The 144,179-nt window shown below is 34.6% G+C and overlaps 6 protein-coding genes and 3 pseudogenes across 22 annotated transcripts; all 9 read left to right on the forward strand.

Annotated features, from left to right (window-relative positions):
• The first annotated feature begins 29,697 nt into the window (after nucleotides 1-29,697).
• LOC132277245 (exocyst complex component SEC10b-like) lies at nucleotides 29,698-46,884 on the forward strand. 6 transcript variants are annotated; one of them, XM_059779040.1, is made up of 22 exons: nucleotides 29,698-30,327; nucleotides 31,544-31,681; nucleotides 31,772-31,840; nucleotides 31,919-31,990; nucleotides 32,421-32,501; nucleotides 32,593-32,726; nucleotides 32,936-33,149; nucleotides 33,713-33,881; nucleotides 33,963-34,039; nucleotides 34,183-34,281; nucleotides 34,379-34,469; nucleotides 35,363-35,448; nucleotides 35,560-35,733; nucleotides 39,357-39,410; nucleotides 39,539-39,670; nucleotides 39,827-39,922; nucleotides 40,006-40,146; nucleotides 40,420-40,517; nucleotides 40,722-40,756; nucleotides 40,849-40,933; nucleotides 46,442-46,540; nucleotides 46,621-46,884. In XM_059779040.1, exons 1-17 carry the CDS (start codon nucleotides 29,887-29,889, stop codon nucleotides 40,129-40,131), a joined length of 2,253 nt encoding a protein of 750 aa, XP_059635023.1. In that variant the 5' UTR covers nucleotides 29,698-29,886; the 3' UTR covers nucleotides 40,132-40,146; nucleotides 40,420-40,517; nucleotides 40,722-40,756; nucleotides 40,849-40,933; nucleotides 46,442-46,540; nucleotides 46,621-46,884. The 6 variants fall into 6 exon arrangements, with proteins under 6 accessions (XP_059635023.1, XP_059635020.1, XP_059635021.1 ...); XM_059779037.1 differs by having other exon boundaries at nucleotides 39,831-39,922; XM_059779038.1 differs by having other exon boundaries at nucleotides 39,831-39,922; nucleotides 40,420-40,756.
• Nucleotides 46,885-57,764: 10,880 nt separating this feature from the next.
• LOC132277246 (pentatricopeptide repeat-containing protein At1g31430-like) lies at nucleotides 57,765-65,887 on the forward strand. 9 transcript variants are annotated; one of them, XM_059779046.1, is made up of 7 exons: nucleotides 57,765-61,080; nucleotides 61,725-61,892; nucleotides 61,983-62,074; nucleotides 64,034-64,201; nucleotides 64,283-64,359; nucleotides 64,504-64,583; nucleotides 64,685-65,887. In XM_059779046.1, exon 1 carries the CDS (start codon nucleotides 58,715-58,717, stop codon nucleotides 60,689-60,691), a length of 1,977 nt encoding a protein of 658 aa, XP_059635029.1. In that variant the 5' UTR covers nucleotides 57,765-58,714; the 3' UTR covers nucleotides 60,692-61,080; nucleotides 61,725-61,892; nucleotides 61,983-62,074; nucleotides 64,034-64,201; nucleotides 64,283-64,359; nucleotides 64,504-64,583; nucleotides 64,685-65,887. The 9 variants fall into 9 exon arrangements, with proteins under 9 accessions (XP_059635029.1, XP_059635027.1, XP_059635031.1 ...); XM_059779044.1 differs by having other exon boundaries at nucleotides 57,765-58,506; nucleotides 58,590-61,080; nucleotides 64,504-65,887; XM_059779050.1 differs by having other exon boundaries at nucleotides 58,988-59,060; nucleotides 59,150-61,080; nucleotides 64,504-65,887.
• Nucleotides 60,951-101,674, forward strand: LOC132278420 (pentatricopeptide repeat-containing protein At1g31430-like; annotated as a pseudogene).
• Nucleotides 101,675-103,655: 1,981 nt separating this feature from the next.
• Nucleotides 103,656-104,841, forward strand: LOC132278421 (pentatricopeptide repeat-containing protein At1g31430-like; annotated as a pseudogene).
• Nucleotides 104,842-105,780: 939 nt separating this feature from the next.
• LOC132277251 (heme-binding-like protein At3g10130, chloroplastic) lies at nucleotides 105,781-113,742 on the forward strand. 3 transcript variants are annotated; one of them, XR_009470999.1, is made up of 9 exons: nucleotides 105,781-106,295; nucleotides 107,523-107,660; nucleotides 107,751-107,819; nucleotides 107,898-107,969; nucleotides 108,399-108,481; nucleotides 108,572-108,703; nucleotides 108,913-109,126; nucleotides 113,219-113,299; nucleotides 113,461-113,742. XR_009470999.1 is itself a non-coding variant. In XM_059779061.1 (9 exons), exons 2-9 carry the CDS (start codon nucleotides 107,303-107,305, stop codon nucleotides 113,503-113,505), a joined length of 756 nt encoding a protein of 251 aa, XP_059635044.1. In that variant the 5' UTR covers nucleotides 106,182-106,295; nucleotides 107,249-107,302; the 3' UTR covers nucleotides 113,506-113,742. The 3 variants fall into 3 exon arrangements, 2 of the variants coding, with proteins under 2 accessions (XP_059635043.1, XP_059635044.1); XM_059779061.1 differs by lacking the exon at nucleotides 113,219-113,299 and adding an exon at nucleotides 107,249-107,305 and having other exon boundaries at nucleotides 106,182-106,295; XM_059779060.1 differs by lacking the exon at nucleotides 113,219-113,299 and having other exon boundaries at nucleotides 105,786-106,295.
• Nucleotides 113,743-116,089: 2,347 nt separating this feature from the next.
• On the forward strand, nucleotides 116,090-118,361 carry LOC132277250 (3-ketoacyl-CoA synthase 11-like; annotated as a pseudogene).
• Nucleotides 118,362-126,373: 8,012 nt separating this feature from the next.
• LOC132277253 (26S proteasome regulatory subunit 8 homolog A-like) lies at nucleotides 126,374-131,954 on the forward strand. Its single transcript, XM_059779062.1, has 9 exons — nucleotides 126,374-126,722; nucleotides 126,890-126,987; nucleotides 128,588-128,812; nucleotides 128,917-128,979; nucleotides 129,094-129,257; nucleotides 129,787-129,943; nucleotides 130,063-130,161; nucleotides 130,464-130,574; nucleotides 131,535-131,954. The coding sequence occupies exons 1-9, from the start codon at nucleotides 126,527-126,529 to the stop codon at nucleotides 131,673-131,675; spliced, it is 1,254 nt and encodes a 417-aa protein (XP_059635045.1). The 5' UTR covers nucleotides 126,374-126,526; the 3' UTR covers nucleotides 131,676-131,954.
• A 1,726-nt stretch (nucleotides 131,955-133,680) lies between these two features.
• Nucleotides 133,681-135,511, forward strand: LOC132277254 (EG45-like domain containing protein). The gene is made up of 3 exons (XM_059779063.1): nucleotides 133,681-133,900; nucleotides 134,019-134,319; nucleotides 135,177-135,511. Exons 1-3 carry the CDS (start codon nucleotides 133,786-133,788, stop codon nucleotides 135,181-135,183), a joined length of 423 nt encoding a protein of 140 aa, XP_059635046.1. The 5' UTR covers nucleotides 133,681-133,785; the 3' UTR covers nucleotides 135,184-135,511.
• Nucleotides 135,512-139,492: 3,981 nt separating this feature from the next.
• On the forward strand, nucleotides 139,493-144,016 carry LOC132277255 (uncharacterized). 2 transcript variants are annotated; one of them, XM_059779064.1, is made up of 7 exons: nucleotides 139,493-139,589; nucleotides 139,740-140,018; nucleotides 140,628-140,717; nucleotides 140,841-140,983; nucleotides 141,256-141,379; nucleotides 143,013-143,299; nucleotides 143,699-144,016. In XM_059779064.1, the coding sequence occupies exons 2-7, from the start codon at nucleotides 139,829-139,831 to the stop codon at nucleotides 143,789-143,791; spliced, it is 927 nt and encodes a 308-aa protein (XP_059635047.1). In that variant the 5' UTR covers nucleotides 139,493-139,589; nucleotides 139,740-139,828; the 3' UTR covers nucleotides 143,792-144,016. The 2 variants fall into 2 exon arrangements, with proteins under 2 accessions (XP_059635047.1, XP_059635049.1); XM_059779066.1 differs by having other exon boundaries at nucleotides 139,506-139,589; nucleotides 139,770-140,018.
• The last annotated feature ends 163 nt before the right edge of the window (nucleotides 144,017-144,179 follow it).

Genomic DNA, 144,179 nt, shown 5'->3' on the forward strand with positions numbered 1-144,179 from the left:
ATCTTGTATAGAGGAGGAAGTGGCAAGTGAGTTAGTGGCTAATCCAATAGAACATAACATGATTAATGAGGACTTTCCTTGTTTTGATTATGATTTTATCTCGGAGATGGCTACTCTAGAGAGTGAGGAGATGTTGACCACACTTGAGGTAGGAGAGAAGGAGGAGGAACTTGTTGAAGAGGGCCTTCCTTCTATTATCTCTAATGACCCTCTTGAGGAGTGTCTTTTGGAAATGTATAAAAATTGTGGTTTTGACTTTAAAAACTCTAAAAATGAAATAAACTCTCTAATGGACTCCTTAGCTTACTTAGAAGGTGAGGAAATGGTAATCTATGAGGAGGAGAAGAGGGATGAAAAGAGGGTGTTTCTTATTAATCCAAATGAGTCTTTGAAAGACAATGCCTCACCAATTATCAATATGGATGATCATTTGAATGTGTTTCAAGAACACAACAAAGAGGCAAGCCTAACCATGATTGATTTTATTTTCAAGACCGTGGATGAAAGGAACAATATCATCTCTTTTATTTCTTTTCAAGTCATTCTTTTGGAGGATGATTTTATTGTCATAAGTGGGACATTAAATGAGAAAAGTGAAAAGAGGGTCAATAAGGATGTTTCATATCCAGTTTTTGATTCATTTGATTAGTGAGTTGACCTAACGTCTTGCTAGAGACGTTAAACACTAGTATTCTCATTATTATTTGTTCAAAATCTGACGAGGTCGCTTGTAAACGCCAAACTAAATGTAGTGAATGTGTGGTTCAAGAAAAGCCTTTTATGTCAAATTTAAATTTATAAAAACCACTACCAACACCACTACTAACGTAGCAAGAGTGAGTAGGGATCGTCCCAATGGATTATACGTGTTTGAATTTCAACTTCGACTCTAGCGTACCAAATGATTGCAAAAGAGAGTTGGGTTGGTTGATTACTTCTAGAAAAGAATTAATTAAAATGCAATAAAAATAAAACTAAGTAGAGATAGGGATTTAAGAGATGAGAAGAGAGGACTTAGGGTGTTGGAATCACCACTAAGCTCATGTAATTAACCACTTGCTTTCCATTAATGGAGAATACATTGTTGTGAACAAAATTGGTTCGACTAGCAAAGGTGACTCAACAAGTGTATAATGTCTAAACAACATGTGAAAGGCCACAATATATCTATTGGAAGAGGAATATATTGTCTAGACAACATGTGAAGAGAACAAAATATCAAATCAAGTCATTAAACATTTCATTAAGCTCATAGTCCAAATAATTCACAAGGATGACTTAGTTAAACATGTATTGTCTAAACATCATGTGAAAGGCCACAATATATCTATTGGGAGAGGAATATATTGTCTAAACACATGTGAAAGATACAATATATCATAACAAGTCATTAATCCTTCATTAAGCTCAAAATTCCATTACACCACAATATTAGAGCATATGCTTCTTGCATTCAAAAACATGGAACATCAAAGAACAAGCATGAATTGTCTCCCCCATCTAACACTACACTACAACTATACTGCTAGCATGAAAATAAACTAAGAGAGAGGTACAATCCATCAAGGAATAAGTATGAACCATCAAGAGACATAACAAGAACATTCCATTAAGTACTAATATCTAGCCATCACTAGATTTTTAATCAATCACACATAGACATACAATTAATATAGAAAAACTAGTGTTGAGATCAATTCCCCAAATAATCACACATAAGACAACATATAATTAAAATAGAGAATCAATGGAAGAATTAACCCATATGAATCATGTGAGACATAATTCCTAATTTAATCACACATAGACATGTAAATAAACTAGAGAATTAATAGGAAGAATTAGACCATGAAAATCATAGAAATATACCAAGATTCATGAAATTCACAAGGCTAGAACACTAATCACAACAATATATATAAAAATCCCCAAAAATAGAAATACAAGGGTTTAGATTACACAAGACTTAGGGCTCATCCAAGCCCTAAGTGTAGATCTAGTCAATCATGGAGGAGGTGGATGCAGTCATGGAATCAAGCTCCAAACATGGCTCTATCTTCTTCTTCCTCTTCTTCTTCTTCTTCTTTGAAGCTCTAGAGATGGAGAGATAGTGGATTTAGAGATGTGTTCTTGAGATGTGCCTCCACTTCTCTCTTTTCTTCTAACCCTAATCTCTAACTTTTCTAGAGAGAGAAATAAAAATTACAATGTAGAAAATAAAATTGGTAAAAAGCCTAAAGAATCCCCTTTTACAAATGGGTTGCTTCCCTTTATATAGAAGGTCCTTTTCTTAGTCACTAAGTCTAAAATATATGCCCAAAAATATCTAATCCCGCAACTTTTTGGTAGGTGAACTTTTGGGCGCGCATGGAAAAAGTGATAGCTTGCTGCCAGCATGTCCAGTTTGATCAATCCAACTTATTTTCGATCGATCCAACTTTTTCTGCCATCTATCCAACTTTTCAGCTTTTCAGTATCAGCTTCTTTTTGCTCCAAATCAGCCTCTTTTTGCTCCGAATCATCGCTAAGACTTAGTTTGACTCCAAAAAGGCCTTAAGAACTCATTTTTAGCCCATTTTAACATTATTGACCTGAAATAGACAAAAACACAAATAAGTACTAAAACGGGTAAATAAGATAGATAAAGGTCCTAGAATACTCAAGCTTAACGGGTTTAAATGCGCACTTTTCAGTGCTCATCAAGTCTCAAGGGGGACCTTGAGCCGAGGAGTAGGAGTTTTCGAACCTCGCTAAATCGCCGAGTCATAGTTTGCAATCTCTCATCTCTATCTCTCTTATACTTGTGCCATATACTGCTGGAATGTTTCAATTCCTCTGTGCTTAACAGTTTATTAGATTTAATATTTTATAAATTACAAAAATTGGCCATTGACTTTATTCACCCCCCCCTCTAGAGTCAATTAGTGACTAACAATTGGGTTGAGAATTGGAGCAAATGAAATTTAAGAAAAATCGGGAGTTGCTAACTGTTTTGAACATTTAAACCATGTACTGGAACTTGAAATTTTTCTGGCATATATAATTTATTACTGTTTGGTTGTATTTAAACGGAAGTATAAGAATAGTAAATACTTGAAATCATCTATTCTTGATATGGAATAAATTGATAAGTGTATTTTGTAAATTCTATTAATTTATGGATTTTATGGAGGACTTGAATGCTATGACTCATATTAGCAATTTTAATGGATGGAATGTGATGTTTAGGTTCTGTAATGATTTTCCTAAAGTCATGTGATATGTATTAAATTGTATTTATGCATATTCTGGATAATGGTTGATATATAACAGTAATTATCTTAATAATTATGTTGGATGGATTGGATTTTATGTACCGGTATGGGACGTTGATATACTAGGTATGGACTAGTTAAAACACTAAGTTCTACCTAACTTGGATTAAGGTATGGATTAATCATATCGGTTAAGTCTATCACCTACTTGTGTCATATCAATTGAGAATTGAATGACCTACTATGGTTTCAGGATGGATTTGTTATACATATATCAGACCACTAAACAGATGGATGATATTTTGTATTGGGAGGAGTATGAACTTTATATATATATATTATATGGTTCCGTGGTATGAGCTTAAGTCTCATGACTATGGTTAGGGTGTGTATATCACCTAGGATGGACAACTGGACATAGGTGTTGTTCCCTGGTAGGTCTAGGTACTCATGCCCACCTTAGGGTGCGTATTTGTATGTTGCCTTCTATTCAGGCTAAGACACACCTACTGGACTAGCGAGCATCCTATAGTGTGTATTATATACATATATGGACTACTCTAGATATTATTGAGTCTTTCTAGGATGTATCTGCGTATCGAATTACTGTTTGATTATAGTAGATTAGGACTTGCATGTGGGCCTAACCCACTCCTTTATTTTTCAGGTGTTCGTCAGTTCCAGGGTTAGAGCTTGGACGTACAGAGCAGATACATATATTCATTCCTCCGACTACATAGGAATCTTCTTTATATTAGCTTTAGTTTTTATTTCAGTTTTCTAGTTTCTGTTTGAGAACTTTTCATAAGGGGTCCACTGGATGGATTCCCGAGTTGTAAACTATGGAGTTTTGGAGTATCAGATTTTAATAATTATATTTTAAGGATTTTCAATTAGTATTCCCTCAGTTTATTATTTTTATTTCTTATTTCATCTTGTATTCTGTGTTTGGTTACATATTGATTGTTTGATATTCCCTCGGGTTTGGGCTTGGGCCTGATCAACTCGTGTCTCGGATCCGAGGAGTATCACAAAAGCTAAGTGGAGGTTTATCATGGGACAATCACAACACTGAGTGGGGCAATATATTCTCTTCAAAGATAAGTAAAATCATTGCAGCTAAAAATACAATTTACTTTATTATTTATTACCTATCGATTCTACACTATTTTTTTGAAAGAAAAAGAAAATAGTTAACAGACCTTGATAGGTCTATATAAATTCAGATGGTGTTGAAGAAGTGCAAACAAAGTCTAACACCAAATCACAAAGTCACAGTAAGCCAAATGGTGAAATTAGGGATTGCCAAAGGAGTAGCCCCATACAATTTTGCAGCAAATACTCAAAGGTTTCTAAAAAATTCTTAAAGGTATTCTAATAATTCCATTTTCAACCAAGGTATGATTGCGGAATTCCTCTCTTCAATTAATAATTCTCTCTTGATTTCTATTATTGAATTAGAACCTAATTTCCAGTAGAAATCAAGATGAAATAATTATATATAAATTGATATCTTTATTGAGGATATACACTAAAGAGAGTCTGACGGTGTACATGGGTATTGCACCAATGAAAACGAAGATTTTTGGGCACTATTTTCACATCCACATCATATGGGTTTTTAAAGTATCTATGAGTCATTCTTGCATATAAGCATGATATTGGATGACATTGTCGTTTTGAGTTGGAAAGAAACAAAAGCAGAAGTGAGTCAATTAATCATGACTTAATTAATTGTCTGTGAATGTTAACCATGACTGATTACGTGAAATGTGTCAATTAATTGCATGAAACTACTGTGGTTTAATCATCTTGCAATAAAAGGTTATATATAGTAAGGTATGAATTCTTTGCAAATCAAGTTGCAATAAATTGCAATTCTAGATTTGCAGGCAAATATGCAAATGCTTTTGAAGCATTACTTTTTAAATATTTATTTTTAAACTCTAGTTCTTACCACTTCTTTCTTATTGAGGATTGCTATAGTTTGCACAAAACTCTTTCTTTGAGTGCTTTGATCCATCAAAAATGGGCTGCTGCTCGACGATACAAACTTCAGCAACTTATCGGTTGGGCATGTCAAACATCCCAGGCCTTTTTAGACGCGAATCTCTTTAATCAGATAAGTTTCCCAACTTGATTTTTACACTTAGGGCTAAGCTTTTTGTGATAGAATTCTTTATTAAAAATTAAATACATACATACATACATATATATATATATATATTTACGCATGATGAAATCAGATTTTGTTATTCATGTGTACCATCATTATGATTCAGTGTGGTATAACCTATCAGGACCAAACACGGAATAAGATTAGATCTTTGGTCTACTCAGTAGACGCTAATTGCTGGTGTCAAGTTAGATGCTCAATTGAATATTTGATTAATATTTAATTAATATTAAAATATTTGATTCGCATTCACATGTATGTACCATAACTATTCTATGACATATTTGATTAACACACTTTTCTTAGAAGATTTTGTAGAATACATATTGTTGTTGAGTAGGCATTGAATCATGACAGTGTGCATGCCCCTAATAAACTTACAATCTACTTTTATTAAAATATTTATTGTTCATGAAAAACTTTAATTGAAGATTTCAAAGGCCAATATTACTTTCTAATTATATATATATATATATATATATATATATATATATGGAGATAATAGGCGGTAGTACCTCAGTACCATGGTGTGCTGAAAACTCTAAACCGAGTTCACGCGATGTGTAAGCTACATGTCCGTGAGTTTTATTGTAAGCAGAGTTCGAGAAACGATAGTCTCTATTCTGATCCGTTTGATCATCATCAACTAGAGGAGCTTCATACTGATGGACTATATGTCTTTGTGTTTGTTTTTGCAACTAATCATAGTGTTTCAATTCCCTCTGTGAAAAGCACAATAAGTTGTTGATTTCCATTCATTATTGTATCTTGAATTGAGTCAGTTAATCATACAGCTCAAACATTTCCAAATCTAAAATTAATTTACGAGATAGATGACAACTTGTTAATACTTAATTAACGAGGTATAAGGCCTCTCGTTAATAATGCTCAGGGCCAATGAGAGAAAGAAGCACAATACTTAACCTATTTATAGGATCTTAGAGATAATTTTATACACAGTATTGCAGAGAGCAGTATTGTTATTTATTTGATGGTTCATACTCATGTCTTGATGGATTTTACCACTCCCTTAGTTTATTTAGTTTAATTTTCATGCCCTTAGCTTAGTTGTAGCGTAGTGTTTCAATTCCCTCTGTGAAAAGCATAATGAGTTGCTGATTTCCATTCATTATTGTATCTTGAATTGAGTCAGTTAATCATACAGCTCAAACATTTCCAAATCTAAAAAGTTCCCTCCAAGTAATCTTTTCCTTTCTGTCTTTCTTTTATTTTATTTATTTATTTTTTTTTTATAGGGGGCGAATAAGGCCACTATGAACACAAAATAAATAATGAAGAATCCAAGTCCGGTAAGTGCCACAAAGAGCCAATCGCCAAGACTAAAAATTAAAAAAAAACAAAAAATAAAAAAATTAATTAAAAAAAATTTAAAAAGATATAGCATATCATATATGTGATTGAGGGAGTAAATACCGTTAGTTGAAATTCCCAGTTATATATTCAATTATGATATGCATGAAGTTCTTGCAATTCTTTCATTCAAGCAATATGTATATGTTGTGTATAATTCTTTTACATGTTTCTGATAACTTTGTTTACAAATAGCTTTATATTGCTCGTGTATGCTGATAAATAATATTTGGGTTTCGTTTATTTGCATTACAAAAAATACCGATCCCCAAATGAACTGACAGCCCAACTATGCAGCTATATGTGGCGTCAGAACGAAGAAAAAAAAAAGGTGGGAGCAAGCCGAACACCAAAAGGTAGCATCGGACCTCAAGAGTCCGAAGGCCTAATTATCTAGACCGCTTCGAAGCTCTCGGCTCTCTAATAAAACACCGATGTGTGCTTCAAGTACCATTTAGCAGGCCAAGATCTTGACACAATCATGTCGATTACATAATGCACGAGTACAATCAACATCATCGTGCTCTTTCAGATCTGATCCAGAGGCAGACCCAAGATTTACAGAGGCTGCAAATTGAAGTCCAGAGTACACCATCAATGTATCACACACCGATTAAAAGAGTAGTGATTGATCCAACCAGTCAAGGGTACTGTACGATGAAGTTGAAACCAATGAAGGTTCATCGTGGGATAACCACAACATCTTCCTGGAAACCTGAAGCGTTTTCGTCAAAAAGATAAGTAAAATCATTACAATTTAAAGCACAATTTATTTTGACGAACTGTTTTACTATTGTTTTTGCACACTTCATCATTGTAGAACTTGCCTTTAAGTTGCTTAAAGCATATCAATGGTAGAGCTAAACCAAAAAAAAAAGCTACGTTATGCAAAAGTCTTTGCATTAGACTTAAATGTTTATGTCGAGCACAGTACAATATTTTTTTAAAGCATCCATCATGTCAATAATATGAATCATCTAACTCCCCGGGTAGCTGAAGCAACCTGTTTGAATCTCCCTCAGATTGAGGATGATCTTGAGATACAGATCCTAAATTGTTACTCTTTAGGATTTATCCCTTTGTCCAAAACTACCTGTCTATGTATTGGTTCAATAGTAGGATAAACACAATAAATTTTATGTAGCAAATTTTATTCATTTCAATAGATCATCACCTAAGGTAAGAGAAGAGACAAAGTAATTTACTTTAATACAATGGAATAACAGATTAGTCAAGGTGATTTGCATATACACTTAGTATGTGATTGTATATATGGACCTAGATTGTTTAATGAATATTTAATACTTTATTCAATCATACACTCCTGTACATATTACTAAGGGTCTTTCTTGATTCTCCACTAAGATGGGTATAGTATCCAAAGTAAATAAAACAATAAAATATGGTATCTGTTATGCATCGACTCAAATAATATATATATATATCTGGACTAGATTGCATGAGACAATATGATTGCTTTTCAATTGATATTTTGTCTATATGTCTTATAATCACGCATTTTTGGAGGTACAATAATTAAAGAAGGTCTGAATGATTAAATAAAAATCTTCCTGTAGTCTATGGAACTGCGTAAGACAATTGCAAATGCAAAGAGCATTTTAAATAACTATCTAAAAGACTTTGTTAGGTTATTTAATGAATAACAATGTACTTATAAATGCAAGATGTGGTGTTGGATCCATTAATTATTTAAACTTCTGAAGATATAGCATGCATCAAATCATTTTTAAATGGGCCAAATGCTATATGTAGTAAATGTATAAATGCTCACGGATTAGTTAGAACTCCCAATTGTATAGTCAATTCTTTCCTTCAATAAGCTGGCATATGTTGCATATAATTTTTTTGCATGCTTCTGACAATTTTCTACACATGGACGATTATAAATAGTTTTCTATTTATCTTTCATTCTTATTTGATCCATGTTTGTATGTTGTTCACTAATATTTGGGTTTAGTTTATTTGCATTACAAGAAAGACCGATCCCTAAGTAAAGCGGAAAATAGCCCAAATATGCAGCTATGTGAGGGCAACCCTAACCACAAAAAGCCTCGGATCTCAAGAGTCCGACGGCATCAAAAATTTCTCGAAGGCACAATGCCGAGGAACAAAAAAACCTCGGACCTCAAGAGTCCAATGCTATAAAATATTCCTTTAAGGCACAATGCCGAAGAATAATAAAGCCTCGGACCTCAAGAGTCCGACGGCATCAAAAATTCCTTTAAGGCACAATGCCAAGGAACAACAAAGCCTTAGACCTCAAAAGTCCGATGGCATCAAAAATTCCTCGAAGGCACAATACCGAGGAACAACAAAGCCTCGGATCTCAAGAGTCCAATGGTATAAAATATTCCTCTAAGGCACAATGCCGAGGAACAATAAAGCCTCGGACCTCAAGAGTCCGACGGCATCAAAAATTCCTTTAAGGCACAACGCCAAAGAACAACAAAGCCTTAGACCTCAAGAGTCCGATGGTATCAAAAATTTCTCGAAGGCATAATGCCGAGGAACAACAAAGCCTTGGACCTCAAGAGTCTGACGGCATCAAAAATTCCTTTAAGGCACAATGCCAAGGAACAACAAAGCCTTAAACCTCAAGAGTCCGACGACATCAAAAATTCCTCGAAAGCACAATGCCGAGGAACAACAAAGCCATGGACCTTAAGAGTCCGACGGCATCAAAAATTCCTTCGAAGGCACAATGTCGAGGAACAACAAAGCCTCGGACCTCAAGAGTCCAATGGTATAAAAAATTCCTCTAAAGCACAATGCCGAGGAACAATAAAGCCTAGGACCTCAAGAGTCCGACGGCATCAAATATTCCTCCAAGGCACAAAAAAGTGTGAAAGAATAAAATTATATGAAAATTACCTCGAACTCAAAGAAGTCAGGTTAAATTTTCATATAAAATTATCCAAGGCACAGAAGAGTGCCGATGAATAAAATTACATGAAAATTACCTCAGACTCAAATATACCGAAGGTTAAATTTTCATAAAAAATTCTCAAGGCACAAAAAAGTGCCAAAGAAAAAAATTATAAGAAAATTACCTCGAATTCAAAGAAGTTGAAGGTTAAATTTTCATATACAATTCTCCAAGGCACAGAAAAGTGCCGATGAATAAAATTACGTGAAAATTACCCCAGACTCAAAGAAGCCGAAGGTCAAATTTTTAACAAAATATCCCTAGGCACGAAAAAATGTCAAAGAGAAAATTTTTCGGACACACAAAGGTGCCGAAGGCCTAAATTTTCAAGCAACTACATGAAAATTGCTTTGGACAAACAAGAAAGCCCAGAGCTAGAGTTTTCATAACAAAAAATACCTTAGGCGCAAAGAGTATCTAAGGGCACCTCAACTACAACCTCCTCAGAGGCCTTGATTTTGGGTCTTTATACTTTCCAATAAGACAGATATAGATCGCCGCCATCAAGACATATTGTCCCAATTTTCAGCTGACATAAATTTTGGTTCACTACAGCTACCATTACAATTCATTACACTAGCTACGATTAATTCCCTCTGGTTGTGTAATACCCCTAATTTTAAAAGGATATTTTTGGTATTTTATTTTTGATTTAATTGTCTTTTTATTGGATTAATTGTTTTTATTATTGTGTTGATTATTGTTTTTATTATTGTGTTGATTAAATTGCATGTATTTTGTTTAATTGTTAATTATTTGTTAATTGTTAATTATTTATTTGTTTTAATTATTTGATTAATTGTTAATTATTAATTGGTTGTTAATAGTTATTTTTTTTATTTCTTTATTTAAGTCATTGTTATTATATTTCTTGTGCGTATAAATTTACGTAAGTTCATGTAGCCGGCACTGTTTTAAACCTAGGTTGTTCAATGGGCCGAGTTGTATAAGGATTGGGGTTTAGGATTTAAAAGTCTATATATGTGCATATTCTACGTTGGTTTAGGGTTAGAAACAAAACCCTAGTCCTCATAGTCACGACTGTGAAACAGAGAGATACACAGAGAACAACAGAGAGAGAGTTCTGAGAGTTTAAAAGGGAGCTTTAAGGAGAAAGGAATGGGGTTGCTTCTGGGTTGAACCAAGAGCACCGGAGGAGTGGGACGGCAATCTAGGACGTTGTCGGAAACTTTAGAGACAGTGGATTATAGTTTCAAAATCTGAAACTACAGGCAAGTCTTGTTCTTCTCTTTCCCTTTAATTCGTGTTCTGTACATGCCTATTTAGACTCCAGGGATTAATCAAGCATTAAAACAGATTAAATTGAAGTTAATATCAATCTCGGAAGCATGGTTGAATCGACTGTTAAATCGTTGTATGAATCTGTCTTGTGTGTAGGAAGTTGCTCTGTTAAGAATCTGTTTGCATGGGTTTTTTAAACTTGTTAGCCTTATGTGTCTTGGAATGAATGCATGATTTTAATTAATTCTAGGACATCAATTGAACTCTAGAATAAGTTATAAAAATTGTACAGAGCCTCTGAACCCCACCGGAGGCGAAGAAGATGATCAAACTATGCGCAAACGGGTCACAAGGGGTCAGAGGGGAGTAGAGCCGGCTCACCACAAGGGTGGAGCCGCCTCTACAAGGGGTAGAGCCAGCTCCACTTGTGGTGGAGGCGGCTCCACCAAGGGGGGAGGTGGCTCCACTCTTTGTGGAGGCGGCTCCTCTTTTGTTTTTTTTATTTTTCCACGTTCTGGGTTTGTTTTTGGCCGGTAGGAAGGTTTCTGAATGGTTCCAAGGGCTGTGGATGGTTTATAAAATTATTCTAGAGATGTAAAAGATTGGGAAGCATGTAAGTATTAATTTTGGAGCATGAAATAACCTACAGTTAAATAATACACTGCATGTGGAAGGTTGAAGTATATTTTGATATTGCTTACAGTTTCCATAAAGCAACTTAGTTTCTTAGCATGATTGTAAACTGTTACTTGTGCTTCAACTGGTTATAAGCATCTATTATATATTCTGGGAAATAATATAGGTATGCTTAAATGGAAATTAATTGAAGTATAATTGTACAGTATTTTTCATCAGTTATTGTAATGTTTTGGAGGAGTTATATGCGTAGTCCTTCTTTATAAATTTGGAGGACTGGAATAGGATTTCTATATCTTATATTGAATGTATAATTGAATCATACACATATTAGATTGGTTGTATGTTGGTTCTGGAGTACAGTTAATAAGTAGTTATTATGCTATTTTGTTAACTGTGTTGGATGGAGAACTGTGTGCACTGGTATGGGACGGTGGCATACTAGGTATGAAATAAATAGAACATGGTGTTCTACCTAATCTGGATGTAATGGTGGATTAACCAAAACAAGAGATTAAGTCCATCTCATAATTGTGTCATATCATTAAAACGATTGAATGACCTGTGGTGGTTTTAGGATGGATTGGTTATATATATATCAAACCACAATACATATGGTTGATATTTTGTATTAGGAGTGTAAGGATTTTATATACATATTATATGATGCCATGGTATGAGTTTGAATCTCAGGACCATGGTTAGGGCGCGTATATTGCCTAGGATGGATAACTGGACATAGGTATTGTTCCATGGTAGGTCTAGGTACACATGACCACATTATTTTGCGATTTGCATGGTATCTCTACTCAGGCTGAGACAAACCTACTGGACTAGTGAGCGTCCTATAGTGTGTACTATATATATACATATGGACTACTCTAGATATTGTTGAGTCTTCCTAGGATGTATCTGCGTATTGGATTACTGTTTGGATCGTAGTAGAATAGGACTTGCATGTGGGCGATCAACCCGTGTCTCGGATCCGAGGGGTATCACAAGTTGTGATTGCCATGTCAAACTAAAGAGAATTGGGGGCAAAGTGTGGGGGCAAAAATCTCCCCTTCCAATTAAGGCAAGCCATGTCAGCCAGCAAGGGTCCTGCCCAAAGCAAGGGTCCCGCCCAATACAAAAGCTTTGGGCTAAGTAAACCAAGGCCCTTCCAAGGCCCAGAAACGACGCCTAGCTCAGCAAGACATTACATGATCCAAGACAAAAGCATGAACCCATGATGAAAGAAAGCCCGGCCCGGCACGATCACTAAGTCCGCAGATAACAAGTCAGATCCGCACCTAATCCAGGGCCTAGCACAAGTAAAGACCGAGATTTGATTCCATCAATCATACAATTAAAGGAGCCTCGTATATAGAAAGAGTTTTATATGGAAGAAGTCCTATATAGAAGGAATTACATAAGTTAAAAAACCTTGTATGGAAGAAACCTTATATGGAACAAATTGTATAAGGAAAAACCGTGGAGGACAAGCAAGGTAAGTATTACCATAATTATACCATGGAATCTTGTATAAATAGAGGTATAGACCTCCAATAAAGCGGGGATGAAACCTCAATCTCTGGTTCTTATTATTGTTATTATTTTTTTTTTTTGTGTATTATTCTTTTTTCTTTGAATCACTCATTTATTTGAGTGTGTTGCTTTTATTTGTTGACTTTTCGAATTTGACGGATTTTTGCACCTACAGTGTCGGATAGATGCTTGGGAAGTTTCAGCACCTCAGCTGGGTGAGCAAGAAAATGGATGCATGACATTCTGAAGGAGTTACAGCTAAGCATATCAGGAAGCGCATCAAATCAATTTTGTAACCAACAAGGTCAGGCCTGGTAAGCTTGTATGATACACACTTTGTCGTTATTTTACACAACTTATAGAAATGCATTGTATAACATATGGGGAAAATAAAAAATGAATTTTATATATGAATTCAATATGAAAATTTGAGTGACACTTGTGTACTCTGCATGTGTTGATTAACATAAAAAATATGCCTAATCAGATATGAATCGCTTGTCAACTTTTCTATAGTAGCTACCAAAAGACAACATAAGTATTGTAACCTTGATTTTGGGTTATGTAATTAGATTACAGAGGTAACTAAAAGAGAGACTGGTTCCTTGATCTGCATGGTAAGCTTGAAATACTGAAGGTCTAACTAAAGACACTTTTATCTGAAATTGTGTTCCATTGATAATTGGTGCACATATTTCTTTTTTTGAACAGTGAATTACTCAAAAATCTTAAAGAGTGAACACACAGTAGTGTTATTATATAAACTAAAAGATACCAAATGTACATGTATCTGCATGCACACACACACACAAGTATTGTTGTGGTATCGTGTTATTCAGAATTCTACCTGAAACACAGTAGAAGTGCTCTTGGATCTTTTGCAACTCAAAAGTGTTACCAAATTTTTTTTATGATTCTCACATTGTTTGGGAGTCATCTAATGCTAATTTGAATTAGTTATAATCTCCATCATCATGTTAATTGACCATCTTTTACCATGCATTTATGCAGCAGGGCATAATCATAAAAATCATCACTACATATATATCACTTTCTCCATCTTCATGATTCTACTAGCATTCGGCAATGCTTAATTATAGAAAGGAAGAGTTGGGCTCGTTGCTGGCCCTAGCAAGTCACACAAGGAGTATGGAGTGAGTGTGGAGTGAGACTTCAAGGGGTGGAGGACCCAATGCCGGTGACACTACGTGGCACTAATTTATTGGCTTTTGCTCTGATACCACTTTATGACTTTACTCTAATACTACTTTATTGGAAATAGTGGCGTAGATACACACACAACACTAAAATATTTGGAAAAGAATGATATGGAGGAATACTTGGAAAATTATTTTTATTCCACTTCTAATTCATATTATAAAATGACTAAAGTACATGATTATATAGGTCTCATATATGTATGCATAACCATGACATTTAAAAGCCTAATTACATCCATTATTCCTACTAACATAACCATTAGTAGTATAACTCCCACTAACATAGTATTTAGGAGACTTAATTCCCATACTTCTTAGTCTTACATAACCTTCTCCATCAAGACCATTTACTACCCCACTAACATAAAATGCACACATGTATCATGTATACCAAATACTTGAAAATACTAATAACAACTAAAATTCTAAAATCAAGTTTATTTTCAACACCTCCCTTTAAACTTGATTTTGTAACTTGAAAGTAAACTTCTTATTGATCTTGGGGGCTCGATCAAAAGTTTGTTACTTTGTCTTGATTTCCACTTCTTTCAATTGCAACAATCTTCTTGGCCATTTTCATTGATGTATATGGATTGTGAAATATCTTCAAATGCTTGTTTGATGTCTTCACATAATCATATATCATCCTCTTTATATAAACGCATCATCTATCTTTTTTCTTCTTGAATCTTTTATGACTCTTCAACTTCACATATGCTTCTTCTTTAGAGTCAAAAAATAACTCCATATTCACCCAACTTGTGTCAATTACAAAACTCTCCAAACCATTTTTCAAAAAATAATTTGAGAAATTATTATCATCTTGAGCTTCAATCTCATACTTCGTTGGAATAACTTTCTCCAAGAAAAGTTCATCATTCTCCACAATATGAATACAATTATCATAATATTTGATTTTGCTTTCCAATTGAGATGAATATGAAAAAATCAAAATTTTATCAAATAAGTTATATCTAACTTCTTTGAAATTGGAATTTGGAACCATACCTAAAATTGTTAACTCACCAATTTCATCAACTTTTGCCTCTTCTTTAGCACTTTCTTCTTCTTTAATTTCTCTTTTCACTTCAATCTCATCCACTTTTTCAATCTCTTCTTTAACACCTTTCTTTATCTCTTCCTTATTCTCTATTTCACTTTGGCTTTCAACTTTTGAATCTTTAATTTCTTCAACTTCATTTGTGTTGTACGCCTCTTTATTCTCCACAAATTTCTCCTCAAGACTTTCATAATCAGCCTTCGTAAACTTATCATCCTCAATGCATTGTACCCAATACTCCATGGGTCGTGATTCACTTCTATGATTGGAAACGATGGTCTCGATCATCTTCCAAACACAACTTGGAGTTTTGGACTCTCCAAAATACCCCCAAATTTCTTGATGTATTGCTTTCTGCAACACTACCAATACCTTTTCTTCTTTCTTTTCTCGAAACTTGTTAGACATACCATTCTTTGGCTCTAATCCAACAACATCCCACAAATCACATGCTTTGAGGTATGAAGTCATGATGATTCTCATTCTTCTGTAATTAGAGAACATCATCTTTTCACTAAGAAAATATATTTTCTCCCCTTCATCATCATCACGGAGAAACATGTTTTTCTCAAATGTTGAATCTTTTAGGATCAACTTCATCAGGCCTTCAGGATCGTCTAGGCTCTGAATATGAAATCTGGCTCTGATATGTTGAAACCTAGATCTGATACCACTTTGTTGGTTTTTGCTCTGATACCACTTTATGACTTTACTCTGATACTACTTTGTTGGAAATAGTGGCGTAGATACACACACAACACTATAATATTTGGAAGAAAATGATATGGAGGAATACTTGGAAAATTATTTTTATTCCACTTCTAATTCATATTCTAAAATGACTAAAGTACATGATTATATAGGCCTCACATATGTATGCATAACCATGACATTTAAAAGCCTAATTACATCCATTATTCCCACTAACATAATCATTAGTAGCATAACTTCCACTAACATAGTATTTAGGAGACTTAATTCCCATACCTCTTAATCTTACATAACCTTCTCCATCAAGACCATTTACTACCCCACTAACATAAAATGCACACATGCATCATGTATACCAAATACTTGAAAATACTAATTACAACTAAAATTCTAAAATCAAGTTTATTTTCAACATAATTTACCCTGCTGTGATACCCCCGAATTTCCGAATGTGGGTTGGCTAGGCCCACGCCCGAATACCCGAGGATATCAAAACAAATTGATAATAAACGAACACAGAGTACAAAAAAATAAAGAAGAATAAATAAAATGCTGACAAGAAACTAAAATGATAATCTAATAATAAACCTCATAATATATTTCCATTAATTAATAAACTCTTCTGATACAACTGATCCTCCAAAATACAACTCGAGAATCCATACTGTGTGGACCCCTAGAAAATCCAAACTAAACAAATGACAGCATCGGAACTTCTATGTAGCATCGGAAGAATAAAGTAGACTGATCCTCGCTCAGCACGAACAACCTCTACTCGTGACGAACACCTGAAAAATAATTGTGGGTCAGGCCCACAAACAAGTTCTACTCTACTACAGTCCAAGCAGAGATCCGATACACGTATACATCCTAGTCAATCCAACAGTAACTAGTAGTCCGTATATATATATATACACACACACTAAAGGAACCTCACTAGACTATAGGGTTGTCTCAACCTGAATAGTAGGCAACATGCAAAACGCACATATAGTGGGCATGAGTACCTAGACCTACCAGGGTACACAACTACATTATATCTAGCTACTCATCCCTGGCGATATACGCGCCCTAACCATTAATCCTGAGACTCAATCTCATATCATGGCACCATACTTATATATATATAATCTAGTAACCATCCTATCCAGTATAAATTAATCCTCCATAAGTCATTCAACTTGTTCAGCTGACCTGACTTGAATATAAGTAGGACTTAACATTTTAGTTAATCCATTCCCTTATATAATAAATTAATCCTCCATAAGTCATTCAACTTGTTCAGCTGACCTGACTTAAATATAAGTAGGACATAACATTTTAGTTAATCCATTCCCTTATATAAAATATGTAGGACTTAACTGATAAGTTAATCCATCCCTAGAATGCCACCGTCCCATACCGGTGCATTAAACCACACAATCCAACAATTGATGTAACAATTAAAGAAATTCATCAAACATTCCATAAATAACTATGATAAATATGATATCAAGTTATCACATAATAGGAATGACTTATTATTTCTTTAAACTTCCTATATCATATGTCCTACACAAACTGAATCTTATACATGATGATATTTTATTATACCGTTAAATAAGGATTCTCTATATCCAATTCATCCTACACATTTAATCTCAATTGCTATAATATTTTAAAAGATTAAATCTATTCGTTTGTTTAAAACATTCAAATAGCAAGCATCATTATGATTGAGTCTATTTAAATTTATTAAAACCCAAACCTAGTCCCTATTTAATGTTCAGGAATCCTAGGCATGTTTCTACGTTCCATCATTCCACAGATATGAAAAATACATAATTTAAACATGTAAAAATTCACATAAGAAATCAAAACAAAATCATGCATTTTATCAATTCATAACACAAGAACAGATCTGAACCAATTTCATAAAACCTATGTTCTAACCTAATTAAACATGCATAATTATTTAATTTTATGTGTTTAATAAATCCTGGAATTTCCTAAGCATGTACAGAAACACAAATCAAAGGGAAAGAGATAGAAGAAGAACTTGCCTTAAACTTTCGAATTGAAAGTTAAACTTCTTCTTCCTTAATCTTCTCTCTACAGGGTTTTCTCCTCCTTCCTTCCTCTTTCTCCTTCTCTCACTAATTCTTTCTCTATAGAATATATTACGTGATATAATTTCACTCCTTTTTCAACCCATAGTTGTGTATTTATAGGCTAAATAATAACCCTATTCCTTTTCCCAATCAAAGTCAACTTAATAAAGAAAAATAAAAAATAAAAATATTAAGAAGGTAACTTAAAATATGTTACGTATATAATTTATGTATATCCTTATTAATTAAATAAAATATATACATTAGATTATTTATTAATACTAAAGTTACCATAATATTAAAAGGTAACTTAAAACATGTTACGTATATAATCTATCTATATCCTCATTAAATAAATAAAATATATACATCAGATTATTTATTTATACTAAAGTTACCATAATATTAAAAAGTAACTTAAAACATGTTACGTATATAATTTATCTGTATCTTCATTAAATAAATAAAATATATATATCAGATTATTTATTAATACTAAAGTTACTATAATATTAATAAATTACTTTCCTTTTTATACATATGTATATACATATATATCTATATATATACATATACAACTATCCATGGGTAATTATCCATACCCATCCAACCTTCTATCCAAGTAGTTCATGGGACCCAATTAGTTAGCCCATTACCACTAACCATAACCATAAAATAAAACATTTAATCATTTAATTTACAATTAATTACAATTAATCAAATATATCATTTAAGCACCCAATCTAATTAAACAAATAATATAAATAAAACCTAGACAAAATACAAATAACACATAGATAAGTAACCAATTAATCAAATAACACTTAATTTAATTAAACACATAAACAATTAGTCAAATAATCAATTAAACAATTAAAAAAAATACAATAAAAATAAATAAATAAATACCGAGACTATCCTTTTAAAATTAGGGGTATTACATTCTTCCCCCCTAACAAAAGGAATTCCATCCTCGGAATTCGCCCTTACTTCATTCCATTATTCTTCCATTATGCTTGGAAACTTTGAGCAAAAAACATCCTCATATTCCCAAGTAGACGCAGCCTCACTATAAGGGCTCCACTTAACTCCAATATACCAAGTGGTTTACAGGGTTCCTATATTTTAAGAAACACAATAATCATACGATGCGTAGGTTGTATCAACGTAATCCTCAAATGTCGACAAGAGAATAATCTACGTACCTCCAAGTGCCTTAGAATATACGCACAAACTCCTATGCACCCAGCGCCAATAATTTGGTAACGCTAATTCAGAGGCGACTGCCTCAATTGCGAAACACAATCTTCTAAAAGTCAATGTAATAAGTAAAATTTACCTTTCTCCAAAAATCGCCTTCTTCCTACATAGAAAACAGAACGAGCAAACTACTCCCTGATAGAAAAACTCTAGTATATGAGTTCAACTATTTACAACATCCTATGGTTGCCTCCCAACCGCGCGCAGTTCAATACAAAGGGAAATATCTCTTTCCGACATATTTTTAAATGAAGTCAAGGTCTGATTGTATAACCCATACTTCCATTTCCAACCAACAAATGAGAGGTATGCATTGTGAAAGATACAAAATCTCCAAAGTTGTCACACTAACCTCCTTGTGCCAACAATATCACAGATAAAATTCCGACAAGTGAAGTAAACACTTCCAACTATCCATGAAAATCTAGGATATACATCTCAAACATATCCTTTATGGTCTAATTTAATCTCTCGATTAAATCCTCTGTCTATAGATATGAAGTAGAGCTGCTGCTCCAAAATCTTCATAAAGCTCCTTCGAAATAGCACTTTACATCCACTAATATGGACATCCACATGCTATAACACCACTATCACTGAACTATAGAACTACTATGAAGTTCTAAAATATGCATCACTCAAATTTATATCCTCAAGCGATCTTTCTCAATCCACCACTCGGATTCCATATGGAAAATTGAAATTCCAAATCAATGTCGATCCTTCCCACTGACCGTCACTCCTGTTTAGTTCAACTTTCATATTTGTTTTAGGAAGTGGCTAAAGATTCCTACGATATCTGATGATCAACTTTCCATCATTGTAGCAGGTTTTACACTTAGGGCAATTATATATGCATCCTTATCCGTATCTGTTCACCAAAATTGACATTTGATGTCATGATGTACCTTCTAACCGTCTGAGCACACCGAGAAAAATTATAAACTTTCCATCTCAGTCGCCCGACTATCATAACACTATTTACAGAAACTATTAAATCATTCTCCAGTACCTTAAACTCCATCTGAGTAAGGTAACACCTTCTCCAGGGTCAGCTCCGATATTCAAAGTTGACCTCTTAAATTATCTTGGTAATAACAAGTGTTATTATTACACATGCTATAAATTCAACTGATAACTCATCAACTAACCGAAAGATTTAAATATCTTATCGGTTGTTGAGAGCATCCACTTCCATAATTGTTTCTACTAGACGGAACTTGATATAAAGTGTGAATTACCACTTCTATCTATCTAAACCGTCTCGTGATCCATTCTATTCGTATGAACTAAAGTCCTACCAGTTCGAAATAGACAAGAACTAAGCTGACCTAACTTATCAGTCAACAAATATCCCATCCAGAATCATGACCCTTGTGCGAAGTCAGCAATCCCTCAACTAAATCCGTGGAAAATGCTATCTCATTTCCACTTCAATATAGGGAATAGCTGTAAATGATCTAGTGATCTCTAATGGTTCATCTCGACTATCTAATAAAAATTACAATGGGAGACAAAATCACTATGTCCCCCCTCCTGCCTGTCCTCCAAACGTCTGCTTCATACCGTGAAGTATCATATTTCCACTAGGATAAATAAAGAACTAAGAGTTGTAAAACTTAGTCTTTGCATCCTCCATCCAATTTGTCTGCAGAAAGTACTGTTAATCCGGTACCACCAGTTTTCGTCTGTACCCATTGTTTAAATTGGAGCATCTTCAAAAGCGAATTCTGCAACTAAATCTATCCACTACTGATCTGTGATAAACTTACCGATATTGAAAGTCAATCGGTAATTCCATTTATCAATAGTCAACTACGACTTTAACTCAACAAAAGTCAACAAATTACGACATTTCCATACATACCATGCACCTCATCTTTATAAAGGTGTTTGGTCTCGCCATCTTGTCTTTGACAGACCCTGCTTCTTTAAGACAAGTTAATGACAATCCGACTTCTTTATCTAACTTCAAAAGAATATGAAATCCTTCCATCCTTTACATAAGTTATCAATTTCCTAGCAACAGCTAATTGTTGCAAATTGTGACCTAAAAAAAAAATTTCCATATTATTTATGCAAGTGAATAAGACTTAGTTTCCTCCTCTATATGCAACACCGGCAACTCCTCCTAATGACACGCCCTCACGAATAAAATTCTTGATTAAGAATAGACTGATGAATATTTATTCAGTCTACTATCCTCAATCGGTGTCATTCTAATAAGTACCTAAACCCGTATTAAATCCTCCTTTCGACTTAGTAACAACTTCCGGAATTTTTCAAGAAGATGTTCAGCAAATCCGGCACCTCAGATAAATCATCATGGCGTTACAGTGATCTTTATTTACCACCATCTTACGCATCCCAAAATATTAACAACCACCATTATCATGGCATTGTAATATGACACAAATCCATACCTAGAGTAAAGTAAATCAAACTAATCATACTAGATTATTTGACTCACAGTGATGGTTTAACTATCCCATCCCAAACAATATACTAGAATGACACATGTCCAGGTCTAATAGATTGGCTAAAATTATGTGTATCTACCATATCCTACGACCGCATACTCACAAATCTAGCGTAAATAGCGCTATTACTCCATATTATTAAAAACAATAGTTGGCTGATCACATACTTGTGTCCCCAACTAAACCATATACCATTAACCGAAATAATCAACGAAAATAAAACACGTATGACAAACACACTAGCACAAAATATACTCCTACTTAGGACATCGTTCTTTCTAGAAAAGAAAGTCTCATTTGAAATCAACACTACCAAATTGTTTCACAATATCCTTTTATAGTTTCGTAGGTAATCATCCAACCTCGAAACATATCCTTTAAACAGAGCTTAAAAGCAACATATGTTTGCCTAAGCAAATACTAAGGGCTTAACCCTCATCCTCCCTACACGCTGAATGTAAACTATCTAACTTGGCTTTATAAAGCGAATTAGAACGTCACAACATATTACCAATACCTTCCTGAATGTGATACAAAATCATACGTTTCGTTCTGATAAGAACTCCATCAAATCCCCAATCTTCTGAAGAGTACTTTTTATATATCTCTTTTAGAGATGATAAGAAAGCTTAATTATTTGTAGATTGATCAACCCCAATTTTACTAATAACATTCGCTATACTAGTAGCAATTCAGATCACCTCGCGCGATCATCCATCTTCAAAATTTAGTACCCTTTTTATTGGATGCACATATATCTCCTCCATTAGGATCCTCTTTGGCTCCTACTCCTCGCTTGTCTCCTTTTTTAGATCAACTGAAGTCGTGTTGGCCCCGATATGCGGTGACCTATCACGTACACCTAAATCCTTCCTTGGCTTATACTTTTAAAGTAACGCTAAATGAACCTAAACCATCGATCCCTAACTTTGCCTTCTGGCAACGAAATCGATAACGTACTCCTTTACTTCTTTGGGTCTTTGTCGCTTTCGCCTTGAACCCATCCTTTTCTTAGTGCCAACCATTCTGTAACTATAGAATATAATTGACATCAGTTCCTCCTAACGAATCGTAAATAGAGTATAATGAATCCTAATACAGGCTCTAAGTTTTAAGAGACGCAACGCTGAAGTCACATAACGGAAGACACTCCTAAGGACACTTGAACCTGGAGTGCTCTGATACCAACTGTGATACCCCCGAATTTCCGAATGCGGGTTGGCCAGGCCCACGCCCGAATACCCGAGGATATCAAAACAAATTGATAATAAACGAACACAGAGTACAAAAAAATAAAGAAGAATAAATAAAATGCTGACAAGAAACTAAAATGATAATCTAATAATAAACCTCATAATATATTTCCATTAATTAATAAACTCTTCTGATACAACTGATCCTCCAAAATACAACTCAGGAATCCATACTGTGTGGACCCCTGGAAAATCCAAACTAAACAAATAACAGTCTTTTAAAATAGGAAACTGAATCATAAAGGAACTCCTATGTAGCATCGGAAGAATGAAGTAGACTGATCCCCGCTCAGCACGAACAACCTCTACTCGTGACGAACACCTGAAAAACAATTGTGGGTCAGGCCCACAAACAAGTTCTACTCTACTACAGTCCAAGCAGAGATCCGATACACGTATACATCCTAGTCAATCCAACAGTAACTAGTAGTCCGTATATATATATATATACACACTAAAGGAACCTCACTAGACTATAGGGTTGTCTCAACCTGAATAGTAGGCAACATGCAAAACGCACATATAGTGGGCATGAGTACCTAGACCTACCAGGGTACACAACTACACTATATCTAGCTATACATCCCTGGCGATATACGCGCCCTAACCATTAATCCTGAGACTCAAGCTCATATCATGGCACCATACTTATATATATATAATCTAAAAACCATCCTATCCAGTATAAATTAATCCTCCATAAGTCATTCAACTTGTTCAGCTGACCTGACTTGAATATAAGTAGGACTTAACATTTTAGTTAATCCATTCCCTTATATAATAAATTAATCCTCCATAAGTCATTCAACTTGTTCAGCTGACCTGACTTAAATATAAGTAGGACTTAACATTTTAATTAATCCATTCCCTTATATAAAATAGGTAGGACTTAACTGATAAGTTAATCCATCCCTAGAATGCCACCGTCCCATACCGGTGCATTAAACCACACAATCCAACAATTGATGTAACAATTAAGGAAATACATCAAACATTCCATAAATAACTATGATAAATATGATATCAAGTTATCACATAATAGGAATGACTTATTATTTCTTTAAACTTCCTATATCATATGTCCTACACAAATTGAATCTTATACATGATGATATTTTATTATACCGTTAAATAAGGATTCTCTATATCCAATTCATCCTACACATTTAATCTTAATTGCTATAATATTTTAAAAGATTAAATCCATTCGTTTGTTTAAAACATTCAAATAGCAAGCATCATTGTGATTGAGTCTATTTAAATTTATTAAAACCCAAACCTAGTCCCTATTTAATGTTCAGGAATCCTAGGCATGTTTCTACGTTCCATCATTCCACAGATATGAAAAATACATAATTTAAACATGTAAAAATTCACATAAAAAATCAAATCAAAATCATGCATTTTATTAATTCATAACACAAGAACAGATATGAACCAATTTCATAAAACCTATATTCTAACCTAATTAAACATGCATAATTATTTAATTTTATATGTTTAATAAATCCTGAAATTTCCTAAGCATGTACAGAAACACGAATCAAAGGGAAAGAGATAGAAGAAGAACTTGCCTTAAACTTTCGAATCGAAAGTTAAACTTCTTCTTCCTTAATCTTCTCTCTACAGGGTTTTCTCCTCCTTCCTTCCTCTTTCTCCTTCTCTCTCTAATTCTTTCTCTATAGAATATATTACGTGATATAATTTCACTCCTTTTTCAACCTATAGTTGTGTATTTATAGGCTAAATAATAACCCTATTCCTTTTCCCAATCCAAGTCAACTTAATAAAGAAAAATAAAAAATGAAAATTTTGAAAAGGTAACTTAAAATATGTTACGTATATAATCTATGTATATCCTTATTAATTAAATAAAATATATACATTAGATTATTTATTAATACTAAAGTTACCATAATATTAAAAGGTAACTTAAAACATGTTACGTTTATAATCTATCTATATCCTCATTAAATAAATAAAATATATACATCAGATTATTTATTTATACTAAAATTACCACAATATTAAAAAGTAACTTAAAACATGTTACGTATATAATCTATCTGTATCTTCATTAAATAAATAAAATATATACATCAGATTATTTATTAATACTAAAGTTACTATAATATTAATAAATTACTCTCCATTTTTATATATATGTATATATATATATATATCTATATATATACATATACAACTATCCATGGGTAATTATCCATACCCATCCAACCTCCTATCCAAGTAGTCCATGGGACCCAATTAGTTAGCCTATTACCACTAACCATAACCATAAAATAAAACATTTAATCATTTAATTTACAATTAATTACAATTAATTAAATATATTATTTAAGCACCCAATCTAATTAAACGAATAATACAAATAATACCTAGACAAAATACAAATAACACATAGATAAGTAACCAATTAATCAAGTAACACTTAATTTAATTAAACACATAAACAATTAGTCAAATAATCAATTAAACAATTAAAAAAAATATAATAAAAATAAATAAATAAATACCGAGATTATCCTTTTAAAATTAAGAGTATTACACCTGCCACATAGGAAATTTGAACGACAGTTCAATATATATACATACACGTTGGTGTAACCATTAATTATGTGATGGCGGATCAAAAGGCAAAATATGAGTGCTTGGGTTGGGTGACTAAAAAAGCAGTGGACAATGAAAACTCAAAAAGTAGTGGATGATGCGCCTACCTTGCAAAGGGAAGAGAATATTGTGAGGTACATTATCCTCTAGCAAAAGGTTTATGAGTGATGACTACCCTCTCTAATCCTCATAAATTTCTTTACTGTTGTGGGTTTCATCTTCTTGATCGTTAACCTTCCTACATGGAGGAAAGTTAAGTTTGCCCATGGTAGGCACTATATGTATGTATGGCCATCGAACATGATGCACAGGGATATGATTATGATCGATAATTAACATCAATCAATCGTACTGATTTTAGTCATTTTGTATTGAGAAGCTACTTGGTTTTTCCATCCTAAAGGCCACCAGCCAAATTACACTGTGTACCGTAATTGATTATCTTCTCTTTCACCTACCGATTACCATGAATATATTGATCCATTACAGGTTATAGCATAATGATCAGTGTCATCATTTCATCCATCATTGTTGTCTTCATCATCATTATATCATCACTAGGCACTCATCACAATGGTCGATGTTAATTTACTTTTTAATTCTATCGGAAAAGCATGTTATATATATTTATAGGAGTATTGTTATTTCTTTTACTGATTGATCATATTTTTTTTTTTTTTTTGTTTTTTCGGAAAGTACTGATTGATCATATTATTATAGTAAAACCCTTGGATAGTTTAATAGTACGGTTTGAACCGTGACATCCAAGCACTATCACTTTCATGAAACAGGAGAGTTTCAACAAATTAATTAAGATGACGACATGATGTAGTCATGACATTATAAAGGATTATTATACAAACCTCATAAGCAACCTGCAGCTATCTTCTCAACCAATCACTAACATGAGGAGCTGCTACAGATAGCATCGAGGGGACTTAAAATTTGAGTACTAAAACACATCACAAAGCGTTTTTATTTATTTATTTATCCCTCTTTCCTCAACATACATATGACACAACTAGGGTTTGCTAACTTGGTAACAAGACTATTTAAGGGCCTAGGGTTTTCATATGGTAATCCATAACCCATTCAAGCAGCCGGTGCATAATCGTAGCCACCATCTCCATCATCATCGTCCCCGTCTCCATCACCTTCAGCGGATGCAGCCGGTGCATAATCATAGCCACCATCATCGTCGTCATCATCGCCATCTCCTTCCATCGGTTCTCTTTCTGGGTCATAAGCATAATCATCATGGTCATTCTCAACATGCATTTCACTATGCATCTTGGACCATGAGCATATCAACCCCAATTCCAGTGACATTTTGTTTTAGTTACAGAGAAAAATTGAAGCAAGATCAAGTGAGTAATGAAGAAATAGAACTTAGGAGGAGGTTGAGAGACACTGGAATGAGTACGAGATGGAAGTTATGTACTACGAGTATATAAAGAGAGGATACAGAAGGTGTTTTGGCCAGCTTGGCTGCGAATTGAGACATCCTCGTGGAGAAGGTGTGGCAGAATGGTGAGAAGTCTGTAGGGCACGTGAAAACATTTATATGGCAGAAGATGGAGTGACAAGCTAGATTTTTGTGTACGGATGAGCTTGATATTTGTTGGTGGAAAGCTACCAACGTTTTGTACTTTTTTTTTTTTCTTTTTCTAGTTAGCTTGGTGAAATGTAATAAAAGAACCAATTTATGTTACAAAAGAATATGTAATATAAGGTCCATGGACGGAGACTTTGGAAAAAGAATATGTAATTTAAGGTCCATGGACGGAGATGTTGGAAAAGATTGGGACCCATAATATGCATCTTTTATTTCATAGGATAAATTAAATGGATCTTTCCATATATAAGAGGAATTAATATTCAACATGGACATTTATTCGTTTTGAAAGGAACCACATAAGAAAAAGGAATAAATTAACATGGTAACAATATCTGACATCTAAATTATATAGCGAATTAGAATGAAGGGCATGAGAGATGTATATGTCAGATTGACATGCATGCATCTGATATTCATTTTCAAGTGTGTGTGTGTGTGTGTGTGTATGGCCTAGAAAGTCCAATATCAGAAATCCATGGACTTGGCCCGGTGGATATTTGAGAAGTGAGAACAAATGTTCCAAGATCCGCACCCAAGCCTTTTCTTCTTCTTCAATACGATACCAGTTCACTTCGTGCACTGAAATTTCAAAATTATTGCCAATTAGCTAAAATCAATATATATATATATATATACACACAGGGCCGGCCTTGAGATTAAAAAAATCTTGAGAGGCCCTACGCGAACTTTAAATGTGAGGCTCTCTATACATAAGAAGGCCCCATAATTTTTTATTTCTCTATATATTATAACTTTTCTAAAATAATTATAGTATTTTCTTTAAGTATTAAACTTCAACGTATAAAGAAATTTGACAGTTAACTTAAAAAATTTCTATTCTTTTTTTTATCAAAATGGTTGTATAAAATGGTTAAAAAATCAGTACCCAAGAATGACAAGGAGGCAGATTCTCCAAAGGAGAGAGAAATTGAATGGAGGAAGCGAAGTTTTCTTGCAATTAAAGATTCAAATATGGGATGGGTGAGAGAGAGAGAGACCTATGGAAAAAGAAGGGCCAGGCAAAGGACAAGAGAGGCGATGAAGACGTGGTAGCTGTGACCTCTGGGAGCGACTACTTTGAAGATTGTGCTTAGGCGATCATGACGATGATGATGGATTGATGCAGATGCGAATCATGCGATGCGAGTTACAAACCCGAACTGTGATTTGCGAATTGGAAGTCTGGATTTTGAAACAGAGAGAGAGAGGAACAGAAGAGTGAAGACGATGATGATGTGATGTTTTCAATTTTCTGGGTTTCGAACTTTTGATTTTTGAGGAACTTTTTTTTATTTTATTATTGTTGTAGTTGTAGTCTTGAAAAGTAAAGAGAGGGTAACCGAGTAACCTTGAGAATTGAGAGTCTATTGAGATTCTTGAGGACGAGGACGAGAGTTACGATGATGGAGATTGGCGGTTCAAATTATTATTATTATTATTTTTTTTTTTTTGAGGCCCTTTGTAGGGTTTCAATTTTTTTTTTTTTTATTGTTATTATTTATTTTATTTTTGTGGCCCATGAATCCCATCATTCATGGGCCTATAAATTTTGTGGTCCTTTAAAAGATTTACTGCATCTAGTTACAAATTTTTTTTTTATTTTTATTTGGTAACCCATCATGCATGGGCCTCAAAATTTTGAGGCCCCTTAAAATCTGAGGCCCTAGGCGACCGCCTTGGTAGCCTTGGGCCAGGGCTGGCCCTATATATATGTGTGTGTGTGTGTGTGTGTGTCCAGTAAAGTAATATTAAAGAAAATTAAATAATGATCACAAAATTGAACCATCAAATGAGATAATTTAAGAGGATATCTTTGAAATCCTTTTATATTATTTTCTCAATCATATAAAGGGAAAAAATAAATTTTCCTTCTTTTTCTCTTATTTTAAGTTCCATTTTTTTCTATTCTCTTCTCTTCTATAAGTTTATCCTTTTATCTAGAAATTATTGTATATCCTAGGAGTATCAACAATCATGTTTCCCCAACTAAATGGTGAGTTACTATTTCTTAAAATAAATAAATAAAGTGTATTCATCGGCCTGGTACTAGCGAATTTTTAAAATCATTATGATATCTTTCTTTCCTTCATTCACTCCCTTATCCCTCATCCCTTGTTCTTTTTACTTTTGTTCTTTTCTCTCTCTCTCTCTCTCTCAACCAAAGTAATTACAGTATTTATTGCTCTTTTCTCTTCCCTTCTATTCCTTTTTCAAATCCCCTCCAATGCCTTCCCTTCTCTTCCCTTTCCTCCCAAACCAAACACAAGGGTAACAAACATTGCCAAATGATTTTAAAGGCCATTCCTTCTCGACTCCCTAAAATCTCCAACAAATGCCCACGAATCATTTTGTGGCTAAGATTTAGTGTTACTTCATAGTCCAGTCCATACCAAGAGCCAGATCAACATGTATTATGTACTCTCTACACCCAAAACAAGTGGCTGTTGCACATATTTCAGACCATATTACCGGCTTAATTCCCGGCCTGTGTGTCAGCTCCCGGCGACGGCACATCACCAAACCCGCCGGAATTTATGTCTGTCCTCCCAAACAGTTTAGGAATGGAAACTTAGTGATTAAAACTGACCAAAAATTCAAGTGGGTCGTTAAACTTAGCTTAGTAGACCAAAGCCCGCCAAAATCAACAATCGATGCGAAACGCCTGGTGGACTTCTTGTACGAGGACCTACCACACCTCTTTGATGATCAAGGGATCGATCGGACGGCGTACGATGAACGCGTCAAGTTTCGGGACCCAATCACGAAGCATGACAGTATAAGTGGGTATCTCTTCAACATAGCCCTCTTAAAGACTCTCTTCACGCCTGATTTCCAGTTGCACTGGGTCAAACAGGTATGCTTTTCTACAGTATTGTGGTGTGTATATGCGCGTATACAATGTTTGTACTTACTCATAAGGATTACCAAGAAGATTTCTATGTTGGGTTTGATATCAAGAACCCAAATGAAGTATCAATTGGCAGATAAAAATGATGTTTTAAATGTAACACAATCTGATTGATTCTCTGTTTTCTAGTCTACCAGAAAGTGAACCCAGAATATCAGTTAGACTTTTTTTTTGGTTGGTTATTTCACTTATATAAATATTACTCAGATTCTGAATTTTGCTTTGCATGTTGTTATTAAAAAATAAAAATAAAAAAGATTTTGAAATTTGGCTTATACTGTATCCATTTTGCATGTGATCTGCCCTGTAATTGTAAAATTAGCTGCATAACACTTCAGGAATTGTTAGATGTCATTAAATCCCTCTTAGTTTATATAGCTTCTGAGAAGAAAATGTTCAATGCTGTATAAGTTATTTTTTAGGCTCTTTTATTTTTATTTTTCGGAGTTTGGCAAAGGTCTAGGTCGAGGTTGAGGTGAGTCTATCGGGTGGGGCATGTAAAATATTTTTTTCCCGTTCAAACAAACGGAGCCTTAGGAACAAAAATTTTCCTGTCATGATTACTCTAGTTGTTTTGCAACATGTGCATTTTTTTGTTTGTAGAATCTCCATTTTGAAAGATAAATTTATGACTTTGATTGATACAGATAAGATCCTATAATTTCATTTTCACAATCATCATAGGACTTGGATCATTAACATCTTTAGTGGGTAAGTCGAGAAGTGGTCGATCACACAATTCTTAAGGCAATATCTTAAAGAAAGGCATGATCATTTGGGATTAAATAGTTATGAATGTTGTAGAACTTCGAAGAAAGCTAAAAGATTTTGGTTTAAGTTTAACTTAGGATCCAATATTGATTTGTTAGAGTGCACGCGAAATCTGACAGAGGATCCAATCTAAACAAGATGCCTTGGTCTCCATGGTAGCCCCTTTTTTTCTTTTCTCTTTTTTTTTTTTTTTTTTTTTTTTATAATTTGTTTTTTTAGAAATTACTTCTTGTAATGGTCTCTATTATCTTGTATAACTTCATTGAGGATATATAGCACACGGATTTCATTACTTTCCTGGCACCTAATTTGTGTTTGTTTTGCAGGTTTTCCTACAATGAATTTAAGTTCAACTTGAGTTTTGTTTCTTTGACTGATTGAGTTGCTATAGACAGGACCTTATGAAATGACTACAAGGTGGACTATGGTAATGAGGTTCATCATTCTGCCATGGAAACCAGAATTGGTTTTCACAGGAACTTCTGTTATGGGCATCAACCCAGAGACAGAGAAGTTCTGCAGCCATGTGGTAAGATCCCTTTCTGTGCCATGTAAACAGGAATAATTTAGTATTATCAAAATTAGTGATTTACTCTTTCTTTTTGTACACATGTCGTAGGACTATTGGGATTCTATAGAGAAAAATGACTACTTTTCTCTAGAAGGTTTATGGGATGTAATAAAGCAGGTGATTACCATTATGTTTCTAAATTTTGCGAGTGCCACCGAGTGTCCCTTCTTATATGTATATTGTAATTCATTGCAGCTGCGGGTTTACAAGACTCCAGAACTGGAATCACCCAAATATCAGATACTGAAAAGGACTGCAAAATATGAGGTTTGTTTGGATTTCCTTGAATAAGTCTTGCTGCAATAATGCATTTCTATTATCTAGAATTATTTCTATTCAATTGACCGAAATTGAAGCAAAACACTACGCCTAATTTGTGGAACCAACCAGATAATGGAGTTATTAGTTTGGCAATCTATTAAGCCTGCAAACCGACAGCCCATTAATGTTGCTATGGTGTCTTCATCTTACTTATAACAGGTTTTGAACTGTTGAGTATTTCATGAGTAGTAACCAAGTTTTTTTCAACTCGAATTTTTTGGTCATCGTTTATTTTATTACTATTGCCTTCTTGATATTTATGCGCTCGTGTAAGGACTTCTGACTACTGGGAATAACTTATTCTGCTAATGTGCCTATTAAATTCGTGTTTGTGAACCATATATAGGCTTGGCTATAATATTCAAATGAAATACAGGTAAGAAAGTACACCCCATTCATAGTTGTAGAAGCAGATGGTGATAAGCTGTCTGGGTCAACCGGCATTAATGCTGTTACAGGGTGAGTGTCATTCTGAATTATGTGTCTTCTTTATTTTTTTTTCTTTTTCTCTCTTTTTTGGATAATTTGAGATCTAATTCCATTTGCACGGGTATATTTTTGGGAAGAATTCCACAATGGAGAAGACACCCATGACTACTCCTGTCTTCACTCAAGTAATTGATTCTGAAATGTCCAAAGTGTCTATTCAAATAGTTCTTCCATCTGAGAAAGATATGAGCAGGTGAATTTCATCCACTGTATTCTATTATATTCTTAAATAGTAAAACTGAAACTATGTAAAATAAATTTTTCATTTTATTGTCAAAGCCGTGGCTGGATTTCTTTGATTACAATATAATTGCCGAGAGAAACCAAACCACAATAGAATAAGCTAAAACTCCCTTATTACATGATGTAAGCAATTGACAGGTAGTCTGTATTCTTGACCAGCTTACCAGATCCCAATCAAGAATCAATTAGCTTGAGGAAAGTGGAAGGAGGCATTGCTGCAGTTTCAAAGTTCAGCGGAAAACCTACAGAGGATATTGTTTGTGAAAAGGAAAAAGCACTTCGTTCCAGTCTTATTAGAGATGGTCTTAGACCTAAAAATGGTTGCTTGCTTGCTCGCTACAACGATCCTGGTCGAACATGGAGCTTTATAATGGTATGATATACATATGATTCTTATCTGGTTTAATTTGCTTTGAACCTTTAATTTCGTGGTTTCTTCTGTTTTTTATTGCTTTAAGAATGAATTCAAACCTTCCGACAATCTTATTCTCATTACTTTTGTGTGGATTTAAGTTATGCCACATCATCAGAAGTCAAAAATAGGCTGACATCATCTCAGTGTCAACTTTAAAAGAAAGCAAGAACAAGACAAAAGTGGTCAACACTTGGTCGATATATGGACTCCGGCCAGCTCAACAAAAACATTAACTGCCAGTCGATAAGCCCATGGCATGAGATTTGAAAACTGTCAATCTGCAATTTTGTGTTACAGCCTGTGATTCTTGTGAATGAGGGGATTCCCTACTTCTTTTGTGTTACTTCTCTGCAATTTTCTTTGGATAGGATCAAGCGTTTTTGATACATCCATCATTATAAGCAGATCATTTCGAGTTATACCCCATCTAGTTTAAGGATGAAACTGGTTCGACGATAAAGAAATCTTGGTAATTTGTACACCTTCTTACCTTCTTGTTTTTTTTTCCTTTTACAATGCAGTTTAATAGGGGAACAAGTGCTATGCAACATTATGTGGCAACACGTCCAATGTTTATTGACATGGAGGTCATGAATGCAGACACTAGATTGGTTCTTGGTGACCAGGGTACATTACCTAGTCCTAGCAATGTTGCACATGGGCTTTCTTCATTGTACAAAGAAATCACAGGTTTGAAGGCTTGCAATTTATCTCAATGAAAGGGTGTTAGGACTCAATGAATTTGATGTACTTGTAACGATTGACCTACAGACACTGTTCGTAAAGAAGCAGCCACAATAATGGCTGTATTCCCTTTTGCAAATGATGTTATGTCAATTTTGGTTCAGGTATCTAATCTTCAACTCACTTATTCTCTTTTCTGTTCCGTATGTGTTTAGTGGCAATGCATCAAATGAAGTTAAGATACTAGGATCGTATTGGTTGGTAATGTTACAATAATGACGAGTTTCCTCCTGTGGTTTTCATGCAGCGAGTTTTGGAGCAGCGAGCTACTACACTTCTTGACAAACTGTTGCAGAAACCATCTCTTGTTAATCCACCTCCTATGGAAGAAGGCGGACTTCTGTTAGTGAGTTGATTACTGAGGCTGCAATTGTTCTTTAATACCTACATCAATTATGTTAAAGTTGGATTTTGACCCCAGTTGTGTTTTCCTGATGCTTCAGTATCTTAGAGTGCTAGCAGTGGCATATGAGAAAATGCAGGAACTTGCTAGAGACCTACACGCTGTGGGGTGTGGTGACTTGGAGGTTGAAGGTAACAGTTAAGAAAACATTGCTAGCTTCTTTTTAGATCAAATACCTGAACTCCCTGCCTGTGAGTTGGTTCTACATTGCCAAGGTTACACTTGATTAAATGGTACATAAGTTATGTTTATATTAGGCAGCTTTGTTGATTCAATATGGCCGTGATCTCCTTAAATGTTTATTTAAGGAGATGGATAGCGAAAGAGATATACAGTGCATTAAAAAGGCTTCAATATTCATGATGTTGGTGAAGAAACATGAAAGTTGCTTTTCTGGGCATGGTTAGATTGCAACTCGTGTAAAGAAGCTTGGCCGGATTTAAATTAGATAAAAAATTAAAAAATACCACAAAGTTTTCCAGCCCTAAAAGAAGGATTGAGACCATTTGCGTGCAATACTGTAACTGGGATTAACCTTGTCGATTTGTTCCAAATGCTGTAAAGGTAATTTTGGCTGCTTTTTGATTGTTAGATTTGCTCCAATAATTGAACTGTTCAATCATAGAGTTCTGTTTTTGCTTTTTTGTTTCTGTTTCTGTAAAATACTTTTGTTTTCGCAAGGAACATAACATTATTAGATAGCAGGATAGAAAAGGCAAAATGCATGGTTTATGGTCATATTTTATGAACAAAGTCCAATTTTTGTTTTCTCATTGTGCCAATTTTAGTAGTGAAGGTTGCACTTTCCAACTTGTTAAATAATAAATATTCATTCAGTTTCAATTTGTTATAGAGAGTTTATTTATAACAAGTTAATGAAGAACAGTCTTGATATTTTCAATTGAAAGCTAACATAACTGAATTTTTCTTTAAATTTCTTATTGGTTGAATTACAGTGTACTGAAATTTTTTTCACGTAGTTCTTTTACTTTTGTTCTGAAATCAGCTTTCTTTTTTGATACAGGCCTAACAGAGTTTTTGTTTCTTGCTCACGAAGATCAATATATTGAGCATGAGCAGGCCTCTCTGAGACAACTCTATAAAGCAAAGGTTTAACTCTCTCTCTCTCCCCCCCTCTCCCCCTCTCCCTCTTCTTTCTTTGGCTGTTGTTGACTTCGTTTTGGTGTTGTCAAACTCCCTACAACCAACTTTAACATGCAGATGGAGGAACTGCGTGCTGAAAACCCGCAATCATCCGAGTCAACTGGGTCAATTGGACGCTCAAAGGGAGCTTCATTAGCATCTTCCCATCAACAGATATCTGTTACCGTGGTGACAGAGTTTGTGCGGTGGAATGAAGAAGCAATTACCAGATGCACTTTGTTGTCATCTCAGGTAAATTTTGTCTAGGCATTTGATGTTTCTTTTATTTCTGAAAGTTCTAACATGTTTACACAATTGGTGCCGACAAGTGAATTCAAAATGCCTAGTTAAGCCCTTCTGCCATCCTGAAAAGTTGAGAGACTTTACCATGTACTTTGAAGTTCACTTTGTGATAATTCACTACGACATTTGAGCCTCTTGTAAATTATAGCATTTTTTTTCCCAAAAGGTTGTGTGTTATAAAGATCAAGTTACCATGCATATATTAAGTTATATATCCATCATGGAAATGTCATAATTTTGAGATGTATGTATATCTGAACCATTAACAAATGTATTGCATTTTTTATTTGGTATCAGATTCTCTTTGATTTTTTTGGTATGGAATTCCTTGGCAATACAATGTATTACGAGAATGACGTATCGTATCTATTTTCTTTCTTTGAACCAAGGTGCACCAGTTTCACAATGTATTAGCCAACAGGTTTTGTTCCTGTCCATGGAGAGACCAGAATAGAGTTTCTTTCTTCTTGTTATTCTATTCTTGTGCATCCCTCTTTCTGCCTCTGTATTCTCTTCGGCTGTAAGCCTTGCTCTTCTGTCTTCAGCTTTCCGGAAGGCAAGGACCATATATAAATTCTTAAAAGAAGATCTATTACCATTTACCAGTGGCGCTCCCACTTACGTGTTGTGTTAGAAGATACAGACGAAAGACAGGTTGAATCATTTTGAGTCAGGTGGACGGTGGAGGTTCGCTTTAATTGCTGATGATTTATCTTCGTCACTATGTAGCACAGATTTGTACAGACATGCTGAAATTACTCTCAGACCTCTTGAGGTTACTCGAAATTACTTAGATTGAAGTTCTGAAAACAATTGTTGTCAACCTCCCTTGAGGTGTTACAAAATCACTGCAACCAGCACCGTCGTCAACTTTTAGGTCAATCAAAAGAGTAGATAATATGAAGTGAAATGACGTAAACGACTCTATTAACTTTATAAATTGACTATTTTAACCAATTTTCCTTAGATATATAAAATTATTATGTAATATCCAAATCATAAGATTTCATTTTCTTTCTCTTCCCCCAACGGCCCTTCTCCCACTGCACCCTCCACACCACCAGTCACCACCCATTGTTAGGCCTTTACCTCTCTCTCTCTACCCACTAGGACAAAAAAAAAAAAAAAAAAAAACAGAATGACTACCTCCGGTTTGAATTTTCCTTGAATACTATGAAGTGAAATGACATAAATGACTATTAACTTTATAAATTGACTGTTTTAACCAATTTTCCTTGGATATATAAAATTATTATGTAATATCCAAATTATAAGATTTCATTTTCTTTCTCTTCCCCCAATGGCCCTTCTCCCACTGCACCCTCTACACCACCAGCCACCACCCATTGTTAGGCCTTTACCTCTCTCTAAAAAAGGACTACTTCTGGTTTGAATGACTCGGCTGATGATGGCTAAAACAATGTTTGGAGGGTACTGTGGGTTTTTTGGAAGAGATATTAATGGAGGAATTGCCCATTAATTTGAACTGGTGATGGAGGTAAATAATGATATATTAGTGGTGTTTGAAACCATATGTTGTGACCATCTATGTCTCCTTCAACATGCAATTAAGCTAGCTTTCTCTCTCTTGCATGTTACACAACATTTATGACGAAGTATATAGGACAATTTGGAACAAGTAATATCGAGTTTTGAGTGATCTAAATAGTATAATTTTGTAATTAATGAAAGATGTGTGTTTATATATATGTATTGAATATGCCCCAATGTATAAGTGGCTGTAGAGATTGTACGAAAAGTAGTGGCATGCTTCCGGTGCTTGTTGTCGGACATGTACACACAAATTTCGTATCTGCAAATTAAAGAACGAAATATGGGGCAAATAATAATTTATTGATTTTTGAAAATTCGAGTACAATCCTCTGAGGTATTCTTTATAAAAGAAAGAAAGTATCATCTGATTCGATCTCCTTTGTTGGTTGGATCCAAGGGCTGTTGGAGCTTGATCTTGAATCGGGTTGTTGACAATCTTCTTCAACTATTTGTAGTTGAGGAAGACTGCCGATGATTTCTGATCGAGGGTTGACGAAGCTTGATCTCGAACAGTGTTGTTTAGTGATTCTTCAAACTTGTTGAATCACGGAGAAAAGAATGGAACGATTTTGATGTGCTTGTTTTTCTTTGCTGAATTTGTGGAAGAACGGCATGACTTTGGATGTGCTTGTTGTTCTTTGTCTTCAGATAATTTGTTGAATTTGTGGAAGAACGACATGATTCTGGATGTTCTTGTTGCTCTTCTTCTTCAAGGATTAGGTGTTGTGGATGAATGTCGATAGAGCTTTTGTATTTTAATCTTGAATTCTGGACTTCTGAGACTCTAAATTTCTGTACACCTTCTTCCTTCCTTCATGCCTCTATTTATAGACTTCTTGGATGAATAGGATGATGACATGTGTCCTTTCTTGATAAGGACACAATTATAACCGGCCTGGGCCGGTTATATTGTGATAATTATCCATTAAAATAATTATTCCTAAATATATTTAATTGAAAATAATTATATTTTTATTTAACTAACTGGGCTGGTCTAATTAAATAATTTAAGTTGACCAAGTTTGGGCCAATTAAATAATTTAATTAAATATGAGACCCATATTTGATGGACCAATTTGTCAAAACAAAAGCCCATGAAATTTTAGTGTCTACAGGACAAATTCAAATGGGCTGTGGGGCTTCAATTTGGGTGGATTGGTGGTGGAGGACGATGATTTCGATTGGCGGCGAAGGAGGAGAATTGCTCAATTGGGAGTGCAATGGTGACAGTAGTGTCTAAGTTGATGATGGCAATGAGAACCGCTGGGTCAGTTTGGTAAATATGGAGGGTGAGTAGAGGGGGTGGTGGGTTCTGTTCATTTTAGGTCTGTCCAAATGGGTGGCTGCAGCCTGCAGTGATGGTGAAAAAAGGATTGAAAAGAGAGAGAGAGATGATGGTGGTTGTGGGTGTCACGCTGACGGTGGCGGCGGCGGCGGCGGCAATGGTGGTTGTGGCAATGGCCATATGTGTCGGTGGTGGTGGCATTGAGGAAGAGGAGAGGGAACCGCATATGGAGAAGACGGGGGTGTAGAGAGTTTAAGAGGGTAAATTGGTCATTTTTTGTTACATTTCTTACATAACCAGTATGGTAGTAAATTATAAAATTCAGTCAGTAATTTGATAAATGCACAATGGATTTTTAACTTGTTAACGGTTCCCAACTCAGAGGGGGTGTCAAAGTGATCTTTCAAAAACTTAAATCTGATGGTAAATTTGAAAAAACTGGGGGGGTGGGGGAGGAGCACCAAATGTGGGAGGTGAAAGCTGTGGACACAATGATAAGTTGTTTGGTATTTGCAGCTGGCATTGAGTTTTTCTGTCATCTCCACTGGATAATTTCTTGCAATACTATATTCAAGTACTTTCTTTATTCTTTTTTATTTTTTATTCAGATGTATACCTGTCTAATAGTTTAGATTCTTGTGTGCATACTTCTATATTGAATTTCATCGGCATTATAGTTTTAGATAATTTGCAGTGTTTTTGCTTATTGATTCTTCAAATTGTCTTTGTATAGCCTGCTACCCTTGCAGCCAACGTAAAAGCTGTATTCACTTGCCTGCTTGACCAAGTAAGTTGGCTGACCTAATTTCCATATTCTGAGTTTTTAATTGTATATTGTGGCATTGATTTTATCTATGTCACGGGCACATAATTCTATTTTTCTTCTCGCCTTCCCTTTCCTTTGTCCTTCTGCAGGTTGGTCAATACATAACAGGACTCCAGCGAGCTAGAGACAGCCTGACTGAAGCTGCAGCTTTGAGGGAAAGGTTTGTGCTGGGCACAAAACTTAGTAGGAGGGTGGCTGCTGCAGCTGCAGCTGCTTCTGCTGTAATTACTTGATCAATCCTTTTTCTTTTTTTATTTTCTTTTGGTCCATGCATTCTGAATAGTCTTTTGTCTGTACTCTATAAATTCATTAAAATAAGCTCTTTTTTAAAATTTGAGAATAGTTTGAGTTATGATAGATGGTTTGGTCATGCGTAGGCAGAAGCTGCTGCTGCTGCTGCTGGTGAAAGCGGTTTTAGATCATTTATGGTGGCTGTACAATGTTGTGGAAGCAGTGTGGCTATTGTTCAGCAAGTATGATTTTGTTACCAAAGTTTGTGGGAGAATGTTCCGATACTTCTTTGTAATTAAAATTGATTTGAACTTTTCTTCTGCAGTATTTTGCAAATTCTATATCTCGGCTTTTACTACCTGTTGATGGTGCACATGCTGCTTCCTGTGAAGAAAACAGCTATGTCCAGTGCAGAGGGTGCTGCTCACAAAGGGCTTCAACAATGCATTGAAACTGTTTTGCTGAGGTTTGTGATTTAATGAATTTGCCTAAAAAATATTTAGGTGTATGGCACATGCTCTTAATAAAGCCACTTTTTCAGTGTCTGCTGTATGTTATGGTGGTTACTTCTAATATGGTAGTTTGTATTTTTGCTATTCTGCTGATGTTTGGATTCGTGTCTTTATTGTGATGATCAAATATTCTTTTTGACTCGAGGTCCTCCATGTATGCTTGAGGTATATTGTTGTTCATCCTCATGCTAGATTTTCAAATATATTTTCTTATGGAACTTGTGCAGGTAGAGCGATTGCTGTCAGCTGAACAGAAGGTAACAGATTATCGGTCACCTGATGATGGTATTGCTCCTGATCATCGCCCAACAAATGCTTGTACAAGGTATATCTGAGTATACAAAGTCTGAACTTGTACTTGAATTATCAATTTGTGAGTGTTCTATTCCAAAACTGCATGGATGCGTAGTCAACCCGTGATGTTTCACGGACCATCTGATGTGAATCAGTATTATTCTTATGGCATTTGAATTGTAACTACTACTTTTTTCATAACACTGACAAGATGCAGTCATTTCTTCGTTTCCAGGACCTTACGTTTTTTTACCTCTCATCAGTTTTCTGGTTGGCTTATTACTCCACTCTTCATGGCAGATCTGCCCCTTATTTGATATGTTGTTTCCATTACCAATTAACCTCTCTCTTCGCTTGGCCAGAGTTGTAGCATACCTATCTCGTGTGCTTGAATCGGCATTCACTGCACTAGAAGGTCTTAACAAGCAAGCTTTCCTTGCTGAATTGGTACAATGTTTTTTCTCTCTGTTATCTTTTATTACACAGTCTATTCTATGTTACTCTCCAACTTTTTCTGCCTTACTCGGATAGCATGTGTGCGTATTTCGTATGCAGAAGTCCATAAGTTTCAATGATGTTTGAATGTCTTATCTATCATGATGTTGCATAGATGATATTATCACTGCTAATTGATACAATTTTCTTTCTTCTGGTTATGATCGCATCTATGCAAATAGGTTCCTGCATGCATTTGTCGTTTCTCGAATAAACATGTGTTGCACATGCTAATCCATAAGCATACATTAATGCATTGTTTGTGTTTTGTCTAATGATTGATAAAACAGGCCAACCATTTAAAAACAAAAAAACAAAAAAATTGACAAAATACATGAAGCCACCAAACTATGGTCATAATAGTTTAATTGAAAGATCCTGTTCAGTTAAACAGCGACAAATAGCTTGAATTAATGGACACCAACCTATCCTACATTTCTGAGTCTGTTTGCAATGGCTTTGATATGGAAATTCATCTTCTGTTATATTTTTCGGCAAATTTTCCTTTTGTGTTCACTTTTAACAAGGTGAATCTGTCGATAGGGTAACCGCTTGTACAAAGGGCTGCTAAATCATTGGCAGAAGTTCACTTTTAACACCTGGTAAAGCCTCGCTCTTATCTTTCATAGTTTATTATTATTGTTGTTGTTGTTGTTGTTAGGGTAAAGTGCAAGAAAACCCCCTTCAACTATGTTGCTAGTGCAACTAACCCCCCCTGAACTACAATAAACCCCCCTAAACTAATGATTTGGTGCAGGCAACTACAATCTTGTCAATTGCTGTTATCGGAATTGTTAAAAGAATATTTTACCCACGATCAAGACGCCACCGTTTCACTCAACAACTCCAGTGAAAAAAAAATCTCAACAACCAGTTATATGCCGACACCTCACCCAATTTAATATAAAGAGAAACTGTGATATTTGAATATTCAATTATTCATATATAAGCCATATGTGTGTGCGTGTGTATATATATAGATATCGGGTGAAATATAAGGGTCAACCGACACGAAGGAATTTCTCTCTACCACTCTCTCTCTCTCTGTTATTCTCAATTGATCTCTACCAGCTCCGATGATGGCGAAGCAGCAGCGACAACCAACATATCCCACGAAGGCGAAGATTTGGCAAGGAATGTGACGGTTACAGATTTTGATGGTGGCAGTAGGAATCAGTCCAGTGGCGACAACGGCGAAAGGCTTAACCAACGAAGATAAAGGCCTGATAATTGGCAGCGGCGATGGCGATGGCGATGGCTGTGAGAATGCTGTGATGGTGTTTCGACAGCGAGACCCGCCGACGTGGCTTTTGTAGTGGCAGTGGTTTCAATTAAAGCTCTGTTTTATGAGTTTGGCGATGATGGGAGACAAACATATTGATGGAGTATTGCGATTGGGTTTTGCTTGGTGATCGGTGACAAAAAGAATTTCATGGAGTATTGCAATTGGGTTTTGCTTTGTGATTGGTGACAAAAAATTTCTTTGCAATTGTAGTGGCAGTGGTTTCAATTGGCAGTGGTTTCTTTGCAATTGAGTTTACCTGACAAAAATTTTCATGGGATTTTGCGATTGGGTCTTAGGACTAGATTTTGGGGTCTTGTGGTTGGGTTGCCGACAATCGCGATCCATGAGAGCTTGTATCGGAGAGAGATGACAGAGCGATATTTTGTTGAATGACTGAATGATACACTGTGTGTGTGTGTGTGTGTGTATATATAGGAAGAGAGAGATGGAAAATACAATGGCTTAGTCTGCAGTTCCCATCTCTGTCCATTGATTGTGTACGAACAACATACGAGTCCACACTCGCAGAGAGATAGAGAGAATTGGAAGGTTCAGTCTGATCGAGGAAGATGGATTTGGAAAAGAGAAATAGGGCATGTTTGGTTGGGGTTTGGGTTTAATGGAAATAAGAGGGGTATTATGGTCTTTTAGCTTTTGTAAGGGTTGTATGGACATTTAGTTAAAATTGGTTTGTCAGGTGATAGGCATGGGAGATTTCGATTGTCAGAATGGGCAATCTGCACCTAAAGTCGATATTTCAGGGGTTTTTTCTGCCACTTTTGTAGTTTAGGGGGGTTATTTGCCATATGGGTCATAGTTGAAGGGTTTTTTTTGCACTTTACCCTATTATTATGTTAATGTATGCTTACAAATAAGGGGAAAAAAGAAAAAAAAAGGGTTGCATGCCTATTGACATGCCAAAATTATGTCTGCATATTGAGGAAGCGCGTCTGTAAATGTTGGTATTAAAGAAAAAGAAAGGAAAAATTTTGAAACCTCTTTTTTTTTTTTTTTTGCAAAACTAGATAAAAATAATAATTATAATTGCTGTTTTATGCAATAAAATGGTGATTAATTTGGACAATGACAGTTTTTTTTGGTTTCCCCATGAGTTCTATTTTTCTCGTTAGTTTGGAAAGTATCAAACATTGATCAATTTATTAAAACTTTGGAGGAAATTATTACAGTCCCTTGTTATCAATCTCTCTCTTGCTCACTCCCTCTCATATTCACATGCACCAGTCATTTCTGATGCATTCTCCATGTTATTAGTCTTTTTTCTACATGTTTGTTTGTTAACGCACCTAACATCGAAGTTTGATGTCCCTTCCCAAGGTTTGTCCTTAGCTAAAGTTGAGTTAGAAACATTTACTTGGAGAGATTGTTGGAAAGAAGCCACTATTACATAAATCCCTACTGATATTAACTCTTCTTGATCCCATTAGTCTGAGTTTTCCCTGCTGGAAGAGCTAGAGGCTGAGTTAGAACTTCTTTGTTGTATGAACTTTTCAATCACATGGATTTTGACATGGTGAACGAAAGAAGGTATTCGATCACTCCCTGGCTCCCTCTGTCCCAAAATAATTTTCCCTTTTAGGGATTTCAACTTTGAAAGGGACATGCATTTAATGCACGTCTCTCTTTGAAATTCTAAATTTAACCTTCAAAACATAAAAGATTTTACATTGTTATTTTTTGGGGAAGTTTTCAAAATCTAGGGATAATTTGGATAGCTGAAACCTTTTCATTGATTGTTCAAAAGAGGACATGTACTATTGGACATTCCAAAATATAAAGAGGGTTTGAAGATTACTAACACATTTACTATTGGAAATCCCAAAATATAAAGAGGGTCTGAAGATTATTAAAGTGGACATTTACTAGTTTGGACATCCCAAAATGATGGAGGGTTTAAAGATTATCTTTAGTGTGAGCATTGCTTGACAAAAGTCGGGTTTTCTGCCAACCTATTTTTGCTTATAAATGACTTTTCTCAGAAATATTATTATCATCAAATTTGCAGCAATTATTGTTCAATGTGTGTGCGTGCGTAAAAAATTATATTTATCCACCCTATTTTGATTTGGTTCTGCTGAGCACATTTGCATTTTTATTACTTTCTTTTCTGGTGTAAGCAGTTCTAATTCTAGTTCCGACTAATCTCAAAAGCAACAACAATTAGGCTGTATTTGTAGTATGAGAAAAATAATCCTATAATGGTTTCAAATTATTGTCAGTTTGTCACTATTGTCTTTGTTGTGGAGTCAAATGGTCTGGCCTTCGTTAAATGAATTAATGTTTGGTCAATAGGACTTAAGTTGGTAAATTTCGTACAAAACAGATACTGTATTTTCAATTTCAAGTTGGTGTTTCTAAAAGTTGTTGAGTGAGTTAGGTGTTACAACAATCCAAGTTCTTTATGGAGATTCCAAAGATTCAGCAAGGTAAGAAAGTAATTTCCGCACTCAAGGATTCACCCACCAAAATAGGATTTCTAATCTTACATTGACGTCAATATATCCTTAAAATTGTGTTCTGAATGCATCAAAGTATTTTAATTTGAAAAACCTAAGTAAGGGGCAATGATCAATTGAAGGCATCGATTGACCCTCACTGGGGTAGGTTGAATCAATCGAAGTTCAGTTGGATCGGTCAAACTCTGCAGATGGCACAATGGCAGTTTTCAATTTGGTTTCAAACACTTAAAACCCTAATTCTTTTTGGCTTTGCAATTACCTAAGTTTGTGTAAACATAGAGGCATATAGAGGCCACATAGAGCATCCAAAGCATATTGAGATTTGAGAGCATAGGCAATTGATTGCAGTTTCTTTTCTTTTATTCATCATCATTGCATACGGGTGGTGAGTGTTTGTTAGAGTGTTGATTATCTACAATCAAAGTGCTTCAAAGAGATCAATACCAAAATTCCACTCTAAACAGAACTTTTTTGGACAATTAGTGGAGATCAAAAATAAAAGTTAATGATGGAATTTTGTGAGTAGCGAATTCGTAGATTGTCGGCAGCAGATCCAAAGACCATCTGACGTGAGTCTGAGTTTGAAGCAACTAGGTATTTTTTGGGTTTTAGAAACTGATACCTAAATTGTGAATGAATGTCTTTTCATTGATCTGCATGAACTAGCTCTTGTGGTTTTTACCCTATGTTTTTATTTTTTATTTTGTTTATTTTTTATTTGACGTAATAGCAGTGTTTTCATGTAAATTTCCATTTACTTTATATGTTTTTGCACCATCATGCTGATTATTGCTGTGGTTTATGATTTTTAGTTAAGATTTTAATTTCAATTGAAACTAGTTACTTAAAATTTAAATTTCTGTTTTAAGTCATCAATAAAATTTTGAGACCCATCCATTCCCCCTCGCTTGTCTAAGGGCAGTTTGGGGTTTAGTGTACTTTGACGTATCAGAGCTTAGTCTCTCACAAAGAGTTATTAGTGATGTAGGGATAGGTAAGAGCAGATTCGATCCCATTATGGGTAAAATTTCTAGTAAAAATTACTATCGAGTCCCTACTTTTCTCATTAAAAGACAAATAAGCCCTACAAATTTCCTTTAGTACCAATAAGTCCTACTTTTGAAAAATACGTCCTATATATTCCTTTTAGTTTTTATTAATTAATGGATATTGCATTATGAGTTTAAATAATAATTAATTTAAATGAAACTCAATTAAGAATCTTATTATATATTTAAAAAAAAAAGAATTATGAAGTTTTTTTCTTTTCTTTTTATTTAAATGTTATATCTAATATTATAAAGTTATAAATGGATGATTTGAGCCCAAATTTTATATCTAATTTAGCAAGGGTATAAATGAAATATTTAGCGATTTAGAACTTAAATAGAAAAATGTTTCAAAAGTAGGACTTATTGGTCCTAAAGGAAATTTATAGGACTTATTAGTCTTTTAATGGATAAAGTAAAACTTGGTTGTAATTTTTACAAATTTGTATCATTGCCATCTATCATTGAGCTTCTTTTTGCATTATTTTTTTTTTTCGCCTGAAGTTTCTTTTCACATCATATTTTATCTTCAAAACAATTAGATTGAATTGACTGCTGATATAATTCTGAATTTTAACCAGTCAACTTATTTGCTGTTGTTCTCCTCACCATTTTGCTTCACTTAATTGGCCGTTGATTTTGTTTACAGTGGAGGGCTGAGGCTGAAGCGTGACATAACCGAGTATGGTGAATTTGTGCTTCGTTTTAATGCTCCTTCTGTGGATGAGAAATTTGAATTGTTGGGCATGTAAGTTGTAGGGGTTTGTTAGATCTCAGGCTTTTCATTTATCACTCTATTTTGATTTACTGATTTAATTTTGCCTCCAGCATGGCCAATGTCTTTATCGTTGGTCCTGAAAGTCCCTCCACCCTATTTGAGGGTACCCCAAGTATTCGGAAAGATGCAGAGAGGTAAATGTAATATTGGCGATTTTTTATATATTAAAACCCAAAATGAGTAGCACTGACTGCAGAATTTTTGTAGAACATAATGACTTCATTTCTATGGCACGGTTTTTCCACTAAATAAAATGCATTAAAGAAAATCTCATGCTATTACTTATATCAACTGTTTATTTGTGAACAATACAACTTTAGGAAAAATCATGGGTTGATTTACTCGCGTTCAACTACAATTATTGTCCATAGCTGAATGCTTCAGGAAGGAATCACCTACTGCAGTTAAGGCTTTTAGGTACATAACTTGCATCAGTAATGTGTTAGGGGGAAGAAGAAGAAAGACAATGACATCACACCTTTAATGTCTATAAATTATCTATTCTTTTCTTAGTTGGCGACTCTCTCCTCCTGTACCCATATTCCCTTTATGAGACGTTAAACTTTTGAATTGACTGCAAATTCAGGTTTATCCAAGCTTAGAGAGGACTACAAGAGTGCAAAGCTTGCAGCCAAACTCAGCTCCTTGTGGGCTAGCTCTAGTTAGTGCAGTGGCACGATGAAGTTCAGTTCACACTCCACGTTACTTCGACTGTTTACGTCAAGCCCACTAAATTGTTTCTTTAATAATTGAAATAACATGTTTGCCTTACTTTTCCATTGATAATCCTTTTATTTTGTGTGCGTGTTTATCATTAGTGTGTGCAATTTATTCAAACACAAAACTGATCGGTCAAGGCACAGAATGGGGCGATTTACCGAAAATTCTTTTCGAAATACCATAGCATCACCTACTCCAGCGACTGCCATGATGCTAAATGTCACAGGGGTAAATTCTGAACACGAATCTAGAGGCCTGCGATGGCACTAAGTCAGAAATATGAAACATTTTTTTCTGAATTTCTAACTTAACTCAGCGAACTAACACTTGCTGCCTAGAACACACAGCAAATAAAACATTCTCACACACAAGTATAGTTGCAAAAATGTAAAGGCAATAATACCCACGAATTTACAGAAGCACAAGGCTTTTAACCTTTTACTATTATTCACAAAATAGTACAAGGAAAGGCCTCAACCTGCAGAAGCATACAATAGTCTCTCACAACACAACTCTGTGTCTCACTCTCAATCTGCCCTCTCAACAGAACCCACATTAGCAATATATAGGCAAATTTTCAAAACTGCCCACAAACTGTCCACTAAAGTGGTGGATGACACCCCCATCCACCCACAACAAAACTGTCCACAAACTGTCCACTAAAGTGGTGGATGACACCCCCATCCACCCACAACTACCCACTAAAGTGGTAGATGACACCCCCATCCACCTAGGGTCATGTTGGCACCCACTAAGTGTGCCAACACTACATATGTAGTTGACAAACCCAATTACTAGCTTGTTGGCATGGTCTGCTCATGCCACGTGTCCACAGGAAGTTGCACTCAGCATAGTGGAAGAAACCACCTCCAACCGCCTGTGTGTTGTCCTCTCAAATCTGTGACACATGGATGGGAAGTTATTCAGCACACTCCCATTCCCCACATGAGTGGGAAGTGCTAGTAACTTCCCCCAACCAACTGAGCCCACTTAGTGGGAAGTGTTAGTAACTTTCCCCCAACCAACTAAGCCTACTTAGTGGGAAGTGTAACTTCCCCCAACTACCTGAGCCCACTTAGCCTGTAACCATAAACCATGTCTGAGTCCCCTGAGCCAACCTTGCACGCTGAGCCTTGCCTACGTCCACTGCCTTGTGCCCATGTCCCTGACTTAACTATGCCACACGTCCATGACTTGTGTGGTCCATGCTTTAAGCAACATCTGAGCCAACCTTGTGAACTTAGCCCGTACCAAGCCCACTAATCTGCACCCACATATAAATGTCTCAAAGTGCACGACATCCAAATCAAGTGCCGTCTGCGCCAACCATCTTCTATGGATTCAAGGTACCTCCAATAAAGATCCCGAGCCAAAACTCCAAGCTTCACTTTTTCGCCATATTTACGAAAATGCCACTAGACACCCCCAGTGCACGCTGACAGCATCCTATGGCTGTCATGGGGCTTGTCAAAGTCCAAATCCCGTAACACTAAACCATCATTCCACATTTGCTACCACGTACCACCATACCACCTCTCTCTCCTCTCCTCGCTCTTAATTCTTAACACCAAATCATATATACATTATATCTATATCTATACTATTATTAAATGTGCAAAGTGTTCCAGTATTTCAGTATTTCAGTATTTATTTATTTGTATAAAAAAATATTTATTAATCGATACAAAAATAATTTCTATAAAATTTTAAAAATTACCTAATAAAATCAATCACATTCTATATAAAACTCTTATTTTTAGTTATTTTTTATGGATAATTATAGTTTCTATAAAACTCTAAAAATTGCCTAATAAAATCAATCCCATTATATATAAAACTCTTATTTTTAGTTATTTTTTATAGATAATTATCACAATATAACCGGCCCGCCCAATTATGATTATGTCATTATCTGAAAAGGACACATGTCATCATCCTATTCATCCAAGAAGCCTATAAATAGAGGTATGGAGGAAGGAAGAATGGGTACAGAAATTGAGAATTCTAGAAATCCAGAATTCCAGAGTAAAATACAGAAACTCTGCCAAAGAGTTTCAGTATTTTAGTATTTATTTATTTATATAAAAAATATTTATTAATTGAGTTGAATTTCAGAGCAAATACAAAAGCTCTGTCAAGAGTTTTCAGTATTTATTTATTTATATAAAAAAAGATTTATTAATTGATATAAAAAGAGTTTTTATCTATATTATTATTAGATGTGTAAAGAGTTTCATTATTTATTTACATAAAAAATATTTATTAAATGATATGAAAAGAGTTTTTACTAAAAAAAAAAAAAAATCTATAAAACAATAAAATCTACATAATAAAATTTAAATTAATCTATTTATCTATTTATTATTATCCATTTTTAATAAAAGAAAATCTAATTAGACAAGATTTATTAATATAAAAAATATTTATTAATTGATATATAAAATAAAATAATTTTTATAAACCTCTACCACAAATTAGCTTTTATTATGAGTATCTTAATAAAATTAAAACTAATTAGACAAGTATATATTTAAAGAAAATAAAATAATTTCAATAAAACTCTATTACAAAATACCTATTTTATTATCAATAAAACTCTATCAACAAAGATATGTTTAAAGAGTTTGTATAAAACTCTAATACAAATTACCAATTTATCAATTTATCATGAGTTTTTTAATAAAAGGAAACCTAATTAGACAAGTATTATTAATATAAAAAAATTATTTATTAACTGATACAAAAGAAGGCTTTTAAAGAGTTTTTAAAACACAAATTACCTATTTATCTATTTATTTTGAGTTTTTTTACTAAAAGTAAATCTAATTAGACAAGAATTATTAAAATAAAAAATATTCATTAATTGATATAAAAAGTGTTTTTTAAAAGAGTTTATATTAAACTCTAACACAAATTACCTATTTATTACAAGTTTTTTAATAAAAGAAAATCTAATTTACCTCATAAAACCAATCACATTCTATATAAAACTCTTATTTTTAGTTTTTATTTTTTATTTTTATGGATAATTATAGCTTTTTATAAAAATCTAAAAATTATCTAATAAAATCAATAATATTCTATATAAAACTCTTATTTTTATTATTTTTTATGAATAATTATCACAATATAACTGGCCTGGCCCAGTTATGATTATGTTATTATCTGAAAAGGATACATGTCATCATCCTATTCATCCAAGAAGCCTATAAATAGAGGTATGGAGGAAGGAAGAAGGGGTATAGAAATTGAGAATTCTAGAAATCCAGAATTCCAGAGTAAAATACAGAAACTCTGCCAAAGAGTTTCAGTATTTTAGTATTTATTTATTTATATAAAAAATATTTATTAATTGAGTTGAATTTCAGAGTAAATACAAAAGCTCTGTCAAGAGTTTTCAGTATTTATTTATTTATATAAAAAAAGATTTATTAATTGATATAAAAAGAGTTTTTATCTATATTATTATTAGATGTGTAAAGAGTTTCATTATTTATTTACATAAAAAAATATTTATTAAATGATATGAAAAGAGTTTTTACTAAAAAAAAAAAAAAATCTATAAAACAATAAAATCTACATAATAAAATTTAAATTAATCTATTTATCTATTTATTATTATCCATTTTTAATAAAAGAAAATCTAATTAGACAAGATTTATTAATATAAAAAATATTTATTAATTGATATATAAAATAAAATAATTTTTATAAACCTCTACCACAAATTAGCTTTTATTATGAGTATCTTAATAAAATTAAAACTAATTAGACAAGTATATATTTAAAGAAAATAAAATAATTTCAATAAAACTCTATTACAAAATACATATTTTATTATCAATAAAACTCTATCAACAAAGATATATTTAAAGAGTTTGTATAAAACTCTAATACAAATTACCAATTTATCAATTTATCATGAGTTTTTTAATAAAAGAAAACCTAATTAGACAAGTATTATTAATATAAAAAAATTATTTATTAACTGATACAAAAGAAGGTTTTTAAAGAGTTTTTAAAACACAAATTACCTATTTATCTATTTATTTTGAGTTTTTTTACTAAAAGTAAATCTAATTAGACAAGAATTATTAAAATAAAAAATATTCATTAATTGATATAAAAAGTGTTTTTTAAAAGAGTTTATATTAAACTCTAACACAAATTACCTATTTATTACAAGTTTTTTAATAAAAGAAAATCTAATTTACCTCATAAAACCAATCACATTCTATATAAAACTCTTATTTTTAGTTTTTATTTTTTATTTTTATGGATAATTATAGCTTTTTATAAAAATCTAAAAATTACCTAATAAAATCAATAATATTCTATATAAAACTCTTATTTTTATTATTTTTTATAAATAATTATCACAATATAACTGGCCTGGCCCAGTTATGATTATGTTATTATCAGAAAAGGACACATGCCATTATTCTATTCATCCAAGAAGCCTATAAATAGATGCATGGAGGAAGGAGGAAGGGGTACAAAAATTGAGAATTTTAAAAATTTAGAATTCCAAAGTAAAATACAGAAATTCTTCCAAAAAATTTCAGTATTTATTTATTTATATAAAAAAATATTTATTAATTGATATAAAAAGAGTTGAATTTCAGAGTAAAATACGGAAACTCTACCAAAGTGTTTCAATATTTATTTAATTATATAAAAAAATATTTATTAATTAATATAAAAAAAGATTTTATTTAAGTATCTATTTATTAAATGTGCAAAAAGTTTCAGTATTTAAGTATCTATTTATTAAAAAAAAATATTCATTAATTGATATGAAAAGTATTTAAAAAAAAAAAAAAAAAACTTTATCAAACTCCAAAATCTATCTAATAAAATTTAAATTAACCTATTTATCTATTTATTATTATGAATTTTTTAATAAAAGAAAATTGAATTAGACAATAATTATTAATATAAAAAATGCTTAATAATTAATATATAAAATAAAATAATTTTTCTAAAACTCTACCACAAATTAACTTTTATTATGAGTTTTTTAATAAAATTTAATTAGACAAGGATATATTTAAAGAAAATAAAATATTAAATGTGCAAAGATTTTTAGTATTTATTTATTTATATAAAAAATATTTATTAATTGATATGAAAAGAGTTTTTATAAATAAAAAAAATGAAAGAAAAAAAAAACTCTATAAAATTCTAAAATCTGCCTAATAAAATTCAAATTAACTATTTATTTATTTATTATTATGAATTTTTTAATAAAAGAAAATCTAAAGTTTCTGTATTTATTTATTTATTTAAAAAATATTTATTAAATGTGGAATGAGTTTCAGTATTTCAGTATTTATTTATTTATATAAAAAATATTTATTAATTGATATGAAAAAAGTTTTTATAGAAAAAAACTTCAATAAAACTCTAAAGTCTACCTAATAAAATTCAAATTAACTTATTTATTATTATGAATTTTTTAATAAAAGAAAACCTAATTTTCTGAGTAAAATACAGAAGTTGTGCCAAGGTGTTTAAGTATTTAATTATTTATATAAAAAGATATTTATTAATTGATATAAAAAAAGTTTTTATCTATAGTATTATTACATGTGCAAAGAGTTTCAGTATTTAACTATCTATTTTTATAAAATAAAATATTTATTAATTAATATGCAAAGAGTTTTTATTAAAAGAAAAAAAAAATGTCAATCAAACTCTAAAATCTATCTAATAAAATTTAAGTTAATCTATTTATCTATTTATTTTTATGAATTTTTTAATAAAAGAAAATCTAATTAGACTAGAATTATTAATATAAAAAATATTTATTAATTGATGTATAAAATAAAACAATTTTTCTAAAACTCTACCATAAATTAACTTTTATTATGAGTTTGTTAATAAAATTAAATCTAATTAAACAAAGATATATTTAAGGAAAATAAAATAATTTTTATAAAATTCTATCACAAATCACAAATTTTATTTTTCATAAAACTCTATCACAATAGATAAAGATATAATATTTAAAGAGTTTCTATAAAATTTTAACTCAAAATTTCTATTTATATATTTATTAAGTGTTTTTTTAATAAAAGGAGATATAATTAGACAAGTATTATTAATATAAATAATTATTTATTAATTGATCTATAAAGAGTTTTTAAAAGAGTTTCTATAAAACTATATCACAAATTACCTATTTATCTATTTATTATAAGTTTTTTAATAAAAGAAAATTTAATTAGACAAGCATTATTAAGATAAAAAAATATTTATTAATTAATATAAAAAGAGGTTTGAAAAAAGTTTCTATAAAACTCTAATACAAATTACTTATTTATCTATTTGTTATGAGTTTTTTAATAAAAGGAAATCTAATTAGAGAAGAATTATTAATATAAAAAAATATTTATTAATTGATATAAAAAGTGTTTTTTAAAGAATTTCTATTAAACTGTAACACAAATTAGTTATTTATTTATTTATTATAAATAGATTTGCAGAAAATATAATAATTTCTATAAATCTCTACCACAAATTATCTATTTTATTTTCTTTAAAACTCTATCATATATAACTTGTTTTTATCTATTTATTATGAGTTTTTTTTATGAAGGAAATCTAATTAGACAACGATATATTTAAAGAAAATAAAATATTTTTTTAAAAGAGCTTATATAAAATTCTAATAAAAATTACCTATTTATGTATTTGTTATGAATTTTTTAATAAAATATAATATAACTAGACAAAAATTATTAATATAAAAAATATTTAATAATTGGTATAAAAAATAAAATAAATTTTCTAAAACTCTACCACAAATTATCTTTTATTATGAGTTTTTTAATAAAAAAAATATAATTAGACAAGGATATATATATTTAAAGAAAATAAATAATTTATATAAAATTTTACCACAAATTACCTATTTTATTTGCAATGAAACTCTATCACATTAGATAAGGATATATTTAAATAGTTTTTATAAAACTCTAATACAAATTACCAAAACTTTACCACAAATTAAGTATTTTATTTTCTTTGAAACTCTATCGCATATAACCTATATTTATCTATTTATTATAAGTTTTCTAATAAAATAAAATTTAATTAAATAAGGATATATTTAAAGAAAATAAAACAATTTCTACAACTCTATCACATTAGACATGGATATATTTAAAGAAAATATATAATAATATAATAATACATATAAATAAAATATAAATGTTAAAGAATTTGAACATTTAAGTATTTATTTTTTAATATAAAAAAATTTATTAATTAATACAAAAAAAGAACTCTATCGCATATAAGTATATAACCCTTGTATTTATCTATTTTTTATGAATTTTTTAATAAAAGAAAATCTAATTTTACAAAGGTATATCTTAATAAAATAAAATAATTTCTATAAAATTCTACCACAAATTATATATTTAAAGAAAATAAAATATAACCTAGAGTCTTCCAAAAACCACAAACTCCATATAATAAATTTTTATATCAATTTCAATCTAATGTATAATTAGTATAATTGAATTTCTATTTTAAAATTTAATTAAAAATTAATATAATTAAATTTATATTGTAAATTAAAAATTATACTAAATTTCAAATTATCTAATAAAATTCAAATTACAAATTATCTAATAAAATTTAAATTACTTAAAAAAATTTTTTACTTTGCAAAACTCAAATATTTCACTATTAAAATAAAAAATAAAATATACATATTTAGTATTAATATAAAAATATAAAAAAATTTATTAATTTACGAAACTTAAACTTTATCACCAATTTCAAAATATTTTAATTTTTATTTATTAATATAAAATAAATTTTTATTAATGCCTTTTCCTAATATATATAAAATACCCCGACATAATTCTCTCTCTCCCTCCTGGGCCGAAACCCATTTTGGGATATATTGTTCATAATCACCTTCCTCTCTCCTCTTCACTCTTTTCCGGTTGATGTCGCTCGGGCTCTAAAATTGTGGATTTCAATAAAGACTCTTGAGAAAGATGACATTAGGGAATAATGAAAGAATATACACAGAGACATATATATATATACACAGACATATATATATATATAGATATATATAGACATTACACATAGACATATATACATATATATATATACACACACACACAGAGAAATCCGCCGCCGCCGCCACCCACACAGACATCCTTCGCCATCGCCGTCGCCGCCACCGCCCACACAATCCCAATATCGGCTTCGGTGGCTCAATTGCAGTTTCCCATGTTGTCATCTCCACTACCATACGCGTGCTTGCCATCCCCGCGGTTGCCGTATCCGTTTTCCTCATTTTTACATTCGCCAACATCGCGCCCTAATCCCACCATTCTAACATTCCTCAAGCTTTTCCTTTTCAAATTAAACCCATGATAAGCCTTAAAATAGCAATTAAATAAAGGTTTTTGGTATTTTACACACCCCTTGATTTTTTTTTAATTTTTTTATTTTTTTATTTTATCCATTATTGAGTTTTTGTGAACTACAGTACTAGGGTCCTTGTAATATACACAAACAGACTCCATGACCACCGGCGAAAACCTCTTCACTGATACAACTGAAGGCTTCAACCCTCATCTGTTTATCAAGGTGATCCAACCGAGATCCAATGAGAGAGAGTTTAGAGCCTCAGCGACATCAACCGGAAAAGCTTCAGACAGACCCAACCAATAATCTCGGTTCTGAGATTAGATGTGTGAGATTGTTGGTGTCGAATTAATTTTTTAATCCATTTATAATTCTTGTCCATGAAAATATAAGAATGAGTAGAGATTTTGTTAATCTGTACCTGTAGAGAAGAGAGTGGTTTTATAACTTTTGTTAATAGGTGGCTTGTAGAGCTGTATCTGTAGAGAAGAAGAGAGAGAGACAGGGGCATGATAGAGAGACAGAAGTATGATAGAGGAGAGAGAATTAGGGATATAATAGTCATTTAGGTTATATGATATTTTAGAATAAATGTAATTAAAAAATTAAAAATAAATATATATTCTTTAATATTTTTAACGGAGACAATAACGAAAAAACAAAAATAAATTTAACTGATAATTATTTTTAAAAAATATCTGTGAAATTATTCTTAAAAAATGTATAATATTTGTTGCTAGTCAAAAGCGGTCCCACATACAATTAATTGTCAACAATTGCTTCTTTCTTTGCAACGCTATATTTTTAATTTTAGAAAGGCTATGTTTCTTGTTTCTTCTTCTTTTTTTTAACTTGCAACCGATATGTCAATTAACAAAAATAAATTATAATATTTGAAAAAAATTAATAATAAATTTTATGGGCTACAAAATGCAAAAAAAAAAAAAAAAATCTATAATTTTGATAATTCTATTATTCAATTTTAATTGTTTAAAAAATATGTATGATTTTTATTTGTTTGGCTTTTGAATTTATTTTTTTTAAAATGTGTCAACAAAAATATGAGAAAAGGATAAAAAAAAAGGAAACAAATATATGAGAAACAAAAAAAAAAAAAAAATATTTTATTCATCACAAACAATGTAAAAAACTACATTTTACTCAAATACAATTCCATTCAAATATAAAAAAGTTTTCAAGTGATTAAAATAATAGCCATTGAAAAAAACACAAACAAACAAAAAAATAAATATGTTTTTAATTTTTTACTCAAAATATTAAATATATAAAGAAAAAAAAAATAATTAGTGATTAGTCATCGTTTTAAAAAATGGTAGTAACACATTGTTACTAAGTGTGCTGACGCATACATAGTTAAGTCGGTATTGTTAATGCTATATTGGTTGTCCTATGGCTATGTTTGGTACGATAAGAAATAAAAGAAAGGATAACATTAATTACAAGGTTAAGAGAATTGATGGATAATTTTAACCCCCTTGTTGTATTTGGTTGATTAATGAAAGAAAAGATATAAAAGGATAATAATCACGTTTGGGAAAAGAAAGGAAAGAAAACTATTTTAATAAATTTATTATTATAGGCTTTTATTTTTTAAAAGATAAATTTATAGATTTAACTATGTAAAATAAAAATAAATAATAATTTGATAAAAGCATTATTGTTCTTTTGAATTCATGTTATACTTGTAGCTTATATGTTAGATAGGCAAAAGAAATGTACGTTAGATAAGCAAAAGAAATGTTACTATTTTAATACAAATGAGTTAAATTAAAAGTTACTAATAAAAGATGGACTAGAGAGCTACATAATATTTATGTGACAAATGTATCAAAAATATGAAACAATTATTTAGGTGATAAATTATATAAACTTCTCACAAATAGAATGCAGAAACAATTATTTTAGTAATAAATTATATAAACTTCTCACAAATATAATGCAGAAACAATTATTTATGGGCCTCAAAATTTATAGGCCCAAGAATGATGGGCCTCCAGAAAAAAAAAAAAAAAAAAAAAATCAGGGCAAATTATTTCAGCCTCCCCAATCGGCTCCATCTATCTCTATTCTCGTTTTCAACTCTGAACTTGCCCCCTCTCTCTCTTTCTCTCTGCAACTGCAAACCACAAAATCTACAAGAATCAGAAGTTCAAAACCCATATATTTCAGTTTATCTATCTGTCTACAAGAATCAAAAGTTCAAAACCTATTACCTATATCAAAACCCATATCGGCGTATCATTTCAGATTGTTCAAAAAATCAAAACCCGTATCTTTCAGTTTCCATCGCCCGCTGTTCCAGTTCGGGTTCGCCGTTCGCAAGCTTCAGCCGCTGTCTCTCAACTCTCAGGCTTGCCTCCTCTCTCTCTCTGCAACTGCTAACTGACATGTATGGGTTTTGTTTTAAATTGTTTTCTAAATCAACTAATCAAGGTCTGTAATTCTTGTTTTGCAAACTAAATCCTATTTAGGGCAAATCATTTGCCTCCATCTCTATTCTCGTTCTCAACTCTGAACTGGCCCCCTCTCTCTCTGCAACTGCAAACTACAAGAATCAGAAGTTCAAAACCCATATATTTCAGTTTATCTATCTGTCTGCAAGAATCAAAAGTTCAAAACCTATTACCTATATCAAAACCCATATCGGTATATCATTTTAGATTGTTCAAAAATCAAAACCCATATCTTTCAGTTTCCATCGCCCGCTGTTCCAGTTCGGGTTCGCCGCTGGCAAGCTTCAGCCGCTGTCTCTCAACTCTCAAGCTTGCCCCCCTCTCTCTCTCTGCAACTGCTAACTTGTATGTATGGGTTTTGTCTTAAATTTTTTCTGTAATTATTGTTTTGCAAACGAAAATGAACTGTAATCTTGATTTTGTGTAAGGGTCAATTTGGCATAAAAAATAATAGAAGGGTGAGTCCTGACTGGTGGCCTAATCAAGCAGCTGATAAGTAGAAGGCGTGGCCTCTCAGCTCATTCTAGGCAAGGCACAACAAGAGCAAGGTCACATGATCTCTCAACATAAGTTTGTGCTATTGAAGTCTATTTCCTGCCAATTCCTATCAAAACCACTTCACTTGTCAACTACTACCAACTCATACTTCACGAGACTCACCAAGAAAGCATGTATAGACATCCTTAGAAACTGCAAGTCCATGAAACAACTCAAACAAATCCAAACCCAAGTTTTCAGGATCGGTGTACACCAAAACAAAGACACCCTCAGCAAGCTCATGGTCTTCTGTACACACCCATCTCTTGGAAGCTTATCCTATGCCAAGAAGATCTTTGATTACATTGAAGACCCGAGTTTGTTTGTTTACAATGTAATGATCAAAGCATATGCCAAGAAAGGTAGCTTTAGAAAAACTCTTTTTTTGTTTGATCAATTGAGGATGCACGGTTTGTGGCCAGATAATTTCACCTACCCCTTTGTTTTCAAGGCCATCGGATGCTTGCGGGAGGTTTTAATAGGCGAAAAAGTTCATGGGTTTGTTGTAAAGAGTGGGGTTGAGTTTGATTGTTATGTCTGTAACTCACTCATGGACATGTATGCAGAACTGGGTTATGTTGCGAAATTGAAGAAGTTGTTTGATGAAATGCCTGAGAGAGATGTGGTTTCTTGGAATGTCTTGATCTCTGGATATGTTAGATGTAACAGATTTGAGGATGCTGTTGATGTTTTTCGGCGTATGAAACGAGAAAGTAATCTGAAGCCTGAAGAAGCTACGGTTGTAAGTACTCTTTCGGCCTGTACAGAATTGAAAATTTTGGAACTTGGTAAAGAAATTCACCGGTATGTTAGCCATGAGCTCGGATTTACCACTATAATTGGCAATGCCTTGTTGGATATGTACTCCAAGTGTGGATGTTTAAGTATAGCCCGACAAATTTTTGATGCAATGCCAGAGAAAAATGTGATTTGTTGGACAAGTATGGTGTCTGGGTATGTGAACAGCGGTCAGTTGGATGAAGCTAGGGAGTTGTTTGAGAGAAGTCCAGTTAAGGATATTATTCTTTGGACGGCTATTATTAACGGGTATGTGCAGTTCAACCGTGTTGATGAGGCACTAGCTCTGTTTCGGGAGATGCAAATCCAAAGGGTTAAGCCTGATAAATTCACTGTGGTTGCTCTCCTTACGGGCTGTGCCCAATTGGGAGCTCTGGAACAAGGTAAATGGATCCACGGTTACATAGATGAAAACAGAATCACAGTTGATGCGGTTGTTGGTACTGCTCTAGTAGATATGTATGCAAAATGTGGTTGCATAGAGAAATCTTTGGACATTTTCAATGGGTTGAAAGAGAAAGACACAGCCTCATGGACTTCAATTATTTGTGCACTTGCCATGAATGGCAAAACCAAAAAAGCACTAGAACTGTTCTCAGGTATGAAACAAGCTGGATTTAAACCTGATGATATCACATTTATTGGTGTTTTAAGTGCTTGCAGTCATGGGGGACTGGTAGAGGAAGGCCGTTGGTACTTTAATTCAATGAGAGAGATGTATCAAATTGAACCAAAGTTAGAACACTATGGGTGTCTAATTGACCTCCTTGGTCGTGCTGGATTATTAGATGAAGCGGAGGGATTGATCGAAGATGTACCAGACAAAAATAATGAGATTATAATTCCACTTTATGGTGCTTTGCTGAGTGCCTGCAGAATCTATGGTAATGTTGATATGGGTGAACGTGTGGCTCAAAGGCTTGTGGAAATTGGATCTAATGATTCCAGTGTCCATACTCTTCTGGCCAATATCTATGCTTCTGCTCACAGATGGGAAGACGTGACGAAAGTGAGACACAATATGAAAGCTCTAGGAGTCAAGAAGGCACCTGGGTGTAGTTCAATTGAGGTTAATGGCAATGTCCATGAGTTCGTAGTTGGAGATGCATCTCACCCACAAATGAAAAAAGTTTACTTAATGTTGAATAGTATGGCTAAACCATTGTCAGGTTTAGAGGCAAATGAAATGGAATGAGATTTTGTGATGAATAAAAACTTATTTCATTGATCTTCCGAAAGAATTAAAAGATTGAGAATTTTCAGTTTGCTGCATATCATTCAATGGTTTAAGCACTGATTTTTAACCCAAAAGTTCCCTTAGGTGTGTGGCTCCAGTTACTCAAACACAACTTCATGAGAAGAGAAGGGGCAGTAAGAAGGTATTACGCTGATGTTCGGAGAGTGAAGGGTACTCGTATGGAAGTGTTTGAAAATCTGAAAGGCGCTTCTGACAGATGCTTGGGAAGTTTCAGCACCTCAGCTGGGTGAGCAAGAAAATGGATGCGAGACATTCTAAAGGAGTTACAGCTAAGCATATCAGGAAGGCATCAAATCAATTTTGTGTAACCAACAAGGTCAGACCTGGTAAGCTCGTATGATACACTTTGTTGTTATCAGATATGAATCGCTTGTCAACTTTTCTGTAGCAGCTACTAAATGATGACATAAGTTTTGTAACCTTGATTTTGGGTTATGTAATTAGATTACAGAGGTAACTAAAGGAGAGACTGGTTCCTTGATCTGTATAGTAGGCTTGAAATACTGAAGGTCTAACTAAAGACACTTTTATCTGAAATTGTGTTCAATTGCTAATTGGTGCACATAATTCTTTTTTTGAACAGTGAATTACTCAAAAACCTTAAAAAGTGAACACACAGTAGTGTTATTGTATAAACTAAAAGACACCACCAAATGTACATGTACCTGCATGCACGCACACATAGGTATTGTGGTACCCTTTGTTATTCAGAATTCTACCTTAAACACAGTAGAAGTGCTCTTGGATCTTTTGCATCTCAAAAGTGTCACCAAAAAAATTGTTATGATTCTCACATTGCCTGGGAGTCATTTGAATTAGTCGTAATCTCCGTCATCGTGTTAATTGACCATCTTTTACCATGCATTTATGCAGCAGGGCATAATCATAAAAATGATCACTACATATATATATATATATCACTTTCTCCATCCGCATGATTCTAATAGCATTTGGCTATGCTTAATTATAGAAAGGAAGAGGAAGTGTTGGGCTCGTTTCGGGCCCTAGCAAGTCACACAAGGAGTGTGGAGTGAGGCTTTAAGGGTGTGGAGTGAGGCTTCAAGGCTTCAAGGCTTCAAGGGTGTGGATGTCCCTATTCTTGTAAAATCATCTGTGCAAACATTTAGGATTTGGAAGGGTAGCCTCCTTAAGTCCCTTGTTTTTTTTAAGGATATTTATTGTAAGTTGACATATTGTTGAGCTTTTTTGCCTTTTATCATTTGTGTAGAATTGGAGAATAGATTGTTGGCTCGATTTGATGCAGCCTCACAGAGGAGAGAATTGTCTACTATGGCAGAGTGCACTAAAATTTTATCTCAGGTAATTTATGTGAACTTCATATTACCCTTTGGTTAATTAGATTTACTATGGTTGTATTTGTAAATGTTGTGCAAATTTCATGCTAGGGAACCAAAAAGTATGCTTAAAAAGGAAAAATATACCAGGCCTTGATTGTAGATGTATTTAATGTTGTCAACTTTGAGTCACATATATTGGCATATGTATCATGTCATGTGCTGAGTGCCTGAGAAATATAAAGTATCACGTTTTATTTATTTATTTTTTAAATCCTATTATTTGGATCACTTGAAATTATTTGATTTGTGGAAATTTAACAGGTAGCTTCTTTTATATGCGCAATGTTCTTTTCCAGGAAACAAGCTATTTTTGACTGACTAAATGTTTTGGGGCTGTATTTGGAATGGTAGTAACTTTTTTTAGGTATGTACCCTGAAGGGAATCGGTAATTCAATAGACTCCTAATGGATGCAAAATTCTATAAAAATATATGAAAGTGCATTAATGCATTGTTAATATGTTTTTCATTTCACTTGAAAAACTACCCTCAAACTATATTATCTTACACTTTGTCATAAACCATAGAAAAACCCATATGCGAAACCAAAAATTTTTGGAGAAGGAAAAGAAACCCTAAACTTGAAGTTTAAAAAACTAAAGAATTCAAAGCCTAAATATAGAATCCTTTAAACCCCTAGCTCTAAAATTTGAACGCAACCCTAAATTTATTAGAACCCTAAATACACCATAACTGTTGAGGCCTTAAAACTCTTTTAAGCATTTAAACCACAAAGATCCCCAAATTTAAGAAAGCTAAATCTCGAGCTTGTAAAAGACTAAGAGTTAATGTGAATTAATACATTTATACCGGGTTGATTTGTGCACTTGTTTCTTTGGTTGGTGTATTAACAAGTCAGTCAGTGAAACAAAGAGCTTACGTGGGAGTTGACTTGTGCCAGCCAGGGGCTTGGCAAGTGCCTGGCAAAGAAACTATGAACATGCATTTCTCAGATGCACACATTGGCTGATGGGATTAGTAGCTCTTAGTTGACACTTGTTGGTATTAATGTCCAGATCTATATCTACGTCGTCGTTGAGAAGACGGTTTTGTTCTGAAATCAATGTAATCAAATGCTTCTGGGCTTTTTTTTTTTTTTTTCACCGAGTTTGCCTGCAACTATTTTACAAGTTTTTAACCATCCACTCTAATATAGTAGTACTACATAGTCTATAATTCTTTATTCATTGTAACTTTTCACCAGGTAAAGTTTTTAGATGGGACTTGCTTGTTGATGAGATCCAGCCTGCTCATTTTGGTTAGAAACAGCTGTAAAAGATGATACATGGCCGAGTTCGTGTTTCATTGACAATTGAGTCATTTGTGTTTGACTTGAAGAAAAAAGTTCAATCTATGCACATTTATTGTTATTTTCTTCTTTAGTGATGGATGTGACAGAAATGAGAATTTTGAGATGGATGTGTGACAAGACAAAAATGGAGCTTGATGAACACATATTTTCATAACTAATATGGATATTTTTAGGAAAGTGCTATTTGTGCTCCAGATTTATGCTCAAGGCATTTCACCTTAGAAGAATTTCTTACATTTAAATGATAAAATTGGCCTTGTTCAAGGCCGCTTCTGCTACATATTGGCTCAGAGTTAGATGAATGGAGTCTCCAACAATGTCTTTTGCATCTATTCAATGGTAGTTTGTATCTTTGGCTGTGGAATTTCTTAATTTTTTTTTTTTTTTTTTTTTTTCTTGTGAACGAGGGGATTCCCTAAATCTTTTTGTTGTTACTTCTCTGCAATTTTCTTTGGATAGGATCAAGCGTTTTTGATACATCCATCATTATAAGCAGATCATTTCGAGTTATACCCCATCTAGTTTAAGGATGAAACTGGTTCGACGATAAAGAAATCTTGGTAATTTGTACACCTTCTTACCTTCTTGTTTTTTTCCTTTTACAATGCAGTTTAATAGGGAACAAGTGCTATGCAACATTATGTGGCAACGCGTCCAATGTTTATTGACGTGGGGGTCATGAATGCAGACACTAGATTGGTTCTTGGTGACCAGGGTACATTACCTAGTCCTAGCAATGTTGCACGTGGGCTTTCTTCGTTGTACAAAGAAATCACAGGTTTGAAGGCTTGGAATTTATCTCAATGAAAGGGTGTTAGGACTCAATGAATTTAATGTACTTGTAATGATTGACCTACAGACACTGTTCGTAAAGAAGCGGCCACAATAATGGCTGTATTCCCTTCTGCAAATGATGTTATGTCAATTTTGGTTCAGGTATCTGATCTTCAACTCACTTATTCTCTTTTCTGTTCTGTATGTATTTAGTGGCAATGCATTCAAATGAAGTAAAGATACTAGGATCATATTGGTTGGTAATGTTACAATACTGACGAGTTTCCTCCTGCGGTTTTCGTGCAGCGAGTTACCACACTTCTTGACAAACTGTTGCAGAAACCATCTCTTGTTAATCCACCTCCTATGGAAGAAGGCGGACTTCTGTTAGTGAGTTGATTACTGAGGCTGCAATTGCTCTTTAATACCTACATCAATTATGTTAAAGTTGGACTTTGACCCCAGTTGTGTTTTCCTGATGCTTCAGTATCTTAGAGTGCTAGCAGTGCCATATGAGAACACGCAGGAACTTGCTAGAGACCTACGTGTTGTGGGGTGTGGTGACTTGGAGATTGAAGGTAACACTTAAGAAAACATTGCTAGCTTCTTTTTAGATCAAATACCTGAACTCCTTGCCTGTGAGTTGGTTCTACATTGCCAAGGTTACACTTGATTAAATGGTACATAAGTTATGTTTATATTAGGCAGCTTTGTCTGTCCACCCTGTTTGAGGGTACCCCAAGTATTCGGAAAGATGCACAGAGGTAAATGTAAAATTGGCGATTTTTTATATATTAAAACCCAAAATCAGTAGCACTGACTGCAGAATTTTCGTAGAACATAATGACTTCATTTCTATGGCACAGTTTTTCCACTAATTAAAATGCATTATAGAAAATCTGACGCTATTAACTTATATCAACTGTTAGGGACTGTTTGGCATGTGTTTTGCTTTGTTTTAGGCTTGCTACAGTAACCCCTTTCAAGCCCAAAACATGTTTGGTTGGGCTTGTTGTGTTTTAAACAGTAACAAAACAATTTCAAAAATGGGCCCAAAACATGAAACACCATTTTGGTGTTTTTAGTTGTTTTTGTACTGTTTGGGCTACATTACACTGTGGCGGATGAAACAATTTGCTCATTTAACTGTAGCGGAGGAAACACATATAAAAGGCAAAATTTGTCATTTTCTAGGGTTTTGGGTGCGGCTTCTATTTGGGCGATTTTGGGCGACTCACAAAATCATCTCAGCATCCCCAATCGCCTCCAACTTTATTCTTCTTCTCAACTCTGAACTTGCCATCTCTGTCTCTGCAACTGTAAACTACTGTAGTCCACAAGAATCAGAAGTTCAAAACCCATTTACTTCAATTTATCTATCTATCTACAAGAATCAAAAGTTCAAACCTTTATCAAAATCCATATCGGCATATCATTTCAGATTGCTCAAAAAATCAAAACCCATATCTTTTAGTTTCCATCGCCCGCTGTTCCAGTTCCAGTTTGCCGTTCGCAAGCTTCCGCCGCTGCCCGCTGTCTCTCAACTCTCAAAACCCATGTCGGCGTATCATTTCAGATTGTTTTAATTTTTTTTCTATTTGAAATCAAGGTCTCAACTCTCAAAACCCATGTCGGCGTATCATTTCAGATTGTTTTAATTTTTTTTCTATTTGAAATCAAGGTCTGTAATTCTTGTTTTAAATTTTTTTTTTGACTAAATCAATTAATCTATGGAAATAATTTTTTTTTTGGCTAAATCAATTTGAAATCAAGGTCTGTAATTCTTGTTTTAATTTTTTTTTCTGGCTAAATCAATTTGAAATCAAGGTCTGTCATTCTTGTTTTAATTTGTTTTTTTGGCTAAATCAATTAATCTATGGAAATAAATTTTTTTTGGCTAAATCAATTTGAAATCAAGGTCTGTAATTCTTGTTTTATTTTTTTTTGGCTAAATCAATTAATCTATTGAAATTTTTTTTTTTGGGCTAAATCTGTTTTAATTATGATCTTTTTTATATGATTTTTATTTTATTTTATGAATTTTAGTTATAAATATTTGTGAAGATAATGACTGAAACAGATCTCTTGCAAACAACTTGTAAACAGAATAATAAAATTGAAAATAGGTTACTGCAAACAAAAAAATTAGAGCTTTTATATGAAAAAATATTGACAATATTTGAATTATTAAAATGTGCTTTTTAGACATTTTTATAAACAAATTATAAAATTTAATGATATAAATTTATTATTTCATAAAATGTGAAATTGTAACAGATAGAGTGACCAAACATGGTTTGCATGTTTTTGTTTTTGACATTTTCATAGCAAAACATAATTTCCAAACGTGCTTCCAAATTTTTTCCAAAACACTCCTACAACAAAAACATTATTTCTGTTTTGTCAGAAACAAAACGCCAAAAACAAAGCGCATGCCAAACGGGTCCTTAATTTGTGAACAATACAACTTTAGGAAAAATCATGGGTTGATTTACTCACGTTCAACTACAATTATAGTCCATAGCTGAATGCTTCAGGAAGGAATCACATACTGCAGTTAGGGTTTTTAGGTACACAACTTGTATCAGTAATGTGTTAGGGGGAAGAAGAAGAATGACAATGAAATCACACCTTTGATGTCTATAAATTATCTATTCTTTTCTTAGTTGGCGACTGTCTCCTCGTGTACCCATATTCCCTTTATGAGATGGTAAACTTTTGAATTGACTGTAAATTCAGGTTTATCCAGCTTAGAGAGGACTACAAGAGTGCAAAGCTTGCAGCCAAACTTAGCTCCTTGTGGGCTAGCTCTAGTTAGTGCAGTGGCATGATGAAGTTCACACTCCACGTTAGTTCGACTGTTTACATCAAGGCGTCATATTGATGGAGGAGTTGCTATCTCAATTTTGATGGCTTTTCAATCATAGACCAAGTTGGGAACAGATTGGTGGATAGCAGAACTGTGAGGTTAAGGAGCTCATTCTTGAACAGGATCGGTATATTCGCCATTGCATTCTAGTTTTTCCTTCTTCTTGTTGTTGTAAATCAATCATTTTAGGAATGATTAACGACTTTTTGGTGTAATTGTTGTGAGTGCGGCTTGAGTCAAAACAGTTATAGTGAAGTGGTTTATGATCAGGTATTAAACCTTTGTAAAAATCATTTTAGGAAGGATTCATGTTCAGGTGTTAGTTTAGTTTTGGAATGCCTAATGTCTTGAATGGCAGTGTGGAGTTTTGGTATGCGGAAATGGAATGGATTCTTTTGTTTGGTAAGCAAATTAAAAGTTGGAATGCTGATTTCATTAGAATGTCATTCACACAAAAAGCTTGACCATTTGATTTTTTGGGATCTAAAGAATGTCAATTCTATTCTAACTCATCTCGACTTAAAGAATTGGTCATCCTACTCTTAACATAAAATTTTAAGCGAAAACATGATACCGGAAGAACGTTTATAGTTGGCCTTTCATGCCTCAGGCTTTCTGTTCTCACCACTGAAAACATGTAGGCTGTGGCCGTAAAAAAATAATTTGATGTATTTATTTATCCAGGAACCAGTTTTGGTTTCCTGGGCATTGCTGAGCATCAAGAACTTCAACAAACCCTTCATTCCTATACCCCGCTCATGTTAACCGGTAATTTGCTCCTTCCAATGCCTGTGATTTAGTAATGTGGAGGATTTAGATCTACAAGATCATTGTGAGATTTCTGTGTCAAGAAATTTGCTCCATAACAAACATCACCTTGTGGAATCAAATTAAAAGACAATATTAGTTCTACAATCCACCTTGTGCTGAAGTAGAACAATAAACTAAAATATAAGGGAAAAAAAAAAAAAAAAAAAAAAAAACCCAATTATAACTGATGTCTAAAAGGTGATTTTTGCTGTGCCAATCAAAATAGTATATATAAGGTGCATAAAATATCCTAATAAAGGTTAAAACATAATAGCTTCTGAGTTAGCAGATCCTCCTGTAACATACTGTATTGATATCCTAAAAAATAATACTCCTTAATATAACTTAATTGTTGTATAAGCGATGAAATATTATTGCAAAAGGAATATAAAAACACACGACCACATAACAGACCATGGAAGCAATGGCACAATATAGAGTATCCGGTTTCGCGGAAACAAAGGTTGGAGAGTCTTGTAGCTAGCCAAAGCACGAATCTAAGAGGAGCCGGTATAGGAGGGATTTTTGCCCGCTAGAAGTCAATATTTCTAGAATTTGTAATGATGTAAGCATAGCAAAAGGCAGCCCCCCTCGGGGCAATGCCACTCACAGCAGGTAACATACTTGTTGCTAGTCATAAACGGTCCCACATGCAATTAATTGTCAACAATAACTTATTTCTTGACTAAGGCTGTATTTTTAATTTTAGAAAGGCTATGTTTCTTCTTCGTTTTTTTTTTAACTTGCAACGGCTATGTCAATTAACAAAAATAAATTATAATATTTGAAAAAAAAAATAAATTTCATGGGCTACAAAATGCAAAAAAAATATTTATGATTTTGATTATTCGATTTTTCTTTTTTTAAAAATATGTATGATTTTTATTTGTTTGCCTTTTGAATTTATTTTCTTTAAAATGTGTCAACAAATATATGAGAAAAGGGAAAAAAAAAAAAAAAGTGAAACAAATATATGTGAAACAAAAAAATTAAAATCAATATTTAATTCATCGCAAACAATATGAAAAATTACATTTTACTCAAATACTATTCCATTCAAATATAAAAAAAAGTTTTCAAGTGATTAAAAAAATAGACATTAAAAAAAATACAAACAAACAAAAAAATAAATATGTTTTTAAATTTTTTACTCATAATATTAAATATATAATATATATATATATAAATAGTGATTAGTCATACTATAAAAAATGGCAGTAACGCATTGTTACTAACTATAATGTCAGCACGTATAATATTCCTAATTTTAAAAGGATAGTCTTGGTATTTTAATTAAGTATTTTGTTTCATTTTTAATTATTTAATTGTTTAGTTACTTAGTTATTTGATTTATTTGGATTATTTGATTGACTTGCATGATTTGATTTAATTGAATTATTTGATTTAATAGGTAAATTGTTTTTATTTATTATGTGTCCTTAATTGATTTATTATAATGGTTTATTTATGTAAATAAGTTAAATGAGTATTTTAAATACGTTAATTATTTAGGGTTTTCTTTGAGACGTCACGTATGTGTATCTGCCATATATTATAACTTAGGTTGTCCTAGGGGCCGACTAGAATTTAGTTAGGGTTTTGTCTCTAATTATACATGGATTAGGGTTTTGTTTAACCTTTATATATAGAACAGTACATCTGCTAGGGTTAAAAACAAAACCATATTCATGTACCAAAGCTACAGAGAGAAACAGAGAGAGGATTTGAGAAAACAGAGTACGTTCGGTAAGGTTCGGCTGCCGCTTAAATGTCGGACCTAGGAGAAGGGAAGAGCCGGAGTAGTAGGAGGCTTGACGATGTTCAGTATTACCTGAAACTTAGAGACGGCGCCGAGATTTCGTTACTGAAATCACAGGCATGTTCTTTTCTTCCTCTCTCCTGTTGGCTTGTGTTCTGTGCACCTAGACAGTCTCTAGGGTTTAATTCATCATTAACTGAAACTTACATGTTTATTATATGTTATATTGATGATCTGTATGCGTTGAATCAATTCTGTTACAGTTCTTGCATGTCTGAGTTTAAATTTTGTTCTTTAAGCATGTTAAATCAGTATGGTTGTAGTCACTGTAATTATTTTCAACTATTGTAAACAAACCATTGGGATGCTACTGGGATTATATAAGACTCTTAGGTTCAGTATTAAAGAGGAACAAAGGGGTTGGAATGGCCGGAGACGAAACAGATGGGCTGAAACAGAACGAAACTGGACTGGAGGCTCTCAGAGGGAGAGAGAGCCGGCTCCATGGAAGTGGGAGCCGGCTCCAAGATGCATGGAGCCGGCTCCATGCACAAAAGAGCCTGCTCCCAAGTTTATGGAGCAGGCTCTCTCAAGTTTACACTTTCTGGAATTGTTTTGACGCACTGTTTGACATTGTTTGAGGGTTTGAATTGTTCTGATTAATTCTGGGACTTCACAGAGGGATTAAGTAGTTAATTTTGGGTGTTATTAAGACCTCTAATTGATTAAGCTTTACCTCTAAGTTAATGGGACGAACAGTATAAAATTAAACTACTTTTTATGCTGTTAACGGATGGAAGGAAATTAATTGCTGGGCTTAATTTTAGCAATATAATGGGATATAGTATGAGTATAAAAATTATTTTAAATGTATGATAGGGTCATTTATTTATTAGTTTTGATCTATGCATGCTTTGAATGCTAATTGTTGAAATATTAAACCTTTTTCTGCAATTACATAAATTATCGCTTAGATTTTAATTGCTGAAATATTAGACACTCTTTTTGCAATTTTTTGGATAATGGTTTTGAACTGTAAATTGCTAAACTATTATTTATGTGTTGTAATTTACATAGATATTGAGGATTGTATGCACCGGTATGGGACGGTAGCATACTAGGGATAGTTTAACTCAAAACGCTAAGACCCAACCTATCGGATTAAAGGAATGGATTGTAAAATATTGAATCCTAATTGTGTTTAAGTCAGATCAATTGACTAAGTTGAATGACTTCCTGGATTAGTTGGTTGCAGTTAAGTCATATCAACTGAATAAGTTGAGTGACTAACTGGATTGTATATTGTATGCCAGCTCAATAAATAATTGAATGACATACTCTGGTTTTGGACGGACTTTAGATATATGGTTATGGTACCACGAGATGAGCTCGAGTCTCAGGCTCGTTGGTTAGGGTGCGTATATGCAGTGGATGCGTAGCTGACTATGATAGGTTGAGGTGTACCCTGTTAGGTCTAGATACTCATGTCCACCTTTGGGTGCGTTTTCATATGATGCCTTCTATTCAGGTTGAAACCCGTATTGTTGTCCAGTGAATGTCCCTTAGTGTGGATATATATAAGTATGGACTAGATAGATATTGTAAGATATCTAGGGTGTATCTGTGTATCGGGTCACTGTATGGATTGTAGTTAGATTAGAACTTGTTCGTGGGCCTAACCCACTCTTATATTTTTTAGGGGTATTGGACGGTTCTAGTCTTAGGATTGATCGCGCTGAGCAGAGACTATCATTCACTCTACCGACGATGTAGGGTTTCACTCCATATTTTAGATTTGGTTTTATTTCCAGTTATTTTATGTTCAGTTGGGATTTGATTTAGGGATCCACGAGATGGATTCCAGAGTTATATTGATGGAGGTTTTGGAGAGTTGGATTTTATAAATCTTTAACTGTTGAGGATTTTATATTTAGTATTTCTTTCAGCTCTTTTTTATTTCTTATTTCATTTTATATTCTGTGTTTGTTTTAAAATATTAATTGTTTGATATTCCCTCGGGTTTGGGCTTGGGCCTGATCAACCCGTGTCTCAGATCCGAGGGGTATTACAGTTGGTATCAGAGCACTCCAGGTTCAAGTGTCTCTAGGATGTTTCGTATTAAGATTTCCGCATAGCGTTTTTTCTTAATTAGAGCTTAAGTTTAGGATTTATTGTATTCCTTTACGGTTCGTTTAAACTCATACTGATGTCTATCTTTCTATGTTAACAACATGGTTAACGCTAGAAGAGGATAGATGAACAGTCGACAGAGGAGAGTGGCACGTAGGCAGCAGGAATGCCTGCAGCGTCAATAAAGGGAGGAAGAGTAGCAAATGCCTAGGTTTCAGTATGATGATGGTCAGTTTCAGGAGGAGCAGGAGGAAGTTCAATAGACTCGGGATCAGGGAAAAGATCTAGAGTATCCTCCTTACATCAACAACCTCATTGCTCGGGCTATAGAAGCAGGGGTAACAGCTGCACTTCTGAGTCAGCCTCAGGTACAGCCGGCACCGATACCAGTACCGGTTGTTCAGACTGATACTTGGGAGAAGGCTAGGAGTTATTTCATAAAGGGGAGCCCACCTGAGTTTTCAGGCTCCACAGATGCGAAAGCAGCTCATCAGTGGAAAAAGGATATTGAGCGACATTTTCGTCTGGTTCAGTGCACGGAGGTTCAAAAGCAGATGCTTACTACCTTCAAGCTGGTTGGGGATGTATTACAGTGGTGGGAGTCAGTTACCACCGCAGAGGAGAGGATGTCATTGACTTATGATCAGTTCAATACTCGCTTTGATGAGAAGTACTTCCCTTATGCAGTCAGGGCAGTTATAAAGACAGAGTTTCTTAATCTACTGCAGGGGAACATGATAGTGACAAAGTATGAGCAGCAGTTCACGCACTTATCTCTTTTTGCTCCAGAGGAGGTGGATACAGAGGAAAAGAAGCAGAATAGTTTCGTTAAGGGACTCATGTGGTCTATTAAGCGATCTATTACTGGTTGTCCAACCTATACCACTTATGCTCAGGTGGTAGATGCTACTCTACAGCAGTATCAATTAACCGTGGACTTCAGACAGGCCAAGGGTGAGAAGCGGGGTGACAGAGACTCTACTAATCAGTCAGCTGAGAAAGGGAATGGCAACGGATATCGACAGAATGACAAGGGCAAATTCCAGGGACAACAACATTGGAAGAAACACAAGGGTGGTTCAGATGCTCATAGGGATGAGGCACCTATTCAGCGATAGCAGAATGGGGGACCACAGGCAGGACAGAGTCAACTACAGGCTAACCGACAGAGGAGGCCATTTGGTACTTTCCAGGGTAGTTGTTACACTTGTGGAGAGTATGGTCATACCTCCAGGCAGTGTCCTAAAGCAGGACAGGGACACAAACAGCATGTGTAGCAGAGACAGAAGGCACCAGTACCTTTACCCGCTCCACAGTTTTGCGGATTCCGGGACAGACATATTCGGCTTTTCCAGTGCCGCCACAGCCTCAGGGACAGGCACCGCAGTAGTTGCATTACGACAGGGTTTTCAACCCCATGCCATAGGATATTCAGGCACCTCAGGCTGTTGAGGGTATGTTTCTTATTCATGTTTAAAAGGTCGTGTTTTATTTGATACGGTGCTACACACTCATTTGTAGTTAGATCTTTTGTTGCTTTATCTGGGATGATGACACGGGTATGCAGTAGACCTCAGGGTATTTCTACGCCTTTAGGCAATACAACCATTTTACATGAGAGTAATGGGCCTGTGACACTAGATATTAGTAGACTTAGATTTCTAGCCAATCTTTTGGTCCTGGACATACACACTTATGACGTGATACTTGGGATTGATTGGTTATCACACTACCATGCCCAAGTTGATTGTTATGATAAATTTGTTGTTTTCACCATACCTGGTCAGGATATGTACGTCGTCGCTATGCCACATTCTAACAGGGTTACTAGCACTTATTTGTTCCATATGGAAGAGGAAACGAAGGAGGGGACTACTATATCATTGATAGCATACCAATTGTACAGGACTTTCCGGATGTATTTCAGGAGATTCCAGGGTTGCCACCTAGTCGTGAGATCGACTTTGTGATTGACTTAGCTCTAGGCACTACGTTTATTACTAGGGCACCATATAGGATGGCACTAGTGGAGATGCGAGAGCTGAGGGATCAGATTCAGCAATTACTCAGCCAGGGTTTTATTCGCATGAGTACTTCACCCTGGGGAACACCGGTTTTGTTTGTGAAGAAGAATGATGGTTCACTTTGCCTATGTATAGATTTCAGGGAGTTGAACAAGGTTACTATTCGGAATAAATACCCTTTGCCCAGGATTGATGATCTTTTTGATCAGTTGAAGGGAGCTACCTATTTCTCTAAGATTGATCTGCGGTCTGGATGTCATCAACTTCGGATTCGGGAGCAGGATGTTCCAATGACAGCGTTTCTCACTAGATATGGTTCTTATGAGTTTCGAGTCATGCCTTTTAGACTGAGAAACGCACCTGCAGTTTTCATGGACTTAATGAACAGAGTCTTCAGGGCTTATTTGGATTAGTTTGTCATTGTTTTCATTGATGATATCTTGATCTATTCTAAGTCGGAGGATGATCATGCTAGACATCTTCGGATTGTCTTGCAGACACTTCGTGAGCTCCAGTTATACGCTAAGTTCGAGAAGTGTGAATTTTGGCAGTGGGAAGTGAAGTTTCTGGGTCACGTGGTGTCAAAAAGGGGAATAGCGGTAGATCCAACTAAAGTTTCAGCAGTGGTTAAGTGGGGACAGCCTACTTCACCTACCGAGATTCGGAGTTTTCTCGAATTGGCCGAATATTATCGTAGGTTCATCCAGGGGTTCTCGAAGATAGCGGGACCACTCACTCATTTGACTAAGAAAAGTGTACGGTTCGTGTGGGATGAGTACTGTCAAAAAGCTTTTGGTGAGCTGAAGACTAAATTGACTTTTGCATCGGTTTTGTCTACCCCACAAAGCGAGATAGAGTATCTTGTCTACACAGATGCTTCCTTGCAGGGTCTTGGATGTGTTTTGATGCAGGAGGAGCGACCGATTTCGTATAGATCTCGTAAGCTTAAGCCTCACGAGCTTAATTATCCAACACATGATTTGGAGTTGGCAGCGGTGGTCTTTGCCTTACGTATTTGGAGGTATTATCTGTTGGGAGAGTCCTTTAGATTATTTAGCAATCACAAGAACCTGCAATATTTGTTCACTCAGCGGGAGCTGAATATGAGACAACGTCAATGGTTAGAGTTTGTGAAGGACTATTATTTCTCTATACAATACCATCCAGGGAAAGCGAATGTGGTGGCAGATGCGCTCAATCGCTGACCTGTTGGTAGTCTTTTCGCTCTATTCACTACTGAGTGGAATGCTTTGAAGACGGTGGATGAGTTGTCGGATGCTTTCATGGCTTGTATGGTAGTTACACCTTCTATCATTCACAAGGTTTTGAAGGCACAACTAACGGATCAGCATTGCATTGACAAAGTTGTGGAGATAGCTTTCGGGAAGGTTCTATTTTACTATGTTGGGACTGATAGAGGTTTGAGGTACAAGGGCCGTTTGTTGGTACCTTCTGCTGATGATTTGAAAAAGGATGTGATGACTGAGACTCACCACTCTGAGTTTTCTGTTCATCCAGGAAGAGATAAGAAGTATCAGGATATAAAGCGGCAGTTTTGGTGGGCAGGTATGAAGAAAGACATTGCTATTTTTGTCTCTCGATGTAGTACTTGTCAGATGGTCAAGATTGATCATCAGAGGTCGCTAGGAGCTCTACAACCACTATCAATACCGGAGTGGAAATGGGAAAACATTTATATGGATTTTGTGGAGGGATTACCTAATTCTTTTAAGGATCACACTTCCGTTTGGGTTATCGTGGACAGATTGACTAAATCAGCTCATTTCTTACCTATTCGCACTGACTTAACCTCGAAGCAGTTGGCGAGACTTTACATTTTGGAGATTGTAAAGCTGCATGGTATTCCACTGTCTATTATATCGGACAGGGATTCGAGCTTTGTGTCAGGATTTTGGAAGAGTTTTCAGCAGGCTTTGGGTATAGAATTGTATCTTAGCATCACTTATCATCCTCAGACTGATGGACAGACTGAGAGAGTTAATCAGATTTGGAGGATATGCTTCGATCATGTGTTCTTGATTTCAAGGGCCACTGGGAGGATTATTTGCCACTTGTGGAATTTGCATATAACAATAGTTTCTAGAAGACTATTGGTATGGCACCATTTGAGGTATTGTACGGCCGACCGTGTCGATCGCCTGTTTGTTGGGTGGAGGTTGGCGAGAGCAGATTCTTGGGTCCTGAGTTCATCAAGGATACTTATGAGAAGATTGCTCTTATTAGGGATCGCATGCGCACTGTCCAGAGTAAGTAGAAAAGTTATACGGATGGCACACGTGCTTTGGAGTTTCAGGTTAGGGATCGGGTTTTACTCAAAGTGTCTCATATGAAAGGAGTAATGCGCTTTGGGAGGAAAGGGAAGTTGTCACCGCGGTTTGTTGATCCATTTATGATTACGAATCGAGTTGGAGATGTCGCTTATCGGTTGGCACTTCCAGATACATTGGATCGCGTACACAACGTGTTTTATGTTTCCATGTTGTGAAAATTTCTGCGAAATGAGGATCGGTATCAGCATATCGATGTTGGGGAGACTGAGTTGCAGCCGGATGTAACTTATTTAGGGCCACCGTGTTGTATTGTCGACCGACGGGATCAAATCCTTCGTAATAAGGTTATTCCTTTAGTGCGTGTTCAGTGGAGTCATCACAATGAGGCTGAGTCTACTTGGGAACGGGATGATATCATTCGCTCACAGTTTCCTGAAATATTGGAAGAAGGTAAGAGCGAATTCTGAGGACGGAATTCCTTTTGTTAGGGGGGAAGAATGTAATACCCCTAATTTTAAAAGGATAGTTCTGGTATTTTAATTAAGTATTTTGTTGCATTTTTAATTATTTAATTGTTTTGTTGCTTGGTTATTTGATTTAATTGGATTATTTGATTGAATTACATTATTTAATTTAATTGAATTATTTGATTTAATTGGTAAATTGTTTTTATTTATTATGTGTCCTTAATTGATTTATTATAATGTGTAATACCCCTAATTTAAAAGGATAATCCTGGAATTTTAATTTAATTATTTACGTGTATTTTTCTTAATTTAATTGCTTTATTTGGCTTGGTTTTTTGTTTTTATTTATTTACATTATTTGTGGATTTTTATTTACATGGTGTATTTAATTAATTGCTTTTGTTTTTATGGTATTTAATTTATTATTTTAAATTTTATTTTATTCTAAATGGACCAAATTAATTACGTGAGTTGGTTTACATTAGGTTTACATTAGGGTTTAGTTTTAATTAATCGTGACTGGGAATGGAGCCGACTTAGAATTTATTTGGTGTTGGACTTAGAGTTGGTGTCGTATTAGAATTAGGTTGTGGGATGAAGTCTATAAATACATAAGTATACGTCTGCCAAGGGTTTTGTAAACCCTATTCACGTAACAGATAGATACAGAGAGTTGTGAGATTTTGAGAAAACAGATAGTGAAAACTTGAGAGCTTACAGAGAGGTTCAAGGAGGAAGGAACGGGGTTGCTTCTGGGTTAGCCAAGAGTAACAGAGGCGTGGAACAACGGTGGAAACTCAGAGACGACAGTTAGAGTTTTTAATCTAAAAATCTCAAAGGCAAGTTTCTGTTCTTCTTTTTCCCTTTAATCTGTGTTCTGTGCATGCCTAGCTAGACTCCAGGAGCTTAATTATTGCTAAAACAAAATAATCATGCATGTTTAATCGGACTTAAACAGAGAGTTTCATGATTGTATATATTTATTCGTGATTTCTTTATTTTTAGATCTTTATGCATGAACTGTGGTATAACTTAAATCTTTACCTACTAAAACACTTACAATAACTTCGTATGGGCGTATGGGGCTTAGGTTGAAACTTAGAGGCCTTAACAATGGAGTTTTAGGGTTTATAGAGACTGAACGGACGAAGAAGACGGCTTTAGCTCCAACTTAGCCGACTTAGTTGGAAACTGAGCCGACTAAGTTAGCAACTTAGCCTACTCAATTGTAACTTAGCTTGCTCAGTTTGGATTTTTGGTTTTAAACGCCCAAGTTGGTCTTTTTATACACTATTTGGACTATACAAAGTGTTACCACTTCGTTTAAATTGTTTTAAATGATGTATATTATTGTTTTAGACCTTTAAGATTATAGGTAAACAATGATTCATAAATGGATTAAGTTATGGACAGTGTACAGTTAGGGGAAGATCCTACATGTTGAGCTTTGTATGTTAATCAGCTTATACTTTGGAACTTGGAGGTTTTTTTATATATGATTTAATTTTAATTAATCATAATTGGTTAGGATTATAAGTAACATGGATTACTTGAATTTAACCATGCTTGGGTTGGATCAAATTAATATTCACTTTGCTATTCAACTGCACCAGTTTATAGATATTTTGGAGGATGTGAACGTTTATACTTGTTTTAGTTGTTTACATTATTGGAATTGGATCTTTTAGGCTCTATAATGACTGCCTAGTATTGATATATATGTGTTAATTTATATTGATGCATGTTTTAAAGAATGGTTGTTGGATATAGATAGTGTCGTTTTATTAACTATGCTATCTGGAGGATTATATGCACCGGTATGGGACGGTGACATACTAAGTATGGACTAGTTCAAACACGGTGTTCTACCTAACTTGGATTGAGTTATGGACTAACCATAAAGGTTAAGTACATCTCATATTTGAGTCATATCAATTGAGAATTGAATGACCTACCTTGGTTTCAGGATGGATTTGTTATACATACATCAAACCACAATACAGATGGTTGATATTTTTAATTAGGAGTACGGGCTTTATATATTTATTTTATGTGCCATGGTTTGGCCTTGAGTCTCAGGACCATGGTTAGGGCGCGTATATGGCCTATGATGGATAATTGGACATAGGTGTTGTTCTCTGGTAGGTCTAGGTACTCATGCCCACCATTGGGTGCGTTTTCGCATGTTGCCTTCTATTCAGGCTGAGACAGACCTATTGGATTAGCGAGCGTCCTATAGTGTGTATCTATACATATATGGACTACTCTAGATATTGTTAAGTCTTCCTATGATGTATCTGCGTATCGAATTACTGTTTGGATTGTAGTAGATCAGGACTTGCATGTGGGCCTGACCCACTCCTTCATTTTTCAAGTGTTCGTCAGTTCCAGGGTTAGAGCTTGGATGTACAGAGCAGATACAGATATTCATTCCTCCGATTATGTAGGAATCTTCTCTATGTTAGCTTTGGATTTTATTTATATTATTTTCAGTTTTTGGTTTAAGACTTTTAATAAGGGGTCCAATGGATGGATTCCCGAGTTGTAAACTTATGGAGTTTTGGATTATCGGATTTAATTAATTATGATACAAGGATTTTCTTTTAGTTTCTTTTAGCTTATTATGTTATTTCGTATTTCACTTTGCATTCCGTGTTCATTTTAACATATTAATTGTTTGATATTCCTCGGGTTTGGGCCTGGGCTTGATCAACCCGTGTCTCGGATCCGAGGGGTATCACATAATGGTTTACTTATGTAAATAAGTTAAATGAGTATTTTAAATACGTTAATTATTTTGGGTTTTCTTTGAGACGTCACGTATGTGTATCTGGCATATATTATAACTTAGGTTGTTCTAGGGGCCGACTAGGATTTAGTTAGGGTTTTGTCTCTAATTATACATGGATTAGGGTTTTGTTTAACCTTTATAAATAGGACAGTACATCTGCTAGGGTTAAAAACAAAACCCTATTCACGTACCAAAGTTACAGAGAGAAACAAAGAGAGGTTTTAAGAAAACAGAGCATGTTCGGTGAGGGTTCCGGCTGCGGTTTAAAGGTCGGACCTAGGAGAAGGGAAAAGCCGGAGTAGTAGGAGGCTTGATGGTGTTCAGTATTACTGGAAACTTAGAAACAGTGCCGAGTTTTCGTTACTGAAATCACAGGCAAGTTATTTTCTTCCTCTCTCCCGTTGGCTTGTGTTCTGTGCACCTAGATAGTCTCTAGGGTTTAATTGATCATTAACTGAAACTTACATATTTATTATATGTTATATTGATGATCTGTATGCGTCGAATCAATTCTGTTATAGTTCTTGCAGGTCTGAGTTTTAATTTTGTTCTTTAAGCATGTTAAATTAGTATGGTTGTAATCACTGTAATTGCTTTCAACTATTGTAAACAAACCATTGGGATGCTACTGGGATTATATAAGACTCTTAGGTTCAGTATTAAAGAGGAACAGAGGGGTTGAAATGGTCGGAGACGGAGCAGATGGGCTGAAACGGAGCGAAACTGGACTGGAAGCTCTCAGAGGGGGAGAGAGCTGGCTCCATGGAAGTGAGAGCCGGCTCCAAGATGCATGGAGCTAGCTCCATGCACAAAAGAGCCTGCTCCCAAGTTTATGGAGCAGGCTCTCTCCAGTTTACACTTTCTGGAATTGTTTTGACACACTGTTTGAGGGTTTGGATTGTTTTGATTAATTCTGGGGCTTCACAGAGGGATTAAGTAGTTAATTTTGGGTATTATTAAGACCTTTAATTGATTAAGCTTTACCACTAAGTTAATAGGATGAACAGTATAAAATTAAACTACTTTTTATGCTGTTAACGGATGGAAGGAAATTAATTATTTGGCTTAATTTTAGCAATATAATGGGATATAGTATGAGTATAAAACTTATTTTAAATGCATGATAGGGTCATTCATTTATTATTTTTGATCTATGCATGCTCTGGATGCTAATTGTTGAAATATTAAACCTTTTTCTGCAATTACATGGATTATCGCTTAGATTTTAATTGCTGAAATATTAGACACTCTCCTGCAATTATTTGGATAATGGTTTTGGACTGTAAATTGCTAAAATATTATTTATGTGTTGTAATTTATATGGATATTGAGGATTGTATGCACCGGTATGGGACTGTGGCATACTAGGGATGGTTTAGCTCAAAATGCTAAGACCTAACTTATCGGATTAAAGGAATGGATTGTAAAATATTGAATCCTAATTGTGTTTAAGTCAGATCAACTAACTAAGTTGAATGACTTCCTGGATTAGTTGGTTGTAATTAAGTCATATTAACTGAATAAGTTGAGTGACTAACTGGATTGTATATTGTATGTCTGCTCAATGAAAAATTAAATGACATACTCTAGTTTTGGCGGACTTTAGATATATGGTTATGGTATCACGAGATGAGCTTGAGTCTCAGGCTCATTGGTTAGGGTGCATATATGCAGTAGATGCATAGCTGGCTACGATAGGTTGAGGTGTACCCTGTTAGGTCTAGGTACTTATGCCCACCTTTGGGTGCGTTTTCGTATGATGCCATCTATTCAGGTTGAGACCCCTATTGTAGTCCAGTGAATGTCCCTTAGTGTGGATATATATAATATGGACTAGATAGATATTGTGAGATATTTAGGGTGTATCTGTATATCGGGTCACTGTATGGATTGTAATTAGATTGGAACTTGTTCGTAGGCCTGACCCACTCTTATATTTTTCAGGTATCAGACGGTTTCTGATAGCCCTCAATTCTAGAGCCATGGGTGATCAAGTCCGAGCATAGATCCAAGAGATACCTGATAATTAATATGTAAACAAGTAAGAGTACAAAAGAATAAAAATAAAATAATACGCTGAAAAGAATTCTAAATATAAAAGGTCTCCAAATAGATTAATATAATTTAGTCTTATCAATCCGTACAACTCAGGAATCCATCCAGTGGACCCCTAATAATCACAAATGAAAATAAATTACATAACCAAAATCCAAAACTAAATACGAAAGGAAGTCCTACGTAGTCAGAAGAGTGAGTGTCTGTTTCTGCATCATCACGATCAAGCATTAAGCCTGGTACTGACGAACACTTGAAAAATAAGAGTGGGTTAGGCCCACATGCAAGTTGCATCCTACTACATTCCATACAAAAATCTGATACGCAGATACATCCTAGATAGCTCGGCAATATCTAAAATAGTCCATAAATATATATATCCACACTAAGGGACATTCACTGGACTATATAGGGGGTTTCAACCTGAATAGAAGGAAACATACGAAACGCACCTAAGTGGGCATGAGTACCTAAGCCTAACAGGATATACCTCAACCTATCACAGCCAGCTACGCATCCGCTACATATATGCGCCTTAACCATTGACTCTGAGACTCAAGCTCATATCATAGTACCATAATCACATATATAAAGTCCGTCTAAAACTAGAGTATGTCATTCAATTCTTTGTTGATCTGACATAAGACTCCTAATCCGGTTAGTCACTCAACTTATTCAGTCGATCTGACTTAACCGTGAATAACAATAAATCCAGGTAGTCATTCAACTTACTCAGTCGATCTGACTTAACCACAAACAACAATTAATTCAGATGGTCACTTAACTTACTCAATCGATCTGACTTAAATAAAATTAGGATTCAAAATTTTACAATCCTTTCCTTTAATCCAATAGGTTAGGTCTTAGCATTTTGAGCTAAGCCATCCCTAGTATGCCACCGTCCCATACCGGTGCACACGATTCATAAATGATGCACACTCAAATGAACATCAAGTACATCCAAGAACCAACATAATAGAAATCAGATATAGATAAGATCCTACCATGCATCTAGTATAAGATTAAAATCATAGAACTTCTATTTAAATTGCTAAAGTATTTATAAGCAATTTAAACCATCCATATCCATCCAATTGACAAAACAGAAATTATAACAGTTCATCAATTTACATCCATAGCATGATATAATGATTATCAGAATTATAAACTGAGTACATTATACTAGAATTTCCACACGGTACTTTTATACCAGTTCATTTAAATTACTAAAACAAAGATTAGTAATTAAATTCTCCTCAATCCTCGACGGCATGTAAATTAATATTTAAATCCCATGACGTCCATTTAATTCCCAAATCTTAAAACCTGTGTATAATATAATGATACTCAGAAGTCTAACCTGCACATTATATAAAACCCCAACGGTATTTTATACTAATCCTTTTAAACTGGTTAAAACAAAACCAGCAAGTAAAACCTCCTCAACCAGCAAGTAAAACCTCCTCAACTCCGAGAGCATGTAAATAAACATCTAAAATTACACGACATCCATAACCGCAACCCAACCAACACTCCTGTGACTTAAATATGTTATATATATCATTAATATAAAGTCCTAAAAATACCTTTTATATCCATTTATTTAATTTGCTAAAACAACTAGCAATTCAGTCTTCCTTCCTTCTGATACAGCATGCACATTAATATTTTATAATTCAAGATGTCTTTTATTGACCTGACACATAGTTATAAGTAGGACTTAACTTTTGTAGTTAATTCATCTTATTTCAATATAGGTAGGACTTAGTGTTTGAACTAATCCATCCCCAATATAGGTAGGTCTCAGTGTTTTGAACTGAACCGTCCCTAATATGTCATCGTCCCATACCGGTGCATAGAAATCCACATAAGTAGGACTTAACCTTTTATAGTTAATCCAACTCATTCCAAAATAGGTAGGATTTAGTATTTTACTAATCCATCCCTAGTATGCCACCGTCCCATACCGGTGCACACAATCCTCTAAACAACATAATTGTAAAGATAATAATTGTTACTGTCTAGTTATCCAGAATATGCATAAATATAGTTTAGTACATATAACATGACATTAGGCAATCATTACAGAACCTAAACATCACATTCCAACCATTTAAATTGCTAATATGAGTCATAGCATTTAAACCTCCATTTACCATTGTTGACCAACAACAGTATAAATAGTTATCAACTATATTCCAAAATAACCACAGATATAGTTTCACATGTGTAAAACTAAATCATGCATCCACTAACAGAGTTAGAATCCAAATCCCAGTCCTTTAAATTGACAGAATCCAACTATGCAATTACCTCCTCCAAACTGTGTCGTAACAGATGAGATATATAACAGATTTAATTGTCAGTTAATCCCAACTAAGCATACATGTAATTAAATAACAGAATGCTTATAACTCAGCTGCAAAACAAGATTTATAATTCTAAGTCATACAGAGAAACTTAAATCCCTAAAACAGTAAGCCATTACCAGTTTATGTCAACCCTTTCTCTTACAGGTTTACTTTGAACCTTAGGCTTATCCATCCCAAATTTCTGGATTTAAGCTTACTTCTCAATTCTTATATAAGTCTTAAGCAGTGTATTACATCATTTAGTAGCCTTGAAACAGTTTCATAAACTCAGTCTTAGACAAACAGTCCATTAAAACTTAGTATACGCAAAAACAAAAGAAAGAGAAGGCTCTGAAACTCAAAGAGCCCTCTCTATTCAAGGAGAGCCGGCTCCCCTTCCTTGGGAGCCGGCTCTAGATGGTTGAGAGCCGGCTCTCAACCCTAGAGAGCTGGCTCTTGTGTTTTGGGAGCAGGCTCCCTCCATTTTTGGAGCCTGCTCTCACCTCTAAGAGCCGTGGCTGCGTCTGCGTGTGTCTTCTCTGACTCCGGTGGTTTCCAGTCTTTAAAAATAGTTTCATTATAGATTTTTAAAGTCCTATCCTCATCCCAGATTGATCACAAGACAGAGTCATACCCCTTTTAGTTGAATAACAGATCAAAGTTTGAAACAACGGTAACCATATAAAAGACTGAACTTGTAGTCAACTGAGAACCAGATTTAATTCCATGATGTTAGAAACTTATTTAACATGTTTAATTTCAGGTTTTAAGATCCCACTCACATCCCAGAGTAACCACAAGACAGAGTTATACAAACAAGAACAAAATTAAACATCAATTTGTAAAGCATCGACAATCAAATTTTAAGCTCAACGTGTAAAACTATGAAAACAGATTATATTCAATGATGTTTAATACTGTTACAACATATATAAACGATGTCATTAAGTCTTACTTTAATTCCTGGAGTATAACTAAGCATGCACATAACACAAATTCCTGGGAAAGAGAAGATCAGAAACTTGCCTTTGAATTTCAGATTTGAAATTCTAATTCACCGTCTCTGTATAATATGTTTGGGTCCTAAACTGCAAGTCTGCTCCTCCAGTGCCTCGGTTCAACCCAGAAACACCTCTCCTTCCTCCTTCTTGGTCCAACCTTGATCCAGACCAAAACCTAGACCTTCTCTCTTTATCTTCCTCTATGTCTCTCAATACCTCACTGTATCTCTGTTCTACAGAAAACCTACATTTTGTTTTGTGTTGTTTTAAACCCTAATCCACTGTAATATCCATATATATATAGGTTTAGACATTAAACCCTAATCATATATAACCTGGCCCACATGTAAACCTAGGTTACAATCAATGACGGCTGCCTATGAAAACTATAAACCCAATGAAAAGCTATATAACAGTCACGTTGAGAACTAACTAAATTAACCATCACAAAATTAATCCAATTAAAATAATTAAATAAAATAATCAAATCCGTAATTACGATAATTAATTAATTAACTTAAACAATGAATGCAATTAAAAACAATTACACAAATAATCAAGTAAACTAACACACAACTAAATCAATTAATCAATGAAAAATAAAATAAAATTTCCAATTCTATCCTTTTGAAAACTAGGGGTATTACAATCTTCCCTCCTAACAAAAGGAATTCCATCCTCGGAATTCACGAAACTTTGAATTAATGACTTTACCAAATTCATTTCCGTTTTCGTGTGGTACAACTTCATTAGATGAGCTCTACCAAATTCCAACATATCCAACAATATACCATGTATAAGAAATAGCATATTTGTACAACTCCCAGATTGTATTTATCAACGATCCAATCGTCCCCAATATTTAGTGAAGGGTAATGATCCTTATTCCTCCATGTTCCATAGAATAGACGCATAAAATTCTTATGCATGCAGCGCTTAACAAGTTGGTAACGCTATAATATAAGCAACTGCCTAACTCGATTAGCAAAATCCATGAAAAAGCAGTGTAATACAGAAAACTAACCTTCCTCCAAAACAACCATTTCCTGATAGAGAACTCTTATGTACAAGTTCAACTATCTATAAAATCTGATTACCGCCTCCAAACCGTACACACTCATTACCAAAAGAGAGTATGTTTCTCTGATGTATCCTTACATAAAGTCAAGGTCTTGTCATATAACCTCGCTTCCAGGCCGGACCAACCAGTAAGAGATCGGCACCACCCACTATCCAAAATCCCAGACGTTGTCGCACGAACCCCCTTGTGCCAACAATAGCATAGATAATATCTGAAAAGCTGAGTAACACTTCCAATTACCCATGCCAACCTAGGATATATCCTAAGCATATTTGCCGTGATTTAAATATAATATCGCGATCACATTTCCCGTCTAGAGATGCGAAGCATAGTTGTTGCTCCAACACCTTCAAAAAAAACTCATTTGACACAACACCGGTTATCTTCTATATTGAATAACCACATGCTATAACTCCGTTATCAGCGCAATGGAAAATGGATAAGAAGCGCTAAAGTAAACACTACTAAAGTGTAGTCCACAAACGAACTTGCTCTATCCACTATTCTTAAACCATATGGAATTAACATTCCAACTAATGTTGGTAACTTCTACCAACCATCCCCTCCTGATTAGTTCTACTCCCATTTCGATATAGGAAGTGGCTAAAACCTCCAGTGATATCCAAGTATCAATTTTCCACCTTGTTAGCAGATGACACATTTAGAAACAGTGATATACCTGTCTCTATCCATACCGGCTCACCAAGACGAACCTGATAAGTCGTACTATTACTCCTATCCATTTAACTGCAATGTAAAATTTATGAATTTTACACCTCAGTCACTTCGACCTTACCAGAATCAGAAAGATAACTACTATTCCTCCTTCAGTACCTTAAACTCATCGGAGTAAGGTACTACCTCCTATGGGGTCAGCCCAAACATTCCAAGTTGATCGCCTCCATTTTCCTGGTAACAGCAAATGTTATTATTTCCACATGCTAAAACTTAACTGACTTCCAAAATAACAACCGAAGGTTTAATTACCATAACGGTTGGTAACATCATCCTTCTCCCCACCACCTCCACTAGACACAACTTAATGCAAAGTGTGAATCACCACACCTGTACATCTAAGTCGTCTCGTGATCCGTGCTGTTTGTAGGAACTAATATCTTACCAGTTCTAAAATAGACAACACTAAGTTGATTTAATTGTATCAGTCACCCAGAATCCTGACCCCTGTGTAGAATCAGCAATCTAATTCTGTCGAAATTACTTCGTCAATCCCGGCTCTATTATGAGAAGTGGCTGCAAGGATCTAATGATCTCTGACGGTCCATCTAGATTATTTACTAGATATCAGACTTTGAGACAAACCATTATGTCCCTCCTCCTACCTGCCTCCCAAACATCTGCTTTCTTTTTGCGAAGCATCATGTTTCCTTTGAGACCGATTAAAGAACTAAAAGTTACGAACCTTAGTTCGTACATTCCCTTTCCAATTTGTCTAACGGAAGTATCGTTAATCCGGTAACACCCGCTTCCAGATTTAGGTGTTCTGTCCCACCTTCAAGTCTTTGACACCCTACTTTTCTAATACAAGTGTCTAATAAACATCCTATCCAAAAGCAACTTTATATGGAATCTTATGATCCTCTAAATAGATAACAATCTATTTGAACCAAATTTATCCTCGATATGCAACTCCGGTAACTCCTCCTAACGACACACCCTTATGAACCAAATTCTTGATTTAAGGATAGACTGACGAATAGGTAATCTGCCTACTAACCTTAGTCGGTGTCATTTCCACAAGTACTTAAACCAGTACCAAAATCCTCTTACTGACTTGCAAACACCTGTTTAAAAATTTTGAGAAAATATTCAGCCAAGTTCCTCCGATAAACCATCGTGACATTACAGTTTATCAAATGAGTCTATATCATTTGACTCGAACTGCTAGTTTACTTATCCCACCCTGAAAACATACTATAACTACGCATAGCTAGGTTCATTAAATTGTCTCAAGGTCGATACACTTACCAAATCCTATAACCATATGCCCAAAATCCTAGCGTACTTAACGCTATTCCTCCAAAACGGTAGTTGACTGATCACCCTCTTGTGTCCCCAACCAAACCGTATTCCTGATCTAGAATTATTAACGAAAAGGAAGCACATAAAGCACACACAAATAAAACACAATAAAACATGATAGAACCCTACGTAAAACATCGTTCCTCTTAGCAAAGAGAAGCTTCTTCTCAAAATCAACTTTACCTGATTGGTTCACAATCTCCCTTTTACAGTTTCAGAGGAAATCATCCAACCTCGAAACATAAACTCAAATCATAGCTCAACACAATCCATTTGCTTCAGCAAATTCCAAAGGCTTAACCTTCATCCTCTTTATACACGGAATGCCAACTGTCCAAAGTAGCTTTGTAAAGCAACTTAGACCATCCCAACCTAATCCCCATACTCCTCGGAACGTGATATAAAATCATTGCTTCGGTCTGAGAAGAACTCCATCCAATCCTAAACTCCTGAAGAGTTCACTTTATCTACATTTTCTAAATGTAATCCCAAAGGTTAACTATCTGAAGGTCGATCCATGCCAACTCGATTAGCATCGTTCACTATACTCTTAGCGAACAAGATCACTCTCGCGTGATCATTGCTTTCCAAGATTCAATACCCTCTTTCTTGAGTATGTTGAAAACTCCTCCCCTAGAGTCCTCTTTGGACTCCTATTCCTCGGTTGTCTCCTTTAGGAGAACACTGAAATCGTGTTGGTCCCTTTATACGGTGACCTAAAACACACTCTTAAATCATTCCTTGGCGTATACTTCTAAAAGTAGTGCCAATCGGAATTAACCTTCAATCCCAAGTTCTGCTTCTGATAGAGAACTTGATAACGTACTCCTCTACTCCTTTGGTCTAATTCACTGTCACCGCGGACCCCATCCTCCTTTTAGTGTCAACCATTCCATAATTATGGAATATAATTAACATCAGTTGCTCATCCTAATGCACCGTAAAAAAGTACAACGAATCCTAATATAGCTCTAAGTTTTTAAAAGACGCAACGCGGAAGACTTCTAACGAAAGACACTCCTAGGGACACTAGAACCTGGAGTGCTCTAATACCAACTGTGATACCCCTCGATTCTAGCCACGGGTGATCAAGTCCGAGCACAGATCCGAGGGATACCAAACAATTAATATGTAAACAAGCAGAAATTAAAAACTGAATTTAAGGATAAATTAATAATACGCTGAAAGAAATCTAAAATAAGAACCCTCAAACTTGAAATAATAAATTAAGTATAATTTAAAACCGTACAACTCGGGAATCCACCTAGTGGACCCTTAATCCCAAATCCTTGAATAAATTTACAGAATTAAAATCCAACATTAAAATAGAAAGGAAATCCTATGTAATCGGAAGAGTGAGTGTCTGTATCTGCATCAAAACGATCACGCTTTGAGCCTGGTATTGTCAACCACTTGAAAAATAATAGAGTGGGTCAGGCCCACATGCAAGTCATGATCTACTACGATCCAAACAGAAATCCGATACACAGATACATCTTAGATAGACTCAACAATATCTAGAGTAGTCTATATGTGTATATATTACACACTACAGGACGCTCATTAGTCCAATAGGTATGTCTCAGCCTGAGTAGAGATACCATGCAAATCATACGTAATGTGGTCATGTGTATCTAGACCTACTAGGGAACAAAACCATTGTCCAGTTATCCATCCTAGGCGATATACGCACCCTAACTATGGTCCTGAGACTCAAGCTCATACCACGGCACCATAACATAAATATATAAAGTCCGTTCAATGTGTGTCATTCAAATAGTTTATTAACCTGACACATAGTTATAAGTAGGACTTAACTTTTGTAGTTAATCCATCTTATTTCAATATAGGTAGGACTTAGTGTTTAAACTAATCTATCCCCAATATAGGTAGGTCTTAGTGTTTTGAACTGAACCGTCCCTAATATGCCACCGTCCCATACCGGTGCATAGAAATCCACATAAGTAGGACTTAACCTTTTATAGTTAATCCAACTCATTCCAAAATAGGTAGGATTTAGTATTTTACTAATCCATCCCTAGTATGCCTCCGTCCCATACCGGTGCACACAATCCTCCAAACAACATAATTGTAAAGACAATAATTGTTACTGTCCAGTTATCCAGAATATGCATAAATATAGTTTAGTACATATAACATGACATTAGGCAATCATTACAGAACCTAAACATCACATTCCAACCATTTAAATTGCTAATATGAGTCATAGCATTTAAATCCTCCATTTACCATAGTTGACCAACAACAGTATAAATAGTTATCAACTATATTCCAAAATAAGCACAGATATAATTTCACATGTGTAAAACTAAATCATGCATCCACTAATAGACTTAGAATCCAAATCCCAGTCCTTTAAATTGACATAATCCAACTATGCAATTACCTCCTCCAAACTGTATCGTAACAGATGAGATATATAACAGATTTAATTGTTAGTTAATCCCAACTAAGCATACATGTAATTAAATAACAGAATGCTTATAACTCAGCTGCAAAACAAGATTTATGATTCTAAGTCATACAGAGAAACTTAAATCCCTAAAACAGTAAGCCATTACCAGTTTATGTCAACCCTTTCTCCTACAAGTTTACTTTGAACCTTAGGCTAATTCCATCCCAAATTTTTGGATTTAAGCTTACTTCTTAATTCTTATATAAGTCTTAAGCAGTGTATTACATCATTTAGTAGCCTTGAAACAGTTTCATAAACTCAGGCTTAGCCAAACAGTCCATTAAAACTTGGTATACGCAAAAACAAAAGAAAGAGAAGGCTTTGAAACTCAAAGAGCCTTCTCTATTCAAGGAGAGCCGGCTCCCCTTCCTTGGGAGCCAGCTCTAGATGGTTGAGAGCCGACTCTCAACCCTAGAGAGCCGGCTCTTATGTTTTGGGAGTAGGCTCCTTCCATTTTTGGAGCCTTCTCTCACCTCTAAGAGCCGTGGCTGCGTCTGCATGTGTCTTCTCTGACTCCGGTGGTTCCCAGTCTTTAAAAATAGTTTCATTATAGATTTTTAAAGTCCTATCCTCATCCCAGATTGATCACAAGACAGAGTCATACCCTTTTTAGTTGAATAACAGATCAAAGTTTGAAACAACGGCAACCATATAAAAGACTGAACTTTTAGTCAACTGAGAACCAGATTTAATTCCATGATGCTAGTAACTTATTTAACATGTTTAATTTTAGGTTTTAAGATCCCACTCACATCCCATAGTAACCACAAGACAGAGTTATATAAACAAGAACAGAATTAAACATCAATTTGTAAAGCATCGACAATCAGATTTTAAGCTCAACGTGTAAAACTATGAAAACAGATTATATTCAATGATGTTTAATACTGTTACAACATGTATAAACGATGTCATTAAGTCTTACTTTAATTCCTGGAGTATAACTAAGCATGCATATAACACAAATTCCTGGGAAAGAGAAGATCAGAATCTTGCCTTTAAATTTCAGATTTGAAATTCTAATTCACCGTGTCTGTATAATATGTTTGGGTCCCAAATTGCAAGTCTGCTCCTCCAGTGCCTCGGTTCAACCCAGAAACACCTCTCCTTCCTCCTTCTTGGTCCAACCTTGATCCAGACCAAAACCTAGATCTCCTTTCTGTGTCTCTCAATACCTCACTGTATCTCTGTTCTACAGAAAACCTATGTTTTGTTTTGTGTTGTTTTAACCCCTAATCCACTGTAATATACATATATATATAGGTTTAGACGTTAAACCCTAATCCATATATAACCCGGCCCACATATAAACCTAGGTTACAATCAATGACGGCTGCCTATGAAAACTATAAACCCAATGAAAAACTATATAACAATCACGTTGAGAACTAACTAAATTAACTATCACAAAATTAATCCAATTAAAATAATTAAATAAAACAATCAAATCCATAATTACGATAATTAATTAATTAACTTAAACAATGAATGCAATTAAAAACAATTACACAAATAATCAAGTAAACTAACACATAACTAAATCAATTAATCAATGAAAAATAAAATAAAATTTCCAATTCTATCCTTTTGAAAACTAGGGGTATTACAAGAGCTGGCTCTCTCATCTAGGGAGCCGGCTCCCTCACTTAGGGAGCCGGCTTTCTCCTTGAGAGCTCAGCTTTTCCGCCTCTAGTCTTTTTTTTCGCTTCCAGTGAAGTTCCAGTTGTTTATTCTAATTTTTTTTAAAGATTCCAGGGTTCAATTCAAGTCTTAACAGTCCTAGAAACTTCTCAAATTCCATTATAAATGGATTGACAAAAATTAAAACAGAATAGCAACAGTTTATGCAAGAAAACAATTACAGTTACCTAAAATGTAAAAATAGTTTGCAGCTTGATTCTTTATGCATAAACATCTATTTTAAAGTTTAATTAACTTCTTGGAGACCATATAGAATGCACAGAACACAAGTTTACAAGAAGAAAATAGAATAAAACTTCCTTTAGGTTTCAGTTTTAAACCTTTCAACGTCGTCTCTAAATTCTCCGACGACGGCCGACTATCGGTAAACCTCCTACTGCTCAGTTTCAATCCCACAAGCCATCCATTCCTTCCTCTTTGGTACACCTTCAGTCCATAGTTGAAAGCCTAACTGGTTCTCTCAGTTTCCCTTTGTGTTTTTCCCCTCAAACCCTCTTTGTTTCTCTCTACTTCCAGTCACGGGAAAAGGGTTCAAAACTCTTGCAGACCCAAAGCTTATATATATATAAGCTTCTATAAACCCTAACCCTAATTCCAACCCCCTATAAGTCGGTGACCATAAGTTATATAAACATAAAACCCTACGACATATACAAATTATAAGCTACCAAAAATTACACGTCAATTAAATTAACAATAATCAAATATATAAATTAACCAACAATTAAATTAAAACCATTATAATTAAACAATTAATTTTAAAATAATTACAATTAATCAATTAAGTAAATAATAAAATGAATAAACAATTACAATTAAGCGCATCACCAGATAATCACATTTAAATACACATAATACAATTAGTTAAATTTCGATTATATCTTTTTGAGAATTAGGAGTATTACATTCTTCCCCCCTAACAAAAGGAATTCTGTCCTCGGAATTCACGAAATTCTGAATTCTTTTATTGTAAATTCATTTCCATTTCGTTGTGGATTTTGCCTTTTTTATGGGCTCCACAGAATTCCAAATTCTCATAGTAAAGTTATGGTTCCTATAATGAAGAAACAAAAACTACACATAGGTCGTATCTTATATTCCTCCTTACCCAATACCTATACCAGGGTACAAATCCACCGTCCTCCAAATGCCATAGAATATACCAAAAATTTATATGCCTGTAGTGGTTAACAAGTTGGTAACGCTAAAGTTAGGTGACTGCATAAATTGATTAACCAAATCCGTGAAAAGTCAATTTAATACGTAAAACTGACCTTCCTCCAAAAAGCACATTGCTTCCTATACGGAAGACATCCCAAATAACCATTTCCTGATAGAAAACTCGGATATACGAGTTCAACGAAGTACAAAATCCGACTGTCGCCTCCAACCCGCGCGCAATCCTTTATAACCGAGAATATGTCACTCCGATGTATCCTTATATAAAGTCAAGGTCTTATTATATAACCTTGCTTCCATGTCAGACCAACCAGTGAGAGATCTGCACTACGAACCATCCAAAACCTCATACGTTGTCACATTAACCTCCTTGTGCCAACACTAGCACAGATAATAATTGAAAAGCAAAGTAGCACTTTCAATTACCTATGCAAACCTAGGATATATGTCCTAAGCATATCCTCCATGATCAAAGATAATATCTCGACCAAACCTCTCGTCTAGAGATGTGAAACAAAATCGTTGCTCCCACACCTGTAGAAAAATTCCTTTGATATAGCACTGTTTATCTACTATAAGAAATAACAACATGTTATAACTCCGTTACCAGTGCAATGTAGAAATGATACAAAATGCCAAAGTAAACACTACCAGAATTAGTGTCCATAAGCGAACGTGCTTTATCCACTACTCTGAATCCATATGGAACTAAAATTCCAACCAATGGCGGTAATTTCGCCCATCCATCCACTCCTGATTAGTCCTACTCCCATTTTAATATAGGAAGTGGCTAAATCCTCCATTGATAGCCAAGTATCAAATTTCCACCTTGCTAACAGGTGATATACTTGGAGACAGTTATGTACATGTCCTTATTCGTATCTGCTCACCGAAACGAACCCGGTATGTCACCGAAACCTCCATTAACCATTTGACTGCATCGTAAAATTTTATGAATTTTACATCTCAGTCACTCTGACCTTCAGTACCCTAAGCTCAGCTGAGTAAGGTACTACCTCCTCCAGGGTCAGCTCCAATATTCTAAGTTGACCGCCTCAATTTCTTTGGTAATAACAAAAGTTATTTTTACACAAGCTAAAACTCAACTGAGTTCAAAATAACCATCGAAGGTTCAATGACCATATCGGTTGATAAAATCATCCTCCTCCCTATTACTTCCACCAAACAAAACTGAATGCAAAGTGTGAATCACCACATCTATCCATCTAAGCCGTCTCGTGATCCGCGCTATTCATATGAACTGATATCTTACCAGTTCTAAAACAAACAAAATGAAGCTATTTTAATTTTATCAGTCAAGCAATATCCCAACCAGAATCCTGACCCTTGTGTAGAATCAACAATCTCTCAACTAAATCCGTGGAAACGACTCTGTCATTCCTACTTTAGTAAGAGAAATGGCTGCAAGGATCTTGCGATCTCTGATGGTCCATCTGGATTATCTTCTAGATATCAGACTTTAAGACAACATCACTGTGTCCCTCCTCCTACCTGTCCTCAAAATATCGGCTTCATTCAGTAATAAGATCATACATAAAGTACCATTAGTCTAGTACCACCAGCTTCCATCTGCACCTATTGTTTAATTTGGAGCATCGCCAAACGTTAACTCTGTAACTAAATCCATACATTCCGATCGGTGATAAACTTTAGAAAGTCATGTGATAATTTTATTTATCAAAAGTCAACTAACTACAACTTTCCCACATGCATCGTGCATCTCTTCTTTATTTAGATGCTCGGTCTCACCTTCATGTCCTTGACATCCTACTTCTCTAACACAAGTAAGTGTCTATTAGACTTCTCGTTTAACTTTAAAAGAATATAGAATCTTTCCATCCTCCAAAAAGTTAATAATTTCCTAGCAACAGCTATTTGTTGCGAACTGTGACTAAAAAAAAAAAAAAATTCCATTTTATTTGTGCCAATGAAGAGACTTTGCTTCCTCCTCGATATGCAACTCCGGTAACTCCTCCTAATGATACCCCCTCAGGAACAAAATTCTTGATTAAGAATTGACTGATGACTAGTTAGTCCGTTTACTATCCTCAGTCAGTGCCATTCTAATAAGTACTTAAACTAGTACAAAATCCTCTTGCCGACTAGGGAACAACTTTTGAAATTTCCAAAAAAATGTTCAGCAGAGTCAGTACCTTCGATAAATCATCATGGTGTTACAGTATATCAAGCGAATCTATATCATTTGACTCGAACTGCTGGTTTTAATTATCCCATCCTGAAAACATACCATTATTACGCATATCTAGGTTCATTAGATTGCCTAACATTAGGAATACTTACCAAATCCTATGACCACATGCCCAAAATCCTAGCGTAATTCACGCTATTCCTCTAAAACGGTAGTTTGCTGATCACACACTTGTGTCCCCAACTAAACCGCATTCCCGATAATGAAACACATAATGCACACACAATAAAACACAATATAATCCTACGTAAAACATCGTTTCTCCCAGAAAAGAAAGTCTCTTCTGGAACTCAACATTATTTGATTGAGTCACAATCTCCTTTTACAGTTTCGGAGGTAATCATCCAACCTCGAAACATATTCTTTAAACATAACTCAAAACAAAATCCATTTACCTCAGCAAATTCCAAAGTGTAACCCTCATCCTCCTTATATGCGGAATGCAAACCGTCTAACGTAGCTTTATAAAAGCAACTAGAACGTCACAACTTAATCCCCCTATTCTCCGAAACTTGATATTAAATCATGGCTTCATTCTGATAAGAACTCCATCCGATCCTAAACTCCTGAAGAGTACTTTTATCTACCTCTTTTAAAGGTAAAATGAAAGTTAAACTATATGTAAGTTGATTCACACCAACTCTACAAGTATCATTCACTATATCACTAGCGAATAAGATCACCACCGTGTGATCCTTCATCTTCAAGTTTAGTACATTCTTCCCGGATACCTTACAACCTCTCCATTAGTATCCTCTTTGGATTCCTATTTCTCGTTTGTCTCCGTTATGAGAACAACTAAAATCGTGTTAGTCCCATTATACGGTGACCTATAACATGTAATACTCCTAATTTTAAAAGGATAGTCTCGGTATTTATTTATTTATTTTTATTGTATTTTTTTAATTGTTTAATTGATTATTTGACTAATTGTTTATGTGTTTAATTGAATTAAGTGTTACTTGATTAATTGGTTACTTATCTATGTGTTATTTGTATTTTGTCTAGGTGTTATTTGTATTATTTGTTTAATTAGATTGGGTGCTTAAATGATGTATTTGATTAATTGTAATTAATTGCAAATTAAATGATTAAATGTTTTATTTTATTTTATTTTATGGTTATGGTTAGTGGTAATGGGCTAACTAATTGGGTCCTATGGACTACTTAGATAGGAGGTTGGATGGGTATGGATAATTACCCATTGATAGTTGTATATGTATATATATAGATATATATGTATATACATATATATAAAAAGGAAAGTAATTTATTAATATTATAGTAACTTTAGTATTAATAAATAATCTGATGTATATATTTTATATATTTATATAATAAGAATATACATATATTTTATACATAACATATTTTAAGTTACCTTTTTAATATTATGGTAACTTTAGTATAAATAAATAATCTGATGTATATATTTTATTTATTTAATGAAGATACAGATAGATTATATACGTAACATGTTTTAAGTTACTTTTTAATATTATGGTAATTTTAGTATAAATAAATAATCTGATGTATATATTTTATTTATTTAATGAGGATATAAATAGATTATATACGTAATATGTTTTAAGTTACATTTTTAATATTATGGTAACTTTAGTATTAATAAATAATCTAATGTATATATTTTATTTAATTAATAAGGATATACATAGATTATATACGTAACATATTTTAAGTTATCTTTTTAATATTTTCATTTTTTATTTTTCTTTATTAAGTTGACTTGGATTGGGAAAATGAATAGGGTTATTATTTAACTTATAAATACACAACTATAGGTTGAAAATGGAGTGAAAATATATCACGTAATATATTCTATAGAGAAAGAGTTAGAGAGAGAAGGAGAAAGAGGAAGGAAGAAGGAGAAAACCCTATAGAGAGAAGATCAAGAAAGAAGAAATTAAACTTTCAATTCGAAAGTTTAAGGCAAGTTCTTATTCTATCTCTTTCCTTTTGATTCGTGTTTTTATGCATGCCTAGGAAATTCCAGGATTTATTAAACACACAAAATTAAATAATTATGCATGTTTAATTGGATTAGAACATAGGTTTTATGAATTTGGTTCATATCTGTTCTTATATTATGAATTGATAAATACATGATTTTGATTTGATTTCCGGTGTGAATTTTTACATGTTTAAATTATGTATATTTCATATCTGTGGAATGATGGAACGTAGAAACTTATCTAGGATTCCTGAACATTAAATAGAAACTAGGTTTGGGTTTAAATAAATTTAAATAGACTCAATCATAATGATGCTTATTATTTGAATGTTTTAAACAAACGAATGAATTTAATCTTTTAATATGTTTTAGCAATTGAGATTAAATGTGTAGGATGAATTGGATATGGAGAATACTTATTTGACGGTATAATAAAATATCATCATATGTATAAGATTCAGTTTATGTAGGACATATGATTTAGGAAGCTTAAGTAAATAATAAGTCATTCCTATTTTGTGATAACTTGATATCATATTATCATAGTTATTTCTAGATTGTTTGATGTATTTCCTTAATCGTTACATTAATTGTTGGATTGTGTGGTTTAATACACCGGTATGGGACGGTGGCATTCTAGGGACGGATTAACTTATCAGTTAAGTCCTACCTATTTTATATAAGGGAATGGGTTAACTAAAATGTTAAGTCCTACTTATATTCAAGTCAGGTTAGCTGAACAAGTTGAATGACTTATGGATAATTAATTTATTATATAAGGGAATGGATTAACTAAAATGTTAAGTCCTACTTATATTCAAGTCAGGTCAGCTGAACAAGTTGAATGACTTATGGAGGATTAATTTATACCGGATAGGATGGTTACTAGATTATATATATATATAAGTATGGTGCCATGATATAAGCTTGAGTCTCAGGGTCAGTGGTTAGGGTGCGTATATCGCCAGGGATGTGTAGCTAGATATAGTGTAGTTGTGTACCCTGGTAGGTCTAGGTATTCATGCCCACTATATGTGCGTATTGCATGTTGCCTACTATTCAGGTTGAGACAACCTTATAGTCTAGTGAGGTTCCTTTTGTGTGTATATATATATATATATACGGACTACTAGTTACTGTTGGATTGACTAGGATGTATACGTATATCGGATCTCTACTTAGACTGTAATAGAGTAGAACTTGTTTGTGGGCCTGACCCACCATTATTTTTCAGGTGTTCGTCAGGAATAGAGGTTGTTCATGCTGAGCAGGGATCAGTCTACTTCATTCTTCCGATGCTACATAGGAGTTCCTTTATGATTCAGTTTTCTGATTTAGACAGTTATTGCTGTCATTTGTTTAGTTTGGAATTTATAGGGGTCCATACAGTATGGATTCCCGAGTTGTATTTTGAAAGATCAGTTGTATCAGAAGAGTTTATTAATTAATGGAAATATATTCTGAGGTTTATTATTAGATTATCATTTTAGTTTCTTGTCAGCATCTTATTTATTCTTCTTTATTCTTTTGTACTCTGTGTTCGTTTATTATCAATTTGTTTTGATATCCTCGGGTATTCGGATGTGGGCCTGGCCAACCCGCATTCGGAAATCCGGGGGGGGGGGGGGGTATCACATAACACATTCATAAATCCTTCCTTGGCTTCTACTTTTAAAAGTAGCGCCAACTGAAACTAACCCTTCAATCCTAAGTTCTGCTTCTAATAAAGAACTTGATAACGTACTCCTTTACTCTTCTGGGTCTGTATCGCTTTCGCCTTGGACCCCATCCTCTTCCTAGTGTCAACCATTCCATAACTATGAAATATAATTGACATTAGCTGCTCCTCCTAACGAACCGTAAAAGAGTACAACGAATGCTAATATGGCTCTAAGTTTTTAAGAGACGCAACGCGGAAGTCATATAATGAAAGACACTCTTAAGGACACTAGAACTTGAAGTGCTCTGATACCAACTGTGATACCCATCGATTCTATAGCCACGGGTGATCAAGTCCGAGCACAGATCTGAGGGATACCAGACAATTAATATGTAAAAAAGCAAGAGTACAAAAGAATAAAAATAAAATAATATGCTGAAAAGAATTCTAAATATAAAAAGTCTCCAAATAGATTAATATAATTTAATCTTATCAATTCGTACAACTCGAGAATCCATCCAGTGGATCCCTAATAATCCCAAATGAAAATAAATTATATAACCAAAATCCAAAACTAAATACGAAAGGAAGTCCTACATAGTCAGAAGAGTGAGTGTCTGTATCTGCATCATCACGATCAAGCACTAAGCCTAATACTGTCGAACACCTGAAAAATAAAAGTGGGTCAGGCCCACATACAAGTTTCATCCTACTACATTCCATGCATAAACTCGATACGCAAATACATCCTAGATAGCTCTGCAATATCTAAAATAGTCCATAAAAATATATATATCCACACTAAGGGACATTCATTGGATTATATAGGGGTTTTCAACCTGAATAGAAGGCAACATGCAAAACGCACCTAAGTGGGCATGAGTACCTAAGCTTATTCTACGCCAAGAAGATCTTCAATTAAATTGAAGACCCGAGTTTATTTGTTTACAATGTAATGATCAAAGAATATGCCAAGAAAGGTAGCTTTAGAAAAACTCTTTTTTTGTTTGATCAATTGAGGATACACGGTTTGTGGCCAGATAATTTCACCTACCCCTTTGTTTTCAAGGCCATCGGATGCTTGCGGGGGGTTTTTATAGGTGAAAAGGTTCATGGGTTTGTTGTAAATAGTGGGGCTGAGTTTGATTGTTATGTTTGTAACTCACTCATGGACATGTATCCAGAACTGGGTTATGTTGTGAAATTGAAAAAGTTGTTTGATGAAATGCCTGAGGGAGAGATGTGGTTTCTTGGAATGTCTTGATCTCTGGATATGTTAGATGTAACAGATTTGATGATGCTGTTGACGTTTTTTGGCGTATGAAATGGGAAAGTAATCTGAAGCCTGAAGAAGCTACGATTGTAAGTACTCTTTCGGCCTGCACAGAACTGAAAATTTTGAAACTTGGTAAAGAAATTCACCAGTATGTTAGCCATGAGCTTGGATTTACCACTATAATTGGCAATGCCTTGTTGGATATGTACTCCAAGTGTGGATGTTTAAGTATAGCTTGACAAATTTTTGACGCAATGCCAGAGAAAAATGTGATTTGTTGGACAAGTATGGTGTCTGGGTATGTAAACAGCGATCAGTTGGATGAAGCTAGAGAGTTGTTTGAGAGAAGTCCAGTTATGGATATTATTCTTTGGACGGCTATAATTAACGGGGTATATGCAATTCAACTATGTTGATGAGGCACTAGCTCTGTTTGGGGAGATGCAAATCCAAAGAGTTAAGCCTGATTAATTCACTATGGTTGCTCTCCTTACGGGCTGTGCCTAGTTGGGAGCTCTGGAACAAGGAAAATGGATCCACGGTTACATAGATGAAAACAGAATCACAGTTGATGCGGTTGTTGGTACTGCTCTAGTAGATATGTATTGAAAACGTGGGTACATAGAGAAATCCCTTAAGATTTTCAATGGGTTGAAATAGATAGACACATCCTCATAGACTTCAATTATTTATGCACCGGCCATGAATGACAAAACCAAAAAGACACTGGAACTGTTCTCAGGTATGAAACAGGCCGGATTTAAACCTGACGATATCACATTTATTGGTGTTTTAAGTGCTTGCAGTTATGGGGGACTGGTAGAGGAAGGCCATTGGTACTTTAATTCAATGAGAGAGATGTATCAAATTGAACAAAGAACACTATGGGTGTCTAATTGACCTCCTTGGTCGTGCTGGATTATTAGATGAAGATGTACAAGACAAAAATAATGAGATTATAATTCCACTTTATGGTGATTTGCTGAGTGCCTGCAGAATCTATGGTAATGTTGATATGGGTGACCGTGTGGCTCAAAGGCTTGTGGAAATTGAATCTAATGATTCCAGTGTCCATACTCTTCTGGCCAATATCTATGCTTCTGCTCACAGATGGAAGACGTGACAAAAGTAAGACACAATATGAAAGCTCTAGGAGTCAAGAAGGCACCTGGGTGTAGTTCAATTGAGGTTAATGGAAATGTCCATGAGTTTGTAGTTGGAGATGCATCTCACCCACAAATGAAAGAAGTTCAATTAATGTTGAATAGCATGGCTAAACCATTGTCAGGTTTAGAAGCAAATGAAATGGAATGAGATTTTACACAGTTCCAACATTTTTGTGATGAATAAAACCTTATTTCACCAGTTCAAATTTGATCTTTCGAAAGATTTAAAAGATTGAGAATTTTCAGTTTGCTGCATATCATTCAATGGTTTAAGTTCTTAATTGAAACCCAAAAGTTCCCTCAGGTGTATGGCTCCAGTTATTCAAACACAACTTCTTGAGAAGAGAAGGGGCAGTAAGAAAGTATTACTCTGATGTTCGGAGAGTGAAGGGTACTTGTATAGAAGTGTTTGAAAATCTGAAAGGCGCGTCTGACAGATGCTTAGGAAGTTTCAGCACCTCAGGTGGGTGAGCAAGAAAATGGATGCATGACATTCTGAAGGAGTTACAGCTAAGCATAACAGGAAGTGCATCAAATCAATTTTGTAACCAACAAGGTCAGACCTGGTAAGCTTGTATGGTACACACTTTGTCGTTATTTTACATAACTTATAGAAATGCTTTGTATAACATAGGGGGAAAATAAAAAATGAATATTATGAATTCAATATGAAAATCTGAGTGACACTTGTGTACTTTGCATGTGTTGATTGACATAAAAACTATGCCTAATCAGATATGAATCGCTTGTCAACTTTTCTGTAGTAGCTACCAAATGACGACATAAGTATTGTAACCTGGATTTTTGGTTATGTAATTAGATTACAGAGGTAACTAAAGGAGAGACTGGTTTTTGATCTGCATGGTAAGCTTGAAATACTAAAGGTCTAACTGAAGACACTTTTATCTGAAATTATGTTCCATTGATAATTGATGCACAGATTTCTTGTTTTGAACAATACTGAATTACTCAAAAACCTTAAAGAGTGAACACACAGTAGTGTTATTATATAAACTAGAAGATATCAAATGTACATGTACCTTCATGCACACACACATAGGTATTGTGGTATCGTGTTATTCAGAATTCTACCTTAAACACAGTAGAAGTGCTCCTGGATCTTTTGCAACTCATAGGTGTTACCAAAAAATTGTTATAATTCTCACATTGCCTGGGAGTCATCTAATGCCAATTTGAATTAGTCATAATCTCCATCACCGTGTTAATTAACCATCTTTACCATGCATTTATGCAACAGGGCATAATCATAAAAATCATCACTATATATATATCATTTTCTCCATCTGCATGATTCTAATAGCATTCGGCTATGCTTAATTATAGAAAGGAAGAGGAAGTGTTGGGCTCGTTTCTGCCCTAGCAAGTCACACAAGGAGTGTGGAGTGAGTGTGGAGTGAGACTTCAAGGGGGTGGATGACCCAATGCCGGTGACAGTGCGTAGCACTAATTTACCCTGCCATATAGGAAATTTAAACGACAGTTCAATATATATATACACACACACACAGACACATGTTGGAGTAACCATTAATTATGTGATGGCGAATCGAAAAACAAAATATAAGTGCATGGGTTGGGTGACAACAGCAGTGGAGAGTGAAAACTTAAAAGTAGTGGATGATGCGCCCCTACCTTGCAAAGGGTAGAGAATATTGTGAGGTACATTATCCTCTAGCAAAAGGTTTATGAGTGATGACTACCCTCTCTCATCCTTATAAATTTATTTACTGTTATGGGTTTCATCTTCTGAAATATATGATCCACAATTTTAAAAAAGCAGCTAATAAATAGAAGGCGTGGCTTCTCAGCTTATTCTAGCCAAGGCACAACAAGAGCAAGGTCACATGATCTCTCAACATAAGTTTCTGCTATTGAAGTCTATTTCCTGCCAATTCCTATCAAAACCACTTCACTTGACAACTACTACTAACTCATACTTCACAAGACCCACCAAGAAAGCATGTCTAGACAACCTTCGAAACTGTAAGTCCATGAAACAACTCAAACAAATCCAAACCCAAGTTTTCAGGATTGGTGTACATCAAAACAAAGACACCCTCAGCAAGCTCATGGTCTTCTGAACACATCCATCTCTTGGAAGCTAATCCTACGTCAAGAAGATCTTCGATTACATTGAAGACCGGAGTTTGTTTGTTTACAATGTAATGATCAAAGCATATGCCAAGAAAGGTAGCTTAAGAAAACCTTTTTTTTTGCATGATCAATTGAGGATGCATGGTTTGTGGCCAGATAATTTCACCTACCTCTTTGTTTTCAAGGCCATCGGATGCTTGCGGGAGGTTTTAATAGGCGAAAAGGTTCATGGGTTTGTTGTAAAGAGTGGGGTTGAGTTTGATTGTTATTTTTGTAACTCATTCATGGACATGTATCCAGAACTGGGTTATGTTGTGAAATTAAAGAAGTTGTTTGATGAAATGCCTGAGAAAGAGATGTGGTTTCTTGGAATGTCTTGATCTCTGGATACGTTAGATGTAACAGATTTGAGGATGTTGTTGATGTTTTTTGGCGTATGAAATGGGAAAGTAATCTGAAGCCTGAAGAAGCTACAGTTGTAAGTACTCTTTCGGCCTGAACAGAACTGAAAATTTTGGAACTTGGTAAAGAAATTCACCGGCATGTTAGCCATGAGCTTGGATTTACCACTATAATTGGCAATGCCTTGTTGGATATGTACTCCAAGTGTGGATGTTTAAGTATAGCCCAAATTTTTTTTGACGCAATGCCAAAGAAATGGGAAAGTAATCTGAAGCCTGAAGAAGCTACAGTTGTAAGTACTCTTTCGGCCTGAACAGAATTGAAAATTTTGGAACTTGGTAAAGAAATTCACCGGCATGTTAGCCATGAGCTTGGATTTACCACTATAATTGGCAATGCCTTGTTGGATATGTACTCCAAGTGTGGATGTTTAAGTATAGCCCGAATTTTTTTTGACGCAATGCCAAAGAAAAATGTGATTTGTTGGACAAGTAGGTGTCTGGGTATATAAACGACGGTCAGTTGGATAAAGCTAGGGAGTTGTTTGAGAGAAGTCCAGTTAAGGATATTATTCTTTGGACGGCTATTATTAACGGGTATATGCAGTTCAACTGTGTTGATGAGGCACTAGCTCTGTTTTGGGAGATGCAAATCCAAAGAGCCTGATAAATTCACTGTGGTTGCTCTCCTCACGGGCCGTGCCCAGTTGGGAACTCTGGAACAAGGAAAATGGATCCACGGTTACCTAGATGCTTTAGTAGATATGTGTAATGACCTACTCTACTGCATGGTATGATATTGTTTGTTTTAGACCTGAGCATGCACGGTTTTATTATTGGGCTTCACCCTAAAAGGCCTCATACCAATTAGAGATGACACACTTACATATAAGCACCTCACCTATCCTCTAGCCAGACGATGTGGAATTGTGCACCTGTAGTTCGCCAGTATGGTTGTCTGTCAGTATCTTTCGCATCCGCCCACGACACACCCGCTCACAAAGTCATCACAATCCACCCCCTTGGAGGCCCGACGTCCCCGTCGGTACACTTCCAGCTGGGTTAGGCTCTAATACCATTTGTAACGACCTTGTGGACAGTTGTGTCGTGGGCGGGTGCGAGAGACACTGACAGACTACTATACTGGTGAGTTACGAGTGCACAGTCCCACATCACCTGGGTAGAGGAAATGTTAAGTACTTATATGTAAGTGTCTTATCTCCAATTGGTATGAAGCCTTTTGGGGGTGAAACTCAAAAGTAAAACCGTGCGGGCTCAGGCCCACAGTGAAAAATATCATACCATGTGAAATCACATTTATTGGTGTTTTAAGTGCTTGTAGTCATGGGGGACTGGTAGAGGAAGATGTATCGAATTGAACCAAAGTTAGAACACTATGGGTGTCTAATTGACCTCCTTAGTTGTGCTGGATTATTAGATGAAGCAGAGGGATTGATCGACGATGTACCAAACAAAAATAATGAGATTATAAATCCAATTTATGGTGCTTTGCTTAGTGCCGGTAGATTTTTTTTTTTTTTCTCTCTCTCTCTCTCTCTCTCTCTCTCTCTTAACCAAAGTAATTACCGAATTTATTACTCTTTTCTCTTCCTTCTATTCCTTTTTCAAATCCCTTCCAATGCCTTTCCCTTCTCTTCCCTTTCCTCCCAAATCAAACAGAAGTGTAACAAACATTGCCAAATGATTTAAAAGGGAAAATCTCCAACAAACGCCCACCAATCATTTTGTGGCTAAGATTTTGTGTTACTTCATAGTCCAGTCCATACCAAAAGCCAGATCAACATGTATTATGTAAACTCTGTACACCCAAAACAAATGGCTGTTGCACATATTTCAGACCATATTCCCGGCTTAATTCCCGGCCTGTGTGTCAGTTCCCGGCGACGGCACATCACCAAACCCGCCGGAATTTATGTCTGTCCTCCCAAACAATTTAGGAATGGAAACTTCGTGATTAAAACTGACCAAAAATTCAGGTGGGTTGTTAAACTTAGCTTAGTAGACCAAAGCCCGCCAAAATCAACAATCGATGCGAAACGCCTGGTGGACTTCTTGTACGAGGACCTACCACACCTCTTTGATGATCAAGGGATCGATCGGACGGCGTACGATGAACGCGTCAAGTTTCGGGACCCAATCACGAAGCATGACAGTATAAGTGGGTATCTCTTCAACATAGCCCTTTTAAAGAATCTCTTCACGCCTGATTTCCAGTTGCACTGGGTCAAACAGGTATGCTTTTCTACAGTATTGTGGTGTGTATATGCGCGTATACAATGTTTGTACTTACTCATAAGGATTACCAAGAAGATTTCTATGTTGGGTTTGATATCAAGAACCCAAATGAAGTATCAATTAGCAGATAAAAATGATGTTTTAAATGTAACACAATCTGATTGATTCTCTGTTTTCTAGTCTACCAGAAAGTGAACCCAGAATATCACTTAGACTTTTTTTTTTGGTTGGTAAAAGGCAATATTAAACCCTTTTATTTCACTTATATAAATATTACTCAGATTCTGAATTTTGCTTTGCATGTTGTTATTAAAAAATAAAAATAAAAAAGATTTTGAAATTTGGCTTATACTGTATCCATTTTGCATGTGATCTGCCCTGTAATTGTAAAATTAGCTGCATAACACTTCAGTAATTGTTAGATGTCATTAAATCCCTCTTAGTTTATATAGCTTCTGAGAAGAAAATGTTCAATGCTGTATAAGTTATTTTTTAGGCTCTTTTATTTTTATTTTTCGGAGTTTGGCAAAGGTCTAAGTCGAGGCTGAGGTGAGTCTATCGGGTGGGGCGTGTAAAATATTTTTTTCCCGCTCAAACAAACGGAGCCTTAGTAACAAAAATTTTCCTGTCATGCTGACTCCAGTTGTTTTGCAACATGTGCATTTTTTTTGTTTGTAGAATCTCCATTTTGAAAGACAGATTTATGACTTTGATTGCTACAGAGAAGATCCTATAATTTCATTTTCACAATCATCGTAGGACTTGGATCATTAACATCTTTAGTGGGTAAGTCGAGAAGTGGAAGTGGTCAATCACACAATTCTTAAGGCAATATCTTAAAGGAAGGCATGATCATTTGGGAATAAATAGTTATGAATGTTGTAGAACTTCGAAGAAAGCTAAAAGATTTTGATTTAAGTTTAACTTAGGATCCAATATTGATTTGTTAGAGTGCACGCGAAATCTGACAGAGGATCCAATCTAAACAAGATGTCTTGATCTCCATGGTAACCCCTTTTTTTCTCTCTCTCTCTTTTTTTTTTTTTTTTTAGAAATTACTTCTTGTAATGGTCTCTATTATCTTGTATAACTTCATTGAGGATATATAGCACACGGATTTCATTACTTTCCTGGCACCTAATTTGTGTTTGTTTTGCAGGTTTTCCTACAATGAATTTAAGTTCAACTTGAGTTTTGTTTCTTTGACTGATTGAGTTGCTATAGACAGGACCTTATGAAATGACTACAAGGTGGACTATGGTAATGAGGTTCATTATTCTGCCATGGAAACCAGAATTGGTTTTCACAGGAACTTCTGTTATGGGCATCAACCCAGAGACAGAGAAGTTCTGCAGCCATGTGGTAAGATCCCTTTCTGTGCCATGTAAACAGGAATAATTTAGTATTATCAAAATTAGTGATTTACTCTTTCTTTTTGTACACATTTCGTAGGACTATTGGGATTCTATAGAGAAAAATGACTACTTTTCTCTAGAAGGTTTATGGGATGTAATGAAGCAGGTGATTACCATTATGTTTCTAAATTTTGCAAGTGCCACCGAGTGTCCCTTCTTATATGTATATTGTAATTCATTGCAGCTGCGGGTTTACAAGACTCCAGAACTGGAATCACCCAAATATCAGATACTGAAAAGGACTGCAAAATATGAGGTTTGTTTGTATTTCCTGGAATAAGTCTTGCTGCAATAATGCATTTCTATTATCTAGAATTATTTCTATTCAATTGACCGAAATTGAAGCAAAACACTACGCCTAATTTTTGGAACCACCAGATAATGGAGTTATTAGTTTGGCAATCTATTAAGCCTACAAACCAACAGCCCATTAATGTTGCTATGGTGTCTTCATCTTACTTATAACAGGATTTGAACTGTTGAGTGTTTCATGAGTGGTAACCAAGTTTTTTTCAACTCGAATTTTTTGGTCATCGTTTATTTTATTACTATTGCCTTCTTGATATTTATGCGCTCGTGTAAGGACTTCTGACTACTGGGAATAACTTATTCTGCTAATGTGCCTATTAAATTCGTGTTTGTGAACCATATATAGGCTTGGCTATAATATTCAAATGAAATACAGGTAAGAAAGTACACCCCATTCATAGTTGTAGAAGCAGATGGTGATAAGCTGTCTGGGTCAACCGGCTTTAATGCTGTTACAGGGTGAGTGTCATTCTGAATTATGTGTCTTCTTTATTTTTTTTCTTTGTCTCTCTTTTTTGGATAATTTGAGATCTAATTCCATTTGCACAGGTATATTTTTGGGAAGAATTCCACAATGGAGAAGATACCCATGACTACTCCTGTCTTCACTCAAGCAATTGATGCTGAAATGTCCAAAGTATCTATTCAAATAGTTCTTCCATCTGAGAAAGATATGAGCAGGTGAATTTCATCCACTGTATTCTATTATATTCTTAAATAGTAAAACTGAAACTATGTAAAATAAAATTTTCATTTTATTGTCAAAGCCATGGCTGGATTTCTTTGATTACAATATAATTGCCAAGAGAAACCAAACCACAATAGAATAAGCTTAAACTCCCTTATTACATGATGTAAGCAATTGACAGGTAGTCTGTATTCTTGACCAGCTTACCAGATCCCAATCAAGAATCAATTAGCTTGAGGAAAGTGGAAGGAGGCATTGCTGCAGTTTCAAAGTTCAGTGGAAAACCTACAGAGGATATTGTTTGTGAGAAGGAAAAAGCACTTCGCTCCAGTCTTATTAGAGATGGTCTTAGACCTAAAAAGGGTTGCTTGCTTGCTCGCTACAACGATCCTGGTCGAACATGGAGCTTTATAATGGTATGATACACATATGATTCTTATCTGGTTTAATTTGCTTTGAACCTTTAATTTCGTGGTTTCTTCTGTTTTTTATTGCTTTAAGAATGAATTCAAACCTTCAGACATTCTTATTCTCATTACTTTGTGTGGATTTAAGTTATACCACATCATCAAAAGTCAAAAATAGGCTAACATCATCTCAGTGTCAACTTTAAAAGAAAGCAAGAACAAGACAAAAGTGGTCAACACTTGGTCGATATATGGACTCCGGCCAGCTCAACAAAAACACTAACAGCCAGTCGATAAGCCCATGGCATAAGATTTGAAAACTGTCAATCGATGGACCCAGAATTTCGATCCGACTAAGCGACAAACTGTTGATCGATGGGCCCAGAACCTCGATCCGACTAAGCCACAAATTGTCGATCGATGGGCCCAGAACGATCTGACTAAGCCACAAACTGTCGATCGATGGGTTCAGAACCTCAATCCGACCAAGCCACAAACTGTCGATCGATGGGTTCAGAACCTCGATCCGACGAAGCCACAAACTGTCGATTGATGGGTCTAGAACCTCGATCCGACTAAGCTACAAAGCCACAAATTGTTGATCGATGGGCCTAAAACCTCGATCCGACCAGGCCTTCCATAGGTCGATAATCTAACAATGAAGTGTAGTGGTAGCACTTTTCAGAGCCTTTGGGAATGCCGAAGGGATTTTGGAATAGAGGATGGAAGATCAGTTTCAAGTCTTGCAATGGTAGACCTAATTTGGGGAAAAATGGAAAGGCGACCTGGAATAAGTACAGAGACCCTTACAACCACCCTCTAATAGACTAAACCACACTCAATAAAGGCCACACCTGCTTTTGGCAGTATAGGCACTAAAAGGTGAAAAAACAAGTACACTGACCTGGCAATAGGTCCGAAAAAGCTAGGATTAGGGCATTATGACCCATAGAGGGACATGGGCTCTGACTCACTTTATCCATTGGCCCAATGGATACAAGGTGGGTGACCTAGGGCTATAAAGAGGAGGCAAAGTTAAGGGGCTCAAGGATCAGCCTCTGTTAAGTACCAGTGATCGTTCTTCTCTACCATCGTTTTCAATCCCTAAAATTGGACTGATTTTCTCTCCCTCAATCCGCTCTTCTGTATTCCTCATATTGTTTTAGTGATATTCCCATAAATAGATTCATTCTTGATTTGACCCAGAAAACAGGTACATACACTTTGCATGCAAAATAAAGTTTACTCTGTAGCAACCAACAGGCCAGTGGCCTAGCAGTATCAAGTTCTTACTTCCAAAATGGTGGTCAAGGGTTCAAGCCTCGGTGGAGGCATGTGTGTGTGAGTACCAACTAAGAATAAATAAATAAATTACTCTATAGCAGGAACAATTCACTCCAATCAAATTAAATGTCATCAATTCAATGCTATAATAACAAAAAAATAAAGGGTAAATTACACTTACACCCCCTGAGGTTTGCCTTGTTGACAGCTATATATAAGTTGGACTATTTTAGAACAATAAAACCCCATCAGGTTTGTTCTTTTTGACAAAGACACCCCTGAGTACTCTAACGCATAATAAAATGACCAGAATACCCTTTGACTTATAATTGACTCATTCAAATATTGAAATTACAAATTTAACCTTTATAGCTAATTTTAATGGACCAATATAGCCTCTTTCATTTATAAAAATTCAACACAAAATACTCCTTTTTATTTATACATATATATACACACATGTATACATATAAACCAATTCAACATAACATCAATCCTAAATATAACTAGACTTTTTATGAATATTTAATTTACTATTTAAGAAAAAATATATATTTAATTTACATACTAAATATAAATTTAATTTGTAAATTTTAAGATAAAAATTATGTAATTATAATTGAGACTTTTTTTTTTTTTAGAAGTTAAAGCAACTGACAATTGATGAAATGAGGATTCGAACCTGGTCCTTTGGCCAAAAGCATCACATGCCCTATCACTGGGCTATCACACCACATCCAATTATAATTGAGATGTTGCTCTAAAAACAGACATTTCATCTTCTCTCTCCACTCTGCATCGTCAAAGCAGCATTGTTCAGCACCTCCACCCCTTCTTGCAAGGTTTATATATAAGTATATTTGTATATATAATTGTATGTATTTGGCCCTAAATTGGCCATAATTGTAATAGCTTCTAGAAAAAGCTTGTGGAATTATTTATCGTTTGTTTGAATTAGATTACATTGTAGTTGGGTTGGTTTGAATTGGGGAGAGGGAAATTATGATCTGGGTTTGGTGAAATCCAAAACTGATTCGAGACCCACTTCTTAAGCTTCCCAACCACCACTTCGTCCACCACCATCCCCTGTGTACACTTCATTGGAAGTGCTTTAAAGGGTTCAATTATTGATGGCGAGGCGTGTCAAATCAAAAATCGGTGACCTATATCATGATTGTAGATCACCCGCGAGCGTCGTTGAATCGATGATGGAGAAGATCATGGAGACTTTTCAGGCCACCTTTACAAACAAATCTCCACCTCAAATTCCTCAAAATAACAGAGCCAATACCACACGTTTTCTCTCTCATCCACCAAACCTGTCCCTTGCAAGAAACCACCGCCGAACTCATCGACACCGCCACTCACTGTCACTCAAAATCCGACGTTTCTCACCAAATCAAGCTATGGAAACCGGTTGTCACCTTCACCTCCAGTGGTATTGTGTACTACCATGTGAGAGTGGTGGTGATGGGGGAGAGTTTAGTGTGGATGGAGATTTCTGATATGGGGTTGATGATGAGGGCGATTGAGGAGTTGAGAGTGACACAAGGCGTTAGCTTTGTCAGGGGACGGTGGCTCTGCCGGGGGGCGATGGTGAAAGAGGCAAATGTATGTGTGTGTGTATATACGTGTTCATATATACATATACATATATATACATATACATATACATATATATACATATACATATAGATACATATACATATACATATATATACATATACATATATATATATATAGAGAGAGAGAGAGAGAGAGAGAAGATGGGCAATTTGGTCATTTATTTGTTAGGGTATTTTACATAAAAATTTAATAAAATATTGAAGGTTAAACTCATCTTTTCTAATCTTTTAAGGCCTATATGGAACAAAATTCTGACGGGGGGTTCATTGTTCAAAAATTGCCCAACTTGTATATTATTGTCAATAGGGCAAACCTCTAGGGGTATCATTGTAATTTACCCAAAAATGAAATATAGCAAATAGAACTGCATAACTGTGAGAATTGGGTTTGTACATCTTGCAACTTTTTATTAAGTTTAGTGGTCTTAATCAATGCAATACCCACTATAATGTTTATCTTTTCTCCATGTAAGGATCATGATATCACAGTATCAGGCAACTTAATCATAGAATGTAGTTTAGTGTTGATATCATCAGTATGTTAAGATTCATCGAGTCAGTTGAATCTTGGCCTAAATCTAGGTTGCAAATACGCCATCTACGGTACCAAAGGCTCTGTTGTCCTGTTGTTTTTTGAACATCACGCTATTAATTTTCTGAGGTGTAAAAAATCTGAGTCTGATGTGACAAGATTTTAGCTCTGTCAGTTAAAGAATATCATAATAGAATTCTAAATTTTCTTCTATATTAGATATACTTGCGGCTGTTTTTTTTTTTTTTTGGGCTTCAAATTCTGTCAAGTGTGCTTCATCTAATGCACTTTATGGTTCATTATTGGTAGAACTAAAAGATTGTGCTTCTATGACAACAACATATGGATCTCTAGCATTTTTAGAAACGATACTTATTAATTTCTTTTACCTGCTTGCATAATTAAGTCTACTGTTGATTTCACTGCAAGGCTTCCAAGTTGGTTTCACTTGTGTATTTTATTCCGAACTTTAAGTTCTTTAATTGTTAAAGTCCTTATAGCTGCTTCTTTTTCTCCATCTTTTTTCAGCTTATATGATTTGACTGTGCTTCTATTTCTTTTCTTTCTTAGACAGCATATATCATAACTCGGTAGTGCAACCAATTTTGTTCTGTTTGCTACATTAAATGCAATATCAGGTTTATTCATCTGATCACGCAGGACTAAACGATTGTTCTTCTATGAGGAGTTTCCAATTTTGATGTTTGTGACATTAGATTCATCTTAAAGTCCACATCCCAGGTCACATCATTTAGTCTACTGTGTAAAATATTTTAAGGGTAGTTGTAACCCATCTTCCCGACACTTGTATAATTTTCTCCAAATCGAAAATAATTCCTTCTTATTACTTTTTTTCCCCCTTACTGATCTCAATATCTGGTTTGTGCTTGCTTGCATTGTAGAGGAATGAAGTTATTATATGGCTGGAGGACTTCACACTGGACTAATATTTTGGCCATCCACTAGCACATTGTGTTGATCAATATCGACATACCTTCAAGTTGCCAGGAGAGGTCATTTCAGCTGAATTGTAATCATATAAACACCGTAGCAAACCTCCAAAGAATATTTATTTCATCTGTACAAGGATTTCGATTACTTACACTGGATGGTTGTAAAGAGTCATACCTGAATAATTGTACTAAAAGCTTCTTTCAGCAAATCAAAGAGAAGTAGTTCAAGTATTCCTTCTTTCCAAGTTTTTTTCTGTCAGCTAAGACTTGCATTTACCATATTTGGAACTAGTATCCTCCTCATTCTCTTTAAGAATGGTCAGTAATTCAAACCATTTTGGCATTTCATTAATTAATTGCTCTATTTCACGGGTTAACTTACATCACTTTGCACTTTATCCCCATGTTGGCTTTGACTACCATGTCTATTATCGTATTAGATTTCAATTTTTGTGGCAGTGTTCCTGGACTTCGGCTCTAATTTTTTGAATTGAGTTTCCGTTAGTGTACCTGTTCATCTGAGCTTCTAGAGTTGATCCACTTTTGCTACTTGAATGTCCAAAGTATGGATGGCAAACACCAACAGAAGTTGACATTGCAAGTTTGAAATTGGAAGAAGAAAGAAAAACAGGGGTGATACTATAACACGGTAGTAGAAACTCACGAGGGATTGTTTTGTTTTCCTTGTTGAATTTGTTGGAATAGAGTAGGTTATGTTCTGGTTTGGCTGGGAGGAGCCTCTCTCTCTAACTTCTAGAGAGATAAACATCTATTTTCAATCTGCTCTTCCCCTCTCCTTCCAGAATCCCCAATCCGTTTTTGCCCTTATATTTGTTTGTTCTCTATTCATCAGAGTTGTTCTTTCTCTCCCAGTAGAGGTTTATCTGTACATCAGAGTTTTTTTTGTTCTTTCCATGTTATTTTTGGTTGGATTTCTGCCCTCCAGTCTCCAATTCGCTGGTTCTGTGGGTGGTCGGCTTGGGTAGGTTCCTGGTTTCAACGGCATGTTGGACCGGGAGTTTTGCTCGGTGACAATTGGATGGGTCCATATCCATTTCCACAGCTTTTCCCTTTTGACCCAGTGTTCGTCGCCACAAATCTACTGTCGATTTGTTCCTGCTATTCATGTTGCCCAAGGATCTTCCTCTTTTCTATGCCCTACAGTGGATATCTCTGCTCGATCCTTTTTGGAGATTGTCTTGCTAGATGGATTCGAGGTTGCGGCTGCCTTTGTTTATCCCGTTTCATTTGCAGGTCGTTAATGCTTCTGGTGCCTGCTGTGTCATGATTGTCGGCTTCATCGGTCGTTGGCTATTGTATCGGTTGGAACACGTCTTCTTGTGGAAGCAAGACCTTCTTTTGGCGTTTGGTGGGCCCTGGCTGTGAGTGCTTTGGGATTTCGTGTGTGGTGGTGCATTTTGTTGCATTTATTATTGGGTCCTTCTGTAAGCACAACGTAAGTAAATTGTCTCAGCCAAATGCCATGGGATCAATTGGGTGATTTGATAGGTCCTTAATCTGACCATTTGGGTGCTTTGCTTCTCAGCTTTTCTTGGGCTGTTCTTCCATTTCTTGCCTTTCTGGAGTTGGCTTGATGATGCTTAGTACTCCTACTTTTTCTGATACCCTTTAACGCTTAAGGTTTATGTTAACCTTTCTGAGTATAAGTCTTATTGTGGGAGGTTTTATGTCTCATGCTTTTTTTTTTATGTACCCGTGATTCTTTGATCTTGTCATGTAGATGCGGTATGGTGTTTCTTTGCCAGGTTAAAAAAAAAAAATGTTCCGGTTTGGCTGTGATAATTTAAGTTGCAATTGACTAAAATGTTTTATCTGTCTTATTAAACTATTGAAACAGACTGAGAAGGTTTTAATATATATATAAGCACAGCCATTATGAACTCATTAATTTTAAAGAGAGCTGCTATTGAAGCCCATTCATTTTTATTTTTATTTATTATTTTTTTTTAATATTATCTATATCGAGTGCCACTTCACTCTATGATTTGTTGGTTGGTTATGTTCCTCAATCAAATTCGAAATGATCCAGCATATTCAAATTTCAAACTCAAACTGGTCCATAGCACATAATGTTCCCATTAAGATTCCAGTTGAAAATTTGACCACCAAGAGGGAGACCCCATAAGTCCATAGGATCATAACCATTGTAAATTGATTCCCATAAAAACGACCGGAAGCGACTATAGTCAAAGCAGTTTAGTAAGATTCAAAACCCGGTCGGCGCCGCCTATTTCTCTCTCTTCGGGTGCTATCTCTGTCTCTAAACTCCTCAAATCGCATACTCTTCGCTTTTACAGTCTACGGCTTGGCATGTTGTTCTCAATTTCTATATATAAAAATATATCCACGTAATGCTAGATTTCTGTTCGTAGTTCGTATATATTACGTCTCCCTCTGTGTCTCTGGGGAGATTCAAGCAGTTGGAGGTGTGGTTCCACCTTCAAGGTCAGTTTTAGTTTCGTTCTTATAGCAATTGTTTTCTGTGTAATTGCACGAAAATCATGCTATTGATGTGAATTCTCATCTGGGATTTGTCTAACGTATTCATACAAACAATTCTAAAAAATCCATGAAAGATTTGTGCATCATGTGGATTTTCATGTGGCTTTCTTTTGAAGTTACGAGTACTATTTTTCAGCAATGTATATCTTTTAATTGTCGTGAAGGATTTTATTTTATTTTATTTTTTCTTATTCTCTGTGTCATTTGGTCTCAATTTTTGAACAGGGAAAATGACTGAACCAAAAGTAAATACACCCTTGATCACACCTTCATCGCGGAATCTCCCAGATTATAAGAAATCAATTAAGTTGAAAAATGTTAAGCTTGGCTATCATTATGTCATCACCCATGCAATGTACCTCTTCCTTTCCCCTCGTCATTGAATTTGCAGCTCAACTTTCAACATTTTCTCTCCAAGATCTTTATGATCTTTGGGATAATCTTCAATATAACCCCATCTCTGTAATATTCTGCTCGACTCTACTAGTTTTTGTATCCACCATTTACTTTCTCACTCGTCCTCGTCCTGTATACCTTGTGGACTTCTCCTGCTACAAGGATGAAGCTCGAAAATCCTCAAAGAAGATGTTTATGGATCAGTCTCGGTTAATTAGTTCATTTACGGAGGAGAATCTTGAGTTCCAGCGTAAGATTCTTGAAAGATCTGGCCTTGGGGATTCAACTTACCTACCTGAGGCTGTCATCAATATACCTCCAAATCCTTCAATGAAAGAAGCTAGAAAAGAAGCTGAGGCTGTGATGTATGGTGTAATTGATGAGCTTTTCGCCAAGACCTCTGTAAACCCCAAAGACATTGGGATCCTAATTGTGAATTGTAGCCTGTTCAATCCAACCCCATCTTTGTCTGCCATGGTCATTAACCATTACAAGCTCCGGGGAAACATAGTTAGCTACAATTTAGGTGGCATGGGTTGCAGTGCAGGTTTAATATCGTTAGATCTTGCTAAAAAACTTCTCCAAGTCCATCCCAACTCTTATGCTTTGGTTATTAGCATAGAGAACATCACTTTGAACTGCTACTTTGGAAATGACCGGTCGAAGCTTGTTTCAAATTGCTTATTTCGAATGGGAAGCGCAGCAATACTGCTTTCTAACAAATGCTCTGACAGAAGAAGATCCAAATATCGATTGGTGCACACTGTGAGAACCCACAAGGGTGCTGATGATAAATGTGTTGCTTGCGTGACTCAAGAAGAGGACTACACTCGGGCCTCTTGTTTTGCCAATGTCTGAGCAGTTGCTTTTCTTCGCCACCTTAGTTGGGAGAAAGCTTTTCAAAATGAAGGGAAGCCTTACATTCTAGATTTCGGACTAGCTTTTGAGCATTTTTGCATTCATGCTGGGGGAAGAGCTGTTTTAGATGAGCTGGAGAAGAACTTGCAGCTTTCTGGTCGGCATATGGAGCCATCAAGGATGACACTTTACCGATTTGGAAACACCTCAAGCAGCTCACTATGGTACGAATTAGCATATTTGGAAGCCAAGGGGAGGGTGAAGAGGGGAGATAGAATATGGCAGATAGCATTCGGGTCAGGGTTTAAGTGTAACAGTGCCGTTTGGAAGGCTATAAGGACTGTAAATCCGGCAGAGAAGAACCCACGGATGGATGAAATTGATAAGTTTCCGGTGGATGTTCCAAAGGTATCAGCCATCTGAACTCCAATTTGGTAATTTCTCAATCCATTTTGGTGATCAGCAGTAGCCGTTTTGATGTTGGGATGGAGGATCATTCCAATTTGTTTTATTTCCATGGTGGAGGATTGTAAAGAGGTTAGCTTTTTGCATCCGATTTGTTGAGAGCTTGAGTCGCAGAGTGGTTCTTTCTAATAGAAACCTTTTGAGTTATTAGGTGCGCATGGTTACATTAATGGTAGAAACAAGTTTTAATGATTTCTAACAGAGTATGTTTTAACCATTTTAGTAAGGACTCTGGTGATGGTTGTCTGTTATGTTTTTGACCTTCCTGACTTGGAATTAAGAGAGGTAAATTTGGACTTTTCAAGTAATCACACTTGTAAAACTAAAATTTGCTTGGATCAGTTCCCTGCATATTCAGTTGAAATATTACTAGTAGAAATTTATTGCTGTGCCTATTTTTCTTCAGTGGCATTTACCCTAAACATGATATATTTAATGATATGTTTTTTTTTTTTTCTTAGTTGGTACTCACACACACTTATCTCTTTTTAGACTTGAACCCCCCTGACCTCCCAGAGGTCAGGAGCTGATATTTACTTTGAGATATTGTTCTCCTTTCTTGTTACATTTTTAATTTCCATGGTTATGCTCACTAATATTTTGGAAGAAAGAAATATATTACTTTCAATCATTTTTAAAACCAATTTGGCAAATCTCATAACAGCTCATTAGAGTCTCTATTGGATACGGATCCTCTCTCCGAAACTAATTTGAAAGCTAAGAACATCTCTAACCATTATATATATATTCTTGTGTAAATCTGATATGTCATAATAGATTTATACAAAAATTTTGGATTATTTATTTTTAGCTCAAGTGATTATGTTATACCTTCTGTATAAAAATATATCCCCCAATAACAACCAACCATTATCATGTCTGAACTAGGGGTGCACAAAAAAACCGTAGAACCGGTTCTCACGATTCCAATTCCTAAAATAAGGAACCGTTGAGATTCGGTTCGGTTCCGGTTCCGGTCTCATGGTTCGGTTCCGGAACTGAACCGATATATATACATATATATATATATATATATATATATATTTGATTATATTATTAATATTAGTAACCTAATTTCTAAATCTTTAAAACAAAATATTTTAGGGCAAATCATTTCAGCCTCCCCAACTCCAAGCGCCTCCATCTTTATTCTCATTCTGTACTCTAAACTTGCCCTCCCTCTCTCTGTCCGTCTCTCTCTGCAACTGCAACTGCAAACTACAAAATCTACAAGAATCTGAAGTTCAAAACCCATATATTTCAGATCTACAAAATCTACAAGAATTAGAAGTTCAAAACCCATATATATCAGATCTGTCTGCAAGAAGTTCAAAAATTCAAAACCCATATCTTTCAATTTCCATCGCCCGCTGTTCCAGTTCGGGTTCACCGCCGTTCGCAAGCTTTAGCCGTTGTCTCTCAACTCTCAAGCTTGCCCCTCTTTCTCTGTGAGACTGCTAACTTGTATGCATGGGTTTTGTTTTAATTTTTTTTCTAAATCAACTAATCAAGGTTTGTAATTCTTGATTTTGTGTATATATATATATATATCAAGGTCTGTAATTCTTGATTTTGTATATTCTTGTTTTGTATATCAAGGTCTATAATTATTGTGGCCAAAGATTTGCGCATTCTTGTTTTGTATATCAAGATCTGTAATTATTGTGGCTAGAGATTTGCGTTTGTGTATGCATATAGATATATATATGTATATATATATATCAAGGTTTGTAATTCTTGATTTTGTGTATTCTTGTTTTGTATATCAAGGTCTGTAATTATTGTGGCCAGAGATTTGAGAAGTTGATTTAGACAGTCAACGGTTCCTTGGAACCGAACCGAAAATGACGGTTCGGTTCGGTCCGGTTCCAAATCTCAACGGTTAAGTTCCGGTTCTATTTTTAAGGAACCGTTAAGATCAGTTCCGGTTCCGTCAGGAACCGGACCGAACAGAACCGTGTGCACCCCTAGTCTGAACCCCACATAATTTTTACAAATCTACTTAATATAAGATTGATTTGTTAATGAAATGAGAAAAAGGGAGGAGAAAGAAAATATATTGATGTGACTGTGTAAAAAGTTGTGTAAAATACACAACAATTTTATACATTGGTAAAGTGGCAGTGTATCTTAACAAATTGCTAGAGATAAAAAAAAAAATTACACATCATACGTGCAGTGCATATTTTACACAAAAGAATATTTTAACAGACCGCTGGAAATGCTCTAATATTAAGATACGTCATTTGCTATATCCCCTTTTGTGTATATTTTACACAAAAAGAATATTTTAACAGACCGTTGGAGATACTCTAATATTAGGACACGTCATTTGCCACATCTCCCTTTCCCTCTTTCTCTTTCCTCTCAACCTCTCTCTCTCTTTATCTTAGATTCTAAGACCAAATTTTTCTCATCCCTTTTCAATAAGTTTCATACCTAAATTTTGCTTGCCCGAATCCGGCGGTTTCTTCAACTTATGCTAAATTTAATATATACACACATATAATAAAAGAAAAAAAAAATGATTAATTCTAGAAACCAAAAAAATAAACAATGGCACATAAGACACAACACACATTCCTAATTTATGAAATGGTTAAACCGACTATAATAAATTTTTCTATAAATAGTAAAGCTTCAATAATAAATTAGGATAAAGTGCAAAAAAAAACCCCTTAAATTATTGTCCTTTTGTAAATAACCTCCTGAACTACAAATTGTCTTCTTAAACTATTGATTTATTGTAATTAAGGATAAACTCATCACAAAAGACTATTTTACCCTTTCTCTTAAATTATTTTTATTTTATTTTCTCTTATCCAAATATTAATTATACAATTTATCCTAATTTTATTATTAGTATCAATTTATAATAAAAAATAAATAAATAAATAAATAGATTTGTGACTACTATTTTCTAAAATGATTAACTTATTACCAAAACTTTACTATTTATAATAAAACTTACTATACTCATTTAAAACTTTTTTACCATAAAAATACTTTATTTTTAATATAATATATTCACTAAAAATTAATAAATTACTTAAATAAAAAAATACCTTCTTTTTTATGCAATATATTCATGAAAATTTAAGAATTACTTAAATTGTTTTACAAAATTTTACTTAATATTTTTATTTAAAAAAAATTAATTTCAAAGTTAAAGGCAAATTTATGCAAATTTAATGGAGAATGTGTCATCAAATTAGTATGAATTTTTTCATAATTTATTTCAATAAGAAAAACATATAAAGTGTAATTCAATAATAAAGGGCATTATGGTCATTTAATAAAATATATTTAAGTCATTGGGGGCATTTTGCAACTAAATGTGATAGTTTAGGGGTATGCACAAAAAAAACTTCAAGAGGGTTATTTGCAAATTTTGACATAGTTCAAGGAGGTTTTTTTGTACTTTACCTTTTGGAAAATGGTAATAACAACTCTATTTATTTATTTATTTATTTATTTTCATTTGTATGATAAATTGAAACTAATAATAAAATTAAGGTAATGATATAATTAATATTTAAATAAGAAGAAAGACAATAAAAATAATTTAAATAGAATTGAAAATTTTAATAAGAAAGGGTAAAAATAAGTTTTTCTAATAGGTTTGTCCTTAATTGCAACAAATCATTAGGGAAATAATTCAGAGAGATTTTTTTGTAGTTTACCCATCTTGTTATTAATATGCATCAACTTTCAATTTCAGTAATCCTAAAAAAAGATGGCCTCCTAACAAATTAGTCATGAATTTCTTTATTAACCACTAACTTTAGAATAAATAAACTTCAAAATTTATGAATGAAAAAATGAAACTAAAAGAATCACTAAGTAAGACAACTTAAGACCTAAGAAAGACAAATTCTTCTACGAAAGTGTTGTGTCTGTGCCTGAAATCGTGTTTGGACATTTACACTCTTACGTACATGCTCGACACTTTAAGGTCGTCTCCGTTATTTAAAAATAAATTTTATTATTTCGGACACTTGGTCAATACACGTTGGATACTTGGTCGATACATTTAGAATATTTGGTCAATGCATTCCGGACATTTGACCAACACATCCTACATTTTTTAAGTTGTATAAAATTCATGACAGTTTTGAAAATGCGATCACAAAAAGTGTTCAATTTTTCAAAAAACAAAAATATAATTATAATGACAAAATATTAATATCATATACAATCTATTCGAAGAGTTATCTTCCCTAACTCGTGTAACTTTATTATATAATTTATAAATTAATTAAAATTTTATGATTATCTCATTTAATAGATATATAAATGAACATTTATATTAGTTATGTTCACGCACATGTTTGTGTCTTACTTTTAAAAAATATGATGTGTTTGATATATTCATGTCTTATTATGTCTGTATGCTTCTTAGCTTGGAATGCTGGGATTTGATGGAATTTGGAATCAAAAATGGAATTCCTCTTGTTTGGAAAAATGGAATTGGATTTCATGAGATTTGAAATTCCAAACTTTAGTGTTTTCAAATCCCAAAGAAAAATGATGGAATTTAATAGAATTTGTAAATTAAATTAATTGTATATTTGTAACTTTACCAAATTGCCCTTGATTTTAATGAACACGAGATTACAATCCTAATTATTAAGGGAAAATTATATATGTATAAAAAATTTATAATTAAATTTGTGGTTATTTCAAAATGAAATTTCATTTTAGGAAAATGATTTGAAGGTCTATTGGTTAAATCCAATCCCATTCTTTTTTGGGTTAAGTGCAAAAAAACTCATGGACTATCCATATAGTGCAAAAAAGTCCATGTGCGGTATAAAACACCTTTCTACTTTTAATTTGGTGCAAATACCCTTATGTCTACATAAAAAGACTATAATACCCTTTTGCCATTAAAATGAAATAATATAAAAAATATAAAGGAAAGTAAAATTACCAATTTAGTTATATACAATCGCCCCACTCCACAATCCTACTCATTATATGCGCCATCCTTGACTGGGCACGATGGACAGCGTCATCCATACCCTTTTTATTAGTTGCCATCATTGACGCTGTAACGACCCAAACCCATAGGTCCGAATCGTTAGCCGGGTCCTTACCCAAATCCAAGGTCAACTAAAGATAATATCGTCTTTTACTAAGCTTATAGGTTGTACTTTGATCATTCAATAGTCCACAGTGCTTATAACACAACTTAGAAGGAAAAGTCAAAGGTGCAAATCAAGGGGGAAGGGTCAGCTGGCTGAAGCCACATGATCGGTCGGCTGATGGAGATGATCAGCCGGCCGAAACGATTGTCCAAATTACATGCTCTTGGGACTTTGCCAAAATATTTTATCAGCCGACTGCAAAGGGGGTTCGGCTAGCTGATGGGGGAGGTTCGGTCGGCTGATGGTGATAATCAGTCGGCCTAAACAAGGTTTCTCAAGTCTCAACTCACTAAAATGCCAAAATAAACACTGTCAGCCGGCTGATAGTCCTTGTTAACTGGCCGACAGGCCCTAGAAAGCTGCTAGCTGCAGCAGGTAACACCAAAAGGACTAGGCTCGTTATGAGTTTACCTGCACAAGACCTGCTACGCAACCAAATCTTGAAATTCACGGTAAAAAAATATACAACATCACACAGGTATAAACATTAATAGTTTCTCAAAATATATCATAATTCTCACATTCAACATAATTATTTACATTGTCTCAAATTTATAGCAAATTACTGTCATATGTTATAGGTACAGTACAAGATCACGGTTTACAAAATGAATACACTTTTCTAAGGATTGAGACTTTACAAAAGAATGGGTTTCAAGATACAAAAGTTATCAAAAAGGAATTCTATCCCCCTTCAAGCTTGTGTTGGATTATCATCCGTCACCTCCTTTCTGTGACCTGAAAAATGTTGATATAAAGGGGTGAGCACCATGGTTCAGTATGAGGTGCCTATATAAACACATCTTGCAACCCCGTGAATCCAAACAATGAATAGAAATATAGAAAACGGGATCATGTTGTGCTAGGAAAAATTTACAAAAAATTTCAAAACCGAAATAAACAATGTGATGCAATGGAGTGCAATGCCATGCCATGTCACTCCCCATTTTCAAAATCACTTACATTCTTCATTTTTTAAACAGTTAACGTAACCCATCCCTCGGTGACCCCTTGGCGACACGAGAGAAAGATTGACTACTATTCCTGACCCTTGGTAACCCCGCGGCGTCATTTAGGGGCCAGATAGCTCAACCAAGCTGAGGCGATCTTCCTAGTTCCCTTTAGGTTACATTAACATCACGGACCCTCGATACCCCCTTGGCGTCCTCGTTTTCATAAAACCCTTTAATCAAAACTTTATCCCAAAACCCCTTTTTCTTTCAAATCAAATCAACCATTTTCCATACCCAATGATATACATGTATACCTCATGCTTTCTAATGCTATGACAATAAGGGGTTTCCATATTACATAAATTAACATACTTTCACATAGCAAGTTCTAGCAAGATAATGAACACAATAGGCATAAAAAGGTAACACTTATGCATACTTTTATACAAATCAACTAATACATACAATTACATGCTTCATATACACAATTAAGTCATTTAAAGGAAAATTCAACACATTTAAGCATGCTAGACATCAATCACATAGAATTGACTCACAAAGGCACAAGAATACACGGATTAGAGACCCCTACCTCCAAAATGAGAAAATCCCCAATTTGAGCTCAAATTTTCATAATTCCTAGGATTGGCCAAATGATGAATTGCTTAGATCAAAACGTAAATCTCAACGAGCTCTACGATTTGCCGCAAACGGTACTAAAAAATTTCAAAAAATGAAAGAGTAATTGGAGATTAAAGTTTTGATGTGAAAAGAAAAAGGAAAACAAGAAATGAGACGGAGGAAGAGAACTTATGGGAGAGAGGAGGAAAAATGAGGCCAAGATGACTTTTTGGCCACTAAACACATAAGTGTTGGGTCCCACAACTTAAAAAAAAATATCTTCCACCAATATATATATATATATATATATATATATATATATATATATTTACGAATACATATACATATATAATTAATTTCTAACCATACTAAATTTAAGCCACATCAATGATGTAAATATGCACAAAATGATTATGAATGAAATGCAATAGACCCGTGATACCACCCTCGTGCACAACAATTCTAGTAGCGAGTCTTACCCGGGACTTTCTAGTTCGGAAAACAGAAAAATGCCAAAATGGCAACCATTGCATTTCTAGGAGTCTTAAACTCAAAGAAATGCCCCAACTAACTCTCTAACACACCCGGCACACCCCACGGTGTCCGACACGCAAAACGAGAAAAGACGAAAATACCCTCGTAAAAATAGAAAATTCCAGAAAATAGAAAATGGAGAAAACAAAAATACTACAGGCACTGACAATGTCAACGATCGGAAGCGTTGTGAGATAGTTAAGAATATCGACGGTGAGGTCGTTGACGCGGAGGTTGGTGGCTCCACGACGGGAGTGGAGCCGCCACCGATGACTTAATCGGAGAAACAGTCGGCGTAACAGTCGAAGCCTTAACGAGAGCATATCCAAACAGAACAAGTCATATGTCGCTAAGTGTAATTCGTCGCTAATTTGGACGGTGAATATCACAAAGATCACGTCCATGACAACCAAGTCTAAACGGCGGATGTTTTATGTTCGGACTGGTGAAGTTCAAGCTGGAGATAGAGATGAGTGCCATCAAGAGAGGCAGAGTCATCGCACTCCAGTGCCGATGTTTCTTGTGGCGGTTAGGATGCAGCGGCATAAAGCTTTGAAGAAACCATCGGCGACTGCTTGGTCGACGGCGGTTGTTGGTAAGGTGGTTATTCGAAATCATCTTCGCTGCTCGCCAGATCTCCGTGAACAAATTCACCGCTGGTCACCACTTGTGAAGCAAGGTTCAGCCGGTTCTGTCACCACCATCTTATATGACCTCACCGAGCAAGGATCTCAGCCGGGTTTTTCAAACAATCTTCTTCATTGACGGCACCTTAACCGTCGGCAACCATAACCTTTTTACGCTTCACTATGTCGGAACCCATAACCCTTCATAGCCGATCTGCTTGTCTTCTTCATTCGACGCTCTATTGAAGACCAACCTCCATTGAAGACCATGGGTTGGTGATTCACAATAGAAGATCCGATTCTCGTTTGGTAGCTGTTGGTGAAGGTGAAAGACGGCGAGCTCGGGACGTTGCTAATGTACAAGAGGCAAGTGGCTGTTAGAGAAGGGCATAATAGGAAGAGGCACTTTGTGTCAATTTTGACCAAAAAGTGGTATGAGGGGCTTATTTGTACTTTTTAAAATTTTTATGGACTAAAATACTTATTTTCAAAAAGGAGGGACTATTTGTACACAAAACCTATATTATAGGTTTTTTTTTTTTTTTTTTTGGCACTCAACCCTTTTTTTTTTTTCCTTCTCTGTTTTTTTTTTTTTTTTTTTTTTTTTTAATCCAATTCTAATTCCAAATTCCAAAAGGATTTGGTTCCAAACAAAAACCGGAAATACTGCAGCAAAAAACATAAAATATAAAACAAAAAAAATATTACATATATAATAATAATAGGAGTAATAAAATTCTACTGTACTTGTGTGATTTAAAAGCTTGCGGAGATCCTCAGAGAAAAAGCACCGACGTTAGACGATAGACGAAGCGCAGCGATTAGTTGCAGTTGTAGTAGGTTCGTTTTGCTAATCAAAATCGTCAATTCCTATCTAATCAACCCGACTATGGCGACCACAGAGGTAGAGACGATCCGAATGGAAGGAACGCACGGGGAGACTTGTTCAGCGAAGACGATGAAGCAAGGCGAGGGTTTGAGGCAATACTATCTCCAGCACATTCACGATCTGCAACTCCAAGTTCGCCTGTCGACTCACAATCTCAATCGACACGAAGCCCAGCGTAACGACTTCAATTCCAGAGGTATTACCCCCTGACCCTAACCCTAATTTTTCAATTCATTCATTTTTGTGGGAAGTACTTGACATGAATTGCTTTCCTCAGGAAGATTGAAATAAAGTATACTACTTTTTAATATTGAGTTGGTCAACAAATTTTTTTTAATTTATTTTTAAATGTATAATGGACAGTGAGGATGCTTAAGGAAGAATTACAGCTGCTTCAGGAGCCTGGATCATATGTTGGCGAAGTCGTCAAAGTTATGGGCAAATCAAAGGTTTTAGTGAAAGTAAGTGGTACATTAGATGTCTGTGTGTGTTTATTTGAATGAATCTTTTATGTGTCTACAGTCTGAAATTTGGTTATAATACTAAATCATGGATTAGGCTTGTTTATATTATTAGAACATTATAGCTTTTTAATTGCATGCTACTCTAATAACCGGTTGTGCAAAAAAAATGAAGCTTCGGTATTGATTGATGTTCATAAGTCGAAAGCGATTTTGCTAATTTAATAAGTTGGACACTGAAAGTCTAATTCTTTTGGAATCAATTTTCATCAAACAATTAGAGTCCATGCATGCATATAGCCGTTGACATTGAGCATGGGGTCAGATGTAATAGTTTAATATTCATACCTGCTTGTTAGGATCTTTAAACTTCTCTGTGAAAGGAAGTGATTTTTGGAAAAAAGGAAAAGGAATTAACGCCGTAGCAATTTTGGTAAGAGAGGTGAGCCAGGTGCATTTTTCATAAGATTTTGATGGCTATACTTTTGTTGTTGTTTGAATTCTTAAAAATTTCTTAAACATTTTGAACCAACTTTACTTTCATGGTTATAATTGCTTTACCTTAAGCCAATTTTCAAAATATTAATTTCTCTATGCATATAATGTCATGTTTGTAATGCTCAGTTTGTTTCAACTTGGAGCTTTTTCCAGAAAATACTCTATATTTTTAGTATAACTTCCAAAAATTGAAAATTAGCCACCTTTTTCCCATCAAGTCATTTTTCTATAAGATACTCTAGACTCATATGTCCAAACATTAGACATGCATTGCTATAGCCTATATACATGCGTATATACATACATGCATACAAATTCTAATGTATGTGCAGTTATACTCTCGACTCATATGTCCAAACGTTAGACATGCATTGCTGTAGCCTATATACATGCGTATATACATATATGCATACAAATTTTAATGTACGTGCAGTTATACTTATGCGCATGTATGGTTTCATATTCATGATTATGTATAATCTATATGGAATTATGGATGGTTACTTTCATGTTTACTTACATGTGTATGTTAATTATATTCAAAGCTTGATTAAGAAGAGAATGACTTCTTTCATGTCAAGTGTTTTAAATGATACAAGTTTACTAGCATAAAATATTATACAACAAAATGAATTCAGTTTAAGTTTCTAGAAATTTTCAAAAATTAATTCCACTTTCCAAGTGACCTCAACTAACTTTAAATTTTACAATCTAGCTCTTCCACTTCTTGTACAATTTTTTTACTTATGCAATGCCCACATTGGGGATGAACTGATTTTGGATCAGTACCGAATGTATTTCAAAATAATGTGAGACATATCGGACCTGCAGATTTTTGTTTTCGATAACTGAAAATCAGAAAACTGTACAAAAATCTGTTTGCTTAACGATTTCTGGAAACTGTTTTATGAAAACTCAGTTGCAAAAGGGTTGTTTTCAGACAGTTTTCTGTTTTCTAAGTTCTTGAGAACTGCTTTTAGGAAACTGAACCAAGCAGATCCCTAATTGCTCTTGTCTGAATTATAGCAGAGTGTGGTCGAAATCCTTAATTTTTAATTCCATCTCCATCAGTTGATAGAACAGGTTTTTTTCTTTTTTTCAGGTTCACCCCGAAGGAAAATATGTTGTTGATATTGATAAAAGCATTGATATTACTAAGATCACACCATCAACTAGGGTTGCCCTCCGTAATGACAGCTATGTTCTTCATTTGATTTTACCCAGCAAAGTGGATCCTCTGGTCAACCTTATGAAAGTTGAAAAAGTTCCTGATTCTACATATGATATGATTGGTGGGCTAGACCAGCAAATTAAAGAGATAAAGGAGGTCTCTCTCGTGCATGTTTATATATTTTTATATTTATCGTTTTCTTCGAAGTGTAATGTTTATCAGTTTATTTATTTCTTCCTACCTGTTTTTATTATTTAAAGGTCATTGAGCTTCCAATCAAACATCCCGAGTTATTTGAGAGTCTTGGAATAGCTCAACCAAAGGTACTTTCACATTGCTAAGTTATTACAGATGTTCACTCCTTGATTCTGAGGACATTAATATATAACCAGATCCAAATGCTAAGTTTTTTTCCACCTCTTTCTCTCATATTATAGGGAGTCCTGCTTTATGGGCCACCCGGTACTGGGAAAACATTGTTGGCCAGGGCCGTGGCTCATCACACTGATTGTACTTTCATCAGGGTTTCTGGTTCTGAGCTAGTTCAGAAATACATTGGAGAGGGCTCTCGAATGGTTAGAGAACTCTTTGTGATGGCCAGGTTTGTTTTGAATAACTTATATGAAGGCCTCATACATGCATGATTACAACTGCTGATACATCATTTCCATTTTCAGTTTTACATTTACTTTGATTTTGGCTTCTATACATGGAGGCTTCTTCTTTTCATTGGAAAACCAATTCAGGACACGGGAATGACATTAAATGAGGGAATACTTATTGTGATTATTTGATTCATTCATTGCTGAAGTGTGCGCGCACAAATATACATGATGAGACTTATATGTTCAGTCTATTTTGGCCAGTGGCATCATGTAAAAAAAAAAAAAAAATGCAGAGGAAGCCATTTTTGTTTTGGGGATAATATTTTATCAACAAAGATCAATCATAAATTCATAATGTGTCGAATTGCTAAAGTATAGCCCATGCCCACAGAATGAATGAATTGCAAAATGATCAAGCAATTATATGTACTGGTAGCCTATGTTTTTGGTTAATAAGCTGTTGCACCCTAATTATTTTGCTTAGTATCTTACTTGTATGGTTTTGGGCTTTCTTATTGTTCACAGGGAACATGCTCCATCTATCATATTTATGGATGAAATTGACAGTATTGGATCTGCTCGGATGGAATCTGGAAGTGGCAATGGTGACAGTGAAGTTCAGAGGACTATGCTGGAGCTTCTCAACCAGCTAGATGGCTTTGAAGCGTCGAACAAGATCAAGGTAATGCGTTATATCTCCTTAAAATATTGCAGATTGAGCGAAGTGGCAAAACAGTATTATAGTCCTGGATACTGTTCCTTCTGTTTGCTCACTACTGATTATGGTATGTACTGGCACAGGTTCTGATGGCCACGAACCGTATTGATATTCTGGATCAAGCGCTGCTTAGACCCGGACGAATTGACAGGAAGATTGAATTCCCAAATCCTAATGAAGAGGTATGCGCTCTAGTTGCCGAAATATCCTTTCCGTGCTGCACAGGGTGGATGTAAAGTATCAGTGCTTATATACATATATATATATATATATATTCTCAACACCATGTAACCATGTCTGTGACCATCTCAGGCTTGTTATATATAAAAGTATTACTGCACATACGTTAGAATATTTGTTCTTTCACATGAGAATTCTTCTTAAATGATGGTACTTTTCTGATAGCTGCTTTGGTGAATAACCAAGTGATCTGTATATGCTATGATCTGTATACATAATTGATTTGTTAATTATTTCTTTTCAGTCTCGTTTCGATATCTTAAAAATACATTCCAGAAGGATGAATTTAATGCGTGGTATTGATTTGAAGAAGATTGCAGAGAAGATGAATGGTGCATCAGGCGCAGAGCTCAAGGTGTGTTTTACCCCCTATATGAATGTCTTTCGTCTCTTGGCTTTAGATGTATTTTACCTATTCTCTTGTTTACCAGACAAACAAATGGAAGTTTTTTTCTAGTTGTATTCTTTTTTTTTCCTTTCATATTTTAAAGCCATTTGGCAAAGATTTAAAGCATAAATTCTGTTACTTGCTCAGGATTATAATATTGTAACTGGCATATAGGGGTGGGCATGGGGAGAGTGACCCAACTGGCTGTAGTGGCGCGGACCGTCCTTTAAGCATGTTTTGTTTAAAATGATATTCCTATAGGGCTGGATTGGACAAAGATTTTTTGCACCTAATTGATTTTTAGACCAGGCTTAGGTTTTTAAAGTTTTGTCCAATCTGGCCCAGCATAGCTATTATGTAGTTATTTGACAATATATACATATATATAATGTAGCATGTTCACATAATTAACTAAAATATAATAGGTATCATGTATTTCTTTTACTTGGATCTCTCCTCTAGAGTTGGGCTTCGGTTATAGCGTAACCACGACGGCCGGCTTAGGATGACTATTTTGAGAATGAAATCTGGTCAGGCCAGGCTTACTAAAATGGTTTACGAACATATGATGCCGGCCCTGCCCACACCAGCTAATTGCCATATGCGGGGATTCTTTAATCAACAATGTGTTTATAATATATGTATAATATGTTGAAAAACTCTATTTGAAAATCTATTGTAACAGTTATCTGTCCTTAATTTTTGATTGAGATTAAAATAATAATAATAATAATAATAATAATAATCTTCTAAGTACCATTTATTTAATAGTTGAAGCTGTATATATATTTTCTGATGTTTGCACCACTTATGATGTAATAATACACTTTCCCCCAATCTATTTAGAATGAGATGTCATGCTTGTGGAATATGCTTGCTCTTGATGATTGTACACTTATGCTTGCTTGCTTCTGTATATATATATAGGCTGTGTGCACTGAAGCAGGAATGTTTGCTCTGAGGGAAAGGAGGGTTCATGTAACACAGGAAGATTTTGAGATGGCAGTGGCAAAGGTAATGAAGAAGGAGACGGAGAAAAACATGTCCCTGCGGAAGCTGTGGAAGTAAATGCGTTCTTTGTATTCTCATTATTATGTTCCTTAAGCGGACGATACCCAAGGACCGATCCAATTGGTGTCCCACTCTTGGTGAATGAAGTTACATGTGCTGCCAGCTGCCTCTAGATGTAATAGTACTATATCCACTTTTCAATTTTCATTAAATGACACTTCCATATCTTGTCGAAGATGGTTTGAAATGTTCACACTAGCATATTCTGACTGGCAGGATGGTTACCTAGTTTGTGGAATTTTTTTTAAGAACCATTAATATTGGGCATTTAGAAAATCTCGGCGTAACCGAAATCCAACAAATTATCCAAATTCATATTTAATGAACATATCCACCCCAACTGATAAGAAGACTAAGGCTCAGTTTAGTAGAGTGGGTTTGAAGGGAAGGGGAAGGGAAGGTGATGGAGGGTTATAAAAAAATTGTGTTTGGGTAAAGTGAGTGGAGGGAAAGGGAAGGAGAGGGAAGGGTTTGGAGGGTTAACTTGTGCCTCAACTTAGCTTTCCAAAATTGGGAAGAAATGAAGGGAAAGGGAGGGAGAGGCTTGGTGTGTGATTTCAGATGTCAATTTTGCCCTTGATTAGTTGATGTAGCAGTTGCAGAGAGAGAGAGGGACGGCGAATAGGAATTGGAACAGCGGCGATGGAAACTGATATGGGTTTTGATTCTTTGAACAATCTGAAATTGGGTTTTGATTTTTTAAACAATCTGAGTTTTGAAGTTTTGATTCTTTGAACAATCTGAGTTTTTATTTTTTGAATAATCTGGGTTTTGTAGTAGTTTGTAGTTGCAGAGAGAGAGAGAGAGAGAAGTTCAGCAAGTTCGGCTTTGAGATGGAACGAATATATATATCTATAGCTATATATATATATATATATATATATATATATATATATATTTTAAAATATAAAAGGGCATAATAATAAATTTTTAAAAATAATTTTCCTTTCTATCCTTCCTTTTCTTTTCCCAAACATGATTATTATCCTTCTTTTTCTTTTCCTTCCTTAATCAACCAAACACAATACCAAATTAAAATTATTCTTCCCTTCCCTTCCTTTCTCTTTCCTTCATAACTAATGTTATTATTTTCTTTTAAATTCATCCAACCAAACATAGCCTACCAGGTATGACCATGCCAGGGGAGGGACAATGTCTCCATGGGTAGGTTTTTCATTTTTAAATGATTGCAGCTATGATTGACTGCAATGCAGCGCAACTTATGCCATCCTTGTTTGCGTTCACACCTGACCTAGCAATATGTATGTTGACTTATGTTGTTTCTAGAATCCAAATTGTCAAGTTGTCCCACAATACAAGAAAATAGTATATATTACAACCATGCCCTTAAATTAACACCAACGCCAAGTTTAGCATTTTTCTCACGCCATCAGGTACGATTCCTATTCTGAACTTAATCGATAAGAGGTACTAAGGCTTCCTCGTGTGGGACGAACTAAGTTACAAATAATATATATTTTTTTGTAAATTAGTAATGATTAGTAGCAGTTTTCGATTATACGCCAAGTATTAATGAATTTAGTTGGAATTGAACATTTTAATTTTTATGGACAAGGTTGCATTATTAATTAGTACAGTTGTACCTGGCGGACCAGTCGAGGCCATATGGCATCTGACAATGAGTTGAAAATTTGTCATCGGGGGCCGAATATTCAATCTCATCAACACTGGACTACCATCCAATTTATTTGTTTTTTTGGATACAATGATAGAAGTTAAAAAAATTAGATAACATGAAAATATGGATGCAAAATGGATAAACAATAGGTAATAAACATATAAAGTTTTTCTTCATATGCAATTATTGCTTGATTAACGGATAAAACAATGTGCTCCATATAGATATATAATGTAAAGAAACAGTGATAGTAATGGAGTAATGGGTTACAATCATGAATGTGGGTGGGGTAATTAATCCCGCGTTGTGAGTTGGCATTTGACTGGTCAATTTGGAAAATTATATATATGACATCTCCACCTATCCACCCCCGCCAAACTAAGAATCCTAATCCAATTTATTAAGATGACATAACATAACATTAGTGGTTGCAGAGTTGCTAATTTCTGAGTCTATTTCATTGTCCACATGTCTAACATTCATCCACAATGGCTACCATTCATTTTCTTCATCATCTCCCAGCTCCTCAATACCTCTCATGGCGATGTTGGCACCACTGCCCGATACAGTCCACCATATTTACGTAAGTGTGTGTGTGTGTGTATATATATATATACACCAAATGCTACATATACATATATATTACAGCTTATAAGTTGGTGTGATTAGTAGTAATATTGGGTTTGGATATATATGTATAGCGACGGCGTGTTATGGGAATGATCCGTCACAGTTTCCATCGAGCAATTTGTTTGCAGCAGCTGGGGATGGAATATGGGACAATGGGGCAGCTTGTGGGAGACAATACTTGGTGAGATGCATAAGTGCGTCACAACCCGGAACTTGTGTTCCTGACAAAACTATTCAGATTAGGATTGTTGATTACGCTCTCTCCTCACCTTCTCCCCCCTCAGCACGTCCCACCACCATGCTTTTATCTGAAACTGCCTTTGGGACCATTGCAAACTCTTCCGTTCCCTTAATCAACATTGAATTTCAACAGTACGTTATTCTCTCTCTCTCTCTCTACATATATTCATATTCTGCACCAGGCCCTGCGTCCGGTACTTGGTCACTGTTGGGGTTACATTTTGATCCACATAAGAACTTGAATGCCAAATTGGAATTTTGGATCATATATCTTAGTTTAAATTTAATTTTAGCTGATCTCATTTCCAACTTTTTTTTTTTTTTCCCTAGTTCCATGCGTTTTAATTTTTCTATTTTTTATTTATTTATTTTTATTAAATGTGCAATAACTCAAGTGATACAAATCGAGGTTCGAACTTCAGTTAAAGTATAAATTTACTTAACCTTTCTAAAAAAAAAAAAAAACTTTTATTCTCACATTTCTTCTTTGTTGAGATCTCCTAAACAAGGCTATTTTTAGTTGATGGGCGCACATAATATAGGAAGAGATTAGTGTTTGGGAACCTTTTGGTATGCTTAAACCCCTTGTAAGCCCCGTTAATCCTTTCAAATGGTAGTGTTTGGGGAGCTTTGAAAGGCTTTAATTTAAAAGCTCTTTTAAGACCAAGTTATTTCAATTTTTTTTTTTTTTTAATTAAATACGCTTACAATATTGGTTTCTATATGAAATTGAACCCTTCATTCTTCTTTGGAATGCGATGAAGTATCATAAGATTTCACCGTCTACTTGAATTAAAATGTTGAAGTAAATTGTTACCAAACTCTGCTAATTAATTATACGAAGTATCTGTGAGATAAAAGAAAGTAAGAGGCGCTCCCTTGTTTATATTTGACCTGCATAACCAATCATCAACTTTAAATGTATTTTTCAAAAATTTAAAAGCGTTTGCTGATAGAAAGTAAAATTGTGTCTACTATGGTCAATGCAGGTTATGATGTGGGAAGAAGATATTTTAAAACCTTGCTCTGATTGAGGGGGAAATGAAGTAAATTCCAAGCAAGTTTGTTCTTTGTTAACCACCGGCCGGCCCACTGATTGGTTGTATGAAAATTCTCTTGTGATACATATATATATAATATATATAATATGAGTGTTCTTTCCTTTTACGTCAGTGTTATGTCCTAATCACACATGAAGCTTTGTAAGAGGAAGTTTCCTATATGTTTCCTTCCTTGGAAGATTCGGTTTGGACGAGTCATCATTAGGTGGAGATTGTGTTTCATACTAATTAATAGTAAATGATATCAGGATGATTATTTGTCACATTATAGAAAATTATTAGGTCAAATGCAAATTTTTCACGTTAAGCAATATTTCTACATGGTCAATTTACTAGGATTGTTTATAATCAAGTCAATTCACATGTAAGCTTTAAGGTTTTAATTCACAAAATTCAATTCAAATCAATTAATTTATTTTTATTTTTATTTTTTAGAATCGTGGTTACATGAAAATAATCAGGTCAATTTTTTAAAAACTAAAATATTTCATAAACTGACCAAATATCTTAAGAATAAATAATTTATACTTCAAAGATACCATTAAAATACAAAAGGAAGGATGCAAATCTTGATCTTACCAATATATTGATGGTGATGTTTCTCTTCTTATTTGTCATTGTTGTAACTTTTATTTTTGTTTTTATTTCAACAGCACGAGAGGGAGTTTCTCTCTCCCTAACTTTGCTCGATCCACTAAAAATTAAATTATTTGGGTTAAAAATAGTTTGAAATAAATAGATTCGTGTAGCATGCATTTAAATGAGTGATTTAGCTTTAAATTATGCTCTGATTTGAAAATATTCAGGGTAAATTGCACGAATTTCTTATAATTTGTCATAATTATAAAAAATTTTCTTATAATTTAAAAAATTATACGTTTCCTGAAAATGAAATATTGTTACAACATGCATGTAGTCTCAAGTTACCAAATGCATTCTTCTTACATACAAGAGACTCAGTAGGAACGAGAATCTCAGCTGATTAGGATAAGTCGAAGTTTCCCACTTCTGTTTCAACATTCTAAAGAGAGCCAGATGTATACTTGCACCACCATCCACAGTGATGGAGCTCATGAAGAAAAACCTCTCCTCCAAGTGACGACCGTCAAAAGGACTAGCTGACCTGTCTAATTTACTAAAATACCCTCAAATTATCTCTCATCTCTTTCTCCCTCTAACTTCTCTATATAAACTCATTTTTTGGAGAGACTCTGTTGTAGTGTCGTTGGTGCTTGATTATTAGCTCGAGAGAAGTGATCGGGGGTGCTTGAAACAGTGGTCGATGACTCCGGTGTGCAGGTGAAGTGATGTCGAGGTCACCGGAGAAGTTGTTTGGGTTGATTGATTTCAGTGCCGTTGCGATGATCTCTGACGAGCTGTTCGGATTCGTTACCGTGTGTCTTAACGTGGTTGAGAAGGACACTGATGGAGCCAACAACGAGTTTTTGGCGGGGAGGAAGACCTTGGTGATGATGATGCACCCAAAAAACACATAAGAAAAAGGAAAGAGATCATAGAGAATTTTATGTTACTGCCATGGGTTTTTACTTTTTGGGAAAGTGAATTATCAGCATATATGTATGTGTGTGTGGAGCCGTGTGCGTATGTTTGGTCAACATAGTCGCTCAATGGTTTATGATGACTTCTATATATGGCGGCAGTTGGAACTCTAAATGATCGACGGTTAAAAAGGGAGGTTTGTGCAGTTTAATTTTATTATAAGATAAGTTTTTGTAATTATGATAAATTATAAGGGATATTCATACGATTAATTCAGTATTTATGCACATGCAAGAATTTAGAGGGGGTAACATTAAACAATGTCAAGATATTTTTTATTTTTTTTACCAAAATAATAAGTGAAAAAACTTAAATTAGTATTGATTGATATTTTTTTTTTCTAAAAAATTCTAATAATAATAATGAAATGAAAATTCAAACTTGAACACTTTGACTACAAGGACCACATGCCCTACTCTGTGTATCACACCACACCCTTTACTCGACATATTTGTAATTGTTATGGACTATCTTTTGATATATGAAAGAAGTTGCGACACAGTTATTTGCAAAGAAAATTTATGAAAGTAGATTTCCGAAAAAAAGTCTGTAGATGGCCACAAGTCAACTAATAAAACAAAAGGCTGAGAGGTCAACAGCAAGATAATACAAAGTTATTACGCAAATCATTATCATATGCATACAAGGCTTGCTTACTCATAAGTGAGCAGGAGATTCGGTTAACGTAGTTTAATCATAAATAAATAAATAATTTAAGATAAAGTATAAAAAATTACTCTCAATTTATAAAATTTTTCAATAAATTCTTTTTATTTATTTTTTTATCAAAGAACTCCTTTCGATTTGTAATTTTTTTAATAAATTTTCCTTATTTAATTTTCTACCAAAAAATCATCCTCAATCATCTAAAGAGGGTAAAAGAGTTGATATTTGAACAAAAATGCCTTTTATTTAAATCTTAATTCTCCCGAATTTTAAAATTTTCGTACATTTAAAAATTATAAATAATATATGCACGGAAAGCTTATGAAATAAGGATTTCAGAAATATAATGTTTGTATAACAAACCTTCATAACCAGAGAGAAATATACTATCTAAAAATCTAAGTTAACAATTTTATTTTATTTTTATTAAATACTTGAGATATTTGTAAGAAAATTTTCAGAATTATTCATTTACATATGGAGCCGAATATATAAAAAATTTAACCCCAATAGAGATCGATTTCATAAGATATCATATTTTGCGTCAAAGTATTTTCATTCTTTTATAAACTTACCATTTAAAAAATAAATAAAAATGAATATTCGGTCTCTCGGCTAATTTTTTCTATATGTTATATTTCATATGAAAATGAATAATTCTGAAAATTTTCTTACAAATAACCTGAGTATTTTATAAAAAATAAAATGTAGATTTTTAGATTATCTATTTCTCTCTGGTTATGAAGTATTGTTAAACAAATCTTATATTTCTAGAATCCTTGTTTTATAAGTTTTTCGTGCATATACTATTTTCAATATTTGGATGTACGGTTTGTGATATATGAATTTTTGAAGTTCGGAAAAATTAAGATTTAAATAAAATGACATTTTGATCAAAATATCAACTCTTTTACCCCATTAGATAGTTGAAGGGTGGTTCTTTGATAAAAAATTAGACAATGGAGATTTATTGGAAAGGGTTACAAGTCGAGAGGAGTTCTTTTTCCCATGGTTTACTGAAATAGGCAACAAGTCGAAGGGGTTTTCAGTACTCTGCCCAATAATTTATAATTATAAAATAAAAAAAAGTGATAAAAAAAAAGGTTAATAATTTTTTTGGGAATAAATTCAGTCAGTGGTTTCTTTATTTATCACTTTCCCGATTTTGTAATTACGAATTATTTGTATATTTATGATTAGACAACCCTACCCATCGATGAATAGGCAAATCTTATCCTTAAATACTTGGGGTATTGCTACCCAGGCCATCTCAAGCCTTCTCTAGAGGTATTGAAGTGTTTTTCAAAGTATTTATTCTAGTACTAGAACTATTTTTATTATTATTATTATTATTTAATTTGGCATTGGCAAGAAACTCACACACCTATTTTACTCATTTGAAAATTCGAACCATCATCATCCACTTTGAGAGGTACTAATTTTTAATTCTAAACTTTAAAATATATTACATATTTATTTTATATTGTTGAAATTGTGTTGAGATATAAAACAAATTTTTGAAAAATTAAAACAAATTTATTGAAAAAATTTACATTAGAGGATCTGAACTAAAGAATTCCAACTGCAACAATGATTATATTAAAATATGCCTTCTACCTCTAATATAACAAACCTTGATACAAACCTTGATTTGTTTGGGATTTTGGGTAACATTCATTTTAAATCCATTCAATAGCAAGCCAATTAATTACTTTTTTCAGTTTTTATAAAGAAATCAAGGACTATATGCTATTCGTATTATGTTTAATGTGCAGGCCAAACAAATCAAATTAATCAGATATGTTATCCTACAACAACTGTGGACGCTTAAATTTTTCATCGCTCTCACTCCACTTTTCACATGAGCCCAAGGTCGTCTTCAAGCAAAGCTCAAACAAAAACTCAAAACTGCGGCCCATAAATATTATGGTTTTTAGACAAATCGGATCCAGTTCAATTACCCAAGTTTTTCAGGCCATGTTTGTAAGAGAATCTCGCTCGGATTCAGATATTGCCCAAAAAAAACCAACCAAATAAGAGACTTCCGTTGCCCAGACATTCCTTGATGAAACTTTCGACTCATCCCTTCGACCAATCTCTCTCTAAAAACTCCAGGTATCGAGATATATATATATATATATTTGTTATATATCATATATGATCTTCTCACTGTATAGATATTTGTTAATTTTGATTTAAAGTAATTCTAATTCATTGTTAGTTGATTGTTAATGCATGATCATCTTGTGCTGTGAACATCTCTAGGGTTTTTATTCGGTCGTTGATTCTTCACAGCTGCACGGTTGAGATAATTTCTCTACGCTTTTGGAGATTTAACTCAGAGATTGCCCCCAATGGAAGGTGAATTAGAGCTAGAGCCATCAGGTGCTCCAAACCCTTGTGATACCGATCCTCTGCTTGACGACCACCAACAGGATGCACCGTCCTCATCGTCGTCCGAATCCAACGAGATAAGGCATGAGGATGTTGAAGCTGGTTTGCTCCCTGCTTGTCGCATATGCCTCGAATGCGACGGCGAGGGAGGTGAAACGTTGTTTACATTCAATCTCATTGATTTTTTCTTGCCTTCGGTGAATTATAAGAATTCTGAAAAATAAATAAATAAATAAATTTGATTAAATGGATTTATTTATTTATTTATTGTGTAATCCTTGATATTATGGTAGGCAATTGCAGCATATGACGATCCATACATTTCTAAGGATTTATGCAGTGAAACCTTTCTATGTATTATATAGCAGACAATAGCATATTGATGAATGAAGACCTGTTTTATGACATTATAGCGTATTAGAAGGTTTATAACGATGTCATCTAGAAATCAATAGTTCAGACGCGGATTGACACGGATACTAGTTTGCTTATTCGTCTTAATCTTGTAATGTGCAAACTTTAAACTACAACTTGATGCTTGTTGGATTAGTAAAATTTTGAATTTCTCAGTATTGCCAGGATTGTTACCCTCTCCCACCCTCATGTGGATAGGGAAAATTTCTTATAGTTTTTTTTTTTTCTTTTTCTTTCCTCTCTTTCTTCTTTTCTGTTGTAAAATTGAGTTGTTATATTCTTAGTGTTGTTACTTGTGCATATTATCTGTTCCTTTGGCCTAAAGGTTGCTGTTCTCTTTTACAGATGATGAATTGATATCTCCTTGCATGTGCAAAGGCACCCAGCAGTTTGTGCATCGTTCATGCCTTGATCACTGGCGATCAGTTAAGGCAAGTATTATTGCTTTTGCTTTTAAAAGCATATTTGAATACAAATGCTTAAAAAGTTAAATAAAATTTTATGGTCGTTTAGTATTATTTTTTTTTTAATTTTTTGTCCTTTTGCTCTAATAGGAAGGATTTGCCTTTTCACATTGCACAACTTGCAAAGCTCAATATCATCTTCGAGTTGAAGAGTTTGAGGACAACACTTGGCGTAAAATAAAGTTCAGACTTTTTGTGGCCAGAGATGTTTTTCTTGTATTTTTGGCTGTACAGACTGTGAGTTGCATTTAATTTGTCTTGTAATTTTGTGGCTTAAGATGTTTTTCTTGTATTTTTGTGGCCATAGATCTTTGGAGTAATGGGCTCTTAAAATTTGAAATTCCTTTCCTGCCTTATTATCTTATATCATCTGTCAAAGGAATGAAGAACAGAATGTTCTGCATTTTGGTAACATAGGCCACACGCGTTATTTCTTTTTCTAAATACAGACCCCATTCACTGTCCCTACTGCAGGAAAACTTATCTGAAAGGGCACCTCTTTTTTGCAGGCAATCGCTGCAATGGGTGGCTTTGCATACCTTATGGACAAGGATGGAGCCTTCAGAAATTCATTTAATGACAGCTGGGATCGTATATTGTCAAAGCATCCTATACCATTCTACTATTGTATAGGTAAGCATTGAGACAATTTTTTAATATTTAATTTGGCCCAAAAGTTCCAGTGGTTGACTAATCTATCAATTGGACAAATTGCAAATTATGAAGATTTGATTGATCTTTTATTATTAGCATTATGTAACCATTATTTAAGGCCGGATATAAAGAGATTTTAAGGAAATAGTTGAGCCTTGTGATACATAGTTGGCATCCTAAGTGACAGCTTGGTGGTTCTTTAGATTGTTGATAGGATTTTCCTTTCTGTGAAATTAGTATTCTATTATCTGTTTAGACTGTTTTTTTTATTTTTTGATAAAAGGTAAATAATATTATCTGTTTGTTACTGTGAAAATTTTTTTGCATTGTAGGTTTAAAGAAATGAGTAGGGTCCTATTAATATAACCTTGTGTCTGTTGTTGACGGTTTTTCAATAGGCTCTAAAGTAGTACCAGTAAGAAACTGAAAACTGTGTTCAATATATTAGAGTGTTCCATTAACTTCTTTAGACAACTACTCCCTTTAATAATAACTAGGAGAGAATGAGATTTTCTTATCCAGAATTTTGGGATTAACTAATCAGAATCAGACTGATAATTTTAATTTATATAGCATATTTCCTGGTGAAAATAAAAAAAAATAAAAAAAAAAAGCTAAGATGAACCTGCTAATAATAATAATAACTAAAAAAATATAGATAGAAATTTACATAAACATTTTTATTAGAAAAAAGAAAAAATTGAAGAAATCACCCAATGATTCAATGAATTTTCAGTTACGAAATAAGACAACTGTCGGTTCACAATCTGTAAAGAAAAAATAAATTAAAAGCTCAAATACAATTGAACAAATCTAAGTAAACTCTTTCTGGCAACACGACATAAGGATGATATCTAGCAATGGAACTTGGCAGCATTCTCCATCAATCACGATGGTGATTGTGTTACGGCTTGTGGAGGTGGTGAGAGCACGAGATTGGAAAGACTGAGCTGCTGAGAGAGTAGGAACATTAACAAACCTTGACTAGCTAATATAGGTGATGTCCACTAGGGTGCTTAAATGACACAAATGTGTACAAGGGATGGGGCTGGTTCACCTATCCCAACCAAGCCCCATCCCAAACACTGTCAGATGTATGTATTCCTCCCCAATCCTGTCCCTAGACTCATCCAAACAGGGGCAGTATCAGTATGGTGCGAGTTAATTGAAAAAATGGATCGATCATGTATCATTGCCCTACCTTTACACTGGTGGAACTAGACGTATTCAATACTAAATTCCTTGGGAGAATCACTTATCTTTCAAAACTATGTTTTTTGTGGATTGTAAAGTTGTAAACACAATTTGTTCAGGCAACATTGTTCATCAGCAATCCTGCTGCTATTCTTCTTCTATTTAACTGGGATTTAAATGCCCTGTTTATCATCAAAAGGAGGTAGAAAAGCTATTTTGGAGATTTGACTGCTTTTTGAGCTGTGTTGTTTTCTTATATAAATTAGATTAAAATAAAAGGAAAAGGAAGTTAGAAGAAAGACATTTGTTTTGTATCATGACCTTGCTACTTTTGCCACAAGTAAATAGTTGAAGAGAGAATATTGATTTTTTACTTATCATGTATTCTTTGGGTTGACCATCTACATAACACTACCAGGTGTACTGGCATTCCTGGTGCTGCTTGGGTTCTTGGGACTCATACTACATTGCTCCTCTCTTAATAATAATGATCCACGCATGGCTGGGTGCCAGAACTGCTGTTATGGATGGGGCGTATTGGATTGTTTTCCTGCATCAATGGAAGCCTGCTTTGCATTGGTTATCGTCTTTGTTGTTATCTTTGCTATTCTTGGTATTGCCTATGGTTTCCTTGCTGCTACTATGGCCATCCAAAGGATCTGGCAAAGACATTACCACATCCTTACAAAGAGGGAACTCACAAAGGTACACATTTTAATACTAGATACTTTTAATTTGATGATAATGTCCATGTAAAGAAGTCAACTAAACGCAATGAAATGATAAATACTAGTCTATCTAATCCAGAATTGACGGTGGTTAGATGATATACTCTGTTACAATACATTGATGGTAGCAGCAAACTAAATTTTTTATCCGATGTTGACCAAACAACCCACCCTGAATGTTGCAGGCATGAATTCTCATTTTTGAATGCCAAAATTAATGCTTTCCTTTTATTGTGTCATTACCATAAGTATGGGCCTAACTTCATGGTAATACATTTCCCCCACCTAGTTCCGTTTCAGTTTACTGGTATATAACTTTCTATTCTGAAATGTCGCAGGATAAAAGTATGTTTCTAATTGTTCTGAAATGTTTCAGGAGTACATAGTGGAGGATCTCTGTGGCAGTTACACCCCTCCAAAACTGGATCCAGAACATGAAGAACGCCTGAAAATGCTTAAGCTTTTGTGATGAGGGTTGAAAAAGCTTTTGAGTTATAAGATGTAAAAGCTACAATGTGTATTTAATTTCTTAGCAAGTTTTTTTTTTTTTTTTTTTTTTTTTTGAATCAGAAAAAAAATGAAAATGGTTTCATGTCTTTCTAAACGTTTTTACCAGTGTGTGAACCTTGCCTAGCAAAATTGGCGACAAAATTTTGAAAGCAAGGGTAAATAACATGATGTGCAGTTAAACACACACTCATATCCTCATTTGCTTTCTGTAAATGTATTCTTGCTTGGTTATTTCCCCCACAATCTTGGTCCGAAGGCTCCCTTGTTGGATGATATATTTTCATTGGTTGGGTTTTTTTTTTTGCCCTTTTTTCCCGGCATAGAATATGCCTTTTGTAAGTGGGAAT

The sequence above is a fragment of the Cornus florida genome, unplaced genomic scaffold (genome assembly GCF_030987335.1).
Source record: "Cornus florida cultivar Cherokee Brave unplaced genomic scaffold, ASM3098733v1 CherokeeBrave_3.0.0_Hap2_Chr10, whole genome shotgun sequence".
NCBI lineage: Eukaryota > Viridiplantae > Streptophyta > Magnoliopsida > Cornales > Cornaceae > Cornus > Cornus florida.

Excerpts from the sequence above, each read along its gene's own strand:
- LOC132277245 (XM_059779036.1), top strand. The coding sequence starts at position 29,887 with ATGTACTCTCTACACCCAAAACAAGTGGCTGTTGCACATATTTCAGAC. Across the intron at positions 32,502-32,592 it reads CCGGCATTAATGCTGTTACA|GGGTATATTTTTGGGAAGAA; the intron begins GGGTGAGTGTCA and ends TTCCATTTGCAC. Across the intron at positions 33,150-33,712 it reads GAACATGGAGCTTTATAATG|TTTAATAGGGGAACAAGTGC; the intron begins GTATGATATACA and ends TTTACAATGCAG.
- LOC132277246 (XM_059779048.1), top strand. The coding sequence starts at position 58,715 with ATGATCTCTCAACATAAGTTTGTGCTATTGAAGTCTATTTCCTGCCAA.
- LOC132277251 (XM_059779060.1), top strand. The coding sequence starts at position 105,846 with ATGTATTATGTAAACTCTGTACACCCAAAACAAATGGCTGTTGCACAT. Across the intron at positions 107,661-107,750 it reads AGAAGTTCTGCAGCCATGTG|GACTATTGGGATTCTATAGA; the intron begins GTAAGATCCCTT and ends CACATTTCGTAG. Across the intron at positions 108,704-108,912 it reads TCTGAGAAAGATATGAGCAG|CTTACCAGATCCCAATCAAG; the intron begins GTGAATTTCATC and ends ATTCTTGACCAG.
- LOC132277253 (XM_059779062.1), top strand. The coding sequence starts at position 126,527 with ATGGCGACCACAGAGGTAGAGACGATCCGAATGGAAGGAACGCACGGG. Across the intron at positions 126,723-126,889 it reads TAACGACTTCAATTCCAGAG|TGAGGATGCTTAAGGAAGAA; the intron begins GTATTACCCCCT and ends TATAATGGACAG. Across the intron at positions 128,813-128,916 it reads AAATTAAAGAGATAAAGGAG|GTCATTGAGCTTCCAATCAA; the intron begins GTCTCTCTCGTG and ends TATTATTTAAAG.
- LOC132277254 (XM_059779063.1), top strand. The coding sequence starts at position 133,786 with ATGTCTAACATTCATCCACAATGGCTACCATTCATTTTCTTCATCATC. Across the intron at positions 133,901-134,018 it reads ATACAGTCCACCATATTTAC|CGACGGCGTGTTATGGGAAT; the intron begins GTAAGTGTGTGT and ends ATATATGTATAG.
- LOC132277255 (XM_059779064.1), top strand. The coding sequence starts at position 139,829 with ATGGAAGGTGAATTAGAGCTAGAGCCATCAGGTGCTCCAAACCCTTGT. Across the intron at positions 140,984-141,255 it reads TATTTTTGGCTGTACAGACT|GCAATCGCTGCAATGGGTGG; the intron begins GTGAGTTGCATT and ends TCTTTTTTGCAG. Across the intron at positions 143,300-143,698 it reads CAAAGAGGGAACTCACAAAG|GAGTACATAGTGGAGGATCT; the intron begins GTACACATTTTA and ends GAAATGTTTCAG.